The sequence below is a fragment of the Pagrus pagrus genome (genome assembly GCF_965226575.1).
Source record: "Pagrus pagrus genome assembly, chromosome: 10".
NCBI lineage: Eukaryota > Metazoa > Chordata > Actinopteri > Spariformes > Sparidae > Pagrus > Pagrus pagrus.
The window spans coordinates 30,041,396-30,169,440 of NC_140194.1; the positions used below are offsets into that span (position 1 = coordinate 30,041,396).

The window sequence follows — 128,045 nt, forward strand, 5'->3', positions numbered from 1 at the left end:
CATACAATCTATGAGATGAGATGTTGATCCCCTTGGGTACCAAAGTATTATAACAAACCCAGACAAATATGAGTGTGGGTGTTTGACTGCAATTGTGTTTATATGTTATGCTCTGAAGGACTGCCTGAGGACATGGATATTTGTTAGTTGTTTGAAGGAAATGGTTTTGATTTCTTCATATAATGACTGAAGATTGAGCACCTTGGTGGGCCAATGCTTATGAGGCTAGACATGACATTGTAAAGACCTGTTGCATTCAAAGGACTTAGGGCTAAACTCATGATGGTAACTGGTTGAGGCCTTCTTTTGGCTTAATGACTTACAGCCAGGCCACACATCCTGCGCGAGCAGCGTGTGACAGCTGGGCTGCTGAACTGCTGCGGCCTTGTTTACAGTCAGCAGTTGAAAAATATCAAGTACTTATGAGATCAAAAGTCACATTTTATCATATTTGATTTTAAATTCATTTATAAAACAGTTCGTACATGATTATAAACAAAATAGTTTTACATTTGAATTAGATTATAATCTGCATAATTGTGTTAGACACTACAGAGCAACTAATGTGAAGATAAAAGCTGTAATACAGAAGAGAAGAATCTGTCATGTACCTTTAATAGACATCACTAAACTCATTGTAGTAGCTTTGGTTTAAAGCTAATTATGGCAACCCTGCATACACAGTCATTATGATTAACTCACAAGTTATATATTTTTCAGTGCATGCATGTATTTACATAGAATTATAGTTTATTTTGTAAGTCATTCTTTCATAATTTTCGAGAACACAGTGCCCATGTTTCTATTTATTTGCCTAATTGAGAGTAGGGCTGCAACTAACGATTATTTCAATTATTGATTTATCTGCCGATAATTTCCGTGATATAGAGTAAATTGTTGAGTTAATAAAATGTAAAAAAAATTGTGGAAAAGGCTAATCACAATTTCACAGAGCCCAAAGTAGCGTCTTTAAACTGCTTCTTTTGTCGAACAAACAGACCAAAACCCAAAGACACTTGATTTACTATCACAACTGACAAAGAAAAGCAGCAAATCCTCACTTTAAGTAAGCTGGAAGCATCAAATGTTTGACATTCTGCTTGAAGAATGGAAAAAAATATGGATAAGCAAACTAGAAGACAATTAATTTTCTTTTGATCGACTAATTAATTGATCGACTCATTGTTGTAGCTCTAATTGAGAGGAATGAATATACTTACTGTATACATACTGTATCCATACTTGTTGCAAACCCACTGTCCTGCTACTGTAAATACTCAGTATAACACCAAATGTATACTAATTGGTGGCAGGAAATAGCCCCCAACAAATGCACTCTTTATTCCACTTTCAGTGGAGTTTGCTAAACACTTCAGTGCCAGCTGTCCTTCTCTTTTAAGATGTGTCTTCAATAGAAACCTATGGACATGGGGCATGTTTAGCGAAGCAGGAAAGTAATTGCACACTTAGTTTCAGTCTGTTCATTCATCTTATCTTTTTTAATAAGAGGCCTACTGAAGAATCAAGTTTGATTGTATAGTACTGGCCAAATCGACTTTAATAAAGACTATGATGGTCTTCAGTACCATGTGTCGGTCTAAGAGTGTTTTTAATTTTGTCTGAAAATTGCTGATTGACTATTCCTACAGCTGATGTCATTATTGTGTGTTAAACTTGCTTTTTTGTGTGTGTGTTCTCCATGCAAACTTCTTGGCTCCATTCCTGGCTTTGCTGTATTGTTGTAGGTTATGTTTCTTTAACCTCCTTATCTACTTTCCTCCATCTGTTCCGCCTCTCACGTTTCTCTGACCTAATGCTAATCTGTTTTTCTTACTTTCAACTGTACAGCTAGACACATGAACATTCGGACAAACACAGTGAAAAACGTGACAAATACAAAGGCGTTATGTTTGTATGAAACATGCTTTGTGTAAAAAAGTTCAAACAGAACTGTTTAATCCAAACTTGAATCAATTTCAAGTCTCTCATTCTTAATCTTTGCCTTCTTATTTTATCTTTCTCCTTTTTTTCATCTTCATCCTCCCTACTGTTTTTATCATGTCTACCCTTTCTGTTTTTCTGTTTATATCAGTGCAGGCTTAATACATCAGGAGTAGTTAATTGTAATCTGAGTTGCCACCATGCAGTTTAATAGAGTCTAATAAATACATGTTTTACCTAATGTGTCCAATAAAGGAAAATTCCAAACTTCAATTTTCAGAGAAACATAGTAAGTTGTTCTTTCAGGCCAGTCAGATCAAATACTAAAGGCTGGTTCAAGTTATCCCATCTCGAACTACACAAGACATTTGGGTATTGTTGCACCATTTTTCTCTTTTCCTCCCTTTTTGCTTAAGGTTTTCCTTCCTTCCTGTCCCTCTCACCTCTTTCTCTCTCACCTACTACTTTTCTGTGCTTTCTATATGCTTTTGTTTCCCCCACTACTGTACCCAGTAGTAAAGGTTAAACAGTCCTTTGTGTAGCGTGACCTAACATTGTGCAGAGGAATGATATGGGATGACTGGAGGTTCATATCCAGTGGGCTAAAATAACAAATAACTTGACTGGCTCTCCTTGTTGTCCATTATTCTGTGATAAGGAGCCAGCTAAGACACTGCTTTCTCTTGTTTAGTATTGGTAAAAGTAGTGAAGTAGTGCTAAAAGAAGCCTAAGAAATGTATTCATTATAGTTGTTTGCTTGAAATGGGTTTAAAACCAAATTAAAAGCTATTTGTAAACTTTAAAAACACAGAATTGAGAAATTAGGATACAGGTTTTAATAACGGAGGATTTGAGTCTCAGTTACCTCAGCCTTTGTAGGTCTTTGTGGCCTGAAGCACTTTTCCATTAACTTCACCAGCTAGGTTATGTAGCAAGTGCTGCTGTTGACATCACACACTACTCTGATCTGAATTCAGTAGCAGTTTTGTCATTCATTATCTGCAATGGTATTCAGTTTAATGCCGTCCGCACTGTCCAGGGATCAGGAAGCTTTACTCATATCACAGAACATATGATGCATCTGATTGGTCAGTCACTTCATGAGGTGAATCAGACAGATCCTGAATAGATAGGAGGCCAATCGCCTGAAATTTACTGAATAAAGTGTTGGACCCATTAATAATCACAGCACAATTTGAATGTTTTTCCATAATAAAAGCATTTGAGGCCCATAACTGGCCAAGTCAATTTGGTATTGGAGCAAATAAGTATATAAGTAAATAAGTAAATAATTATAAATAATAATATAAAAAGATGACTTTACCTAGCTGACTGTATCATTAGAGACATAACAAGGTGTCATCTTTTTGAGGTCATGCTGGTGGCAATCCTGACAAAACAAATCTGATTCCAGTCCATGTAACCCAAGCTCAGCATGATAGACTCTTCTCTGGTGTTCATTACAGAAAAGAACACATCATCAAAAAGTGCTTAACACAGACATCAGTCCAAACTGTGGTTTGCCCTCAGGTCATTATGTTCCACTATGTTTTTCAATCTTGAAAACTGCTGGCTTATTAGTTTTCTCCTTATTCCAATAGAACCATATGTCTTCTTGCGTGTCACATGTCTTCAATTCAGATTAAATTTCCTTTCTATATCAACTGTCCAACAGTTTATTTGGGAGAGCAAAGAGGCCATCGTTTTCAGGTGTCATATTTGAGTTTGAAACAAATCTGGTGCTAATACAGCCCATGTCTAATTTTCTCTTCTCCTATTGAGGTGTACAGGTAATGTATCCTTGGAAATCTTTTAATTTGTCTACATCTTTCTTTTCCTTTCTCCCCTTCTGTATTTCTTCCCTCAAGACATTTTCATTACTCAGTGTTCTTTTCCCCCTCTGTAAATGATCAGCACTTCAAAGCTGCCATTGAAAAGTGTTAGTGAGCTCCCAGGCCACAGGATCTGCTGAGTCCAGCCTTACATTAGAGCTTATTCAATCCCAGCTACAGGTGTGCTGCCCTGCCAACTCCCGGAGGACGCAGACACTTCAAACACACCAAAACACAACCTTCAAAAGGCTGAGTGTCATCAGCATTAATTCCTGGACACTGAGGAATCAGCAGAGTACTCTGTCATCTGAAACTGACTTTGAGAGAGAGACAGGGAGAGGGAGAGAGAGTGGGCAGTAAAACACACACTGTCATTCATACCTTCTCATTATATCCCTGAGTCACAGAGAAACCAGGAGCTGAGCTCACCGACACTGACATTCTCAAAGGTTTGTTTGTGTGAGTTGTGATTTTGACCATATGTTTTAATTTAATAGCTTTAAGTTGCCACATCACTGTGTTTATGTTATGTAATTCCTTTTCATGTTTTTGTTGGTGTATTTGTGAATATACTGGGTATGTATGCTGGGTGTATCTTAAAGAGGACCTTGTGGCCAATAGTTAGAGCTATAATTCCAACCTAGACTGTCTGACACAGCTCAGCCCTAACCCTCTCTACAGATACATAGATTCATTCCATCTCTTCTCTGTACAGTCATTTAGTAGCTAAAGTAACATTAGATACTATGCTAGTTACTATACATTACAGTGTTTTCGGCACCATTGTGGCTCATTACAGCAGGTGAGAGTGAAGAGGGTTAATGTTAAAGTTTAAAAAACAAACTCTCTACTCTCCTCAACTCCTCAACTACACGGTGTATTTCTACACTCTTTATGTGTCCGAAATCTGCATTAAAAATTCTCCAAAAAGGCACCACCACCATAAATACAATACATATTTCTGCTGTAAAGGTGGGCATTTTAACATGGGCTTCACTCGCTTTTGGAGCCAGCAGCAAGTGGCCATTTGAGTAACTGCAGTTTTTGGTACTTCCACATTGGCTTCAATTCTCAGAACGGGATTGTGATGCTTGATTATGAACCAGAACAGTAGATTGCACAGCCTACTGACCAGTATTGCCATTCCTAGAGACCAGCCAATAGGCTGGGTAAAAATTATACTACATTTGATGTTAATGGCTTTGCCAACAAGTTTTCTGCCCTGTCATTACATTATGAGAGTAGTTTGGATGTTTGTGTGTGTCTGTATGTGCCTATGTATTGGCATCTATCAATATAGCATTAGTCCAAACCTTTAATTTGGCATCAGCTGTATAAAGTGAGTGGCTGAGGCTCTTCTCTGGTAGACTTATTTGATTGGGTGACAGCTGGCAAGAGACAAGACTGTGATGTGACGCTCTGTTAATAATCCAAAGAAGGCTTTAGAACTAAAGCTCTCCTGCCAGTCATTTTAGCTATTTGGTCTATGATATCACTTCAGATGCCTGCTATTTAAAAAAAATAACTTCAGTAAAGCTTTTCAGACCATTGGTTCACATCAGTGTGACAGAATAACCTATGCTACAATGAGCTACTGTTCATTTTGATGCAGCAGTTAAAGGCCAGGCTTGTTATGTTACAATGTTAGCAATAAAGGCTGAACAGTATCCAGGATTAATTCATCCGGAGCATTTGCTTTGGTCCTAGGCCAAATTCTGTTGAACCTTGATGACTTTAAATAAATTGTCAAGCTAGGACTTTTAAAGTAAATGCAACCAAGTGAGTAAACTGTGAACTAGAACAGGAAAAATGAGAGTGAAATGACTAGATTTAGTTTTCAGTTTGGCAAAAAAATGTCAGTTTCAATCCTTTCTCCCTTAAGAATGTAAAATAGAGGAACAGTAAAACACAAGAACTACTTTATCCTTCCAGTTAAAGCTTTTTGTCCTACCTGCAAGTTTTCTCCAACTATTCTTTATATGTACAGCCTTGGTGGTCTCGACCTAAACCCCAAGCTGTCGTTCAAGCCCCTTCGCTAAACAAGGTTGCCACTGCTGTTTCAGATAGTCCACTCAAGAACAGAACCCTTCCCCCGACTATTTGCGCAGGCAATTCGAGGGTAAATTAGGTCAAATACTCTATTTTGTACTGGGCCAAAGCTGCCAGTGTACCCCGCCAGAAGTGCTTGTCAGAAGGTCGCAAAGGCTCAGAAAAAACCTTCCCCCCACTCGTTTTTGATGTTGCATGAGGAGGGAGCTGTGTCATTTACATTTAGGGCATTTAGCAGACGCTTTTGTCCAAAGCGACTTACAAGTACATTTGTCACAAGAAAGAAACCACAACATATCACTGTCAATAAAGTAAGCATGAAAAAGGCAAAGTATTGAATGTAGGTCATCCATGTTTGGCAGCGCTCAGAGCCCAACGTACAATCACTGTAGTAAAGTGCTAAAAAACAGTGAAAACTAGACTGTAAGTATGAAAACCCTTGGGTTGTGTTTCGTGTTGGACATTTTCAGATGGAAGACAGAAAAATACGGCTATAGCGCCCCGTTGATAGACACACCATAAAAGGGTAGGTTACTGAGACGATACATTTTGAACAGCATGACACAAAGAAATAGCCTCTAAAAAGATCAGTTTTGGGCAATCGCTACTTGCTGTGCAACTGACAATATGGGGCTTTAATCTCTGGAAGCCTGTATCTCAAAGTGACCTCACCTGGAGTGCTTCACTGTGAGTTTTTATGTTCTATTTAAAGGATTTGTTATTCAGCAGTACACCGCAGTTTAATGCTGTAGATGACACACAACTCCCTACAGCCAAACCTTTGATAAACTGGATTGTACAGCAACTTACACACACCCATAACACTGGAGATTTAAATGAAGGGTGTCATGATAGTTTTGCTTTGTGGTGACCTAGCAGCCAGAATCTGGTTCTAAATCTAGTGGCTTCAGGGTGTACCCCCCTTTTGCCCAGTGTAATTTGGGGAGAGGCTGCAACCCCCTGTGACCCTGCATTGGATTAAATCCTTAGATGGATAGAATATTATTGAATGTAACAAATAATTGTCAGGAGTTTTCTATAACTGGAGTTTTTCTGTGCAGTGTGCAGTGTTTCCATTTCCATTAAGACTGTGAGAATGAAACTGACTGCTGGGTGGCAGGAGCAGTAGTAGAACCTGCACAGGGCTGAGTTCCAGCTATAAATCTCACAGACACAGTCATTCAGGCCTTTTCATTATTACTCTGAGTCATACAGAAACTGTGCAGGTGAGCTCACCAGTGTTAATGCATCCTTAGTGTGTTTGTGTGTGCACATGTTTGACTATTTTGGCTCTGTGAAACCATGTTTATTACTATAATATCAATGTAATATATGATGCTAGCTGTCTAGCTGAAGAGCGAACTTGCTAAAAAGGTCTGAATTTATGATGCAAAGTCAGCAGGGGGGAGCTTATTGTCAGGCTCACAATACTTGACTAATTTCCACTCCTTTCTATTTTTTTCAAAATGTCCTATGTTCTTATCCGGCTAGTCTTTGGGTGGCTAACGGGAGACATGTCGCGACACGTCAGTGTTTTGAAGTTGGCATTTGGTTGTGGAAGAGAACCTCTCCTTAACCGATGCCTGACAGTGATTGAGACAGATTGGAGGGCGGGAAGGAGGGGGAGACATGAGGCAGAGGGAGAGAGCCATGGGCTACAGGAGGGTGTGTCTGGGAAATGGAGTTGTTTTAACATCAAAGATAACCTTACTCAGGACTTTGCAAAGACCTTGCATTAGGCCGGGAGACACTGCAGTTTATCATTAGCTCTTCCTGTTTGGCAGAAGCCTTATCCTTGAAGCTTGTGTTAAAACACAGATACTCTGTTACAATTTAGAAGTCAACATCACCTCTGGCCTCCCACATGACATAAACCCACACACAGGCTGCATCTCAGCCTCACTTTGGCCTAGTGACTTAAAAAAAAAAAGGACTTTTCCAAATTCAGTGATGCTACTAATGTGCGCTGACTTGACAGTTCCATGTGGTAAAGATTTGATAGCTTACTCCGACAAAAAACAACAATGAGATATAAAGAATGGGGGAACAGCGTCAAGTAAGAATTGAAGTAGAGACCAACATAGTCATTTCTGCAGCTTTAGAAATTGTCCCTAGCTCAATTAACCAAGATTCAGATATGAGCCCCTAGGAAAGCAGAACAATTAACATATTATAAACTTTTGTATGGCAAACATATTTGCCATAATATTGCCTATTTGCCTGTTTATACCCCCAGCAGACAGAGCAACATTAGCGTTCAGTACTCATTCTTTTTCTTTTTTCCTTTATTTATTTTGTCAAAACGATTGTCTGTCTGCCATTTACTTCTGAGCAGATTGTGTACAGTGGCTTTAGAGCTGTTTTGCTGCCTGCTGCAGCTGAACACAAGGTTGATGAGAGTGGAGTTGCCAGTTGGAAAACCAAAACAATGATCCAAAGAATACTTAAAGGCTCAGTAGAGCTAAAGGGGACTCGGGTGGTGTTTCTCTATGTATCCATCATTACCAGCAACTCCTTTCACAGTACACGGCCATTTTTATCCTTGTTTACAGTATTTATTTTTTCTCTTTTAGGGTCCTTCTTTTAAGTCCTCGTTAAGTACTCGTTTGACATTGTCTGACTAATAATGAACAGTTAAAGGATTAAAATTGGTGCAGCAGAAACATAGATGTTGTCTTTCCCTTATTCCACTCTATATCCTTTCTTCTCAAAATGTTATGGCTACATTACCCACAATGCATCTTCCTCCAACAGTATGGCAGGAGATCTGGATGCATTATGCTGGTATCAGCTAATGAATGCTTGTATATTAAATTTGTGGTGCCCTCTTTTTCAGACCAGTGTGAACAGCAGAAGGCCACAGTGCCAACCCAAGTCAGTAGACAGACAGAAAAAGAAAATGTTTTAACACCTTCAGAAAGAGAAAAACCAACTGAGAAAGGTGAGTGTGTTCATCCTATACCCCTTCATATGCACCAATACATTTTTAACATCTGTCTCATTCTATTGTCTGTGTGTGTAGTACAACTTTAGTCTATGCAACAGGTCGCGACCTCCCACATTCATATATCTTAGTCTGACTGGTGAATGGTCTCAGCTAACACAGCAAAAAAGATGTTAGTGTCATTAAATCACTAGCAGTTCAGCTCATTTCATGGATAACTTTAGACCTTAAACAAAATGTTGACTGGAGGCTAGAGAAGCTCTATTGTATGACAAGTGAATGCTTCCGGCTTTGCCACTACAGTAAATCACCCATTACTAAACAGTCATATGCCTCAGGTGAAATATCTGTTGACTTTTGTTCTCTCAAATCAAATTGTAAACTAAATCTCTGTCCTATAAAGAAAGTACATCCAATAGCTCTGTGGTTTGAACCATGTTTATACCGGTCAGTTTTTTATACCTACAGAACATTTTGATTCAGCCACAGTTACCCCAGTGGTTTATTTTTAGACCTTGTTCATAATGTTGGAAATAGGATCTTGATGCTGTTTTGCATATAGGCCCATCTTGGGACAGGCATCACAAATAAAATTCAGGGTGTAAATGATGTGGTGTATGGCACACAAAATAATACATTACATTAATTGTTGTAGCCAATTTTGATGTGTGAATATGTTATGTTGTGTATGTCTTTGCTGAGTCGTGTAAATAGCAGTGTTGCTCGTCCACCTGCGCACCAGGGGGCATTAGGATCACTGAAGCCACACAGTTTTTCAACCGTTCGTTTGTGCGTGTGTTTGTCCGGGATGTTTTCTGTTATGTCATAACGTTAGTCTTTTCGGTGTAAATATTTTTCTCCACATAAAATAAAAAAATGCATACATCATGGCAGACCTCATCTTTTGCACAGCGACGCATTGGAAATGACTTCAAATTCATTTGAAAAAATGTGGCAGTTTTATGGTTAGATTACCACTACATTAATGATAGTAATTAGAAAGAACTATGACCAGGGAAGTGACATGTTGTTAGCAAACTTAAATATATATCTTTTGGGCTTGTGACATTTTAACAAAATGAAATGTAGTAAACTAGTAGACAGTAAGCTGTTTACTTGTCATAGTTAGGTAAAAGCATTGTTGACTATTGCTCTGCTGAGCAAATGCATCACATTTTTTTATACTGTAATATAGTTGACCCCAGGAGACTGCAATATTGTTCTAATGATAAATCAGTGTTGAAATGAGACTTTTGAAATGTTAACATGGTAACGCAAACCAGGCTTTCTGTTCAATACACAACGCAAAGTAAAAATGATCACATACTGTTCTATGTTAATGCACTCTCTTTGTGTTATATAACATGAGATACAGCTTCTGTGTCTGTGACTGTATGCATGAGTTTGCTTGCACACAAACAGGGACAGTACATTGTATAAGTGGGTATTTGTGTTCACAGCTTGCCTAAGCAGGCAGATTCTGCCCCCTGAGTAAATATGGTGAGCCACTGATAACATTCATTTGTGTATAACAAGGACAGATTCACACACCAAAACACACATACACATAGAAAAGGCAATTCAGTAGGGGTCTGTCTGTAATGGAATGATAACTTATTTCGTAACTCCAACATGCTCTGGTTACAGTATCATCACAGGGTTGTTCCCACAATTTTGTAAGTGAACAGTGCTCAGGTCCTGCATCTCTGTCAAATGCAGATGTGCTTATAACAAGATGCAGGTTTTTCATACTACCATAAATGACATTTTCTACTTTATAGGGCCTTGACACAACGGAAGAGAGCCTTGGAACTTAGATAGAATGTAGTCCAAGCAGGATTCATGATTTTGACTCTTGTTTTTTACCTTCAGATTCAGTAACCAGGGCAAAAGGTGTACTGACACGGGTGATGCGTCTGGCCCGGCGGTACCTGTTGGATCCAATGGGTAGACAAAGGGCTGAAGAGAAGGCTTCTCAAACTCAGACAAGGTCCAGACAACGTAGTCCTGCACCTGGACGAGTGTTCAGGAGTCGGACCTCAGCTTCACTAACACAGGCTCAGGTAAAGCTTTGTTAGTATAGAGATCTTGATTATTTTAAAAAACAAATTCTGCAGCTTTTTTCACTCGGATTCTTTGGAAAAGAAAACTGGATACCTTAACACATCCTCTAAAGTAACTAATTCTTCTCTTCTAATACTGTCTTATGACTGACTTACGGTATTTGGTAACCGAAGCACTTGAGTTTTAATGTTTTATATTTAACTGCACGCAGTTGATCCAATATGATTGTAATAATGTTGGATTTATTCAATAATTCAAATGATTATTACGTCTCTCCACAAGATTATTATAAAGATTGTGTTGCAAAATAAAAATGGGCACTATTACACATGGAAACCATGACATAAGAGGACTTAATTAATAATGTGATTTCAACTTTAAAAGCCACACTATAAGCCTTTATTTTCAGATTTGTTAAGTTGTCTATTATTGTTATCTATTGTCATCTTGACACTCGTAAAGGAATACTTTGACATTTTGTAAAATACACTTATTCACTAAAAGTGTATTTTACAATACACTTAAAATTTAGAGATGCACTCCCTCCTGCTCCAGTTCAATAGAGCATTTCTTGCAAATTAATATAATTCCCATATCTGTACTTTCAGTACATGGCTACAGCCAGTAGTCGGTTAGCTTAGTGTAGTTTAGTTTAGCATTAAAACTTGTGCCAGACTATTTCTTTTTCCGAACTATTCCTTTAACCAACCAGACAACAATTACTTTCCTACCCCATGTTTGTGTCTTGTTGGCGCTCACCAATTCATTTGGTGAGTCATTTTTGTCATGCACCACTGTGATTGACCTTCGTAGGAAGGTTCACAATGCATGTACACTATGCTTTAATGATTAGAGAGGCTGCTTTCAGTCATTTAAAAGTTTCCTTATTTAAAGGTTTCCTTTCCATGCACGTAGTAATGTCATTGTAGCAAACATGATGGCTCATTCAAGCAGCAAACTAAAGTCTGTAGTTATAAACAGGACAGTACAGAGAATACTATCCAGAAGGAAACAACAGTGATGGAGCTCATGACTTCAGTAAGGATTTCAGTAATCAATTAAATTCAACTCTTTATCCTGCGTAAACACGCACATCGTCTCTCTTAAGGGGGGGACGCACTTAATGTTTCTGCTGCTGGATGTATTATTTCACCCTCCCACACCCCATCCCCTATTAATCAGAGGGATAGTTATTATGACCTGTCCTGTCCAATCAGAGGACTGAGATCCGTGCACCACATTACGCACACAGAGATGCACCTCCTCCTGCTCCAGTTAAATAGAGCATTTCTTGCAATGTAAACTTTTTCAAGATTTCAATGTCTTTATTGATCAACAACATGATCAACCCCCCCATGGTGTCACCGCAGTAACGCAGCGGCAAACACGTCATATGTAAGGCAGTTCTGTATTGTTACAATATGCTCTGTATGCTGTGGCCACCGGTCTCTACTTTGTACCATCTAGACAGTCTCTCAAACTCTCTCCTAAACCATATGGAGTTTTCTGTAGCCATTAAAGAAGTCGGGGTCCACTGAGAGCCAGCAGCCTGAAAGCCTCAAACAAAGGACCAAGTGTCCGACAAACAGTTTCAGCAGCTTCATTTTGATGCCAAATCCTTCTGCTAGACCAGACTGGGTAGCAAGGCCACTAACTTGGCATCTGATGTAAAACACAACAGGGCTTATCTCTATTCTTGCTGTGTTGAGTTTTCATAATATTTGGTAACAAGGTTTTTCTGAACGTTTAATTTGAAGTGTTTTTGTTCTCACTGCCAGCAGCTGCTTTAGAAGGTAGATTTTAGTTGGACTGGAGTAATTAAGGGAGATATATTAGAGTAACTCCACAGGGTTTGAGCCAGAGCACCCCTTTCAACATGTCTGCTATGGCAACAGCGATGTATGAAGATACAGTGGCTGGTAGCTCTTCCAAATTATGCTACATTTTTGTTTTTTAACTGTCTTTCTTTTTTCGGCTTTATTGCTGAAACATGTACTGCCTATAGCAGAAATACTGTCATCATCATTGGAGAAGAAAGCAGGTTTTTGGATTAGGAGCAGTGGACTTTGAGACCATCACGGCCTGGGGTGTCTTTCAAGCATCCTGACCAGCCGGATCGCCCCTGGGAGGAAGAGAGTCGGAATTAGAGCCATGCAAATTCAGCATGGTTTAAAGGGGGCCAAACAAATGTGAATTTAGAAACATTTGTGCCCAGAGGCCTGTCTCCACACAACATCTTGGATCAAGCTGTTGCGCTTGACGAATGGAACGTGGTCCAGGCTAACAGAGTGCGGGACTACAGCGGGCGAAGGAGAAGTGGTTGGACAGTGTTTCACAAATGTTGAACTTTTGATGTGGAGATACTGACCACTTTATCATCACCACCATTTGGACGCTGTCTACAATTACCCAGACTCAAATTCAAAAGATGCACTGTGTGTTTATGTATATTGTTATATAAATAACTGCACGTACTGTATATTACCTTGTGTAAAATGTTGCATCGCTACATATCACCTTAATGTGTGAAATTAACACAAATGTGTTAATTTCAGTTGAGTTTAGTTTAAGTTAAATTTCGAAAATAACTTATGGTGGAGAGTGGCTGTTTGAAGCAGGTCGAGTAAAACACAAGAGTTGAAAGGAAGGACAAGATGTCAAATTCAAGCAAACCACTGAGGCTTCAGTTAGACAACAGAGGGAACCACTAAAGAGTTGTAAAAGTTTAAAAAATAAGAGGCATAAAAACAGCATTTAACTAATGCCTTTAGATATTTCTAATGCGGGTTGATTTGCTTATTTGCTCAGTCTGCTGCTCAGGATTACAGTAGGTTCAGGAAATACAGTTTAGGTTCTTCACATTAATACAGCAGACTGTTATTATACGTTTCAATATTCAGTTTTGATCATTTGGGAATGCTGCTCTTTAGAAATGTTTCTCCTGTGACCCAGAATAACTCTGTTTGAAATGAGAGAAAATAGTTTCTTCTGCTTTGCCATCTGCTACGTCACATTGATATGCAGCTCCAGGAACCATCAGATAGAAATGATTGGAAGATGTGATTGGAACAATGCCCAGGGGATGTTTTCTTGGGATGGGAATACATCTTGTAGCATGTTGTCACATTGACTTGAGCTTGCACCGTTTGACAGCCCTTGGGGTTTGGTTTTTGGCTAAGGATGTTCCACATAGTTGTCCAAATATTTCCTCGTCTTTAATCCTCTTTTCCTTCATCACACTCTATGTAACTCATTTCTCCTCCCATCATCGTGTTCTGGGTTGTCATTTTAGTTTCTTTTCACAAGACCTGTGACTCAATTTTCATCTTTAGCTTGGTAATTATGCCTTTTTAGATGTTATTTGTATCCATATTTGGAGGTCAAAGATCAAGGTCACCAGTGATGGTAATAACGGCGTTAAAATAAACGGCGTAACTAACAGCGTTATTTTTTTCAGTAACGGGTAATCTAACTAATTACTATTTCCATCGTTACAACGCCGTTAACATTACCGACAATTAAATGCGGCGCGTTATAAACTGAAGCTACTCGTTGAAGCTGTTGTCATCCGACTTGGCTCTCAGCCACAGGAGCTGCAAAGCTGAGTTGGGAGGGGCAAGACAACCGCATAAGTGATGATGATTGGCTAAGGTAGAGTAAAGCTTAGTTTATGCTTCTGCGTCGCGGTGACGGTGTAGCTACGTCGTCGACCCTACGCCGTCATTGAGCATTCGAAGTTCTGCATCAAGGGAACGCGTTGGTCTGCAATTCACCGCCAAGCCGCGAGGGGGGGTGGGGGGGATTGGTTTCGGGGGGTTCTTGCTCTCTTGCACTGCAGTTGCGGTCAGAGCGGATATGCTGTGTAGCATTCTGGTCACAGTGTGGGGCTTACAAGCTACATGCTGCACAACACCAATACTCCTCCTGCCCTGCTGGGATCTCACAAAGCATGGAGTTCACAAGCAATAGGAGACAAGCATGCAAGCAGCAGAAGTAACTGGCGGTGTTGTTATACTGTTGACTGGAAAAGCAACTGCCGGAATGACGGTATGAGCGGACCAATCCCAGTCCTTGCCGTTCGCGTCTCGACGCGTCGACGTGACGCGTCGACGTGATGCGTAGTCAGGATTTTTTGGAGGCGCACGTCAGGCTACGGCGCAGGGTCCGCGTAGGGGTCTGCGTCGACGACGTAGCTACGCCGTCGCCGCGACGCAGAAGCATAAATCAGGCTTAAGAGTTCGTAAGCCAATCAGAGGCAGTGTTCAGTTTACACACAAACCACACATGCACACAGCAGCCTCACACACTGTGTACTGTGTAAACTGTGTACTTTTATTGTTAAGACAATACTTAAACAGTACAGTATGTACAGGGAGTTAAAAGCACTTCATATTGTTACACTTTGTATTTTTGTGATGAAGAAAATGATACTTGAAGTACAGTATGTCTACCAGTTGTGGTCTGTTGAGGTGCAATAAATACTAAAGGCTGTGTGTAGGTACCTGTCTATGCAGTTCTACTCTATGCAACTGGCTTGTGAAACCCGCTTAGAAAAAAATCCAAATTCTTAGACATATTTAAACTAAAAAAAATAAAAAATTAACGCAATAGTTACTTTCCCTGGTAACTAGTTACTTTTATAGTGGAGTAATTCAGTTACTAACTCAGTTACTTTTTGGGAGAAGTAACTATAACTAATTACTTTTTTAAAGTAACGTGCCCAACACTGAAGGTCACCTCATGGCAGCCCATTCACGTGAACGCCATATCTCAGAAACCCCCTGAGGAAACATCCACATGGACTCAAGGATGAACTGGTTAGATTTTGGTGGTCAAAGGTCAAGGTCACTGTGGCCTCAGGAACATACATAGAATTCTTGTTTCTATTCTAACCTTTTGTGTGATGTCCATGTTTATAGCCACACTAGCAACTTGGCCCTAGGTGTTCTGACCATCACTTAACAGTTACTTGATGGATTGCCATGCAGTTATGTGCAGACATTCATGGTCTCTTGAGGTCGAAGCCTACTGACTTTGAAAAAAAAAAAAAGTGATTAAAACACATTCTCCTAGCAGTATCTTGTTGATGCTGGTTAACCACACAGACTAATGAGTGTCCAGACTGATTAGAGGTCTATCATACAACCACATACATAGATATCAACCACACTGTTGCTTCAGTCTTATTCCAGCTCCTTCATCTTTCCCTTGTTTCCTCTTTCAGATCAGATCCAAGAGGCGGAGCCAGCACAGAGGCGTTGCACAGCGGCCGATGGTGCAGGGGAGCAGTGGTGATGTCACCGTGGCTCCTGTCAGTGTGACAGATACAGCTGGTTACATGAAAACTGACAGGTGAGGACAAAGGTTAAACATTGCAAATCAAACATGACATGTCTGCACGCATGCATGTCAGCTCTCTCCTGAAGTGTTTGTTTTTCACATTCGACTGTGTTAGAATACTGTCTGTGCACATGAATGGCCATCTGTGGGCCTCTTAATGGAAAGTCTGGCATGTCCGTGCTAGTTGTCTATTTTTCCCTCAATCTTTGCACAATAACAGGCATACTTTAACAGTATTGTAAAGGTGTTAACACCCCAGACTGGACAACCAAGACCTACCGCTTTGCATTTGTTGTTGCACTTGCACGATTCAAATCAGGCCCTTAGTCTCTCTTCTCATTTCCTTCTTTTGCTTTGTGCTTGCTCAAGTAAAACACACAAAGCCGCTAGATGGGCTTTTGGATTCCCACAATCATTTGATCCCTTAATATTTCCCCTGCGGCAAGTCATTGGGCTGCATCTTACCCTTTTGTATGTGCGTGATTCGAAAACAAATTGGAGTCTGACATCATTATTTAGTCCTGAGGGTTTTTGTCAATCAGTAGGCTGCCGATCATCAGTCACTGTGAGCTTGAGACGTTTTTATAGCTAGATGTGCAAGAGCTTATATTACTCTGCCTTTTTTCTTTCATCTTTTATGGAAAAGGCTCCTAGCTTGTTCGAGATTTTCCCATACATTCTTTAAATGATTGAAGACACATGAGCTTGCATGTGCTCAAAATACATTGGCAACTCAAATGTCACAAACACATTTAAAAATACATGTCCAAAAGTGCCTGGTTGAGCTTGTTTTTTATTTTTCATGTGGGGAGCAAAAGAAAATATATGGGGAAAGATGAGCTATTTAAATGTTGTCCGGTCCCTCACATCCTGTTAGTCACCATTTGTTTGCCCACCAGACTCACCTCACTGGTACCTTTGAGTGCCTGTCTGTTTAAGTGTAGACCGTAATCTTTTACGGAACTCAATTCAGTTATGTACCAGTTGAAAGTTCTTCTTTTTCAATCATGTCTTCCAGCTTTGTTTCTTTGTCATAAAACCAGCTGGTCCTTCAGCAGCACTTAGAATTTCACAATAGTCTCCTAATCCTCTCATTGTAATGTTGTTTTTTCCTCCAACAGGCACACTGCTCAAAACAAAAAGCTGTCACTCTTGTGCTAGTGGTGTGCGTGTGTACGTGCGTGCATTTGCGCCCTTTCCTCCACGTGCATGTGCTCATGTTTCAAGCATGCTTGTCATTCCTCCCAGATTTAGTCTTTGTGTTTAGTGGTTTAGGTTGTTTTAACCAGACTGTGGGTCACCAGAGGTCACCAGAGGTCACCAAAAGGATTATTGTAATTGGGTAGCAAATTGGTGTTAGAGGATGGAACTGGACAATGCGCTCTGCCAGGTGTTGAAAAACCATGTCATCTTAACAAGAATAAAACCAAACATGACGGCCTTCAGGACAAGTTGGTTGAGTGGATTACAAGAGGAAGGCTGGAGGAGAAGTATATTAAGAGAAAGTTAAACTTGATCCCCCTGCTCTGGAGTCAAATACTGATACATATATAAGGTAATGTTTTATGTTTCAGTCTTGAGTCTGTTCAGACATGGAATACACAACATTGCTGGCTTTATCTATCCGATCAACTGGTGGCTTTTTGGCATCATCAGACACAAGTGTCTTTTATGTAAATGTAGTTTATTGCTTTATGCAGATATAATTGGACCTTTATGAAAACAGCAGCAATAGTCGCACAATACTGAAAGAAGAGCTTTTTTCCCTCTCACACACTGCATCACTGATTGAGTTTAAAACTTTTCCTGCTGTTGAAGTATTAATTAATTACCATTGTGAGCATGAGGGACACTTGCTCCTTCTGGTCAACAGAGAGGATTACACTGACCTCTGCAGAATAAAGTCAACTAAGTTAACTATTGTTAAGTTGTTGTGTTTCATCAACTGTAGATGCTGTTTTGCTTGTGAACGGAAAAAAAATTTGCTTCTCTATACCCACATTTCCCAGCATTGATAAGATGAAACAAGAGTTGAGAGTTAACATGGCTGCCACTTCAAACATAAGAGTCAAAAATCCTCCTCTGAGGACTCTGATCATATCAGACTTTGCTGAGTGGGTCCTGCTCAGAAGGGGTCAAAGTTCAGGGGTGTTTGCCCTTACTTAGCCTTTAGGGTCGCCCTGCTTGAATACCACGGTCACTTGACATTATACCATGACCATGTGACATGTCTCCTGCTGTACTGTATTTTCTAAGAATCTTGGTTATCTCTATGTCTTAGTCTCTGAGGAATCCTGTCAGAATTAGTGTCAGACATGTTGAATTTGTTAGTAAACCGGTAGACAAAACATGAAATGTGCAACCGGAGGAGAACACTCAAACAATAGGAGGAATGCTCTGCGTTCCTTTGTTGCATTTGCCTCTTAGAATTCCCCCTGCTCTGCTGCCTGCCTCAGCAGGTTTATATACATCCTTTACACTTTGATAGTTTGGCAGTTGATAGCTTGTGTCTTTGGGACAGGCCCTCAAATCTGTCGTGGGTTGTTCTTTATTGCACATGTCTTTGAAGTCCTCAACATGAGGAAGTGCATTTTTCTTCATGTTACTCCCCAGATATTAGTTTACATATTAGGTTACTAACTTAGCCATTATATTTTACATTACATGCATTTTTAACATTTGATAGTCTCTTTACCACCTTCCCAAACATCACTGGACCCCAGTCACTGTTCCCAGTCTAACTAGTCCACTGTATGACGCAATGCACAAACCATGCCAGTTTGTGATTCTGACTGGAAACATCAGCTGTATGTACAGTTAACAATTACATGTCTCTCTACATGTAGCTGCTAACCTGAAAGTGTTTCTTGTAGTAAGCTTTAATAAAGAACTTTACAAGGATCAGCTGACAAGATAAATTATTTTACCTTGTAGATACTGTACATTACAGCACACTGCATCTTCATATATTCAAAATATAATTGTGTCATATCATGTTCTTCAGCATTTCCTGCTTTGGTTTGGAATTAGAATCAGCAATTCTCTCACCCTGCAGAGAGTTTCACTGAGCATCACCCAACCCACACCCCTCGTCTGTATTGAGGCAGCCACCATACAGATGTTTCCTGTGGTATATTAATACTGTAAGCCTGCACCTGAGGATAAAGTGCATATTGTAACACTGTGGAATCCCATCTGAGAGTTGGGAGAGGTGGTGATAGATAACATGTTTTATTCTCTTGTTGTTGTTGTTTTTACATATTAATTAATGAACAGTCATGATGAAATTCATTCAGACCTACCATAATTCTGTGATTTTGTATCCAGATCAGAACAACCCTTCAGGAGGACAGGAACAGGACCTGCTGGCATGGTGACCCATCGTCGTAGCAACCACAGCCTGGTCCAGCCTATCAGACACAAGTCCCTCCATGTTCTACGATACAAGAACCCGCTGAGCCAAACCCCTCCCTCCTCCTCTATCCTCCCCCCATCCCTTCGTTCCTCTACTCTTCCTCCATCTTCCTCCATCTCATGTTCAAGTCCTCCACCATCCAGTGCTCCTCAAAACGGGGATCAGCAGAAGCAGCAAGACTCACCAAGGACAGCTCTCATCAAGTAAGAATTTGATCTGTCAAATGGTTTGAAAGTGTAGGAGCTCTTTCATAGAGGATGAAAATGACATGTAGCTCTGCACCACCTTTACTGCTCTTAATGTGTCCACTGTTAATTGGACAGAATCCCAAATCACACTTTCAGAAATTCAGAAAAAACAGCAGGTTAGGCTCTACCTATCCTCATTGGTCACCCCACCTGATGGTCTTCTCCATTCTTACTGATAATAAATAAACTCCAGCAGGTGATTATTCCCCACTGTATATAAAATGTTTTTATTTGACATCACAGATTTGCAGACTAGACTCAAACTGAGGTTCTGTGGAGACGGTGGTTGATGCTTAGTACTACACCCACACAGCCCAAGGGGAGAAAAATTAACAAATTAATTCAAATACTAATTTGGTTTTTTCATTTTAATCCTCCTCTGCTGGGAAGAAATTATTTATCCTACATTATATTTTAAAACAGTTAAAGTTATTTTGGCTTCATGCATCCTTAACCTTCAATAATTGCGCTGCATACTAATGTTTGCATTTATTGATCAACCCGGTTACTGACGAAACACTATAACAGTGATTACTGTTGGAATATCTTTCACCCTTATAGTATTATTTATGCATTCAGTATTTGAATTCATATAGTAAGAATTTAAGTATTTTGTATAACAGCACGTCAAACAGACTGGTATGTCAACCCATATCCCAGTGACTTTAATTTGACCCCTCTATGTTTGCTTAAACACTGGCTCACAGCTTAGCCAGATTTGAAACTAACTGTGTTGTTGTCAACTTGATGAATGGAAAGATCGGAGCTGAATAATCTCAACACTAAAAGGAGACATGGGGAAGGAAGTTTGTTATTGCAAGGTGATGAAAAGTACGCTTTCTATGGCTACTTATTCTAAAAATACAGTACACTTGTTAAACTCACTTTAAAAAGTGAAATCAATTTATTTGGGGTTTTAAGTGGTATAAATTGTGTTGTTTAAAGTAGAGGTATTTTGTAATTAGTATACACATAATATAAAATAGCCATATTAACAGATCAACGGATTGACACTACAAGTTTGAAAAATAAATGTTCCAATTCAAACAATTGTCTTTGAATGATCTGATGACAATTCATACAATCCCACAGTCGATCTTTAAATGTATACTTTTTTCCTGTGGATAAATGACAGCGTCCAAAATTAATATCTGCCAAGTGCCAAATACTGGTAGATTTTCAATTTAGCGAGTAAATGTCTGAAGGCTATCCATCATACAGATGGATAAATGTTTGTACTAACAGTCACTTGATTAAAAACTATGCTTGAGTCTCAGCGTGCTTTTCGTGACATTTACAGCGCACTGCTTCTTTGCTGTCTTTCTGTGTCGGAGTTTCACACAGGGACTTCATGGTACATTCAGGCACATCTTGTATTGACAAATGATGGATCTAGAAAGGAGCTGTGGTCAAACTTAAAGTATGTGTGGTAAGCGGAGCAAACCACATCACGTTGCATATCAAGTTTCACAACATCAAACAAGCAACTTGTAAGCCGTGTTAATCTGGTATGAGGAAGTGTGCGTATTTTACTGATGGGGACATCCAACATCAAACACCCTCTGACTGATCAATCCTAAAGCTGCCAGAGAAACATTTTTTTCCTTTCAGCTTTTGTTAAACAATAAGTTCCAAGTTAACTCAATAGGATATGTTGTGTCAATCAGTAAGAAGAATGACTTACCTAGTTTTTATTTCATTTTTATATAGAATATAACAGAACATCTCTTTGCAACACATACTTGTATACAAAACTAAAAGAAGATGACTATTTGATAACCTATATCCTTTAGGTCCTTTATTTTACTAATGACAGTTCCACCTGCTGATTAAGCAAGAACCATAACAGTTTTTCATAAAATGAATATGTTCATCAATATAAAGTAGAGGACACAGTATTTATATGGATCTGCGTACTTCAAATAATGTGAAAGGAAAAAAGCGGAAAAGGTGCCATGACATCACATCTAAGTAACAATTATAGTAAGTAAAATGACCAGTTGTGTGTGTGTGTGTGTGTGTGTGTGTGTGTGTGTGTGTGTGTGTGTGTGTGTGTGTGTGTGTGTGTGTGTGTGTATGTATGTGTATATATATATATATATATATATATATATATGTATGTGTGTATATATATGTATATATATGTGTGTATGTGTGTATGTATGTATGTATATATATGTATGTATATATATGTATGTGTATGTATGTATGTATATATATGTATGTATGTATATATATGTATATATATATATTATGTATATATATATATGTATGTATAAACAGTCCTTCGTTCATTTGTTTCGTTGAAAAGCAACATTTTAATGTGTCATCACATTGATGTTGATGGACAAGACTAGTAAATATTTTACCACTGATATTTGTTGCGAGTCATAATAACTTACTCTGATGAATGGTTGATGAAGCCAGATGTCATATTTTAACCACAAAAACAAAACTTGTATCCAACCTTTGACTATAGTGGCCCACCCACATGCAGAGAGCCACAGCCAGGATCCCAGGTGATTATCAGACCCATGGGCTTGTGTTGTACCTGGGCGTAAACACCAATGGTAAATGGATCACACTGATGTGTTTATGGTCTCTGTAATGGGTTTATGAGATGAGTATGTGTGAGTGACTGGGAGACAGAAAGAATGAAGCCATCCTGTTGTGTTTTCCATAGCATTTTACAGCAGGGTAGGGTGGGGACATCACAGCACTAAAATAGACTTGTAGTTTCCTGTTTAGTAGGTTACGCACCTTCTGTACAGTCTGTCCCTCCCAAGAATCTAATGGGAGGTATGAACATCTGCACTATTGAAGCAACAACTTTCTTAAGCATGCGTATCTAAGTATACATTCCTTTTAGGGAATTTAAATTAAAAGGGTAGTATGTGACTGAGTGAGTTGTGTGCAGTTGTTCCCTGTGTGTGGGGGAAACAAGGAAATACAACTGACATGCACCGGAAGATGAGCTAAGCTGTACCGTCTTCACTGCCTCACTGATGGACAGTATCTGCCTGCCGGAGGCCCCCCGGCACACCCAGCATGAAATTACTTTTCCACTTTCTGTGGCTTCCCTCATGCAGGAGGTCAGATCAGGGGACAGAATTGAAAAAATGGCCGGGAGACAGAAAGAGAACTTTGTTGAACAGTAAACGTTAGTTCCTGGAAAAGAGTATACATTTTGTCATACAGCCACTTCTCTGTGAGGGACTAGTTTCATTCTTGCTGCCGAGGATAATTTGTCACCTACACAGTAAAACAAAAAAATAGATAAAAGATGGATGATATTATGGCTTTTTTCTAATTTGATTATTTAGCATAGTCCACACTGAATACCATACATTTTTGGCAATTCAAAGTCATTTTATAGTATTATTAAAAGTTTCATTCCCAGCTTTCTTGCCCACAAGTCATAGTCTTAGTTGAAGCCCTGCATTGTAGCTTGCTGCCACTGGTGTATGTGAGTGGGTGAATGACACACTTTTGGATAACAGCACTGCTTTGTTGTTAGTCTTCATTGTATCTGCTCTACTAAATACAATTGGACTTTCTTTCTACCTTAATTATACATATCAGAGTATAAAGAGCCTAACTAACTAACTAGTTCAGACTACCAATGACAAAGAAATGTGAAATGAAGTTATAAACTGACACTCAGTACTTGCTGCTGCATGATCGGTGTGACACGCTACAAAACAAAGTGGAGTTGGCTTTTAAAGTCGACAGTGTAGCTCACCAATCTGGCTGTTTTGCAACTTTGTCGCTCATAGTGTGAACATAACATAATAAAAAATGGCATGCCACAGTTCAAGTTCAAAACCACAACATTGTAATTACTTAATGGGAGCTTTAGCTGACTGCCATTCACACCAGTATTGAACTGTTTTCCGGAACCTTCTCTGTCTTAATCTACTCATAAAATTGATGCCTATGTGTCACCTTCCCTCTGTCCTCTCATCTGTGCTATATAATCATACATACTGTACATGATAACAGCACTGTGGCAGACACGTTAGCATGCAAAAAAACATATTTTTTATATGAGACTCACAGCTCTAATTATGACTGACACAGTGCCAGGTAACTAGCTCAACCAGTATTCTAACAGTCATAGTGACACACGCACAGTCTTTACACTTGAACACACATTTGCTCTGTCATTACATAAAAATGTTCTATATTGCATGGAGTTTTCCATGTTGATGTGTTTTGTATCATGTATATTTTTGCAGCTTTTCTGAACCGTAATTGTGTTTAATTACAATTGAACGTTTTCCCTGATATAAGACACAAACTTACAAAGAGGAACACATATCATCTCTCTTTGGCATCTTTCCACAGAAACAGGGTGTGTAAGGTTACTTAATTAAATCAAACCGTGACTAGAATCACCTGTCAAGATATGTTTTTTAAATCTTTTTCTTATTACATGACAGTACCCATGAGGTATGATAGCTTGTTTTTGAGATTTTTGGCAATTATCTGACTAAAAAGTGCTGGCTTAACATCTACACCTGGGTACTGTTGTGTCATGTCTTTTAACCTTGTATATGTGTGTGTATCTGTCCACCTGGGCAACACTGCAAGGTTAAATAGCTGTTTGGCCTCAGCCTGTGAGTACACTGATAGAAGTTGATCATTGTGTGCAGGTGTGTGGGATAAAGTCACTGACATAATTAGAGCCACCGTTTTTCCCATGAGCAGGAGCACATATGTGACCCCCGCAGCCTGCCAGAAGTGTGTGTGTGTGCGTGTGTGTGCGTGCGTGCATGCGTGCGTGTGAGACCAGGGACAACGGGCAAGAAGTATGCTTATTGTGTAACAGTTTGGGATCCATGTGTGAGACGTTGACATAGACAAAACATGCTCCTTGTCTGCTTGAGCATGTGCGTGTGTGTGTGTTTAGGAGCGTGTGTTGGCTGAAGCTTGTCACTTGATCCTCTGGTGTTGTTCGCTGTATGTTCAGCAGTGTGGGAGCCACTCTCTCCTGCTGTACTCACCTCTCATCTCCTCTCCTCGGGGAAATGTTTGTGTGCACTTTTTTTTTTCTTACCACTTGTGCACACTTAAACACAGCCATAACAGCAGTCCATATCAATATATGATCATGTGTTTTTGTACCATGGATATTGATGTGTGCGCTGATGTGCCTTATAGTTGTGCATGCTTCATGTGATGAAACATGATGCCAACTAAATATGCATGAAAAAATACAAAATCAATCAGGCAAACTTAAAGCATGGATGTGGACATGTGTACACACACACACACACACACACACACACCACCTCTGCCATTGTTAAGGGAACTGCTAAGATGCAGGTGTAGCGGTGTTATATAACCGGGTAGTGAGGATACACTACGCATGAGTGATCAAACACACACACACACACACACACACACCTCATCCTATTTAAAGAAACAAAGGGACAGTGGAGGCCTTACTGCAGTGTTTGGTGCTTAGACTTGTAACACCTTAATTCCCCTGACTACCACAAACAAATCAAACATGGCTTCAGTTTCTGTTTAATGTACATTAACTTAACAGAAAAAGTAACAAAAATCTGTAAAATAAATAAAATATATCCAGTATGTTGACTTTATATTATATAAAAGTAAATTTTACACTGCATATTACCAACTCACTGTCTCAAATAACTAAACTAATCAGATATGGTTGGATGAACACTAGAGGTGTGGAAATTTCTCGATTATAAAATGCATCACGATGCGGAAGTGGAAGATTCTGCATGCAGAGACAGAGCATAGTCGGGAGTCTGCAGCTTATATTGATTGTTGAAGTTAAAGTTACATTGCGACGGTCTCCCATGCTTTGAATTGCGGCCGGACATTAGGCTAACACAACTGTGTAATGTAGGAGGTATCTTGAGGGAGGCAGAGATCATCTGTACCTCTATCTATATCTCGGGGCTCATGTTGGATTTTATGAATTTGCTTGGAAGCATGAACTGGACAAGACCCACGCTGAGCGTGACTTCTGCCTCATCACAATTACTAATCACGTTAGCCATTTTTTTACCTGAAGATAACATCTGCAGCCACTGTTACACCCAGCTCAGCTAATCAGCCAAGATCTGAGGAGGCACTGTCAACTTTGCCACCCACCTATGAGAGAGGTGTGTGCAGCATAGCCAATAAATGCCTTATCTTAAAGCAACACTCGGTAGTTTTTCGACCTTAAAATATTGTTTCTAAACTCAGTTAAGTGGTAGAAAAACGGTTAATATGATGAATGGTGACATCTCTGCAGCCTGAGGGGGGTCACGTCGGCAGCAACCGCACTGTGTAACTTCTCAGAGCGGTTGGGAACCTATCTGACGTAAAGGCATCTAGTGCGACCTGCTTTACGGCATACGTCACACGTTTATTCGTCGGTGGATTTAGCCAGCAGCTACTTGGATTTTTCGTAAACCAACGCCATGGCTGAGCCAGCGAAAAAAGCCCAGAAGTTATTGTCTGAGGAGGCGAAGAAAAGAAAAAGAGAAAGTGATAGAACAGAGCCCGGACACGGATAAATATTGCACCAGCTTACACTCAGTGTAAGTAAGAAATGGGTTTCAAGACTGATGGCGACCTAGCCTTGATGCTACTGGATTTGTAAGTCATATATTACATATATACATATTTATTATCTTACCGACTTTTACTTTGAGTTGATTTGTTGTTATGTGGTGTTCATTGGGGCTCTATTTGTCCACAGTTTATAACCGTAATAAAGCCGGGAGATAATCTAATGCTGTCCGTTTCGATAGCTTGCACGTTTTCATGTAGTGACCGTAAACGATGACTAACTTCCTAAAACACTATGAACGTCTTGTCTTGAAAAGTTGCAGATTCCTTAGTTAATGCAGATAATCAACGTAATTGTTGAACAGTGTGGTCGGGAAGTAACATTAGGCTATTGTTATTATCGGTAACGTTAGCATGCTACTTACTGTTGTTGTACCAAGTTGGTTGTAGTTATTACACCAAACACAACATCAACTTGCGATTGTATTTAGTAACTCCCAAAAACATAGTTATATTTTCAGACGTTACTAAACACACTCACGCCCAAGCGTCGTGTTTTTGGAAATAACTTAGGTGGTGCAATAACTATAACCAACTCGGTATGAGAATAATTCTAGCATGCTAATGTGCTGTGCAGCCTATATGCTAACAAACTACCAACTGCTATCTCTGAATCTAGCTTGTTGTTGGCACTCGAGTGAGGTTTTTTCAGACGATTTTGTGATTCGCCGGCTCCGTCAACAAATTCACATGTATTCATTTTCCCCAGGGATGCTCATACAGTGACAGTATTTACGACACTGGTAACAGATAATTGCGCTCCTCAACCAGCTGGGGGTAGTAATGAGTCCAAACTACCTAGTGTTGCTTTAAAGTTGCAATGTGAAAACATTATTATTGTAGATTACAACAAATGTGTCAGGCACTGCAGATGAATAAATGTTTGGTTTTTGTAATGTTTGAAAAGATGATTATTGGAAGGGCTTTCTGAATAAAATGGGGATTTAAATGATGGAAAGTAGCCATGTGCCATACACTGAGATACATCAATCGTTAACAGCTGAATAGTAATCGAATTGTGAGGCCAGTGAAGATTCACAATAAACACTTGAGTTCAGACTTAAATAACTAATTTCCCTTGCTTACCTTTAGAACAGACCGCATCCTAGTGTGCATATTCATATGAAGAGTTTCGTCTCAAAAGGCCGTACAAAGTAACCAAAAGTGACAGAAAACAAAGACCATAGCTCCTTTGATTAATGAAATTCTGTCTGTAAATATTTGTGATTTAATCTTGTATCACCACTTGTGCTTTTTGTCGCTAAAAGTAGTTTTGTCGCTAAAAGTAGTAAATCTCTACTTTCTTTTCAACTATAGTTTGTGCCTGGAATCATGAGCTATAATCTGTGGGCAAGGCCTAATTACCATACACTCCAGTGCACTGTGACTAGGGTACCACTGACTACATATTAAACAACCCCAAGTTTTAGATAGTGGCACCTGTTTGGATATATACACTATCATTATGTCTAATACATAAAAGGAAAATTCCAGTGTTTTTCAACATAAGTGCTACTTTATTATTCTGACTATGGGTCATTAAGGTCTAACATTGCAATTATCGCCTCTGTTAGAAGGATTCAGGAAACGGAACTCCGGGAAAAACAGCGTATATCAGGAAAAGCCTCCTAAAGCGTCCAAACCCACTTAAAATTGACATAAATCAAATAATTTCAAACGCTAGCACCAAACACCGCTTCCACTGTAAACACAGAAATGGCTCTCCTGGAGCTTAGCTTTTATAGCTAACTGCACAGGAATCTAATTCTGAGGAAACCGAGCTAGCTGTTTGGTTAGCCAACGGGCAACTTTCTGTTCCTCTGCAGTAACAACAGACATTTCGCATTTATTGTTTCCTGTATATATCCTTTAAGCTTGCCTTTCATCTATAATGATAATGTTGGAATAATGTGTCAGAAGTAGCTCTTTATTCAGAGAACATAATGTAACAGCTGAAAAAACGCACACACTCAAAAAGAAACAAAATTAAAACATTGCCTGACATTCTGAACAGTACAAAACAGGGTTTGTAAACTTTTGCAGCCTGTCAGAGCTTTTTTTCTTTTTTCCTTTTGTGAATATTGGTAGAGTAGAAACAGAGAATAGACTTGGGATTCATGGACCCATTATTCAACACTTGAATAATGAGCAGCCCCTCAGCTGCACTTCCTTTTAAATTATGGAGGCCTCATTAGAAGATGTGTGACGTTGATCTGCTCTGAATGTAGAACATGTTTTTGCCTAGAAACAGGAGCATCTACTTTATAACATATATTTATACTTTCATGTGTGCTTGGATGTACACAGGCTATAATTGTGTCCGCCTCACGAGCAATTTAATTAGACCAAAACACTGATATTTGGAGCACCCTGTTCTTAAAATTGGTTGCGTAATATGACAGGTACAACTGATGTACCTTCCAAAAACTTGTTTATGTCTGGTCTCAACTTGCTTGTTTTTCCCATGGCAAAAAACAAGTAAGCAGTAATCATGTCATGCTCAACTGCTATGAAGTGCCACTGGCTTAATTGATAATGACAGTCCACCTCATCTCTGCTCTATTTTGTGTTCATTAGGTCTGTTTTTTTTTTTCAGATTTCAGCAAATGTACTTGTGTGTTCTTTGAGAGAGCACTGCTGTCTTGACACACTACACCACTCTAATCTTAATCATTTATGACATCATTCCAGATTTCCCAGCGATGCCCAGCTGTTGGTGTGTGTGTGTGTGTGTGTGTGTGTGTGTGTGTGTGTGTGTGTGTGTGTGTGTGTGTGTGTGTGTGTGTGTGTGTGTGTGTGTGTGTGTGTGTGTGTGTGTGTGTTTTCAAGCTGCCTGTCGTTGCAGCATGCTTTAACCATGTGAATGACAACATTGTTCAGGTCACACGAGTTAAAAGAAGCTTAACTCACACCGTGGTGTTTGTTTGATAAAGACTCAGCCTCAAGCCTCACCGAAACACACACATTGTACTTCTTTGCGGAAGTGTCAATCCTAAGCCTGAAAGGTTTGAAAGAAAAATACAACAGCAGAGGTGAATTAACAGTTTAAACTCTGGCTTAAATAATTCACCCTTTACTTTCCGTGCATATATCAGCTACAGTTTGTAGTTTCAATGTCCTTTTTTTTCCCCCAAGTCTTCTTTTTCTGTTTTGATTTATCAGTCCAAACCAATATAACACGTTATTATACTGTAGCTCTTCTAATATGTCATCATTATATGCCTTATATTGTCTCCTGGGATATCTTAAATCCCTTGTTACCCACACAGTTCAAAGGGTTAAGTTTTACACAGAGAGAGGGTCAGCCTCAAGGCAGAGGTACAGTGTAAGTGAATGTCAGCTCTGGCCCACGCCTTGCTGTTTGTCTAGATAGGTGAACAAAAGCGAACAGGTATAAATGTAAGAGTGAGTGAACCATGAATGGACCACACCTCGCTGTTTTTCTAAGAGCTGAATGGAAAGGGTCCCCCCCTTGCCTGCAGAAAAAAGAAGTGATAAATTGAATAGATTCAGAATTAATTGCTCTGTGAGGTACACTTACAGTTTTTCTTCTACTGTAACAAAGGGAACTGTCATTCCTAATAGAAAAATGGAAAAGGTTTAGATGCTGAGATTTCCCCAAGACATTTGTCATAAATTGTTGCTTATCTATAATCTTAATGAAAGGGTCGGTTTGAATGCTAGTGAATGGAAAAGGTCAAAGTTAATGACTGTCAGAGAAAAGGCCTCCAAGGTTAGAAGTATAGAAGTGCATAGTGACAGAATAAAAGGACAAAGCAGATTCTAAGTCCTCTGGTGCAAAGGGACTGAGGATGTTTTGTGTGCAGATATTCATTATTCAAGGATTTATTTGTCTCATATACTCATATTTCTTAATGTATGCATAGAATCACAGCCATTGTATACTCGAGAGAGCTTGCTATAAAGTCAGTGTGTCATAATAATAGTTGGAATAGAGTGATCATACATCTCAGCCTGTAGGATGCCTTGTACTCCTTTATATCTCTGATAGCAAGTCCTGAGGTGCAAGCAGCAGGACAAGTGATGTACTGTCACATACAGTCACCTTGGGCATGATATTGTTAGCTTGGTTGGTAGTTCTTAGTACTTCACAGACTCACTGATGTTTTCAAAGCTGGATTGGATCAAATCACGGTTGGAAGCCTGCAGCGCAGCTTCTGATAACCTAACCTCTTAGGTCACTGCAGTTTTTGTTTATGTTCTGGTATGAGGAAGACAGTGGCTTGATCTAACTTTCTAAATGGTGGTAGAGCATTTGCCTTGTGGCTCTCCTTGAATGAACAATCACAATGGTCGACAGTCCTACACCTCTGGTGGGACACATAATCTGTTGATAGAAGTTCAGCAGGGACTTTTTCAGGTTTGACAGGTCAAAATCCCCAAGCACGGCAAGGGAAGGATCCAGGTACCTTGTTCTGTGCCAGCACAGAACACCATTTAGCTTTGTCAATGCTATGTCGGCATCTGCCTGCAGGGGTATGCACAGGTTGGACTGCACAACATTAGGTTTACTCCCCTAATTGTAAGTGGAGCTGCTGTTTTTGTCTGTTTTTGGTCGGAGCTGATTGCAGCCGTTCTAGACCATGCTCATGGTTCTGCTGGCTGCACCACAGCATGTTTCAGCAGCTTCCCAAAGGCTCTCTGCTCCGCGGAGCATACGCAGCAAGCAAGCGAGTTTTTGATGGACGCTGCATCAAGAGCAGATCAAGCCAGACAGGGTACAGCATAGTGCATTCTAACAATTTTAAAAGTGGGACACCCTGTTCAGAGTTGGGCTTAACAGTGCAACAAAGTCTGAAATATTAATAATAAACACACTGATAACAGTCAAACCACAAAACCATATAACTACATCATACCACTACCAAGGTAGAGGCAGACATCAAGGAAAAAGGATGCAACAAACACAATCTGAGCAAGTCAACAATATCAGGCATGCATGATGCTCCGCTTCTGAAACACTCCTAGTGGAACATGAAACCACCTGGAGGACCAATCAAACGGCACATGTGGTTACTGAGACGCGCCCAGTTGAATCAAGAAGTATGGGGACACTGGAAGCAGCTGCAGATATAAACTCACTGTGCCCACCCTGATCCACATTTCACTTGCTTTAAATTATCTGTCAAGCTGTGAGTCTTTAGTAACTTCCCAGCACTTCCTATAGCCCGCATCTAAGATTGTATCTGATATCGGCTGTGTCTTAAAGTGAACACCTGCTGGGGACAGGATGAGGGAGATGGGGCTGTAAAGGTTGGTGGTGAATGAGTGGTCTGTTGTGTTGGTTTGTGAAAGGCAGATCTCATCACTGAGTTGTCAAATGAACCTATCCATGGTAATTAAGAAAAGTCAGGCTAGGTAGGAAAGCCCTAATAAAACATCAAAAGATGCCTCAGTGTGTTCTCTTTCTAACTTGGAGTACCATCAAAGAAGACACAGTTATATGTTAAACCCCCACTAATTCCCTCCCCCACGCTTTCTTCAACCGAATGGTTTACCCATCAAACTGCCTCCCCCCTCTCACAGAGGATGTTTGAGTTCAGCCCTCACCTTGGGTCTTCCTCTTCAGTCATTTGTTAGGACACTTGTTTGATAGTGGCTGAGGTAAAGTTGGCTTCCTATTTCATCTTCAGATTGTATGGAACAATCTACTGTAAATTCATGGTACATTCACATATATAGAGTATGAATGGGCACAAAGTAATTTCATAAGTAAAACACCTTGTTGTGCATTGGGATTTGTAGTTGAGTATTAGCAAAGAGATGGAAAAACTCTGAATGAAATGACATAAATGACCATTGAAATAAAAACAAATTTTGAACTAAATTTATATCAAACTAAATTTGATATATTTATTTAATGTATTGATAAACTAAGTGATACCAAATTAGTTGCCAGCAATTGTGATAGTTGACTAGTTGTTCTCGTCATTATTTGCGCAAAAATACCAAATGTTTGGTTCCAGTTGTAACAAATGCAGGACTTTGCTGGGTTTTTTAGCTGCACACATTGTTAATCGGTTGGTTTTGTTCTGGACTAAAATATCTCAACATCTATTAAATGGATTGGAACTTAATTTTGTATGGTGATCACCAATCCTTCCTCTAACGCTACCACAAGTTCACTTTGTGGTTTTGAGTGAAATGTCTCAACAATTGTTGGACGGTTTGTGTGGTAGTAACTTTGGTTATGCCGTTTTCTTCTTGCACCACCTTCTGGTAAAAAAACCAAAAAGTATCCTTTTCCTCAGCTGTACTTTCTTTTAAGTCCTACTTTGCTAATGATAGCTTGCAAACATGCTAAACTAGGCTACAGTCGACAACACAGTAAATATCAGAGCACCTCTGTGCCAAAACACAGCCTCCCAGAGCTGCTGCTGTGGCTGTAAACTCAGTTTTACATCATTGTAAACTAAATATTTTATTATTTTGGACTGTTGTTAAGCTAGGACACACTTTGTAGACGCACTTTGGGCTGTCTTAACTTGTTATTGGCATGTTTCATTATCCTCAGACTTTGATCATCCTATAGACTAAACAAATACTCCACCACTCAAAAACAGAATCTGCTAATAAAACGATGATGAAACTAGTTGTTAATTTCAGTCTTATCAGTGTGACATGTACAGGCTTATAGTAGATGGTAGCAAACTGCAGTCACACACTGTTCCTCTGAGAGGAACTGGCCACTAGTGTCAGGTGTCACTCATGCACCTCTGCTAAGAATTTAGTTAGGGTCCAAAGAGCTGAGTAACTGAGCCCAGTTGGTGTCACTTGCTGAATCACCACAAAGGAAATGGTTTTACTGGTGCAGCACATTATGGCTGCTGCTGTGCGTCTCCCTCCAGCCCCCTTCTTCTCCTTACAGTGTAATTGAATTTAAATTATGCATGCTGTGTGTCTGCTGGTGCAGAGAGGTCATAATCACTCTCTTTGTTTAGGTGTGTGTGAATGTGTGTGTGTACCGCCCACACCTGCCTTATGTATATCCATAGGTGGGAATGCATGTATGTAATGTATATGCTGTACTTTTATATGCCCTGACTGTATGTGTGCACGCACTCACAAGGCCTCTAAGAAACAGAAGAAACCTGAGCTCAGTTCAACTGACTGATGTTACCTGGCTAACACTTTCCCATTACTGTACTAGGCTCACACTAGACTTTACATGACAGTGTGTGTGTGTGTGTGTGTGTGTGTGTGTGTGTGTGTGTGTGTGTGTGTGTGTGTGTGTGTGTGTGTGTGTGTGTGTGTGTGTGTGTGTGTGTGAGAGAGAGAGAGAGAGTTCACCTGACTATGTAACTCAGCCACCTTTGTCTAAATTATTCCCACCCCACTGTAGCATGGTCCCAACTTGACACCCAGTCTAAATGTTTTAGCAGTTGCATTGTGGCCTCTAATGACTGGAAACCTTATTAACTCAGCAATTTTGTATGACAGGGGAGCAAACTATAAAGAGGTCTACATCAGTGACAGATGTTGGGGTCATATGACTCAATCTGTCAGGCTTCAACATGTCAAGTGAGCTCATTGTGCTCACTTCAGTTCAACATCCCCTGACAGACTGAATGATATCACCTTCATTGTTGTCTTAAGAATAATCTCAGATTTTGGGGGATGCTTTTTTTTTTATTTTCTTTTTATTAACTTTCTTTATTGGAAGCAATTTCACAGTGTTACGACCCCGGCTCTTGGGAAGCAACACAGGAGTCAAACAACAATCAGTGCAGCCAAAGTAATATTTATTGCACAAAAAAACCAAACCATGGATAACAAAGAAAACCAAAGGTGGAGGCTGGTGGCATTGCAGCAGGCCCAAGCTGCAGTGTGAGAGAGAGTGGGTGGAGCTACCCGGAGCTCTTAAAGGCCTCCCAGCAGGTGCCAGAGATCAGGAGGGAATAATGGGGAGGAGTTTCTGATCACCTGAAAAATTGAGAGAATAGAACAACAGGCAACAACATAACAGCACAATGTGGCAGGGAGGACTTCCATTTTGGGGGATTTTTTTAACAGATGCATAGGAGATGTGCACTATGACTCTGATCTCAGTAGATATAAAGCTGAACCATATCTGTAGTTTATATTGTTATCAGGTGTCAGAAACGTATCAGTGGACAGGATCTTCAACTTGAAATTTGCATGAATGCTTTTTAAGAATGTCACACACACAGTGTCTCTCTTTATCAGCTGCATACTGATTATGTAGATGTGCAGTCAAAATAGTAAACCCTGCAACACTGAGCTGAACACTGTTGCTTCTTCCATGTTTGGTTTGACCTCGTGACTCGGGGGTCACAGTTGGTAGAGCAGGGAAGGACATCAGCAAACACACTACACCTGAGCAAGTTTTTGTGTTTTCTTTGCATTCATCACTCACTACACTTATCCACACACTGCATTCATCACTGAGTTTCTGATCAACATATTTTATTGTAGCTTAAAGGTCCAGAATGTAGGATTTATGGAGATTTATCAGCAAAAAATGAATATAATATTCATGATGATCCATAACTATGAATAATAATGTAAATAATATTACTGTTTTCATTAGAGTATAATCACATGACATTAAGAACCGTTACATTTTGTCAAGTAGAGCAAGTCCTCTTCCACCAAGTCGCCATGATGCACTGTCATGTTTCTACAGAAGCCCAAAATGGACAAATCAAACACTGGCACTAGAGAGGGCCTGTTGTGTTTTTTCCCACCATAACTCATGGTAAGTACGTTGCAATCTGCAGCCTCAACTCTAGATGCTACTAAATCCTGTACACTGGACCTTTAAGTTTATAATTCAGTTTCAAGATCAATTCAGATCAAGCCAGTTCATTAGGATTCATCCTCTTGGGACCATGAATGTCTCTTTAAAGTTGATGAGATAGTTCATAGAATAAATTAAAACCTTCACCTGCCTTGATGCTACAGGAAAAAACAGGAATTCCCCAAAGTCACCAGGGTTCATCCTTTGGAAGTTATATTTCACGTGACAGTGTTTGTACATTTCGTTTGTTATTTCACTCTGGACCAAAGTGATGGAGGACTGACCAACAGACAGAGAGAGCCGTTTCCAGAGCTGTACTGTTAGCATGACTAAAAACAACTATTAGGTTTCACAGGGAGTTATTTGCTGTTCCCACTTCTTGGTGAAGAACAGCCAGGTGCTGTGACTTCCCAGGGTCTAGTTGTCACCCTAAGGTTGTCGGTTAACCAGCGGAGACATTGAACAGAAGTAAATGGAGAGGATGGAGGTAGTTGTTGTTCATAAAGAAATAGTAACAGCACCCAACTTCCTCTAAAGTCACAAATTGTCACTTTTACATTTTCTCTTTTCCCCTGCTTCCATTCACTGTGGTAAGCTAAGATTCATACTTGACATGCAGGCATGAGAGCGGTGTCAGTCTTCTCATGCGTGCAACTCTGTCTGATTACAACCAGTATTGTTTTTCACTTAAGTGCCCTTTTCATGCATTACTGGGGGTAACGTGAGTGTGATGGATGTGGTAGCAGGAAGCATGAAGCGAATGAATGGAGATTGAAGGTAGATGTTTCAAGGAGGGATAGTTATTGCTTTCACAAGTCTAGGTTTCCTCCGCGTCTGTAGGAAACTTCACCTGCATCACACCAGTATGCGCACATTTGTGTGTGTGAATACAGTAGTGATGGGGGGATGTAAGATTTTATAGCAATTCGCAGTAAAAAAGCATTTAGGATAAGTTGATTGTGATGAATTTCTATTATATATCTATTTTTCTCTCTGCACATTAATGCAAGTCTGGACAGAAATAAATATTGTGACAATTGCATAAGCTTATCAAAAACGATGCCACGACAAATGTGTGCCGTAATCAAAGCTAAAGGCAGTGTGTAAGGTTTTTATGGGCTAGGCAGTGTATAACACACTGAAGGAAAGGGAAAAAAAATGAAAAAGCATGATATGTCCTTTTAAGTGTATTTGATTTGATATTTTGATTTTCACCATAAAGGGTGTTGACTAGAAAAAGATGTTCTCTCTGGTATGCAATAGAAATATTTGCTTCTTAACAAACTATAGGGTGATGGCTGATGATTATTGGGATAATATCACAAATCGCATTTATTTTGGCCAGGATAATCGTGACATGAACTTCTCTTTTCATTTCGTGTCTACCACACACAAAGCAGATCATTACCCTTGCAGGTCATGATCTAGTGAAAGTGTGTGAGCATTTCAATTTACTGGTGACAAAGATGTCTTTTACCGGCTCCTGTTTAGTGCCGTGTGTGTGGGTGGTAGGGGCTGAATTATTCTTCAACTGGTCTGTGTTGGTTTTCAGTTTGAGCCATATGTTGTCATATTGGTGCCATTCTGGTTCCTCAGAGAATATCCATTATAAAAGGTGCACCTTCGTTTTTTCATACACTTTGTTTGGGTGTTAATGTGATTATTCGGGGTCATTTAAAGGCTGTGGACTGAATAGTGTGGGGCCCACCTCAATGATTGCTTCATAGGCATGTAGGCTGCTTACTGGCAGTGACTGACTTGGCCGTACGCTTGTATAGCGTGGGGCCGGTGTCAAAGAGCAGCATTACCATAGTGTCAGTTCTTTCATTGAATAACCTCCAGAGACTTGCATTGTATGAAGTCCAGACTGAAGGCTAACCACAGTGAAAGGCTGTTTACCATCAAGTTGGGTCTGTCTCCAACCACATGCAGCTAAAGCCACCGTAGCTAACCTGCTCAGGGTAATCGCTGCACGCTCACACTGACTCAGAAACACAATCAAAATGAGGCCAAACACTGACTCAATCAAACACACACTCACACACTGCCTCTCAATTTTCTCTCTCTCTTTCTCTCTCAGGCACATGTGCCGCCTCACACACCCTCACACCACAGTTTTAGACATTTAAATCCAAGAAACTGAAGTGATGTTTATGTCATGCAGAGTCGAAGAACACTGGGCTGTTAGTGGTTGATGGAGCAGAGTAAAGTGGCTTTGACAATAAAGATAAGGTCACTGTGAGTCCAAAAAAAGCCTTCATGTCATGTGTAATGCTATAGACAAGTTTTGCTCCATGATGACGTGACTGGATTCAGGGGTCTACATGTACGCACAGCTACACTTCAGAAAGAGAGCTTTTAGGTAATAGTCAAGTATTTGTCTAAGAAATACAAAGAATGAGGTAAGGAGGTAATCAGAAGCAAAGAAAACAGGTGACTTGTGAATTATTTCAGAGCTTTCATCTGTTTGACCCAAACACTGTGTACCTGTGTCCTCTTTCAGAATGTTTGCATGTGATTCCGCATTTCTGTTTTCCTCCTGATGGAATGGTTGGATAACGTTAGGGTGTGTTCAGAAATGTTTGTGGTTTATTGGGAAATCTTACCCCGTCGGTTGGTTTTGGCTGATTAGCAAAATGTCTTTGGAGCCACTGAGAATGTGAATGTTGGTCCAGCTTCAAAGGGAACTGTGTTATGGTTAAAAGCAAAGAAAATACAGGAAACCATAACCAATAACTCAGCGATCCCAGGGAAATCCACGGTGGTTTAAAATGGTATGAACACCAGACAAGGGACATTACAAAAACAATATTACTTAAACTTTATGGGCCCAGTTCACTTGCAATATGTCAGCAAGTGAAAGGTAAAAATGCAGTCAAGTCTAGTTAGTCAAGTTACACAAACTGCTACAGCTCAGATTCAAGAACATATGAATTGTACATGTCTAGATCAGGGCTGCCCAAAATGGGGCCAGTGGGCTAATGTTGGTCAACCGTAATGTTCATTCTGGCCCGCCAACTGTAAAAACATCATTGTATTCATAATCTGAGCATAACAGGCAGAGTCACATTTTGAACAGGATGTTAATCAATTAACTTAATTTGGGGTTCTATTACCATGTTGCACATAAACAAGATAACAGAACACAATGCTTGCTTTGGCCCATGGCCCACAAAGGGAAAAAGTTTGGGCATCCCTGGTCTCAAGCCTTAGGTAACAAGGACCGGTTTCTAATTGGAAAGGACTTCAATATATGTTAAAATTGGGATTCATTAAAAACCATGCTTTCTGATGTATACATTTTAACCCTAATAATATGCCTAGGATCTGAACCAGGATCAGGTAAACCAGAATCAGGATAACTTGAAAAATAATGTATCTTTATTTTTGTCAAGTTGCTGTTTCTGTGGTCAAAAATGAAATGAACCTTCAAGCTGAAGAGTTTAAATAGATGAAATCTAAACTATATCTAAACACATTTTCCTGTATTTCTTCTCCTTATCTATTGTCCCTCCTCCCTGTCTGTCTCTCAGGGAGTTGTCTTCCAGGCATCAGACCAGCGTCCCATTCAGGAACACCAGAGAGTCCAAGCTGATCTGACACAGAAGCATAGAGAGGAACATGATGGAACAAGTGAAGTGATGAAAAGCACTAAGTGTTTATGTTAAGGATGAAACCACAATAGTGAGTTAAGTAAATCAGGTGATGTTGTTTGGTCTGGGACCCTGATGAGTAACTAACCCACACAAAGACTCAAATTAAATCACTGCACATGTGATGTAGGGGACTCCTGCATACTGCATGAATCTAAACTGCAGATCATCCAAAGATGCTGCTCATGTTACTTAGAGCTGTAAGACCAGATTTGTACCTGAGCATCAAGCCTAATGAACAGAGATGATTTTCATCCGTATGTTTTGAATTCCTTGTATGACTTTGTGCTTGCATGCACACAGGCATGCAGATCTGTTTGATACTACTTTGTGCTGCACTGGTGCTGTTTATTTTTTCCAGTTGAGCCATAAATGCTTAACAATGACTCTGTTTTTATTGTTTTACATAATTGGAACTAATAAAATATTGATGTTCTTTTGAATGTTGACTTGTTATTTATTTAGGATGATGTTTGTCCTGAACTGCAGCGACGCTGTGCTAAAAGTGGGAGTGTGGTGACATCCCTATGTGTGTGTGTGTGTGTGTGTGTGCGTGCATGTGCGTGTGTTTGTTTTTGTCTCTGTATAATGAGTCAGTTTTTCACTGTGCTTCCAAAACCACACTCACCTCATACAATTATCTAGAGTGGAGGTTGGAGCTTCTTATATCAAATCAGTCACAGCTGGATAGTTTTCTCACAGTGTGTTATGTTGATTACATTTGTGTAAATGTTTTATGGCATTGACATTCAAATGTCAGTTGGCTTTCATCTTGGCGAGGGTTATGCTCTGAGATGAAAGCAGTTATCTCTTGTTCAGATGCCTAAAATGACCACATTTTCCTGAAAGGCAGCCTCTTGGAAACATGCAAATACTGACAGTCAATAGTTATAAGTAGTTGGTCAGGGTCAGAGTGGATAGTTGGGTTTGCAGTCAGAAACTGAGGGTCAGGTCCCATCTACAATCAACAGTCATTGGCCGCGTTTCCCAGATTCGATCGTTCTTAAGGACTTAAGAAGGCTCTTAAGAAGGGTTCGGCTAAGAAGGAGCGCTAAGATGCGGGTGTTTCCCAGATGCGTTCTTAACTGCCTTCTTAGGAGAACCTTAAGATCAAGCCAAAGCAGCTTCTGAAGAAGCTCTTAGTGGGAGCTGTCCACCGCGCTGCTGCTGTGCTGAATCAATCGATGCCAGGCAAATCGATCACCCACCTCTTTATCAGCGCACAAGTGTGTGTGTGTGTGTGTGTGTGTGTGCGCTGTCAGACCGGGCTGTCCAGGCAAAGAGATCCAACGGCCGTTGGATCTCCGCACGGGGCAGCCGGTACTTTGCCTGGACAGCCCGGTCTGACAGCACGTCCAGTGGGGAGAAGTGCTGACGCACGTATGCATTTATGTAAACCGTCTGGCTTCGCGCACGGCGACGCTGTTGGTTCGCAGGGAGAATGTGCTGTATTGCAGCCGTGGTTTCTCACACGCGCGGACTTTGGCAACGCAGAGTAGCAGGGGAAGCCTCTCTGGATGAGGTTCAGCTGAGTTTAATACACCCGTTCCCTTGATATCTGTGAAATGCCACAGGGTTGTTGTTTTTTTTATGTGTAGTAGGCCTACTATAAATTCATATATGCAGATGTTCCGGAAAACTTAAAGTGTAATTCAATAAAAAGGTTTTTTTTCATCTACCATTTTCTATTTTTTTTTCTTACGCCAGTGGTCCGCAGCTATGAGCGCATTTCAACACTGAGCATTGTTTTATTATTTCGCAAAGTGGAGGATATAAATTTCCCTGACGCCGCTTGATCACTGAGCATTTGGTCTCTAAGAAGGCTGTTAAGAGTGGGTCAGCTCGATCTTACATTTCCTTCTTAGCGAAAGATCTTCTTAAGCTAAGAGCGACTCTGGGAAACGCATCCTTCTTTCACAGCGTTCTTAAGAGCGCTCCTAAGAAGATCTTAGCACTTAAGAGCTTCTTAACGAATCTGGGAAACGCGGCCATTATCATTTAAAGATGACAACATTCCTACCCTGACTTTTGAAAATGAATTGCAGCTGTTCAAATGTTGTTTTTCCAAGCACTGTAAGAATTTATCGTCCATAATGTCATATCAAGCCAACACTGTTTTGGCTTGGATTTAATACACAGAGGTTCCAACCCACACCTGAAGCAATTACATACTGTGACTTTGGTTTTGGAAGCCAATTGACATGACAACACAGACGGGTCCTTCAAGTGCTCAGGGGGGAAAAATGGAAAATTGAACATCCACAGTCTGTGACAACTAGGTGAACACATTGACTAATGAGGATCATGGGATACAATAAAAACCTTCAGAACAGCCATTAAAAACGGACCTCGTGGTGATACTTTTTTCTCACCTTCTGTTTCCAAGGTCAAGAATATGCTTTATTCCTCATTTAACCAACAAAGATTTAGTTGAATAACCTACAACCTACAACAACCAAGGTGTACAAACGGTAATGTGTGGTGTAAACAGTGGGTTATGTGCAGGATTATGTGCAGGCAACCAGCAGAGTCCCTGTGCCCATAAGTTTGACCACTGGAGTTTTCTTACAGTCATTGTTTATTTGACCTGAACTGCCTCCATCTCTTTGGTCTACTCACATCTTTCCATCGACTTTGAGTACAACTGCGCTGCATTTAAGTCTACATTCACAACCTGCTCATTTGAACCTGTTATTTTGTAGCAAAGTTGTTAGCGTATGTGAACACAGCCATCACACTTGATTACAGGGCAAACCAATATGGCTGAAATTGCTGAGAGAGGATGGTCTCGGCTTGCCTCCGCTCCAAATCTGTCTGAAGCAGTTTGTTTGCGGTCAGACAGCTATCTCACCAAGTTTACCTGATGCACCATCCGAAAAGCAATTGTCATGCAACTGTGTAGTGATAGGCATCCATCAGAGCCCATCCATTTTATCGATTAGTCTCTGAACTGGAACAAAAAAAAAAACTACAGGTATGAAAATGCCTGACAACACATCTTCTGAGCAGTCATTTGCCTCATTTTACCAGATGGTTACACTGTTGTCATTAAGGTACTAGGGAATACATGCTTGTGTGTTTGTTTTCATCATCTTAATGATGCTCATTTAGATAAGACATACTGTACTGTCATAGCTGTTTGCACTATTAAATCATATTCAGACTGTTCCCTCTGTTTCTTATTTACCTTTTTTTTTTTTTTTTTTTTACAGTCGCAGTGTCTCCCTGTTCATTAGATCTCAGCGACAGGAGAGCTTGATTTAGTGCCGGCATTAATCTGTCATGCCAAGAGAGAAAACACAGTTAACTGGATTCGCAGTGGATGGATGAAGGGTGTGGGCTGAAACAAAAGCACACTGATACTTGGCTCAGATATGATACGAAACGTTAGAAGATAAAGAAACAAACACTAAAGAAGAAACAGATTATGGGAACATTTCAGTCTCTCTTCTTCTTCTTCCTGTAATTAATTGTGTTCTTTCCTTGTCTCTCTTCTTCAGTGTAGTGACCTATTAAGAGCTGTGGAATGCACAGAGTGGACCCTCTGACCTTGTAATGGTTTGACCCGGTAGTTCAGGATCAAAGACAAACTGCACAACCTGGCCAGAAATGTGGGGGTGGACAGAGGGGTCACATACCTCTGTTCACTTAGCCTGCACAGTTTCAGTGCGTCAGATATGAAATCAGCTCTGTGTATGAGAAACATTAACCTGCCCAGAGATTTGAACCTGTTACACTGTCTGGGAAGGTGTATGTCTTGTAGCAGCTTTTACAGGAAACTGAATCTATTTTAGGTGACTATGAAACAAAACAGATCACACTGCAGTCAAACATTAACATCAGATTTCCCTGAAATACTTTTCTTCTGTTTTAAGAATTTGTATTTATTTTAGGAGCTTTTAACACCACAGAAGCAAACCAGACGCATCCAGTAGACCAGACTATTTGTAGCATTTTACTAAGGCACAATGATTAACAGGAGTATATTTTCAGTTCTGCTTATGATGTCTTTTCCAGGAGGATTTGTCGTCAGGAGAAATGTGTTGCCCTTGTGATGTTTCGCATGAAGAATCCAGAAAATTGCTGTTTGGGACGTCCTGGGAGCTGAGGGATGTAAGGCTCGTAGCATATTATTATGTTCCTGTTCATGTCTGTTTGTTTACATGCTTGTCCGTAAGTCTCAAACACCAGGTAACAGATTTCAGTCGTGGACCAAGGACGTCTTGATGCAGATATCATCACCATGTGTTTAAAAGCACTTTGACTTTGTAGTAAATACTGCAGAACTAAGAGGCATAGATGCAAATTTATTTTCTCCCTTAATCCAGTGCTTGTCTGTACATATTTGGCCACCTCCATTTATATACCTCCAAAACCTTCTTTTAATCTTTATATTTGGCACAGAAAGTATTTACATCAGTTGGAGGTTTGTTTTCTGATATTCCATTATTTTGATTTGTTTTCTTTACAACCAGTTGCAAAAATACATGGAGATGCTGCCTTTTTGACAAAAATTATCATAATTCCACAATATGGAATTCCACCAATATACAATGACGCACACACCAATCAACTACAGCAGTTATATTAAGAATATGCTAACCTTTCGATTAAATAAAGCTATATAATGATTTAAATAGGACTCACCCAGAAGACCTATGGAGTTTTTCTGACATCACAATCAATTATTGTAGAAAAAAGCCTGGTTCTGATATTCAGATGATTCAGATACAAAAATTCTAAACATTTATATATTTTCTGGTATTAAAAAAAGAAAAAGGTTATAGGATTGGTGGATGTGTGAACTTTATGGAAGTGTATGGAAGCATAAAAAGGCCAAAAGGATTGGAGACTTACAGGCAAATGAATACCTTTTTTTTTTTTTTTTTTTTATTAAATTAGCGCAAAATAACTAATGTTGACATTTAGACAATTAATAGAAATGTAATATTTTTCTGTTTTGATATGCTTCTGAATCTTTGCTATTTCTGTATTTTTTAGAAATGACTTTCTGGGAAGTTCAAGAAGTAAAATAGAAACCCTGTACTGTACATTCAGATATAAGGTTCTCAAAATAAAATATTGAAATGCTATTAATGGTGACATTTAAATTTTAACACAAAGTATTCAGTAGTGGTTGCATTTCATGATCAGGTATCCAGTTGCTTACAGTAAAAGGATTAATTGTTGTGACCTTTTTTAACTTCCATATGTGTGTGTGTGTGTGTTCTCATTTGCACTGGGCACCAAATGCACATTATATTTAAACCACATCCTAACATGAACTTTCAGATCGCCTTCTGCCCGCTCCTCTTCCATTATTTGAACTGTATGAACAGTATGAACTACACAACTAATCTGTATGTACATACAATATGCCATTTGAGATGTTTACTGTTCCAGTGTAATAAAAAAGAGACAGACAGCAAGTAGAAACATGTCAATTGGAGAAACTGACTACCATTTGAGAATGAGAGAGAAGATAAATTAATGGGAGTTTGAAATCCATAGCTGGATAGGAACTGGAGGTTAATGATTGCCTCCTGTTTCCTAACATCCTCCTCCTGTTGAGCTAATCTACAATCACATTCTTTCATTCTGGGGGAAAGTGGAGGAGAGTCCCTCTGAACCTGATCTCCCTGCACCACAGTGGATGAGCGCTGCAGTGAGCTAACCTGGGAGTGTCTCATTTAGAATCCTGGCAAAGGACTGCAGCTGCATCAAAAATGGTAGCGACATAAATAATCACTTCAAACGCGTATATGTAATTGGGTCAAGTGCTGCCGTGACGAGACAGAACCGAGTATATGACTGCTGACAGAGGCTACAACAGTGAAAAGAGAAACACACTAATGACATAAAAGCAGAGCTGGAGAAATTCTTCTGCAGTGATTTAAATGACAGCTGGCTGTAGATGATTCTGATCCCAGTTATAAAAGTCACTTTGTTCTCAGTCGATGAGAAACATTGTTATGGCCCCGGAGGTTATATGAACATTTTCTTGTATGTTCTTCAATTTCCTCTGTGCTTTAAAGCCCCTCCGTTGTGTTATCTGTGCGAGTGTGTGTTTTGCTGAGCGAGTGGAATGAAGACTGAGTGTGTGGGTTGTCCCAGGTTTTCCCTTCGTTGAACACTTTACACAGCAGCTTGGTTTTGTGTGTGATGACTCACCTTTTGTTTGGTCACTTTGTCAGGTGGAGCTGTAATTAGTACTTTTGTATGCAGTAACTTTTTTTTGTTTGTGACCTTTGTGTTGTGGTAACTGCACTCCATGTTTGTCGGGTCACTTGTTGGTTGCAGCTTAGGTGTAAGCTGGCAACATTTGTGGTTACTGGTTGACTACAGTGTTACGTCTTTGTGTTGTGGTTGTTGTAGTCCACTTTAGGTGTGGTCACTTTTGTGTGTGTGTGTGTGTGTGTTACTGCTGTTTTGCCTTTATTACAGCTAATTAGTTTTGTGTTTGGAATGGACCAGTGGATCTTTGAGCGGTGGGTATGACTTCTACGACCGTCTGGTCACTTTCTGTTGCTGGTTTCCTACAGTACACCCATTACAGTGAGTTGTGTGTGGTTGGAGACCAAGACGTCCATTTTGTGCTGTGGTAGTGTCACTTTTGTTGGGTCTCCGTGTGCTGCTTCTGTATTTTAACTACTCATTGTGACATTATAAGTGGGTCGGAATAACCTAGTTATAATAATAATAATATATTGTTTTATAATAACAGTAAACCAAAATAACAACACTTAAACAATGTGACAGCACAAACTTGTAGTGATGACCCTTTGGATATCATCCCTGCAGCTTTACAGAGCTTTATAGTGAGTTTGAGCTCATTGTTTAGCTAAATAGTGATCAGGCTGTCACTCGCGGAGAGGGAACTCGCCAAAGAATCAGTAGGGAGGGCTGACCAGGTTGCTGTGACATGTCCACACTAAATTTGGTTATTTTGTTTTGCTAAAGACGTTTGCTCAAAATCACACAATCACCAGCAGTAAACAGCTCCCAGGGACGGGCGCTTTTTCCGGGCGAAAGTGTGACGAAGAGTCTGTAGGACAGACAGGATGACGCTAACTGCTATCATATCACTGTTGTTCGATCTCGTAACAATGCTTTGTGGGTTGAAGTGTGGGACATTGCTCTTTTATTTTTAGTGATGTCCAGTGAAGGATCTGTTTAGTTGTCAGACTGTGAACACCATCACACCGTCACACTCCTGTCCCGCGCTGCTGGCTTCCCCTTTTACACAGACATCGTTGCACCTCGGCTCTGTTACTACCTCTGCTGGCGGGTCAGAGGCGGAACGAAACTGTCATCCCAGTCTGCCTCTGTAACTTTCTTACAGATGGCGAGGCGTAATAACAGCGCAATATTCCCACCTTGAAAAGGCAGTGTGAAAGGGGCTAATGAAGGCAACCAGTAAGAAAAGCAGTGGGATCCATAAAAGTGCATCTTGGACTAGCTGCTAGTTTTGGGTAAACTCATGTTGCCGATGAGTTAAGTGATGTCAGGTTTAAGAGCATGGCGAATGGAGGATCTGTCTGCAGAGTAAAAGGGAGTTCAAGTCGTTCACCAAGCAGGAGGCCACATCAAAATCACCTCAACCATTCATCTAACTGAGCTGATTAGCTCCAGAGCAGGAAAAATAGAATCCTGAAAATAGGCTCTCTCTCACACACAGCAACATTTCCAGCTCTGATGACAAGAGCAGAAAAGGAAAGTTAAAATGTGTTACGCACTCACACACGGCTTAAGCGAACACACATGCTGCAGAGGTAATAGGAAGTGGCAGGCAGGAAAGCGGACGGCAGCATCTGTTTCCATCTATTCATCTGTTGGTGACGGTGATGAGGCTGGAGTCAGAGTGAACATCCTGCATGCCGCTCGCCCTATCGTCTGCTCTCTCTCTCACACACGCACATCATTCCTCTCCAGATGTGCAGCCTCGTCGTCGCTCCGTTTAGCATTATCTGTACAATCGCTCATGGTGCAGTGTCATTTCTCTGGAGACACCCACCATGTAATGATACTGGATGTCTGTTGAGGTCAGTGGAAATAAGCATGTGACTGAAACACTCCATTTGAGCCGGATATGCATCAGTTGGTTTTCTTTGGACAGAATCGGAGCATGCAAGCAAATAAGAGAGTTGGATGTTCAGATTAAACCACTGTAATGTCTGAGCAGTAAATATGAAGCTACATCTGTTTAGCTTCGCTCGTTGTCAAAAGGTACCACCACCTCTTTTTTTACTGTTTATTTTGAGAACATTTTCAAGTATTCTCATTTGATTTATTCAGGTTTGTCAGGCGTCCAAATGCCACAGGCTCCAGGACTTGTACACACCCGACTCACAGGTGGATCATTTGTTGGATATAAAAGTGAAGTGCCGTCATGAGCTGTCAGAGGATTGGGAGAGTTACTTCCTGTCACTCTCATTGAATACTGAGCTGTTACATTGGTATCACAAGAATTGTTAGCATGCATAGCACCAGCCCATGAAAATACTAATGCCAAGAATGAACCTACTCCTACTACTACTACACTGAGCCTTCCAACAAGTATGTGTATGTGTATCCAAAGCCTGACAGGAGGAGTTCGTAAATTCAATCTGACCCATTGGAGCGGTGGTTCGGAGGAGTAGAGCATGTGCTTTATTTACAACTTAACGAACAGGTTAAACCTTCCTGTTGACATGTATTATGAAACAAAATGTAATGCCTCTTGTGCAACAGCTTTTAAACTGTAACGAGGATGATAGTGTAAGAGATAACGCTGTAACAATATGCCAATGAAGATACGTTTCAGAGACCCAGGCTACTAGCTCGAAGTTAGTTTGGTAATGGTAAAACACACAAACAGCTCGCTCTTCTCTTCTCGTGTAATGCTACAGTAGCTCCTACTGCCATTTCAACTGCTCATGAAACACTGACTGCTCGTGGTGGTGCTCTGAATAACTAAATTCAGTAATAATAATAACAGTAAATTCCAACAGCACTCCGAATTAACAAACCATCAAGTTTGTGCCAGTGTGCTCCCAGAGTGATTATTTTCCAATGCTGTGTATTAGAGCTCCATTGTTGTCCAAACCAAAGTGATGACCCTTTGGATATCATCTAATTTGCAGCTCCCTGCAGCTTTCAACCATCATAACACAGCATTGCACTGGGCGACACGTTCCTTCAATAGCATAAAGGCACACATTGTAGTTTATTTTAAACTGTAGCCTCCAACAAATGCACTTCCATTTTAGTAATATTTTCATAAAACTGCCATGCCCACTGAGCCTTTTTTTTTTTTAAACAAAACAATTCATTTGTGAGTTTTGTTTAAAGATCTCCGTCTGCAGTAGGAAGCAGTAGGCTGAGATGAACAGACAGTAAGAAAGTCGGAAGCTACTGAGAGACAGACCCACATGTTTGTTTTGGTCTTTCATGGAAATCTTTGACAATTGCCATATAGTAGTCGGTGGGGAGTGACAAATCCATTTTTGATCCCGTCTGAATTGTGCAGTGGATTCATCGTGCTTTAACATTTTAAATGATAATTTTGCAAATCACGACAGTCACAGTTTCAAGATGGTACAATGGGAATGACTCAGCCTCTGTAAATCATCTGATTTTGTCATGTATTTAACTCATGTTCTCTTGTAACCCAAGTGTTTATTTTGGCGAGTACTGCTTTCATTAGGAACACGTCTGTATGTGACAATCAGAGCTTGTGCCACTAATGAGGTCGTAAACCTGCCACTGCACCCCGTCCCTCGTCCTTCTAAATAATAAATGGTGTCATTATGTAATTAGCCACCAAAATCTGAGGCTACAGTGTACGTTGTAACACCACCCAACCCTGACCCCTCTGTGGAAGGAGGACCCACCCTGCCCAGTGTGATAGTAAATGGGTGGGCTTGTTTTGTTGTCCCTAGCAACCTGCTTTACAACACCCGGACAAAAACAGGCAATTCTTCTCTCAGTATTTCTTCACTTATCAAATTTCTATCAACTTCCTCATGGAGCCAACTGTGGCATGATGACACAAATCGAAACAAGTAATGGATTTACAAGTTTCCCAGAGCGCGCGCGCGTGTGTGTGTGTGTGTGTGTGTGTGTGTGTGTGTGTGTGTGTGTGTGTGTGTGTGTGTGTGTGTGTGTGTGTGTGTGTGTGTGTGTGTGTGTGTGTGTGTGTGTGTGTGTGTGTGTAAGGCATCATTAGCTGTCTGTAATTCCTGTGTAAGATGATTGATAAGTTGCCGGAGCTCAGCTGTGATACCACCCACCTGTGGGAACTTGTTTTTGTGTTCACGCTCACACAGCGCTGGAACCCGTCAGCTCCTTTCTGTCTGGGAACATTTAAAGTGTGGTGAGAAAAAGGATGTGATGACACTCACAGGTCTGGTAAAAGTCACATCCTTGAATGTTAAAAAACCCTGACACAGGCAGGTCTGTTTGCCTTTGACAGGAGTCAGGAACGTGAGGCCAAGGCAGTGTCAGGCTGTGTGTGTTGACTCCTGGTTGATGTTTAATCCAGAGTTTACATTACTGCACTGGGTGGAGTGTGGTCTCCATACCATGACCAGTGCAGGAACACCCTCACCCAAACTCACAAACACAGCAGGAAATCAACTGAAAAGCTGTAGTTTCATTGATATTTCAGTGTATCAGCTGTGAGGACAAAATATGCTGGCTGTTCTAGTATTTTAAAGTCTACTCTAGAAATAATGCCAATATATGTCAGATGTTAGAAAACCAGAGGTGACATGCCTGTATGAGATTTGTTTAATTAATTCTACTGGATTATATTTTTTGCATCACAAATCTCTTCCCGTCTATTGGCCTGATGGCGATGCCGACTGTTCCACTCTGAGCTCTTAACCCGGCCCTGCCCATCTGGAAAACCAATGACCAAAATAGATGAGTGCACTTCCTCTTTGATGGCGGTGATGTCAGGAGAACGCCAGATAAACCGTTCTGATGTTTGCTGCCAGTTTTCCAATATGCTTGTTTGTCTTTCATCTCGTTTTTCCAGCAGATGAGGCACCGTCGCTTCAACCAAATATGTCCCCCTCGACCTCTGACCGTCCCTCCTCAACTCAATACCAACCGTTCTGAATCAGTGAGTCCTCAGCTCACCCTCCCTTTTGTCTGTTTTTTGTTTGGTGCTCAGAAAGAAAGATAAGAATTTATGAAAGGGATTGAAGGAACTTTCTTGTGCTGAAGAGTAAATGCAGCACAAATAATCTCTGCCTGTCAGTGAAGCTCCTGAAGAGACCAAAACCAACAAGGAATGTTTCCTCCAAACAGGTATTGTCAGTGTAGCCAGGGTCTTGTTGCTCTGTGCTGTAGAACTCCATCACAGTTCAATAGCTGTTAAAGACACATCAATAGGCCACACTGTGAAACTGACTGACATGTTTCTTTATTACAGTGAACAGGCACTGCAATAAATAGTAAACACAATTCAAATTGATCGTGACTGAAAATTAGAAACTACAGTGCCCAGCTGCTTCATGAAAACACTGAGGTGTTTTAAACAAGAGACGAATGTTAAGTTCAAACTAAGAAAATTACAAAACAGCCAAAAACAACCAGCTACATTGTCACCAAGTCATTGTTGACTTGGCCAACTCAACTTTGATTTGTAATGCTTTATGCCTGTTACACAGCAACTAGAGCCTGGGGAACTTTTAGCCTGTAGCATCAGGGCTTTTCACACTGCATAGTCTTAGCCCTGGGCTAAGGATAGCTCTGGGTTAATTTAGCCCCTTTTCACACGCAGATTGTTAACCCAGGGCTAAATGATTCCCTCTGCACTTCTACTAGCCCGGGGTTAAGCACACCGGTGCTCTGAAGTTAAGCTAAGCCTTTTAGAATGTTGTTTTACTACTCCTTTTATCTTTAGCCCTGGTTCACACTGGCACCTTTTAGCCCCTGCCTTTGTTGATTTTCTGGGGATGACCACACAAAGTCAAGTCTAACCCTCCTTTGGAGCAGGGCCAGCAAGCCCTAGGCTAGTATGGGGGTGAGCCCACTTTGGAACGAGCCAGCATGGACGCTTTCTTAGTCCAAGGCTAACAGCCTCCTTAGCCTGGGGCTAATAGCCTCCATAGCCTGGGGCTAACGGCCTCCTTAGCCTGGGGCTAGGCCCAGTGTGAAAAGCCCTTTTGTCACTGGTAGTCTGAACAGATTGTCAACAGCTATACTAGCAGCTCTGTGAAGCCCCCTACCCAGGCACCGCCACTCGCCCAAACCATACAGAGTATTTCCAACATGTGTGAACATGTCTGACACGGCCAGTCTCCTGCTGTGTGCTGCGTGAGTGAACAAGCAAATGTGGACGATGTCCTGATCTGATTCTCCGGATATTGTGCGGAGTTCATTTGTGAAACATGTTGGCACAAAAAACGGATGCTAATTAACACTAAATGTAATGTGCAGCTAAGGTTTTACAGAAATGTTGTCACAATTTAAAGTATTGAACAAATTAAAATGTTGACCTGATGATGGCGCTCAATGAAAAGTTATTTCAATACATCCTGTGGGACATGAATGTCTTTACACTTCATGACCATCTAGTATTGTTGAAATTTCACTCAAAACCACATACGTATGTGAAGCTTGTGATAGCATGAGAGGAAAAGTCAAATGGATTCATCATCTGGGGACCCTGAATGTCTGTAGGAAATTGTGTGCAATTATATCAAGAAGCCGTTACTTCAAGGAATAAGTGGAACTTAAACCTGTTTGTGGTGCGAGGAGAAAAGCTAGGGGATCACCAAAGACATTGGGATTCATCCCATGGGGACCATGAATATCTTTACAAAACTCAGAGGCAATCCATCCAGTTAGAGATACTTCAGTCAGGACCATAGTGGTGGACAACCCACCAGCAGACCAACATCACCATCCCTAGAGTCATATATGAGATGATTATATCACAGGCCACATATCAATGAGTCATCATCAACCAGAGATCAGAGCTGCATCTTATAAAAGTGGGGCAGCGCCCTTTCTCTGAAGTTATATAACATAAGAAGGCTAAACATTCCTAAGCAGAAGGCATTTTAAAGCTTGTTTAAAACCACTTAAAGTCAGCTGCACTCTTACTCAGGTACAGTAGCAGGAGTCAAGTCATAACTTCAGACTCGACTACTTTGATATGCCTCTTCAGATCATCAGTGACATGAAGGAACCAGCAGCTACAGTCTGATAAATCCAAATTAACTACAGATCTTCAAAGCCCTTGTTTTTATTCACACAGACTGTCAGAACTCAGATGTGAAACAAATGTTCCTGAGTCTGGAGCTTTTCACTTTGTGTCTGTCTCTGACGTCACCAACGCCGCTCTGTCTGTCTGGCTGAGCTGCTTTCGTGAAATATTGATCATCCCTCCGCCTTCCCTGCTGGCGTTGGCTTTAATTGACTGGCAGACGAGTGCAGGGACGGAGCCGGAGAGATGATTGAAGTGACGGAATAAAACAGAGACAAGAACAAAACAGAACCGGCTCATCAAGTTCATAAACGTCAAGGCCCGACGCCCTCCCTCCTCCTCTATAAATCACAGTGTCTCATTCCTCTTGTTTATCGTCTGCTCTCACACTCCTCGCTCTCTCACTGCAGCTTGGCCTCTCTCCCTCATTCTGATCCATCCATCTCTGCTTTCTGGGTAATGAGAGACTGAATCTGACAGAGCATTTTCAGGACAACACGCTGCATAGAAAATTGTGTTGAATTATACTGTATGATATGGATGGGTGTTCTATTTAAAGCTGCACTTGGCAGATTGTTTATGTTAAAGACTGACAGCCTGAATTACAGCCTGGCACAAACAGCGCCCCCCCCCCCCCTCCCCTCCCTTCTGTTTACCCAGGTGAGGTTAGCTGTCCAATCAGGAGGCACCACACCAAAGCTCAAAGTAAGAATTCTCACAGTGACAGTGCTAACATGCTGCTATAATGTTTACATAATTACCATATTCATTTAGCCTGTCAGCATGCTAACACTGGCTGATGAGCATTAAAGACAGTTGGGTACAGCTGAGGCTGAAAGGAATGTCGGTGATGATGCAAGTATGTGGTCATGGACCAAACTGTTGGGCATATTAATAGTTTGATCTGATTATGGCTCTTGATGAAAGTGAAGTAAATCAAATTCCTCCTGTCTGTATTGAATGTAATGGCAATCCGTTCAGGGATGCAGGATATGGATTTTTTTTCAGCTAATGCCGATAACTGATGATTATCTGCTTCTCATGGCAGATACATAAGATAGATGATCATTTCACATTTTTATATTTTAAAAAAAGTTCCTAACCTGTGGTTTCTACACACCTGAGGGAGAAGCAAAGACGGATGATTTAATATTCCACAACTCTAATAAGATTTGTTCTGGTAGAACTCAGACATGTTCCTCTTCTCTCTGAACCCTTGTGGAACATGTGTTGCAAATGGCAATCATATTTTCTTCCTCTGAAACAGTGAAAAAAAAAAAACGACTACATGTTTGTCTCTCTAGTCTACACTGTGTGGCTCTACAGAGGCGCAGCAGCTTGACATCATCAGCGTGATAACAGCATGCTGTGCTTCTTCTCTCTGTTTGTTGACTTCTGACTTGTGTTGTGAAGCACTTTGAGTGGTCGCTAAGACCAGAAAAGCAACTACATAATACGTGGACCATTTATCTTTGTTTAAACTGTACGCTTATTTCTGTTTGAGGTGAAGATAGCTGATACTTTCCCCTTGGAGATGGGATGAGTTAAAAATCTCGATTTGATTAGCAGAATTTGTGAAACGTTCTCCTCGATCTAGTGTAGCTTAAAATTGAACTCATTTGTCCGTAGCTTTCAACCAAAGCATCTGCCAGATCAATAAATACCATACCTCACAACCATGTTGTAGCCAAGACCCTGCACAGAAGGGATGAACACATGGATGTTGTTCATCACATAAGTCCTCCTAAAGTCATAAGTTGTCCTCGTATAAATATTTAGCTATAGAGGCATAAGTTTGAATTTTAGACTGAGCCAAACTGCCTCCTGACTTTATGCTAAGCAATGACACTGAAGTCGATCACCTCGTCTCATTCTCAAACATCCCCCTCTCAGTAGGTCGGCTCTGGAACACTGCAGCATTTCTGAAAAACAAGGTGTCATTACTTTCGTCCAACTGTAAAGGTGCACTGTGTAGTTTTGGGGAAGACATTTTAATCAGAAGAGAAAGATCTTCATTGACTGATTTTTTTTTTTTATGCCTAAACAAACTAAACAAACAAGCTCTTTTCATTTTCATGACAGGATAAACAAACTGACCTTAAAGGACATTATTTTACTATAAATCTCTCATTTTTCTCTGAGGACAGCTTGTTTATTCAGATATGGATACAATAAATGTTTCTGAGTTTGTATAATTACATTAACAAAAAATGTACTTTTACGAAACTACATAGTGCCCCTTTAAGCTATTTCCAGAGCAACTGCAATGGAGTTTGACAACAGAAGTCAAGTCAGTCTATTTATATAGAAAGTGTTTTGGAAACATAAAATATCAGTGTTCAGTGTCAGCCCCTCAAATGTAAAGATTTATGATCCAAGTCAGGCTGAATCATCAGCTCTCGATTTATGTGTGTCTCCAGACATGTCAGGCAGCAGGGAACACTGTCACACCAGGCAAACAAATGTAAAACCAAAGTCTGACTTGGTAGACTTTGTGTAGATGTGAGGCGTCGCCTCTGAAAAATGACTGATTGTCAATCCATCACTGGCTTCTGGCCCACAGCATGTGCTGAATCCAGTGTTATCCTGCTGAAATTGCATATACGTTCAAACACTCCCACACAGGGTAAAGCCTGTCTTCTTTTGTGATGTTGCTCTCTCCGCCCACATTAATTAAACACAGCGTTGCCAATTATTTTAAATAGAAAAAGTTATTAGAATTGCCACTAGCATTCATTTGCTCCCAGTGGTTGAGAAGTAAAGCTGGCAACACTGACAAAATGCAGCAAGTACAAGCCTGTTCTCTGGGATCGTTCTAAAACACAACAACCAAAAACCCAAAAATCCATCATATTACAGCCCGAACATCAGACACGATGACACACAGTACTCACCAGCTGAACGTGGCGTTGCTTGTCTGTGTGTTTGTGTGTGTAGTGAACTCAGGACTCACCCCTGAGTGTGTTTGAACGACCTTCCTTCTAAACACGTCTCTGCTTCGATGACAGTTCCACTTTGCTGATAGTTAGTGGTGCTGATGGCTAATGAATGGAGTCCGTGCTATATTATCACATGGTGTAACTATTTACACATATATCTGTTGATAGAGTTTGTAGGCGGAACACCTTCCTTCAAATGATCAGCCACTGTCGACTGTAGTATTTGTAATCGTGCTATTTACAGAAAGTCCTCTACCCTGTCGTGGCCCAGGAATTTTGGGTGAAGAATCCTCCAGTCACAGCATGAAGAGGAGAGCAGGTGTGTGTTTACATGTAATGCTGCTGATTTAAACTTAAAAGTCACTAAACATGATTAGAAATGGGAAATGGTGATTTTTAAAGGCCGCTAAAAACATGAATATAGAATACACAATTAGACTGTTTATCAAAGAACTCTGATCCTCATCCAGACATACAAGTGAGCCACATGATAAGCTGTCAGGTGAGGCGTGAAGGCTGTACCATTAGTAATGACTTTAAATGTCAATGGGATTTTGAATGAGGTTTTCCTCCTGGAACACAACCCGGATGTTACAGAGCACTCTTATCATTAATTATATATCACTGTAAAAGTAATGACATATTTAACTAATTACTCAACAGTGAACTGGTTACATGACTTGTTTCTTTACTTTTGTTGCTACTTGGTTCACTGATCATCAACAGCTAGCTTAGCTGCAGTGCTGCACCCTGCACTCCAGAAGTAGTCTCAACTCTCCATTAAAAATCCCAGTCAGGCATTATACAAGGTGGGCCCCAAATAACACATGAGAAACAGTGATAGCATTACTGAACTTATTATTTGTTTCAGTTCAGATTCTTTCTTCACCCCCGCTGTCTTATTTTTCTGCTGGCCTCTTGCATGTATGATTACATTCCATCCTCGCCAGCCTCATCACTTCCCGTCCTAATGCAGGTTGACATGGCAGAACGGCAGCTCTGGCCCGACAAGCTGTTTATGCTCCATTATTTATGACTTGAGTCTCTTACTCAGATGTCAGTGTTTTTAGGTTTTATAGAGGATGTGGATTTAGATACATTGTGCCTGGGGGTAAAAACCTGTCTGAATAAATGAAATCACTGACAAGCTCTATAAATCATGAGATAAGTGACTTGTTACTCAGGGGTCAGCGCTCTACGTAAGCTCTGATAAAAGGTTTATGATGGAGGCGGATCTAATATGCCACAGTTGCTGACGGATGCTGCTGCAGAGTGTGACGGGGTCCTCCAGCTTGTCTGGATGCTGATTTAGACACGTCAGCCTGAGGAACGGCAGTGACAGTTGCTCAGTCCAGTCATTAGTTTTATTCAAAGTGAAATAACGAGCTGAAAGGATGGCCCTGAAATTTGACACCCGTGGTCCTCAGGAAATAAATCCTAATGACTTTGGTGAGCTCCAGATTTTTTTGTATCAACTGCCACCAGCAGATTTATATTTTCAGTTTAGAGTGAAATGTCTTGTAACTGTTGGATTCATTGCCATCACATTTGGAAGAGACATTCCTGTTCCCCTGAGGGTGACTTGTTATATCTGCTATCAATAAGTAACAACAATTAAAATTTTCCTTCACATTGGTTCAAACCTGCAAAACTAATGACGCCAGCATGACTGGAGGTCTCAGGTTGTGTCCAAAATGATTCCCCATTTACTAAATAGTGCATCATATTTACTGTCCAGCCTTTTTATCTGACAGTCTGAATTCTCAGTTTGAGAGCTCTGCAATGGAACAAAAACCAGCGGTGTCTGTGACCTGTATACCAATTAGATGTAACATAAAACTAGATAGGAGGCACCTTATAAGTCCAATGAGAATTCCTTGCCTGGTGCATACGCCCAACATGTTCCTTAGTTTTACTTCATGGTTTTGTGGCCTTCTGAATATTCACAGTAGAGTTTCCCCCAGCGACCCCCGCCTGCGAGAGCCCACACCCCGACACGTACTTACACTTACGTTACAGGTTTTAAATTCTTCGGCTTGAGGAAAGTTTTACAAATATAAAACCTCCATGAATTAAAAAGTCATATTCAAAAGAGTCATAGTTGACCTTGTTTGCAGTTCTTGGTGTCCATAGTATAATGGCAGTCTATGGGGAAAATGCCTTTGGGGACATTTTTTACTGCAATACTGCAAGTGGCCAATGGGCAAAAATGGAAAAAATTAAGCAAATAATAGTTTCATGACCAATATCAATAATGCTTTTTGGGATGTAAACAGGAAGAATAATGCTTCCATGGAGTCAGTCCCATCCAGCCTCACACATACACACAAACGAAACCCTTCCCAGCTTGAGGTGACTTAAACAAACCTAATACAAATTCAAAAGCAACTTCCTAAATGAATTCTTTCATTTTAGATTTGTATTACTCTACATTGCAGATTCAGTTCTCCAAAAACATATTTCACCTTGTATTTTTATTATAATCAAGGTAGGGTTGTACCTGGGCAGCAATCACGGTTTCAAACATTCCTTTCTCTAAATTATAATTTAATTTGATCATATATTATGGACACACATATGGCTTTATTTTGACTGAGTCATTTTAGTTTGATGTCGTTCCCGAACTTCCATAAATTGGATCAAATGACCCGCTGAGATGAAAGATGAGTTTGTAATCTGTGTCCTCACACACACAACGGGACAATCTTTCAAACCAAGTGTGTACTTCTTTAAAATGAGAGGGGCCATTTAAGGACAGAGCAGGAAGGAGAGGTGTGTGTTTCACTTTTATCACAGTGGCTGATCGCTGCTGGGAAAAAGCTGCTGAAACACAAAAACTAACGTGAACCAGGCAACAGAAAATATACGTACAGAATATCTGCTCTTCATTTTAATATTGTCATAATAAACTCTGTGTTCCACTTTAACTGTGTTTTAAACCTACCGACAAAAATTAAGCTACATCTGTCACCAGCTGTGTGACCGACGGGTGTCCCTGAGTGTTGGCAACACGCACGCTCGCAGCTTAAACGGGCGAATGAAGACACCGCTGTGTCTGACTCGTTTTACCTGTTCACTCAAAATCTCAAATTTGATAATGATCAACAGTCTGAGGTGTGAGCTCCCAACATCAGACGTCTCTCCACCCACGTCTCCCACCAGATCTGTTGTGACACGAACAGAGAGTTCACCAGGTAACCCAGAGGACAAGAGACAGAGGACGAGCACACTGACGCACCAGGATGTCCCCCGTCTATTCTGAGTTTTAAATCTGATGATGAAATGCGCGTATTGTTTTTAAAAAAATAATGCCAATGATGCCAGATGTGTGTGTGATTAGGAGGACACACAAACCCCCGCAGCAGCCGTCTCAGCCCGGATCACAAACACGACACACACATGCAGTCGTGTCTGTCTGCGAGCTTTCGTCAGGGATTAGCTCAACACACAACTGCACGTGCACGCTCTCACACACACACATTCACACTGTCCTCTTTTATCCAGGCTGGACAGCTGTTTGTGTATTCATCTCGTCAGCCTGAAGCACTCAGAGAATCTCATTTATTTAGTTTGCTGTGTAAGCCTTTGTTTGTTGTTTGTTTGTCTCTATCATGCAGTTTTTCATTATCAGGTTTTCAGTTTATTCTACGTGACAGTGTTTATCATCGTATACTCCTTGCCACTGTAATCACCCAGACACACAAAATGGCACACATCCAAAAATCAACCCAATTGCCAGAATATGTGGGCGCTGTAGGTGTCTGCAAACCACTCATATGTTGAAACTTTGTTTCTTTAGGTTCAGCTTTCAATTTAATGTTGTGAAGACACTGTGCTTATGGTCTGGTTAGGTTTGTTAGGGTTAGGAAAAGGTCCTGTTTAAGCTTAAAGTACCTGTTTTGGTCACCACAGACACAGCTGGAGATGTCCTGACTTCCTGTCAAAAATATCCAATTGTGTCCCACTTACAAGTGTTGAAACACTGTGGTCCCTCATCAAAACTATCCAGTTTCATACATACAAATGTTAAAACGCAGTCTCGTACCATGGTCAACTCCAACCCAGGTCAGGTCATCAACATTAACATGTTATGTTAAGGTGGTATCACTCATATTGTGGAAACGTCAATATCGTAGCCAATTTAAAGGTGCAATCTATACGATTTATAGTTGAAAACATTAAAAAAAAACTTAAATTATCAACAGAATGTGAAGAAATAAAGGTTATAACGTAGTGACATCTATGTATTGTGTTGCAGATTTCTGTTGAAGTTAGCATGCTAACCAGCTTCCAACAGCCCGTTCCACTAGATGCACGGCTAACGGAGCTAACTAGCTAATTGCAGCTACAGTACAGTTGGCAGCAGTTAGCATTTACTGTGGTGATATCCTGCCCCTGTATGTTCAGAGTATGAATTTGTCAGGTAGCCAGTTCTTACATAAGATACGTATGAAGGTGAAAGTATTGGTGGATTGCAGAAATGTTATCCGCCAACATTTTGTTCTGGCTGCAAAAATGCTGGCGTGTCTTTGAGCACACACACACACACACACACACACACACACACACACACTTGCAAACAGCCATAACACAGAGCTTTGTGCCAGACTATTTCTTTGCCAGAAAACAGTGACTTCCTGAAGTCTGGTCATCACCATGAGATTCCTCATCAAGCCATTTCCCACAGTTTGCAGTCTTTAAGCTAAGCTAAGCTAATTAGCTACTGGATGTAGCTTCATATTTTACATACAGACATGAGCATTACATCAAAACTATTGCTTTAAACATCCACGTCGTCCTATATAGTTCCTGCTGGTTCTGGTTCAGACAACAGCTGACTGTACAGACAGTAAGATAAAACAAGCACAAACATAAATCATCATCCTGTCATTTTATTTTATTTATTAGTTTATAAAATGTAGTAAAATGTACAGACTTCACCCTGGCTGGGTCGTAACACACTTTGACATCTGTTTTGTTTTCATATTATATCTTAAACATAAAAGCACACGGACATTATTGTGTGCACACAAAACATATGTGCTCGCACTTGAAAGTTCTGGCATATAGTAAATGCATGCACATAAGCTGCAGGCTAAGTCATATTACTACTCAACCGATGTTCAAACACACACACACACACACACACACACACAAACACACACACTATGTTTCCCTGCAGCATGTGTTTCAGGTCTGGTCTGGTTATATAAACTGCAGTGTTTTTTAGTAGAAAGATGTGAGCATCTGCTGCTAACTGGCCCTCATACCACCTCACACTGTTACTGCCAAACACAACACCGAGGGGTTCAACACACACACACACGCACACGTACACACACAATACTCTGACAGGGTTGCATAATCTAACCGTATCGCTCTGTCTTCCTGTCTCTTTATCTCTGTTTGTCTCTTTTTATCTCAGTCTCACACACAATCACAAAGTTGAAAGCAAATGTCCGATTACATAAATTCCAGTGTTTTTAGTAAAATGAATGGCCTCACACTGCCTATGCCATGTATGGAGGCAGGAGGTCAAACACACACACACACACACACACACACACAGAATCCATGTTACCAGGGGCAAATAATTTATAGTGAACAACAACTTTATATCTCGGATGTTTTGTTTGCTCGTACAGTAGTTTGTTTTGTTTCTCGACAGATACAAACTTTTGTGAAGTGTTTGCAGTGTGATACTATCTGCATAACAGTATAAGTGAAACTTGAGATTGTACATCCTTCATCAATTTGGGAGATTTGCTCATTTGGACTCTTTCCAAAAGATGTAAAGGTTGATAATGATGTCATGTCTGCACAGTAAGTGTAAAGCTGGAGTCAGGACAGTTGTAGCCGAGCTTAGCATTAAGGCTGGAAGCAGAGGGAAACAACTAGCCGGGTTCCAACAACTCTAAACTCAACTTATCATCCAAAGCATCTAATTTGTTTCGACTGTGTACAAACAGAGTCATGAGAACATCAGCTTATGGTTTTGAAAGTTACATACTTGAACAATCTCACTGCTTTTCTTGTAAGACCTGTCTTGCTCAACTTCTGATTGGCTGCCTTTGTTGGTTGTGTTCTCCACACTTGACTTAAACTGTTAACCGGTAGCTCTGGTTATGTTTGCTTTGCTTGCAGTTCTGTTACGGTAGTAAATGAGCGGTAGCGGCCTCCTTCCCGGACTGCTGCTGCTCCTCTCGGGGTCACTCATCCTCCTGAGGCGCTCTTCTGCAAGAGTGTCTCTGGGCTAGATAGGCAGAGTGGACAGGCAAGGTAGCCATAGGGTGGCATGCCGCAGTGCTTCCCTGTCCCTGGTCCGTCTGCGTCTATGCCGTCCTCTCCACTCTAGATAACTATCCCAGAGACACTGCAGCTTCGACAGCTGAAGAGGTCGGTGTGTTTACCAGGAAACTACAGCTCACAATCCACTGTATCAGCTCTGCCACTGGCTGTGCCACTCAAGAAAAACATAGACACGACCCAGAAACACCAGACAACACTGAACATACACTTAGCAAATAGGACGCTAGCTAGCTAATTGTTGTCTCATTGGTGGTGTGATTGAACAGTTAAGTCATCGTGGCCCACTGACCTCCCTACCTTACTCTGGTTGTACAGTGGAGTACCAGGGCTCAAAGGGGTTTGTAGACATGTCAGGACAGCCAAGCACTGTCCTTGGGCACAGGCCCCACTGATCTTCCTCCATGTGTCGCCAGTTGTCCACCAAGGCCACAAAAATCTCTGTTTTTCTTTTTTGATGGGAAGAAGGCGCCTGTAACACCTTACTCACCTCCTGTTGAAGAACTTCATGGATGTGTTTAGCATGGTTTCAGGACTCCGTCGCCGTCGGCGCTCGTCACAGAATTGTTCCGGCACACAACAACCCACAAAACAGTTAAAGTTGTACTTTTGAACTTTGGACAGAGTAATACTGGCTGTTTTTCCCTCGCCTCAAGTCTTAATGCTAAGCTAGACTAAACGGTTCCATTCTTACATAATGGTTATTTTGATATGCAGTTCCTTTGTACAGTTGTTTGTGGAGCTGATAAGAAGAAAGGAGTGGAGAGCAAAGCAGACAGAAAGAAAGTGGAGAGGAGACGGAGGAGCCTATTGATATCGAATGAACCTGACAGTGTAACTGAAGCGCAATCTGCCAATGACAACACTGGAGAAAGTGGGTGTCAACTGCCAGCTCGGATCAATCAAACATTTATACATTTACATCAATCCAAAATGAATGAACTCAGTAGCCAGTACAGCAGACGCAGCTACTGATGAATTCAACAGGCAGCGAACAAGATCCCAGACTGATTTAAAACCAGTCAGTGTTGGAATGAAATGGAATGTGTCAGGTGACGGCCCGGATATTAAGTGACACATTTACATGAGACGGAGATAAGCAGGCTGACAGCCAGCTGAGCTGTGAGACGGCCCCCCGGGGAAATCCTACCTACACATGGCAATGTACATGTTTGAATCAGTCTTTGCTGGATGGAGACTCTCAGGTATTTGCTGTGTTGCTGCAAAGCACATCACAGGCTATTATATTAATTATCTCTAAATATGCAGAGTTTAGTGAAAGGTTTGTTTTTGCCCCCTCAGGGTCACAACACTGAAACTGTAAGTCTTACTGCTTCTTTCAGGAATATACTTGTCCTACACTTGTATTTTTCTACTTAGACCCAGGAATTGTGCTACTGATGCTTGTAATGCTCAAGTCAAACAGAGCTCACCCATTTCAGTTTAATTTGATTTTAATTTAATTTCCTCCACCTCAGCTCCCTTCAGGGTTTAGACTAGACCACACATCAAGCCTTATAGGTCTCAGATCTTCACTTGGATCAAAAAAAAAAAAACAACCACATCTTCAAAACCACAACTTCCACTTCTGTCTGCATACACTGTTTACTTCAGCTGTTTTCAGTGCTCGCCCTTCAGCACACTTCAACTGACTCCTTATAGGACAGGACTGACACTTTAACTTCATTCATGATTTAAACTTTGATGTTTCAACTCACCTCCTTTCAGTTCTGCCGATAATTTGATTCAAGGCAGTTCTTACACTCAAACTAAAACCTCTGCTGTAGCACATTTTAAGCAGTGGTCACATAAATCTAACCATGAGTTATTACTGCATCTATCAGGAGGACACTGATGCTGCTGACACACACAGACTTTCCAGGAATTACCCTGATTCCTTCCTCTTCGAATGAAAATTCATCTGCTTTCAGTGGTTACAGTTTCACTGCTTTCGTCACTAGTTCTTTAACTGAAAAATGAAAATTAGAGAATCAGACGCTATAATTGACATATACTTCTAATGGCATTCATTTCTCTCAACTCAACGTATCCTTTGCACTTAAACAACTTCAACTCCTTTCATTAGCCCCTTTTAGTTAGAAAATGCACCACATTTGCAGCCAGGTAAAGGCTGCAATCTGCCGTCTTGTCTATGTGAAACAGAGGTGTAATATTCCTCCTTTTCAAAAAAGCCGCCACTGTTGCACAACAGCGCACGTCATCCACACTTCCGCCCATGTCACGCAATTGCCAGCACATCGACGCCTTGGATTTACATAGCAATGGAGGTGGCAGAAAGTGTACCCTCCGAGGCGTCATATTGGCAGACCAAAACAGACCCCCAATATACCGCGGTCTTTCTAAATTCGTGGACCTAGCCGCAAAAAGGACAGCCAAATTGGCGGCTTGCTGTCCAGTATAAAAACGCTTATTGTTTGAGCTTCAGCACTACCATTTTAACTGCCCTTTAAGACTTCTTTCAACTGCCAATTCAACTTTAACCACAACTTCTTTCAATATTTTGTCTATTTAAAATGTATAACTGCAAGATTTCAGCAGTGAGCAGACATAATATTTGTCTTTTCTACTGTAGTTCCTGCAGCTTATGAGACTACTTATCCTCCTGTTTGTATTTTCCTCTTAACTCACACACACATTCTTCTTAGGTATTCCCCTACTGATGCTCACAATAATCCCAGCTTGTTGGGTAAACACTTGCTGCAATGGAGCCTTTCTCTCTGTACTCATAAGAGCATTTCCCCTGTGAATGTAGATTTAAGGCTTATGCTGTAGGCACAGGCTCTGTTGATAATGCTATACAGGCTGAACGTAGCTCAGAACACCAGGGTGTGGCATCATCATCAGAGAGACGCATCAGTGAACAAGGAAAACTGGTACCAAATTATAAGCTTTGTAGGGAGAAATGTCTGGAATTCTAATGTTGGGACTGAGCTGAAAGTGGGTTTGACTTGAGTGATTAGGGAACTGATTTATCACCCGGCTCGGCCTAAAAATTGTCAGATTTAAAAGAAAAGTTCACCCCGAATGAAAATTCTGTCATTATCTACTCAGCCCCCAGCTTATGGAAAGTTGAGTTAAGTTTCGTAGTCCACAAACCATTTCTGGAGCTTCACAGCAAAACAGCATTGCAGCATTCTCCTAAACAACTGAAGTAGATGGGGACTTGCCATAAAATGGCCATACAGCTTGTACTGGCGTAACCCAAGTCTCTGGAAGGCCCAAGACCTCAAATTGATTTGAAAAGACATTATTTACACCCTTTTTTTTTAAGTTTTAAAGCAGAAAATCTTTGTTGTAGCTGCTAAGCTAAAAGCGTTTGCATAAGAATTTCAAATCAGTTTAGGATCTCAGGGCTTCCAGTGACTTGGATTACACCAGACAAGCTGTATGGAGCTACTTTATGTTTTTTTCTGTTTGGTTTTTGTTTTACATTTTAAATCAAGTCCCCTTCTACTTCATCATCTTTACTTCTGTAGGACACAAAATTTCACCCAACTTTGTGTCAGCATGTGGGTGGTTAGATAATGACTCCATTTTCATTTTTGTGTAAACTATTCCTTTAAGTATATCCCGTCTAAACACACTGGAATCACATTCTCTTATCCTTACTTTACCCTAATACAATGGAGGTGAATGGCACATCAGATTTACTCTGGATAATTGACAGACCTCACTGTGAAACCACTAAATACTGTTTATAGTGAGCCTGTAGATTACACAGATTCACCTGGACAGTGTTTCTGAAGAGGAATGTTGTTCTATTTCTTTTTTTAAACAGAATTTATCTTGGCTATGAGCACCACAAATTAAACTCCATTCACTTCTATTAATTTAAGTGGGTGCAACAATCTCAAAGATATAAACTACCAAACAAATAAAAAACAAAACAATCTGCATAGTAAGATGAGGAGTAAGTGGAAAAAAATTCAGTTTGAATGTAATTTGGGTGAAGTGACCCTTTAAGACAGCACCTGAGCAACATGTGAAGGTACAGTATGTGTCACTACACGGTAACCTGAGCTGGATAGCTTCGCTGCCTGCGCTCTAGTCTCTGTTTCATGCTGTCATAATAAATGCAGGAGTTCATGCAAGAGCAATCAGGGAACAGCGATTAAACACAACTACACATGACGAGTATGACGGGACAACGGGAGCAGAAATACACACTGTATGGAAACACTCACATCCACACACACACACACACACACACATACAGCTTTCAAACGAAGCACTGTGGCCGAGAGGCATGCAAACTATCTTTCCATCCAAAAAACACATATCAAATGCAAACCTGTGTGTGGGAAAACATTTCCTCTTAACTGAGGTGAGAAAAACTGTGTAAGCTACTCACGTTAAAGAGCATACATGTCAGTCACGCTGAATGAAACCACACTGCAGGCAGAATAGGTTTTGCTGTTTATTTCAACACTAACAGTCATGTGTACTAATGTGCTGACTGGCGGTACGATGCAGCCACAGCGCATCTTGCGGTAGCCTCAGAGCGGCGATCTATAGCCATCTATGTAGACGAAGCAAGGCTAAACGTCAAGCCCACACTGTCCCTGATCAATGTCATAAATTAGCTCCACGCAGGTGATTTTGGTATTTGGATGCAGCTAACGGCTAACTCCACAGAAACAGTATCATCAGTCTCTTCTAGTTGTTACAGGGTTATTAATTCTCACTGTTTTACAGTTACCATGTAAGATGTTACATCACAACAGCCTGACAAACATACAGAGTGATTTACTTAAAGATCTCGACATAGTGTATTCTGGCAGTTTCTGTTTATTTTCTGTTGCTTGTTGTCTATGCAGTTCCAGGAAGTACGGCGAATAATGCTTTGCTGTTACTATTTCCAGGATGTGAAAAAGTGAACTGAGGCTTAAAATAGTTCCCTCTAATGTCACAGTGTTCAGAGACGCAGGGCTGAGGGATTTATAAACGGGGTCATTTCTCCCAAAAAGCATCTTAAAGTCCAGTCGGACAGGTGTTTGTCCTCACAGATGGACCTGGAAACTTTGCAAAACTTAGATAAAGGAAGAGTTTCTAAATAAGTCTATTTCTGTGTTGCTCTGGAGATGAGAGTAACTGCGACATGGAGTCACTTCAGTATGGAAAGCTACAGGGGCCAAAACACACGACTGCTGACGTGAACATTACATGTTTCTGAACTCCTCAGATTGTTAATAATAATGTTTGTATTTGTTACAGAATAACAATGATGATGGTCTAATAAGATGCTTTTCAGGGAAACAAGCCTCCTGCACCTGAACAGAACAATGATCAACACTCGGATTTAAAGGGGCACTCTACCAATTTTACACATGAAGTATACTCAGTATAATATCTTCTAATATGTTCTTGATGCTGATGTTTTGGGTCCGACTTGACTTCTCTATGGTTGTTTCATGAAGAAGACACAGCCCAGTCGCCAGGATTAAATGCTGACAGTTAACATTTCTGCAAACCACTGATACGTTCACATTTGTACATGTAACAGGCCTACTCACTGCTCACCATGCTGACATTTCTACAGAACATGTCGTATCACATTCATGTTACATTATCATGACCTGTCATACTGAGAAATGGACAGGATGAGGAGGAGGTTGCAGACGAGGAGGTGACCACAGTTTGAGAGTTTTTCAACATTTGTAATTGAGGAGCCACAGCGTATTTTTAAGGAGACCCCGGGACAATTTCCAGATGAGCTTGTAGCAACAAAAAACAACTATTTTTGACGAGAAGTCGAGCACCTCCTGCCATTTGAGGCAATCAAAGCAGGTGTTTTAAGTCAAAACATGATCCTCTCCTAACCCTGTCTGTGATTTGCAGAAATGTACACTGGGGACATTTATTCTGGCGCTTGGTTTGGAAAGATGCCACACTGAATTGACTTTTTACCTGCTTTAAACCAGTGGTTCCTAACCAGGAGTTCAGGACCCACTAAAGGTGGTCAAATATCAATTCAGAACAACAACAACAACAAAAATTGCCCCATAAAATTATTAGTATTATTTAAGACACATAATTGCCTTTTTTGGCCTCTTGAGGCCTCCATAGTTATTAACATTAAACAATCTGAGCCGGTAAAAAAAACCAAAATAAACACTTTTCGCTTGCTTGAAATGCTCGATGTAACTTGCGATGAGGGGTTGTTGTTTTGAGAACCACTGCTTCATGTGACGATTAACAACAACAGAAATGCATGAAGAAAAAACAGGAATCAAAAGTTTCATGTTTAAATGTGACCAATGAAAGCTGACCGGTACAGGACTGTGGCAGGTGAGCCAGAGGTGACGCGTAGTTAAATAAATAGGACTGTTTGTGCTTTAAAGACACTGACACTGAGGACAATATCAAGTGATGTACTCTGCTGAGCAGGCAGGGTGGGAATCAGTGTTTCAGCTCCGATTCACAAAGTCTACAGTCTCCATATTTCTAAAAACTGAACTTCTGAATACGTAGTAGTTTTATTCTGAGGAGGCTGAAGTGAACTGACCCCACCCTCGTCGTGCATTTGCTAGGCTGAAGAGCTTTCGCAGCATGTTTGCAGCCGACCTAACTGTACTGTACTGTACTGTGCATTAAGGTACACTTGATGGTGACCTTTTAAAGGAAACTTGTCTGTTCATGGCCATCGGGCCTACTCAGAGTGTATGAGCCAACACTCAGCCTCACCTTTCAGTCCCACTGGGTCCTGACAGCACTGTTGTTAACTCTTTGTAAACCGGTGATCACCTTAAAGTTAGTTTCTCACTGAAGACTACAGATTATAAGTGTCTTATCATAATACTCCTCTAGGCTATTTCTCATAGTAAGTGGTACTTTGTTGACTCTCCTCGTGGAGGTCAAAGGTCAGCTCTGGAGCAGCATGTCCTATCACACCTCTCTAAGCATGCTCCTAGCTTATTGTGCAACTACATATAGGAATTATTGCTAAAGAATTACAGGTGCATTTTGGGTAGGGAGGAACGTCTCCCAGTATTGCCAACACTGATTCTCTGCCCCTGAGTTTGTGGCTTTGACTTCCATAAAAGTCCAACATGCTTCCAACAGAGTGAGTCTATACGAGTGACTCGCACACAGGCGGGTTGTCAGAGTCCTGGCTGTGCATGGAGCTCAGGCCTGTGTCCGAGTCCTCATCGTTCGTGTTGCAGGCCTTGGACAGACCTCGGGCCTGCTCCACCCAGCCGCTGCTCTTCTCCGCTGACTCCGGCTCAGCCTCCGCGCTCACTGCGCCCAGCTCCCCCTGCCCATCATCAGTCACAGTCAGTGTGCTGTCCACCTGCTCTATCTCCATGGTCTCAACCTTGGCCAGCAGGTCCAGCAGTTCACTTTCCTTGGTCTCCCAGAGTGCCAGACTCAGGTCCAAGTCCCCCCTGATGGAGTCCAGGTCCGTCTTCAGCCTCAGGCCGATGTACAGACTGGTGTCCAGCTGCGTTTTGATCCTCTCCTCCTCCAGCACGAGCTCGTTCTCGGACAAACTTTCCACATCTGGCTCCACAGCTGGAGGGGCAGACGCGGCCAGGCACATGTCCTCCGAGACGCTGTCCGCGTCCCTGGCCGCCTCCGCTCCTCTCTCCTCCCGCCGCCTCTTCATCCAGCGCCGGTTGAGCTCCTCCTGGATCTCCCCGGTGATGCTCTCCACCAGCGCCTCCCGCTCCGTCAGCTCCTCCTGCAGCCGCACCACCTCCTCACAGCGCCGCGCGTACTCCTCGAACTGGACGAGCGCCTCGGCGGTGCTCCGGACGTCCTGCCGCTCCGCTTTGCGCTTACAGTCCGAAGAAGCCTCGGAGGAGGAGTCCACCATGTATGTGTCCTGCACATAGTTCACCCCGTGTCTCTTGATGCGGTCGAAGTGCACCTTGGCCTCGTACCGCTCGATCTCCCGGTCCAGCTCCTTGATCCTCTGGATCTGCTGGCGGATGGTGTGGTCCTGGGAGATCACCAGGTGCACCAGCGTCTCCATCTTCTCCACAGAGCCTTTATCTTTACAAACAGTCTGCTCTTTCTTTTTGTTCATCTTGTCCAACTTCCTGAAAGCCTTCCTGACGATGCGCCTCTGCTTCTCCTGGGACAGGTTGGCGGCAGCGGCCGCGGCGGTCCAGCAGGTCTTGGCGGTGCCCTTGAGCACGCCGCCCGGACCGCCGCTCTCCCGGCTCTGGACCACCCGGGCCTCGGCGCTGCGGGGCCCGTTGTTGGGCAGCGAAGCCTCGTTCTTCACCAGGACGAAGCGGACGTTCTCCTGCTCGTCCCCCCAGGCGCTCCACAGCCGGAGGATCTTGGTCTTGTTGGGTAAAATCCTCTCGAAGCCTCTCCATTTCTCCACCACGCAGTAGGACTGCGGGGCGCCGGACAGCATCGCGGCCGCGGCGCCCTGCTGCAGGTTCTGGTCGTCCAGCAGGACTCTGACCACGTCGGCGCAGGTGGTGCGCTTCGTCAGCCCGGAGACCAGCTTCTCCTCCCGGCAGACCCACACAGACACCTTCCCCTCCTCCGGCTCCATCTCCGGCTCAACTCCGAGATGAAAAAGTTTCGACAACGTGTCCTCGCTGTGTCACTCCGTCTGAGCCACTCGGAAAATCACAAGACACTGATGTAGTCTTTAGCTCTGTGACCGGATCTGAAGTTGACTGAAAACTCGATCAGGTCTGAGAAACTGAAGCAGAGCACTCATCCAACAACACGTTCTGTGCGCTGCCGTCCTGCTCATCGGCTCCACTTCAAATCATCTCAAATGTCCGATCATTGAAAAAAAAAATACCTCCATTCATATTCCCCCAGCGGTCCGGGCTGCCTGCCGGGACCTCATGCCTCTCTCCCCGGCAGATCGATCTCACCCCTGCGCGCTTTCCCGGAGAGCAGAGGAGAGGTGCGTCCTGGCGTCCGGACAGGCTGCTCTGCTGTGTGCGGGACAAACAGGAGGGTGCTGTAACGGCTGGGACACGCCTCCCCCTCTCTCACCCTCTCTCTCTTTGTCACACACACACACACACACACACACACACACACACACACACACACACACACACACTCCTCTCTCTCTCTCACACAGGGAGAGCTGGTCCAAGGTGAACCTCAGTAAACCTGAGTCACTTTAAAGGTGCATTATGTAGTTTTGGGGAATCATTTTTAATGAGAAGAGAAAGATCTTCATTGGCTGATTTTTGAACCCTAAACAAACTGTCTTTTGTTTTCATGTTTGTTCAGTCATGAAGACAAAGAGTTTGTTTATTTGGTTTGTTTAAGCAGTTTGTGGATAAAAAGCCCAGACATAGGGCACCTTTAAGTGCATTTTCATGAGATTACTACTACTAATTCAGTGTTTTTTACATTGTTACTTTCAGCACCTCAAACACGGTTTAAAGTCTTTATTGCCATTATATTTCATGTGGATAAGATTTGAGGGGCCGGGCAACACGAGCAAACACCCGGCGTCTGATGTGTGATTCAGAATGTGTGTGTTGCTGAGGGCAGTAATGAGGTGACAGACACAACCAAAGCACAATTCTCTCATGTGAAATGACCAAAACTGTTGTAACACTGGGCGACATGTGTTCACTCAGCAGCCCAGTGCTAACAGTAAAAATCTGATTTAGAAGATAGGATTAACCAGTCTGTTTAAACCAACCGCCCTTCTGCAGAGTCAAACATGCAACATCCCTGCAGCTAACGATTATTTCCATTATCAATCTGCTGATTGTTTTCACGATTAATCGCTCTGGTCAATAAAATGGGGGAAAAAATGTGAAAACAAAAAGGCTCATCACAATGTCCCTGAGCCCAAACTAACGTCTTCAAACTGCTTCTTTTGTCCAACCGACAGTCCAAAACTCAGACTCATTCAACAAGCAAATGTTTGACATTTTTCCTTAAAAAATGACTGAAATGATTAACTGAATACCAAAATAGTAGGCGATCAATTTTGTTTCAATCGATTAATCAATTATTGAAATAGTTATTGTAAAGAAAAGCAGCACATTTCTGCTTGAACAATGACTGAAACAGTTCTCCAGACTCCAGTTTGTTGGCGATGAATTTTCTTTCCATCCATTAATCAATGAATGGACTTGTGGTCGCAGCTCTACCTGACACAGCTGCTGCTGGTTGTATATTTGTGTATTTCTTCCCTCAGTTTGCCTCTTTACAAATTTCACATTCTCATTAGTCTTATTTTCACAGACTGGGCACACTTCCTGTTGCTGCAGCTCTGTACTCTGTGGATATATTAAATAGTATTCTTTCATGATGTCCCACATAAACTAGAACTAATGAGTCCAGGTTTCCGAGCCAAGAGGAACAACAGAGAGCTGAAGCTAAATCACTGATGAAGCTCTTACTCAGCAGTGTTACGCCGCAGTATGCATTGTTATACAGTTTCATCTTCATAATCCCCACACAGCTGAACGTCTCGGGATGATAAAGCTCAGCTGGATTGAGCGAAAGCAAAAGGAAATCCATCTATTACACCCTGCGGCGCTCTCATGTAGAGTCTGACCCTGTAATCTGCTCTTTCAACTATTTCAGGCCAGAATATGCTCCATGGAACCCATAAAAGGATTTATGTGCGTTAAGACCGTTTTGGTGTGTGTGAGTGTTACATTAATGGCGAGTGTTCATCCCCAGCAGCCACCATTAGTCTGTTTGGAGCTCGGGGAGATGCATCGGGCCACGTTTGTTGGTAAAATAACTGCTTTAAACCATCTGGGAATGTGAACACACACTGTGCATGTGTGCACGTATCCAGACACAGTGTGTGCACACACATGCAGAGCGTGCATCACAAACACACTCGGCTTGGATAAAGAGGATTGTCAGTGCTGCGTCTGGCATGTGAGATAACAGGCTGTTTCTCTTATCTTTGATCTCACTTCCTGTGAGGTCATCACGTCCGTCTGACCGACCAGCAGACTTATGGTTGTAAAAAGGTGTTACCGCAGTGCATGTGACCACAAAGCAAGTCCCACTAACCCAAACACGTTTGGTCATGAAAATGGTCTGGGTTCCTGGAAAGCACTGGTCCGTAGTTTGTTGATAATGAGGTGTTAGGTGAGTCTGGCTTTGTATCCGCTGGGTAAAACAGAAAGAAAGCCAGCAGTCGTCTGCACAGCGGTATGATTCACTGGTGCTGGTCCAGCCAGGCTGTGTAATAAGAATCCAGAATTCAGAAGCAGCTCGTCACAGAGCCAGAAATCCAAACAAACTTTCCACGCTGGCCCAGAGACCATTTTTGTGTGTGTTGAAAACACTTGGTGTTACGCAAAGGTGTAATCCATCAACCGCACTGAAGGGTGGTAATAACTCCCTTATCTGAAGAGCACAAAATATGATTGATTGAGCCTGTTTATGTAAATAAAGGTATGACAGTGATGACAGTTAGAGTCATCATGCCATGAATAGAAATATAAAGCTGTGGTGGAGCGTTGGGCTGAATTCTTTGAGTGTGGCCCCCTCTGGTGTTCATAAGGAGAAACACACTTTTGGAGTCACATTGAGCAGCTGAAGCTCTCAGTGAGGCTCGTTTACACAACATCAGTCTGTGATAACCTTTCAGTTTTCTTAGCTGCCTTGGTACAGTCGTCTCACATAAACTGTGATTCTAATAACATTTCTAACAAACTGTGTCACTCTCAGAAATGTAAGGTTTGTACTCATTGTGTAAATCAGTGGTTCCAGTCCAAAACTCCCCCTATACGCACACCAGCGCTTTTATCTCACAACGTCCTGAAAGTGTGTGTGTGCGTGTGTGTGTGTGTCATCACCGGACCCGAGAAGGCACACTCATGTTATTTTATTTTTTTCTCCACAACCATCTAGCGACCCCTGTAAATTAACTTGCAACCTCCTCGGGGGTCTCAACCCCCCGGCTGAGAACTGATGGTGTAAATGCTCACTTGCAAAATATTTTCAAAAAGTGAAAATTCAGTAATTGTCCACTCACACCCATGCCAATGGAAAGTCAGGCGAAGTTTAGTAGTCCACAAAACATTTCTGGAGCAACATTCCCCTAAACGACTGAAGTAGCCGGGGACTGGTTTTAATACATTTAAAAAAAACCAGAAATAAATGAAATGGCTCCATCCAGCTCATCCAGCGTGGTCCAAATCTCCACAAGCCCCAAGATCCCAAATTCTTAGGGCCTCCTGGACTTGGATCATGCTGCTGTGACACTGTTTTGCTGCGAAGCTTCAGAAATGACTTTCTATCGGCATGGGTGCGAGTAGATAATGACTGCATTTGAGTGAATTTGAAATCGGTCCTTTAATGAGGGCTAACGAGTAAAGACAAAACTCCAGAGCACAGTTTGGAACTGACCATTTATTTAAACTGAATAGCATATGCGTACAAAGTCTCTACAAAGCTAGAAAATATCTAACATACTTTTAGCCATGAGGGGGAAAAAAGTTACAAAGCAAAGATCAGACCCTGTGCAGTACCAATAGACACACATTACTAGCTTTTGGATTTTCCTAAATGTACTCTCTTCTTCGCAAAATAGGATAAACATTAGAATATCAAAGATATACACAACATCTGTAATAAACGTTATTGTCACCTTTATACAAAGCACCTTATCAAAAAACCCTCAGTGCACACACAGACGTGCTGCAGGTGCACCGGGGCGAAAAGATTCAAGGCCATTTTGGAATTGATTACAGACAGGATCTCTGTGCCACACGTGGTTCGGAAAAGAAGATAAATATCCAACAGCACATACGAGACGACATTAACAACACGGACGACGATGATCTTTTTGAAACGACCTTCAGGCAACCTGTATAGACTGCTTTTTGTGTGAGCACATCTTCTAGTGGATTATAGCGAGCGGACGTTGAACAGTAGAGCCCTACGGTCGACTCAGACATTTGAATAAATCACAGTTTGCAGCGGCCTGCTCATGTCTGCCAACCAAGATGATAAGAGGTGTCCATATTTGATAAGGTCAAATTAAAATGTGTCTTAAGAGATAAAAACATTTTCATACACATCTCTAAACCAGGTTCAGAACATGAAAAGGTTGGTTTTGACCCCACTTGTTGTATTTGTACAGTGTAGCCCATAAGTTACAGATGTCTCTAAGTTGATAGTCCTGTTCCTTGACTCTCTATTTTTTTGGCAGAAGCTTGTAAGTTACTCTAGCTTGTAATAAATCCTTTTCCTCTGTATTTCATCTGTCTTTGGTAAGCAGGTGGTAGATAATGTCCAGACAGAGGGTCATTATTGCAGAATCAGCCCCTCTGTGGCTGTGTGTTAGCTGTGTGTTAGCTTCTCATGTACATGTTACATGTTGGTGCTCTGCTGCGAAGGTCCTGCAGACAACACACTGCTGTAGTGTGAGACAAAACTCTGGGAAAGTTTAAGGCGGGGGGTTTTGACGGGGGTTTTCCTGACAGAATGATTCACCAGTGTGTTGGAGAGGTTGTGTTTTGTTGGACAGGTGGCTGTAACCCTGAGAGACACCCACGGGAGCGCAAAGGTGGAAGACTGATGGTCCTCCTACAGCTGTCAGATCTGAGTCAGGGGTGAGTCATTACTTGTTAAGACCAAATATGTCACAGCTGGCAGCTTCTGACTACAGATGGCTCATTTCAGGTCTGGTTAAAATAGTACAAGTTGCCCTCAACACAAAGTAGATGACTGGGTATTCTGGACACCACATAACATCCCAGCTGGTCACACAGGAACATAATCCTGTGAGTCTTGGCACGGTCCTAATCAGCACACTGTATTCTATATTGTTGTTAAGATGTTAGAAAACCTCTGGGCAGGTTTATCTGGCTAACTTTGCTACAACCTGTTGGAAAAAGACCACGTGTTGATGCATTTTGGACCATTTTTGTATGGAATGCTAACTGTAAGGTAGCTTACTCTAAAATTATTTTCATTTCAGTTTTGAAGAAATAGTTGAACATTTTCAGAAGACACACCTACGCATTTGCTTTCTTGCCAATAGTTTGATGAGAAGATCAACACCAATCATGTCTGTACAGTAAATATGGAGCTACAGCTAGCTGCTAGTTAGCTTAGCTTAACAGAAATGCAATATGTAAGAATTGGCCAGCTGTCCAATTCATTCTCAGAACAAACAGGGGGCAGCATTCACCACAGTTAAAGCTAACTGTTGCCAACTGTAGCTGCCATTAGCGTGTTAGCTCTGTTAGCCATGCATTTAGTGGTCCAGACCGGGAGCCTGGAGCACAAGGGGAGTGTTGGTTTTTACAACTGATAGCACATGAACTTCAGACAGGGACGAGCTGTCTGGTTAGCATGCTAACTTCAGTAGCAACACAACACATTGTAATGTCAAACTGTGATTTCTTCACATTCTGTTAATTAGTTGTGTTCAATTTTGAATGATTTCAACTAAAATTCTTACATATTTCACCTTTAGCACGTTTATGTTGTTTGTTTAATGTATACAAAAAACAAAGCGTTAAAACAGTTAGTCTTAGCAGTCTTTATGCTAAGCTAATAGAAGCTAACAGTCTCATTGCCAAGCCCTAGTACACCTACACATGAGTGGTCTCAATCTTATCATCTTACTATTGGCAAGAAGTAAGTAAATTACCCAAAATGTCAAACTATTTCTAATCTTCCTCCTCCTGTATGAACATGTTCCCACCAGATTTGAGTAAAATTCTGTCGTCCTTACAGGCCCAGATCTTTTTCAAAGATTTTTACACAACAGGGATATAAAGAAACTCAAATTAGTAACAAGTCCAAGTGGCATTTTAGAAAATAGAAACCAAACAAGACCAAGTGCGCGAGCTGTTCCAACATGAATCTGTCACACATACATGTAATACACAAATGCAGATACATGTAAATGTGAACAAGAATGTGTCTCATTAACATCCTGCAGGATATAAAAACAGTGAAGATTCTTTAGGGTGGTTCAGTGCTGCCTGTCTACAAATTACAACAAGAAACAGCCATTCAATATGGAATTTGATAATTGGCCCTCAGACATCAAAAACTTGAGCATGTGACATCTAATTAGGCATTCATTATATTCAGTAAAAATGCCTCTCTATACACCATCCACAACACCAAATCATCAGGACTTACATGAAACAGATTAGAAATGTCTACTGCGGTTCCCGACCAAAGGCACTTCATGCTGCGGAGCATGACACAGCATACCACCAGTCACCTGCTGCAGTACTCTTCATCATCAGTTTTTTGGTTTTTGATTATAAATTACTTTAATTCTGACATTATATCATCTAATTTTAAGGAACCAGTCCAGGACAGATTAAAGGGTACTGTGTCCTTGACAATTTTTACATCTTGTACAGATAAAAAGGAGCACTGAGCGAGCTGTCCTGACATGGAAAACTCTCAAAATGCAAAACAGGTGCCAAGGCTTCAGGGCAATTTTTAATTGAAATATAACATTTCAGGCTTGAACAAATGTGTCAGTATGGACATGTTAAAGCTCAGGTTAGCTGGTGCAGGAATACTGAACTAAGCTAAGTTTAATTTGCAAAGTGAAACCTGATCAGAAGAATCATGGGTCCGTTTGACGTTTCCTTCACTCCATGAATGACGTATAGTTTAAAGACTCACAGTGCTTCCCAATGGACTGACCTCAATATATTTGACATTACAAGTTATAATCCTTAAGATTTCCATTTAATCAAACCCTATGGCAACAGCCGTTTAATACATTAAATTTAAATTCTGTTGGTGGCTGGGTCCGCCATTCCCATGCTGGATTCAAACTGCCTCACAGGACACATTCCCTGTATGTGATCCAGCATTATTATTTGTCATTCCAATGTTTCCTATCTCCTATGGCTGTGTCACAGCTGTAATAAGCTGCTGCTAATGCTAGCCCAGCATTTCCTGACATGGCTGCTTCACTTTAAAAGCATTAAATTGATGAAAACGCGGAGTGGCTTTTATTGTGAAGCAATCCCAGGAAGCATAATGTATTTGTCAGCAGGGTTAACGCTGACAGCGATCACCAAATCAGCCATGACTGAAATCTTAAGGATTATAGCTTCAACATGCTTATTTATTTATTCAATCTTGATAAAGAGTCACTTGTTGCACAAAAAGGTACCTGAATTGTTCAATTTCACTTATACTTTCTTATTAACATAAATTTTAGATAGTGTCCCTGGAATTAAAATATAGTCTATATGCTACTATCGATAAACAATTTCCCAAAGTTTAGAAGCTATTCTTTTTTTTTTTTTTTAAAGAAAACATACAAAAAGGTAAAAATGTGATTTCTTTTCTTTGGGACAAACCTCTTTTTTGTGCAAGAATACAGCTCACACAATTTGCAGTGGCTATCTGTACAAAACCACCTCTATACTGTACTATATGATAATGCAGTAGTGTCATTTCCTTCTCTGGTTATTGATGATACACAGGGTCTGACCTCCAGTGTCCGTCAGCATCTCGGCAGATAACACACACGCATACTTTTATCACAGGGGGAGAAAACTGTGAGATTGTTGTTTTTCTTCCTGGGTTGACTTTCCCAGAAACACATGACAGAAATACCACCTTCATTTCCATCATCGCAACAGCAAAATAACACATTTACTGGGAGAAGAAGGACGAGACCAATTAGCAGGAGTCAAGATGCCTCCTGGTGATATCAGAGTCAGGATGTTTCCTGGGAAAACCACCCAGGTCAGTTCTCATGTGTTTCTATGGCTGCACTGCCACTGTGCTACATACAGCTAATGAGCATCTGATAGTCAGGTCAGAGTTAATATTTATTTGTTGGAGAGGATTCTGCAGCATACGGATTCATATCTGATGTTAATTAAAATGACCCAATTATTGCTGTGATGTGTTGTGAGCAGCAGTGGAAAGGCAGCCATGTTGTTCCTCACTAGAGTCGAGTCGTTTGGCTGAAAGACACTTTTCTGTTTTTAGACATTTCCTCTCCAATGTCACCATTAATTAACAAGCAAAGGCCATATGTGTGTGTGTGTGTGTGTGTGTGTGTGTGTGTGTGTGTGTGTGTGTTTGTGTGTGTGGTGCGTAAGTGTACAAGTGTATGTGCTATTCCTTGACGAGTCGATAGATGTGATGCTGTGCTCCGTGCTCACTGTTGGACACCTCGAACACACACGCCATACACAGCAAGGTCTCCTGAGTGTCTCTGTTGCTCACAACCTGGACACAAAGGGAGGATAAAAAGGGAAATGTTGAATATGTATATAAATAAAAAAAGAAAACACAATCATTTATGTATCCACACACAAAGACACCGCCACGCTGACTGCTGTCCTCACCAGCAGAATAGTGAAGTTCTCCAGCACACTGTTCATCATGTACTTCTCAGGCAGGTGTTTGAGCTTGTGGATGAAGTTGATCATGTATTCACACATCGGAGAGCGATTGATTCTGTAGACGAAGCGGCCATTTTCAAACCTTGCGTACTCCGTCTGACAAAGGCAGAGATGGAAATCAGTCATCACACAACACCCATCACTTTCTGTGAGACAGAGGACCTTCAGAGACATTGACATTTTGCACCGCAACAACACGCGTCCTCACCTCCACCTTCTCGACCACCTGCTTGCCAAAGGAGCAGACCTTGGTGGAGCAGGTGATGGTCATGTTCTCCGAGCTCTCGTATTGGCTGGTGACGCCGTAGAAGGCCGCGGGGTCGTCCTGCATGTTGTGATTGAGGTCCGCCTGACAAACACAGGGCGAGAACACCATTAATGTGAGCATGAATGTCTCTGATCAAAAGCCAACAAGAGAATCATCTGCATTCTCACAAACATGAGAACAAACATAAAAAGGGAAGCTGTCCATTCCCTGTCAGCAAAGCTGGCCAACAGCGCCCTCTGCTGGTAGCTCAGTCACTGAACTATGACATCTGCTCACACTGCTCTGTAGCATCTGGCACAGGCTGACTGGATCTCTGTATTACACAACTAGAACTGATGTCAAACGTCATCTACCAGTCAAAAATACATCTGTCCTAATTTGGGCAAATGTCAAAGTTTTTTAGAGTAAGAGTCAAAGAAAAAGCTCTTCTTCAGTGTGAATATTGTGTTTCTTTACTCCTCTGTGACAGTAAACTAAATATCTTTGGGTTGTGGACAAAGCGAGACATTTCAGGATGTCATCTTGGTCTTTGGGAAACATCGATCGTAATTTTTCACCATTTTATGAAAATGTATAGACCAAACAATGAATTGATTGATTCGAGAAAATGATCAACAATCAAAATAGTCTTTGCTTACAGTCTTACATGAAATAAAGGTAGAGGCTGTCATTGCCCACCCCTAGTGACAGGTTTAAGCATTAACTCATATCTTTGATTTTATTGGTCTACAAAAACACATTTCACCTTCAGGCAGTTAGATAGTTAATGTGCACTTAGTTTTGATTAGGAGGTGAACAGATAGTTTTCATTGGAGCTACTTTCTCCTGGAGAAAGAGTCCCTATGAACATTTTCAGAGAGGTCTGTGGATTATCAAAGCACAGATACTGATTCTGGAAAATATTGTTAATCTGTGTCTCCATATTGTAATTTTACTATTGTCATTTCTGTCTGTCCGTCTATTTGAGGTCTTTTTCTGCACTTTTTGGTATCTTTAAATACTTCTGAATATCTAAACTTTAAAACAAACAATGCTTGGCTGCACAGCATGAGCTTGTACTGACTGACAGAATGGTAGACAGCTGCTTGTGACAAACTGTGTAAAATATTTTTATACCGCCAACAGATTTCTGTTCCTCTTTACTGTACAGGGAGGAAGCCCAGACCTCACAGATCTGACCTATAAAATGGCTGGATTCTAATCCAAAACACTATTAAGTATATAAATAATGAGACACTAATCTACCTTATTAAAATATTGGAAGACACTTCAGAAAAAAAAGATTCTTGTGTAAGTTTGTGTCAGTGAAGTTGTTTAATCAGAGCAGTGAGAACATGCTGCACCTTCATTACAGACCGACACAAGTCCACAAGAGTTTTTACTACTTGTAATGAGTTCTCCGAGGAGAACTGTGTGTCAGGGCGGAAAACACACACACACACACACACACACACAATATGCTAAGTCACCAACTTGCACTCACACACGCACATGCACACACACGAATATCAAACTGTGCTCTATTAAAGCAGCAGATTATCAGAAACACGCTCCATTGTGGTAGATCAGAGAGCTTTTTAATTAAATTCAGAGGGGAGGCTCCTGACATGGCAAGCAGACACACACACACACACAGACACACGCACACACACACGCACACACACACACACACAAGCACACACACACACACACACACAAGCACACGCACACACACGCACACACACACACACACACACACACAAGCACACGCACACACACACACACGCACACACACACCCCTCTCTTTCTTTGTTTTCATGCTACAATCACAGCTCATCACTTCTACATTTATTGGTCTGCAGGGTTCTTGTGCTCCTGCACGATCAGACTGTCGACAGCCTCGCTGCTCCGTTCAGATTCATCTTGTTCAGCGCTTTTAATAATTAACTTTTGGTTAAACCACGCCCCCAAACAGGTATTCTCCAATCATAGCTTCGCAACCGTCAAGCTTTGAATTTCTCTGCATGCTGGAGTTGCACATAGTGCAGTGTGGTGGCTTCTTCTTTTACACTTTCCAAAACTAAACACACAAGAGTGAAGGTGGACTGGATTTGGATAATGGATAACAGCGGATCTGTCAGCTGTAACGACAGTTATCTGCAGCTGTTAGCATGTCCAGCTGGCTTACTTACTGCCTACAATAGTGACTTAAAGGTGCAATATGTAAGACTTTTACTTTAAAATAATGAAAAAGTAACTACAATGATCAAACAGAATGTGAAGGAATAACAGCTTTGACTTTATCTAGGTCTATGTATTGTATAGCAGAGATATCTGCTGAAGTTGGCATGCTAACCAGATAGCAATAGAGATAGTGTTACATTCAGTAATAACACACTGCAGTCCTCATCAAAGTGAAAGATACTGTTTAAAAATACCATCAGTAAAGAATAACTCGCTAAGCTAACTTTTACTACTTTACTTGATGTAAATGAGCAGCCCAACAGTGTAGTGTAATACTGATCTCACGTTTCTTCCTTATTATATTTGCTGCAATACAAGAACAGTTCCTTTATTTCCATTTCTTACATGGATCATTAACTGGCAAGGTGCTAACTGACTTCATGGGACATGTAGCTTTAGCCTTTTAGCATGATATGATCAAAGTAGTCATCAAGTTCCATTTTGAGACAAAGGGAAGTTGAAGGACGTGTTCAATTTAAGTGAGGATTGAAGCCACAGATCAGTCTGGAAGATGAAACTAAAATCTGACTTGTCACAAGTCTGAAATTACACTCTTGAAACTGTCGGATAGCAGAACAGATGAAAAGTCACTAATCAAAAGAAATGATTGAATGTGTGTTGCGTTCTGTTGCTAGGAGTTTTGAAAGTCCTTTGGTATAGTGCAGCTTTGAGAAAGAAAAGTAATGTGGCGCACACACACACACACACACACACACTTAGAGAAAGAGCGACCTGTGAGTCAGGAGGTGAGCAGGTGTTCAAACAAAGCGACTGTGCTTTCATCAACCCACCACCTCCATATCCCAGGTGGAAAGACAGAACACACACATACAAACAGGCACACGCACACACATGCACCTGTAAGTACAGACAAAGGCATGGCACTGGGTGGAAAAATACAGGAAATAAAGCGAGAACATGCTGACCTTGCTCATTGATGGCCATGAAAATTCAAAAACAGACTTAAGGACAAAAATGCCAAAGTACGAAATAGTTTCACTATCAAACCCGAAAAAAAAAAAAAAAACAGAAAGTAGCATTTATCTGCTCACCCAGAACTTGATCAGGTAGAAAGCGTTTTGCGGGCCCTTGGCGAACAGCTCCTTGAGGCCGCCTTTCTTCTCGGGGAATTTGTCGTAGATCTGCCTGATGTCCACACACTCCAGCAGGGGGTCGCTGTAGCTCGGGCTGCTCTGGCTGATGTGCACAAACATGTGCTTGTTGTACTGCGGGGAGGGAAACGGCTGAATCAGGCGAGGATGGAGGCAGAGAAAGTACAGACACCCTGAGTGAAACAGGATCTAGTCAAAGACCGACAGAAACAACACAGTGTTTTCTGTGGATCTGTATTCAGAGGGGCCCTTTCCTGATCCACCTTCTGTGCTGTATGTATAATATATATATTCAGTCAGATATTTCCTAAGTTTCTTACATCATGAGTTTTGGCCCTCCTAAACAGATGGGCTCCTTTCCACAGGACAAGAAACCAAAGCAGTCAAGAGACCGCACGGAAATTAAAGTTGACAACGCTAGATCAATAAAGGGACTATGGAGCAATGTTTTATAAGCAATTCCATGTTTGATGTGTATCAAGAGGTCTACTGGCACACGCAGAGGTGCTCAAATCTGTGCCCATCAGCATGCTGGGTAAATTGATTCCAAAAAAGTTGGGACTCTGAAACAAAAATAAAAAAACAGCCAGCTTTAGGACTGCACAATCAAATCACACTCTTAACATAGCAGTGATGAAGCAGTGTACTGGTGATTTGATTGTGCAGTTTTTACATTATTGAAAACATTAAAGTTATTCATGTCTTCACATGTGCTCTATGTAAGAATTTTAGTTTCAAACGTTAAGAAAATAACTAAAATTGTTCACTGAATGTGAAGAAATAACAAGTTTGATCAAAAATGATTATGTCAAAATGTCTATAGTGCCGCAGACATTATATTCAATATCTGTTAATGAATCCTACACACTGGATCTCTGCACAAGCCAAAGGTAAAGTAGTTTCTACCTAATCATTAGGCTGAATAAAACACTATTGTAAGATGTATTACTGAATATGAGCTAAACTGTTTTTTTTGTGTAAACCCACTTGTCTTTATTCTACCTGATTTTCTTCACTAAGATAAAATAATTTGTGATTCAGTGGATTTAAACTAATCGTGTGTAAGACAGCGTTGATTAATCACAACTCAACCGTTCAGCCCTACCTACTCAGGTTCTACAATCATTTCTGGATTCTCCTTCAACAGCTGTAGTCTCCTTTGTCTTTGTCTACCATCGAAGCCAAATAATACATTTTCTACAGTGAAATGTTTTGACCTCTGAGGCCCACATTTACAGCGATGTAAAATTATGCAGGAAACGTAACATCTTTTGACAAGAGGGTCTATTTCAAAGTCAACAGAGAACAGTTCGAGGTTTTTACTGTCTAAACAGAAAGCAACAAGATGAATGCCAGCTGTCTGTGTGCCCGAGGTAGAAAAATGACAGTGTGTCCACAGTGTGGCAGGATGATAGATAGACTGAGCAGACAGAGAGATAGAGCTTTACAAAGGTTATTCATACTAGGATACACACAAAGGGCTTTAACGCTGTTCTCTGCTGTGGGGTTATCTGTCATCTCTGTTTATGGGACAATGGGGAGTGCTTATTGTAGACTGGTGCTCTGTGTGTGTGTGTGTGTCTGTGTGTGTGTGTGTGTGTGTGTGTGTGTGTGTGTGTGTGTGTGTGTGTGTGTGTGTGTGTACTCACTGCCTCCTGGTCCCTCTGTGTCTCCAGGAAAGATGAAAACTCCACCAGTCGTAGTTTGGTGGTGCCGATGGAGCGACCCTGCCACGCCGGCTCTCTGTGTGTTTGGGCTGCAGTTGGTGGCTCGTAGCCTAGACAACACACACGGACAGTTTGACCTCACTTCATACCACAGTCATGTTTTTTAACAGGGTCAGCAGCAACGCCAACATCATCCTTAGATAAAAACATGTAAAAATGAATGTCATTACTGCAGTCTCGTGGTCAAAGCCTGACTGAGGCGAGGCTGCAGCCATGAAAAGCGCTTGGCAAAGGCAGGAGTAAAGGTGTAACAGTGATGAGGACCCAGTAAAATCTCTTGGGTGCTGACTCAAAGCTCATACACTCCATTAGTGCCATTGTAACCAACAGCTGCCATCCCAATACTGAATATTGACAACCCTGCATGGACCTCAGGGAGCTGCCAAAAACTCATTGTGAGATATCAACAATACACCAGAGTCAAATGGCAAGTTGCGTTCTTAAATTCCTAAAAGTAGCCATTGTTGACCAGTGTTAATACAGCTGGTGTTTTACAAACTCCCTGAATGGGGATGAAGCTGCGGTCATGATAACCTGAGAGCAGGTGATGCCAGGAGACTCACCGCCTGGAAAACATCATACTGTGTGGCCTGTGAATGCTGACACACATGTTTTTTCCCTACACAGTCTTGATTAACAATCTAAGCAGTCTGTCCGTTTACAACATTCAACATTGAGGGCAGACCCAGCCTGCTATTAAGTTCATATTCCACCCAAAGTGAAAGACAGTTAGCTAAGCCTATTAGCAAAAGCACACATTCCCACTAGAATCAGCTAACTAGCTTTCAGCTAGATTAGATTTCTACACATTTCAACACCTGCTGAGTCATCAGCAGCTGCACACTCAAGCACAGCAGGGCTCAAGAGTCCAGTTGTGGTAATGGCAGCTCCGTACATTAGCCAGTGATTCAAATCACCGCCTGTGTGTCCGATGGAAGGTAGCTACAATTATAAACTGTTTGTGGTTGTGATGAACTAATAACAGCACAGACATCGTTGGACCAAAACAACATTTCTCATGCACAGGAGAGCACTAACGCAGGGTAGACTTACAACACCAAGCAACACCTACAACACAAATAGGGAGAGTGGGATATCTTGTCACAGGTAAGTTGTCACACTGGCTGTATCTCCAACACCAGAGGGCGCTATCTTGAAAATCTGACAGTTGCGTCTGCCATATATGTTCTGAAGTCATTCTGCTCTTGACATGCAGTTTATGAACTGAGAATCATTTTCAGATGTTTTAACCATAAACGTGAAAAAACTAGTATGTTCAATTATGTTAGCCAGCTAGCTTGTGGTATAGCTAGCATCAGGGGCAAATCATCACAGGTAGCAAGTTTACATATTTAATGCAATAACCAATGCAGCAAATGACAATTGACTGAGTTTGACTGATGAGTCATAGTTAGGATGAATTATTTGCTTTTAGTAATCTGTTTTTAAATGTATTTATTTTCAGTGACAGTTTAGCTGCTGATAGGACAACTTGTCATGAATACAAACTCTTTAAAATACTTAAACATTTATAACTCTATAGTAAACAATACAATTTAAAGTTTACACATTTGTGTGAATGTGAAAGCAAAAAGTGTGACAAGATGTCCAACTCATGTCCCCACTAATTTCTTTGTGAACAAGTATTTTAATATCAGTTCAACTTTGATGTTTTTAGAGTAAATACTGTAAGAAGTTACGCAAAGTTATTAATTAAAAGTGATGTCAAAAAAGTCAGATCAACACCATTTTTCTCTTTTTGACCTCTTCACAGGACAAACCTCAGGGTGCACTGGAGACCCGGGTGTGCAGACTAAGTGAAAACCTCCCTGTAGAGAGCCAGCGGCCTGAATGGCAGGAGAGAAGACCGCCTGTTCACTTCACAGAAAGGAGATAATTGTACCGGGGTCCCACTCACCTGAGATTGTGGTGGTCCCTGCTGTCTGCACAGAGTAGGCTTGCTGAGAAAACGGCTTGATACTGAAAGAAGCGGAGACACAGGCAGACAGAAATTAACAAGGGTGAAAGAAGAAGAGGCACAGTATGACCAACCAGTCACATTGCACCTACATTACACTGAGATGAATTCTGTTCTGTGTCTTCTATGAACATTAGCAGGAGCACAGATGTCAAGAGCATCTCTGAGTTCAGTTACAGCAACAGCAGCCCCATTATCATCATCATCATCATCACATGACAATGAACCAGGCTTGAAATTGAAGCACGATGATCCTCGCTAGCCTTGAGAACTAGTGTAACATATGGAGACAGCAGGAGAGCAACACTCTGCATATGGCTTTTATGACAGACAATAAAGTCAGTCAGTGTTTTGACAAGATGAGAAGAAACAGCCATCAACCACGCGAGTCAGCCAAACTCGCTCCAATGGTTTCTTAAACATCAGCTGAGAACTCAAGTCTGAAGGAGTACATGAAGAGGTTTATGAACGAGTGACTTGGGAGAAATATTTGGATATTTTAATCTACTGCAAGAAAGAAAACATCCTGAACAAGTTCTCTTGGAAACTGTACATGTACAGTAGGTACAGGTGAGCATAATCTGGATCACAGGTCGTCAGTGTGGAACATCTTCTAATGCCAGCATCAGACTGTGTCAGGTGAGGTGATCGTCATTACTGAACTGGCCAAGAAACATGAGCAGAAAACTGGCCAGTCATAGCCAGCTAGAAGCAGTCCACTGGTCTAGTACTGTACCCTGTAACATGGCTGGACTCATTAGGACAGTTTGAAAACTAATGATCAACATTGATACAGCAGATGCAGAGATGTTTTATTCCATACATTCTTCTGCCTTTTTAAAACCTGGTGCTACACCAGAGCCAAATGTGGAGCCATTTTTAAATTCATTTCTTTTATCTGCTATCAGACACAAAAAACACTGAAACTGATAATGGGAAAAAAGCTGAATATCAGCGATTATCTGGTAATCGGCCAGGCCAATAATTGGTCTACCCCTAGCCTACATTACCCACAATGCAACTGAGCCACTGAGTCGCATCACTGGAGGCCATTGATCAGATTACATGCAGCTTCCTCTGGAGGCACAAACGAGTGTGTTAAATTGGTGGAGTTACCCTTTAAGGACTGGTGTAGGTTACAGAGGAGGTCATTAATGTGTCAGGGACCGACCTCACTTATATGTGATGACACACTGTTAACCTGGAACATCATCGCTACATGAAGAAGGACTTTTCCTTCCTTCTGGCTGTAGAGTATATGAGTGAAGTACAGCTGTTTGGCCCCGTTTCCTCTTCTGTGAGGTAATTAAGAAACTGCTGCTCATCCTCTGAAGCAACGACAACACCGCCTTCTTCTGACTCTACTTTTCACTAACTCTTCTTTATATAGCACATTCTCTATCTGATGAAGCTGCTTTTCTATATATCATGTATTGATCTTCTGATGGTGTGATCACTTTTGAGCTGCCTGATTCTGCTTTCGGTACAACTGATCCATTTCTGCAAAGTGTGTTAGAATCCATGCACTGCCCTCTTATACCCCTTTTCACTGGTCAGAACTTAAACCTGCTAAGATCCGGATTTTTTGTGGAATGGGAATGTGAAAACTCTGCATATACACCCGGGTCTGTCGGCCCTGCAGTAGACACGGGTTTTTATCATGCTCAGTTTTGATCTAAACGTAAGACCCGTGTGAAGACGCTAAATTACGCCGCGCGAAGTGATGAAGCGTTATCGACATCCGGTGGGGGTGCGTAAACAAGGAAGGAATTTGGGATGCAGTCTATTCAAGGACATTTTATTATTGGACACAGAGCCCGGTCATCCCTATGAAAGCTGCTCAGTGGTGTTTTAAAGCCAAAAAAGTCTGACTTCCTGGCTGTGAAAATACCTGGATCGCAGACCAAGGTGGCTAACTTCCGGTTTAGCGCCCGGCTAACTTGATGATGGATAAAATCATTTAATCTAGACTTTCCAAATGTGGCACTGACACTTTCATTTAATCTCTGAATCCTCTTTACATACTCTTTATGTGACAATACAAGAGATTTCCTATGTGTTCTCAGACTTTTAGACCCAAGTGTATGTATGCAGAGTGTTGCAGGTCTGACGTCATGCAGTCTGACCTCAGAGTTAAGATGCTGGGCTTTAACAGGACAGTTATCAACAGTGACTGAAATGTTTTCTTTACATACGTGTGGTATATAAAAACAAGAGAAATCAAAAAGATCACTAGCTTGCTCTGTTGCTTCCAGGAGAGGTAGAATAGCTCACCCTTAAATAAATAAGAGTGAAATCTAGTTTACTGACACAACCAGACCTATACTAAACAATAAAGGTCAAAGCAGCCACATAAATCAAAGCAGAAAATCAGTAACTACATTAGATATGAGTGTATAAGGTGAGTGTGACTTACTCTTCTGCGGTAGAGCTGGACTGTCCTCCAGGAATCATCCCCTGCCACAGCTGAGAAGAAACAGAGACACACACATACACACACATGCGTTAATACACTGGACCGGCGTGTGATGTTATGTGTGTACCAGGACTTCAAACTGAGCATATATGGCCACCGGGTTGTACAAAAAATTGCTTCATGTCCTTGTGTTTTCTGGATCTATTTGAAGTATGTGTGTGTGTGTGTGTGTGTGTTTGTGTGTGTGTGTGTGTGTGTGTGTGTTACCTGTGCGCTGCCGGGGAAGCTGCTCCGTACTAGTCCAGGCAGGAGCTTGCTGTGTATGGCGGTGGCTGAGACGATCTGCGCCGAGGACATGGTGGAGATGCTCTGAAGAGCCTTCTCCTTGGCATTCTGGTCCTGCACAGCAACAAACACACACATTCTCATCTTCATCACCTTCAGGTCCTACACCACTTCATTCAGTAACGAAAGGCAGGAAATTCCTGAAATTCTACAGAATGACTGAAAAGACATGAGATTTAAAATCCAAGTGAGACGACAGCCCTGAAGGGTGAAAATCATAAAGGCTGGTCACACAAATTAAATACAGTGATTTGAGTAAACCTGTCAATATGAAAGGGCTCATTTTCCTCATGAAAGTAGAGAAAAGTAGCAAAACACTTAGAAATTAATGTTTTTCTTTGTATATTTTAGCAGGACTTGCTCCACAGACAATAAAACACTAATTAAAATAGCCGGAGGAAATTTTAGTAAATACAGTTCAGGGAATAAAACAGGAGACTAAACTATTCATAACAGTTTCAATGGTTTTGACAGGCAAAGCAGAGGTAAGGCTCTGTCAGCTTTAATATTTAACCTCTCAGACCTTTCTAATAATCTGCCTCCCAGTGATGTTGCAGAGGGATTAGGAAATATACCTTTCCCTGTGCATGTGTAGTTCGGGTGTGGTGGTCTGGCTTGCAGCCCTGGGGGGGAAGTCATGGCAACAACAGCGGCGAGCGGAGCGCACAAAAGCATGCAGCCAAGCTAAACGTGCTTTACAAAACAAAGTGAACATCACTGGTCGGGGCCGCTGCCTCGGGGCAAGATTTACAGGAAGTCTGAACATGTGGGCTCATTTGTAACATCTAAACTGAAAGCAACATGAAACTCAGAGCAGAAAACAGCTGAATGAAATGGAATTAGAGGCGCTGCGATAGCTGCAGGATCACTAATTGGCAGCTTCACTCAAGTTAATTGGCACTGAGTGAAATCTCTCCTCCTAGGGGAGGTAATAACATTAGTAGAGGTAGTGAGATGGGAATCTTGCTGGATTTTCATATTAAATACCAGAGACCATATGGGTTTGATAACATCCTTGACCCTGAACTCATTTCTTTGAAAGGACTAACCCTTGATTTTAACAGGAAACAGCGGTGAAAGCTCTTACATCGGACTGTAACGCCGCGCAATTTTGATTTGCTACTGGCAAATCCATGTTAGATAGTGCTGAGGAAATCCATTCATAATTAAATTATTTATTAATACATTTTTCTGGGTAATCTATTTATTGTATTGTAGGTATTTAATCAAAGATAAGGCGGCCAGTAAAGTGTCAGTCCTCTCAGCCCGGAGCCCCATTTGTTTGAGAGAGTTTGGTTTTGTTAGGTGAATATTTTCTGAGTGAGATCAATTCATTGGATTTGATAACAATAAGAAGTGTCATCAGACGTCTACATATCTTAGCCAAAAAATGCCAAATATTTCCCAGTTTCAGCCTCTCAGATGTAAAGATTTGCTGCTTTCGTCTGTTTCGTATCATCTGAAGAGGATTACCGTGAGGTTTTAGAGTGTAACCTTGGGCTGTGGGAAATTGAATCCAACAAGAAACGTGGTCGGGTCCTTTGGATAGAAAGCGCTTTATTGCTCCTGATGAGCAGGTCTGCCACCAGTGTATGAATGTGTGTGTGAATGTGTGTGTGAATGGGTGAACGTGGCGTGTGTCGTTAAGCACTCTGAGGGGCTGGTAGGCGAGGAAAAAATACTCCACAGCACGACTCACAATTAAAATATTAATTACGTGCAGATAATAAAAAGCTGTGATTAATATTGCCTTTCGAGCTGTCAACACCTGCAATATATCACCATAAATCAGCTGCATTCTTTTTCATTAAGTTACAGATTAATCCAACATCAACATGGCTGAACATAACATCCTTCAGACCTGTGGGTAATTTAGACAGAGACTGAATGTAGAGTTTACAATTTGTCATGTTAAACAACAATATAATTATCTAAATAAGTTGTATCATGATACATTTTTATTCAGCTACACTGCACTGTTTTAATCCAATTGAACTATTTCCCAATCTCATAACTAGAGCCTGACCGATGCCTCTGTTGGCTGATATTATTGGCCGATATTGGAAGGATATATCGGCGTATATATCATCCAGTATGGGAAGTGAACATTTTTAAAGAGATTATTGTGCAGTAAAAGATGCTTGGGGTCATTTGTGGTTATTAAATTCAAGTAAAGTGTACTGCACTGACATCATTCCAGACAAAATGTCATTGTTAAATTGTGAAATTTCCTGCCATGTCTTTGTCACAGGTGTTTATGGCCACATCTGAGGGATCATTGCAAAATAATGAGTGAATATCAGCTGATATCACAATTTTTACTTTAATATCTGTATGAAGTATCAATGGAGCTCTACCCATAACAGTGTTATAATAAGATTGAACAGGGCTCGAGGGTGTGGCTGTTTTAGTTGCACCTGCACCCAAAAATATGTCGACTTTACATTTTTAATTGGTCCCACTGCTGCGGATGAAATGAAACAGTTTTTTTTAAAAGGTGTACCATGTAGTTTGGGGGAAGACAATTTAATCAGATGAGAAATATCTTCTTTGAATAAGGAAAATAAGGTCCAAGAACACTGTTTGAAGCTAGAAAGGTGGCAGGGTCCGCCACATATAAACAAAGCAAAACAGTATAAATTGTGTTGTCCTTTAAGGTCAGTTGGTTTATTCAGTTTATTCAGTCATGAAAACAAATAGTTTGTTCATTAAGTTTGTTTAGGCAGAAAAAAAAATCAGTCAATGAAGATCTTTCTCTTCTCATTAAAAATTAAAGCCTTGTTGAATAAATACATTAAACAAATACTTTTAGAGTAAAAACATTATATTCAGATATACTGCATCATCATCAACATTTTGACACACTGTATGTTAGAAAAACTTTACTATCAATTCTAATGAACCAGCTGTCATTTATTTTATGACAGCAAACATCAATTCAGCCTTCGCTTTGTCCCAATTCAGAATTGCGACCGCTCCTCTCGGAAAACAAGCGCTCCTTTGTCGCTTTACATGAAGTTAATTACAACCAACAGTGAGAAAGGCAAAGAAAGAGGGAGAGAGGGAGGAGGAGACACGGAGGGGAAGAGATTAATAGACTGAAAGGAGGGTGGAGAGAGTGTAAGAAGAGGGAGGGAAGAGGAGAGGAACAAATGAATGAATGTATGGATATAAGAGAATGACAGGAAGGGGGGAGGGGGGTGAAAACCTTAACAGGCTTAATTAGACACCTAGGATACTGCGGTCATTGTGACAGGCATCCGTCCAGGCCCAGTGAAAAGTTCAAAAGCGAGGGACTAACACTGAATCCAGAGTGCTTTTGTGCAGTAGAGGGAGTAAAATGATTACTGTTGTGTGTGAAGGCTTCAGGACGGACACATTCTCTTCATTCAATAGGGTGAAAATCTGTTATTCAAACAGCAGTCTTATAGATTTTAATGCTGGTAATTGCTGTAGTATTTTTACACTTAATTTCCCAGAGATCACATCTTCACCAGTGTGCTGAATACTGTGACGTCTTTTTCCTTGAACTTTCTGTTAGAGCTCAATTCTGTTAATGCCATCTTTTTCTGCCTTTTCATCCATAATGGCCATCAGTGTTTATCCTCCCTCATCAGCTGCAAACACTTGTGGTCCTTACCTTTAGTTTAGATTGAAACTCCCTGGATTTTCTTCTGGCTAAGACCTGGATGTGACTGGATACCTGGAGGAGAGGAGAGGACAAGGAGGAGGAGGAGAGGAGAGGAGGAGAGGAGAGGAGAGGAGAGGAGGGGAGAGGAGAGGAGAGGAGAGGAGAGGAGAGGAGAGGAGGGGAGAGGAGAGGAGAGGAGAGGAGAGGAGAGGAGAGGAGAGGAGAGGAGAGGAGAGGAGAGGAGAGGGTAAGAGGAAGGGGGTTGGAGGGTAGAAAAGAGAGGTGGAAGGACCAAACAGTGAGTTGCCATGGTTATGAAAGGACTACTGGGTATACACACACACCCACACACACACAAATGCACGCGCAAACACATACACGCGCGCACTTCTCCCCTGACAACAGTGAATAGACTGATCTATGCACATCTTTTGAGAGAGCAAGGAGACACCTGGGAACACAGGCCAGGAACTCAGATACTATGATGACACCCCACACAGGTGGTGTCACTGCATGTTCTGTCGAGCGATCGAAATTATTGTAATTCTTCTTTTCTTGAAGGAACCGGTCCCCCAAAAATGAAAATTCTGTCATTATCTACTCAGCACCATGCCGTTGCAAAGTGGGGTGAAGTTTAGTGGTCTACTAAACGTGGAGAGCCAAATTGATTTGAAAAGACGTAATTTAAACCCTCAGCGTGCGGTCCAGCTCCTGCTCACACTTCAGACAAGGTTCCACGCTAACACTTTTAGCTGCTTAGCTACTTGTAGATAATGTCTTTTCAAATCAATTTGAGATCTCAGGGGCTTAGAGACTTGGATAACGCCAGACAAGCTGTATGGAGCCATTTTAATTTTAAATTAATTTGTTTTTTATGTTGTTTTTTTATGTTTTAAAGCAGGTCCCCATCTACTGCAGTTGTTTAGGAGAACGCTGTGACGCTGTTTTGCTGTGACGCTCCAGAAATGTTGTTTTTGGACTGAAACTACACTTGACTTTCATCAGCATGGGGGTGAGTGGATAATGACTGAATTTTTATTTTTGGGTGAACGCTTCCTTTAATGAAACATACTATTGAAAAGCATCCATCATATTTCCAATTGACTTCTGCTGTGTATCAGTCACACATGTCCACACCCACCTAACATCACAATTGTCACAACAACCACAGCAATCATGTGAGTTTACCTTTAGGACGGTGACCCTTAACCACAAGAGCTGACTGTTACAACATTTCCAACACTAAAAATGTGCAACTTTAGAAAGCCTATACAATTCTGAGTCCTTCACAATGTTTTCTTTGTTAATAAAGGGGAATTATGTAGTTTAGGAGAAGAAATTCAAACTCAGACATGTTTATTTTTCCATAACTGAATAAACAAGCTGTTCTCAGAGGAAAATAAGCTCCCAGAACACTTTATGGTCAGTTTGTTTATGCAGTTTATTCAGTCATGAAAACAAAGAGAGTTTGTTTATTTAGTTTGTTTAGGCAGAAAAAAAATGATTAAAATTTCTTCCCCAAAACTACATAGTGAACCTTTAAATAACACCACCATTCTCATATATTTCTCCAAATGAAGAAAACCGACCCTTTAATTCTTGCAAAGTGCAGCTACAACTTCTTTTTATTCTTCCCAAACTTCGGGCATGACAGTTCAGTTTTTCAAGTCTTTTTTTAAATCACCACAGTTAGCACCGTTTCCCTCATTATGTCTGTATAATGTGATATGCTGTGATACATACGGCAGACAGTGTGATTGGATTTGATGCACACTCCCATTATTACCTGTTTCCTCGTCCGCGTCTTGCCTGTTCGGAGCTTGATATATCTGGCTATCAGCTCATTTCGACCTGGAGGGAAAAGACACAGAACATACAAATGAAACATGCATGTGGTTTTCTCTCCAGCGCGCGCACACACACACACACACACACACACACACACAAACCCCATTTGAACTATCTTTCTTCCTCACAGACAATCACAAGCAGAAATCATATGACCCTGACAAACAACTTAGTGCCTGATTTAGCACTGTTGACCCAGCGACCCTGTGACGTGCATTTTCACAGAGTAGTGCTGTAATCACCGATACCCCTGTTGAGCCCTCCACACACACACACACACACACACACACACGCACACAAAATCACACACGCCATGGCCCTGAATACACATGACCCAACAATACAGGCATTCATGCAGACCGGCCGTCCCCTGATTAAAGGAACCAGCAGGCCAGCTGTACCCATGCTTACGTGTGTGCACGTACGCGCACGCACACAGACACACGCTTACAATGCTGAATAATTCAGCCCATTCAATGGGGAGCACAGCAAACTCAGCATGACCTGGCTAGTATAGATTAGTGAGGGAGAGGGAGACGGAGGGAGAAAAGAGGGAGAAAACACAGAGTTACATCCACAAAACCTGAGACAGAGAAGTGTGTGTGTGCGTGTGTGTGTGTGTGTGTGTATCCATAAACACGATGGTTGATCGATGCATGCCTGGTCAGTATTGCACTCCAGCAGCCTCCAAAGTCTGACCAGGTTTATAACGTTAGACTCCTCACAAGACAAAGAGGACTGTTAAGTGTTAAATATTTAATGCAATTATGTCATTTGACTGTTATTTTATTTGCTAACAAGCATGTTTGTGGCTGCGTGGCTTAGTTTGGTTTGTCTGCTGGCCTGTTTTTCTGTTGCGACCAAGTGGAAAACCAAAGTCAGGCCAGCTGGCCAACTGATGGTCAAGATCAGCACAAAGCCAAACCTCTACACACTACCCAAATGGCTCGCAACAATAGCCCTAACTAACTAGCAGATGGTGTGTGTGCATGTGTGCGCATGTGTGTGTGTGTGTGTGTGTGTTCTGACCAATCCCACTCTCACTGAGATAGGGAGCTTAGACCGATAACATCTACAGCTCCACATGCAGGTGTTTTCCTTCTAGCAGTCAAAAGCTGTGACTGACGACAGCACCCACGCAAACACACACACAAACGCATGTATATACATGCGTGAGTGCCAACACACACACATACAGAAAAGACACGCACACACACACACACACACACAAACACGCGCACAGTGAGTCCTGGCTGCGGAGGCTGACATCTGACTCCAGAGGGGCCAGCTGGTCTTTCTAGGAGGCTTAACGGTGAATTATCATCCTTCACTAACCCTGCGGCACACATCCCTCGCTCCCGCCCTCCCTATTTCTCAAAAACTCTCCAGCGCGCACACACACACACACACACACACACACACACACACACACACACACACACACACACACACACACCCCTCGCTCCATCCATCCTCTGTTCTGGCTGTTCCCTTTCTCCCCTCCTCTGTCCCTCTTGTCGTGAATGGGCTTCCCTTCTGCTCCCTCCCTCCCACCCTCTTCCTCTCTCTCTCTCCACTTGCCCAGTGAAAGACTTCAAGGCCAAAGTCAGATGGCCATTAACCGTGACGAACAGAAGCAACCCCCCCCCCACACACACACACACACACACACCCAACCCACTCCTCTATCTCCAGGCTGAAGCCAGTCTGTGAGCGAGCAGACGCACTCGAAAAACAGAATAAACACACAAGTTTGGCGATGAGGGACTATCCAGGAAAGATTTGCGAACGTGAAAGATGATCCGTGAAAAAGAAAGAAACAAGAGGAAGAATGGGGATAATAAAATCACAAAAACGATAATAAATAAATGTGAACATGAAGTCCAAATGAGGTGATGAGAGGATGAAATCACAAATCACATAAAAAGTGATTGAAATACTTTCCACAAGGCAGCAACCATGTCAACACCACACTGGAAACAAAATATCTACTGACCTGTGAGAGTGAGTAAGCAATCTATTCAAGTCTGCAGCTTCCTCTACTTTTCTTCCCTTGTCTTCTAAAGAAGCATCAGTGCTGTAGTTAACTGACCCCATGCTCAGTTAGCTGAGTGATTAAGAGCGTCAGCTGCTTTACAGAATCGCTCGAGAACGCTTTCAGAGTAAGTTCAAAGCCCTGCTGACCGCGCTCGCTAACAAGGCTGCAGTGGAGTGGTGTGTATTGTTGTGTACCCTGGGAAGACCTCAGAGACCACAGGGGCCGAACTCTGGCCCAGAGCCAGGCTGCACTATCGCAGAGCAGGAGTTCTGCTCGTTACGACATCCACAGGACACTAGGAGTGAACCTCTCCAGTTCAAGTTCACCTGTCAATCACGCAGCTTCAGCAACGAGACGCCTTTTGCAGATTTTGTCCTTTCTCTAAGTCATGTCAGTTCAGGTACAACAGCTCAGTGCTCCCGCTGACCACGCGGTTAATCTTTAATTTATTACAAACAGTGCCAATTCCTTTAAAAAGTAACTAAACACTGGACATTTTTCGGCTGCCAGGTGATGTCACCTGCAGGGAGCAACGGGTGGTGACATCACCTAACACCAAAGATAAGCCAGCAGCAGTTTGCAGTTACAATGGCTGCTTTATTAACTGCGTTTAAAGGAACTGAGGGAGGAAAACGTGTAGTTTCAAATGTGATGCCTCGCTATATCAAAGTGTGATAATGAAACAGACTCTAAAGTCCTTCCAACGATCACTTTTTTCACATGAACCCACTGTGACAATATTGTTCTATCCTTTGTTATCATTGTGTCAATATCTTGATGTTGTTGTGATGTTTCTTTATATATGTCAGTCATTTCATGAGTGATGGTTAAAGGTCTAATATGTAAGAATTGTCCACCTATCAAATTCATACTCAAAACAAATGGGGGGCAGCATATAACCGGTGTAACCACTAACCACTGCTGATTATCATAGTTAGCTAGTTAGCTCAGTTAGCCGTGCAGCTAGTGCTCCAGACCGGACTGAGTTTGGAGCACTGGGGGGGTGTTGGTGCTTACACCACTAGCATGGGGGCCGGGATGGGTCAGGGCTAGCTGATTAGCATGCTAACTCCAGTAGATATCTCTCCAACTGAAGACACAGACGTCACAACTTCAAAACTGTTTCTTCACAGTCGGTGGATGAAGATCAGCAACGCAGCCGCTGCACAGCAAACAGGCATCCAGTGTGTCCAGCCTGTAATGCTAGAGCAGTGGACTGCTTTTTAAAGCCCACTACATTACCCATAATGCAGGTTCACAGAGTTACCCTTTAACCGCTCAATGCAGTGAGAAAAGTTTGGATAAAAACACTTCTAAACAGATCAACAGAATAAAGTGTATCTGGCCAGATGTTTTGAAGCAATCTATATACTTTAGACTTCTATTTCTGGTTCTTGATCAGTCAGTGTCAAAGAGTATTGAGGCCCAACAGTAGTGTAAAGTTAGAAAATAAGGTTAATATAATAGTATCATGTTAAGTCAAAGTTGATACAACAGAGAACTTGTCTATTTCATTCCGTCCTTGTCAAAATCTGGCGCCTATATTACCCACAATGCAAATCAGCCACTTACAGTTCAGAGAGACAACACTCAAGGCAATGTGTTTGTGCAGCTCCCTCTGAAGCGACAAAAGACTATAAAACTTCTCACACCTGCAGCAGTACTCTCCAAAGACCGTTAAGACACTTGGAGAATCACGTCCATGTTAACCTAAGAGAACTGGTTCTTTCTGCTTCTGTTCCTTTGAAATGAGACTCATTTTGAGCTGAGTAACCAATTCAAGGAGACCTTTCCCCCCAGTGAAGGATGTGATGCAACACCTCCAGTTAGAAGGAATTCAATTTCAATCTTCATTCAATGGGAATATAGCCTTGTGTTATAAATCTGACACGAGGGATCAACTAATTTAATAAGACTGTACTGAAGATGTCTGGGAGATATTTGTAGTCTGGGTCACTGCCACAGCCTACGCTTTCTTCATTGCCATTCACAGTATGTTGTAGCCTTCTGTAATCCATCTGTTTGGAACATGTCCCTGATCCACAGCCTAAGACACACAGAAGGTTCAATACCAACTAATTGACTTTCATATAGTCCATATGACGTTTCTGTAGGAGACAAAGCCACAGGCCATTATACTGTACCTCTGCTGTACCTGTGCCAAGGATAATAGAGCTATTATTATTCACCATTTCATTCCCCTTTTGTATGCATCCATTTATGATTTCATGAGGTTATCCCTGCACTTTTCCACATTTTCTTCTCTTCTTTTCTATTTCAGTCCATTTCCCTGCAGCCAGAGGAAGTATTTTTAGAACCCCATAGGTCTCCTACTTACCAGATATTACCCTTTTCTTTTCTGGAGGTATACTCTCCTGCCACTCCTTTTACATTTAATGTAATGTTATGCTCAAGGAATCTGTAAATGCACCATTAATGACAACGGGGTGAGGTTTGAATAGCTTAGAATATAATGCCAAGTTTTTAGAGTAACCTCAAGGTTGTGTGCACACAGTATGTTGCCTTTGCACAAGGGGAAAAACATCATTGTGCTTCTCTTTTGCAAAAGAATGAAACAGCATGCATGAATAAAAATGCGAGCGTGTCCTCTCCTGTGTGCGGGGCCAAAAATAAACACGGACTGGATGCCGTTTCTTAATTCTAGTTTGCACAGATGTTCTTGTTACTATCAAAACCCCCCGGCCTCTATGCCAAACGCTGCTCTTCCTTCTCGCCATTTCGCCTTTTGAAAAGAGACACCATCTCGCTCAATGAGGTCACAGTGATAAACCTGTCAATAACTTGGACACTAAGTCAACAAGGTAAACAAACAGCGCTGAACAGGCCGCTGAGGCAGAGAACACAGTGAGTCTGATTGATTGGCGACTGATCAATAACACAGGGCTTCAACGGGAGTGTTAGTATCAGGGTGCCTTCTGCAAGGTCAGCATTTCAGGCTTTTCATTTTCTTTTCCTGTTTCAACATGACAAGGCCTCAGTGCACATGGAGAGGTTGCATTTATTGATTGTTTTCTTAGGTACTTGAGGGCTGTAGAAACACAAAACTGACATACTATCACATTGCCTGTTTACACATCCACCAGACACGGACCGATGTGAGCATTCATTTGACTTGGTCCAATATTCACTCTGTTTTTGTCAAGGAAAACCTGTCTTCTTGGTAGTTGAATGGCCCATTATGTTCAGAAGATAGTGGTTAACTTCGTCTGCCAGCTGTTGGTGCTAGAGTAGTGTACAGTGGCTTTATCACAGTTTTCTTGCTGAGAACAGCTTGAAATAAGGATGATGATGAAGATGTTAAAATGTTCAATAGACCTGTGGGGAAGTTTTTGTGGTTTTGTCTCAACAAGTACCACGTCTGAAGTGGGTACATGAGCTCAACCACGCCACAAGAGGTGAATAACATTTATTCATTCACTTTGGGATCTCAGGGTCTCTGGAGACTTGGATAAGGCCGAATGAGCTCTATGGAGCCATTTAAGTTTGTTTTTTTATGTTTTAAAACAAGTGCTCGGCTGCTTCAGTTCTTTAGGAGAAAGCTACAAGACTGTTTTGCTGTGAAGCTCCAGAAATGTTTTGTCTTCGAAACTTCGCAGGACTTTCTGTCCACAAGAGGGAAGTGTAGATACTGTATTTTCGATTTTATTAACTATTCCTGTAATACATAAAGAAATGATTGGTGCAGCTTTAAAGGTGCAATATGTAAGATTTTTTGATGCAAACGTTAACAAAAATAACTAAAATCATCCACAGAATGTGAGGTAGTGTCAGTTTCAACTTTGTGACGTCTATGTGTTATGTTGAAGAGATCTCTACTGAAGTTAGCATGCTAGCAACCTAGCCCTGGTCTATCCCGGTCCAAAGCTCCCGTGCTAGAGGTATAAGCACCAACACTCCCTCGATGCCCCAAGCTCACCGTCTGGACCACTAGCTGCACGGCTAACTCAGCTAACTAGCTAACAGCAGCTTCAGCATGCAGCACTTAGCCGTTACTCTGGTGATATGCTGCCCCCTTTTTGTTTTGAGCATTAATTCAACAGGTGGCCAATTCTTACATATTGCACCTTTAAAGAGACTACATACTTTTAAACAATTCACGGTTCCGAGGCGAGAAAATGTGTAAGGAAAAATAAACGTTAAATATCTCGGATTTAATTTAATACTCAGAAGCTTAAAACTCAAGTACTATCATAAAGAAATCAGTAGAGTGCACTCTGCAAACAGAGAGAGAGAAAAGAAAAAAACAACAGAGTGAAAGAGAGAGGGAGGGAGGCGCAGCTGGTGGCAGCCAGAGGACCATCTGTTCATCACTCTATTAGTTCACACACACACACACACACACACACACACACACACACACACACACACACACACACACACACACACACACACTCTCTCTCTCTCTCTTCCTCAGCGTCACGCTCATTCTCAGACATGTACAAATACACATGATGCACCTATAGCACACCTCTGTTTCCTGTCTTTTACAGATCGTGTTATTTCCTGAGTCTCTGACACTCGAGGCCCTGTGAGACGGCCCTCGCGCACAGCCCTCCATCCTGTAATTCTCACAGTCTGACACACCACGGCGAACGCTTCAACAGCTCGGCCAATCACCGCATGTGTTTATAACACTGTGCAGAGATGTCACATTCTAGCACACCGTGTGAATTAGTGTTGAACAATCAAAATTATCCACACTCTTTAAATAGGGTCCATCATCAGTCCCCCGCTATGCGATTTAAAATCATCCTCCTTCTGTACGAATGATTAGTGAGCAGAGGTGCAGAAACAATCTCACACATCAAACAGCTCGTCCTTTAATTAATCATCATCGATCGATAGAAAATTAATAAACAGCTATTTTGATCCGTCACTATAGGATAAACAAAGAATCTGAAGATTCATGTTGAAATTGGACATTGTCTAGATTTTTTACAAAGTAAGGCTTGCCTCTTGCCAGTGATTCATACAGCTTACACCCAGCTTCTTTCCATCCCCCGATCACTCACCGTACATCTTTCCTTCATCTGACAGTATAATCTTCCTCCTTCCACAGGGCGGGTAGATGGCCAGGGCCTCCTGGAAGCTCTGCTCGATGTCAGGGCTCCAGACCCCCTCAGGGTCCCCGTCCATGGTCTTATCTCCTCCTGAGTCACTAAGTCTGTCCATGTCCTCGCCTGCACTCTCACTGCCGCTCCAGCTACTGCGCTCCATACTGGCAGCTAACCTCAACTAGCAGACGTCAACTCAGGGCTAATGCCAGTGGTTTGATGCTAAGTCGGTGGTAAAAAGCTAATGGCAAACTTAAGCTTAAATGTTAATACCAATGGCAATAATTAACTCCCAGCGGGCACACCCAGCTGTGGACAACTACAGACTGAATGCAAATGCTAGCTGCTGCTTCCACAATGGTTATCCCAATGTTAGCTGCCAATAATAACAGTTGCAGGTAGAGTGTTGACAGCGCAGCAAGCTGGTCCACAATCCAGCATCAGGCAGCAGGAACCCTGGAATTGGGGGAAAAAAACAAGACAAAAAAAGGATTGTATTAGTTACCATTAAACACTGTTAACACAGTGTGAATCACAAGTAAAAGCATTCGACCATCAGAAGATGTTACATGCTTTGTATCACCACAGTGTTGGTGGTATATGCAGCTGAACAATGTTAAACTGCCTGCACCCGGTGTCTTCGAGTGGATTTTAGGGCTGTTGTATCAACTACAGATTATCTTCTGCATTTCTGTACGCAGTAACAACAGACACAAAGACTATAGTCGGCTCATGAGAGAGAGAAACGCCAGAACTTGCCATATCTAACCCTAGGCATTAACTTTAACCATTCTGTTAGTACACTGCCCTTTTATTGTTCATTGTTTTATTGTAACATATTTTAGCATACTCTTTAACTGCAGCCTGTTATTGTCTATTTCTCGCCAAAAAAGTTTTCAGAGACATATTTTAGAGTATTCTTTAGCTGTTGTTCGTTACCAGCCTGCCGCCATATTGTTCCCCGTTCAAAAAGGATGCCGAAGCAAAGCCAAGCAGCACCCAACTCGCTGTACTTCACCCATCAGCGGGAGTGTTTATTGGTCCGGTGGTGTGCAGCATCCTATTATTTTAAGTTTTCTACCTTTAGAACACAAAAAGCGATATCACAGCTCTTTTCTCTGTTTTCTCTAGTCATGTAGCACCAAATTAAAATATATATTTCTTTCTACAGCATAGAGAGCACAGTTTTTTATGCAAAGGCCATCTTTACAGCAGTGGGTTTCAAAAAATAAGTCCCATTTTGTTTCAGGCTGAGGGATGATTTGTTGGCCGCACAACTTCAACACAACACAAAAAAATAGGGTACAGTTTTTTCCAACACAACCCAGAAATCCATTACAGAAATCAGGCCAAAAATAATGGAAATGAGCCTCAGATTCACGCTGATATTTAGTCTGTGTTTCTACCAAGAAAATATTTTCTAGCGCAGTTGTAACTTCTGATCAACACATTGTAGGCCTCTGTCCCAGCTGCTAGAGGCAAATTATTGCTCCTTTTCATGTAGGAAATTGCCTATTTTGTTAAACCGTTGTGGTAGCCCAACATCAAATCCACATGCACATAAGTGGAGCAAGTGAATGAGGGGCAGACAGACAGATAGACAGGCAGGCAGGCAGACAGACAGACAGACAGACAGAGAGCACTACTACACACAGATACTAGCAGATTTAGGAAGGAAAAAAAAGAAAGTAAAAGGGCTTGCCAGCTGCCTACAATTCTTCTAAAATCCCCCACGGTAAACAGCAGGGTTGGCTCAGTACACACCACACTCACAGACCAACATATGCACACACACACTCACACACACACACACACACACATACACACACAATTACAGTGCCAGCTCCTTGGGCGAACACATGTCATTTTGTCTGGTCTTCTACTGTTCACACTTCCCATGCTCTGTCCCTTGCCACAGCCTGCACAAGCCTGTAGTGTGAAGTGTATGTCAGTGTGTGTGTATACTGTGAGTGTGTGTGTGTGTCTGCCTGGCTAATTTTAACACGATTACACTTGACAGTGTGCACACGCACACATGCAACTGATGCATGTAAAGCAGCAGGCAACATTGTGGACACATTTTAACCCCGTCCACACACTCGAGCCCAGCTCCGCGCTTTTTAACACCTGGGGGACAACACTAAGAAAACATCCGCTGGCTCACACTTGCAGCCATGTGTAATGAATGAGATCCGCTAGCTTTACTAGAGTTTGTCGTCTGGTTCTCTCTTCATGCTTATTCTATTCACCCTCATATCCGTTTTCTCTCCAACTTCCCACCCTTGCTTTCTTGCCCTCTTCCCTCCTGCCCTCCCCGAGCAGTTTTCCATTCAAACAAGGATTCATTCATCCAGCCGGCTGTACGGTTGAGCACCACCGGCAAGATTTGTTTCCTCCACACCAAGTCTGAGTGTGTTTGTGATTATGAAGTGAAGTATCCTTCTTCACAGACACCAGAGGCGGTGATCATCTTAGATTCATGTTACAATGACTCCACCGGAGAAGTTTTATTAGTCAAAATAAATAAAACATCCATAAAAATCTGCACCGCTTGCCCGTAACATTTAGCCATACTCTTGTTGGGATAGAGGAGCAGGGTGAGGTGTCAGGGCTACATGGCCCTCCGAACAGAGGTTCTTTAGAGGCAAACTGAGGGTTATGATTATGATATGATAATGCATTGCAGTCTTTTTCTTTATAAAAACCAAAACAATTGCCATTAGCCTTCTGTTGTCTTGGTGGCTAGCCAGCCAGCTAAGGTCATATTGTTATTCCTTCCTTGTGCCCAACAGTCCAGGACTTTGACATATTTCAGTGTTACATACTCTCCTTTGATGGCATATGATGCCCAATAAATAAGCAGGGGTTGCTAATGTTAGCCAATAAAATGGGTAGTGAAGCAGTGCTTGTATTTGATGACTTGATTTGAAAGTTGTGAATGAATTGTGAGCGTCCATGCTTGGCATTGTGATAATACCAACGTTGCAACGCTCGAGAAACCACCTCAGCTGAAGACAGCTTATTTGACGGCTACTGATGTTGGTTGAGGATCTTGTAGGGTTGTTCCATCTCACAGAGGGACATTTCAGCCAACACCCCTTGAAACACTGTTCTGAGAGGCGTGGGGACACTTGAAATGGTAAAAATTGGAAATGAGATTGAGCCAACAACACCACACTGTCTTTTAGTGTCTATTAGCTATTTTTTTAAATTTTTGTGGTCCACAAACTTTTTATCGTTAACCTTAGTTACAGCCATGGCAGGCAGCTGTTTTCAGAAAGAAAGCTCTGATGAACACACTGTACACCACCAGCCCAGCACCAAACACCAGACCAAGTTAGCAGCTAGCTGGTGAACATAGTGGCACATTAAGCTGCTGACTTTAAACTGAATTTCAGAACCTCTTACACCTCTTTTCATAAGCCGCAATCAACACTGGGGCTAAAAGTGTTGGCACGCACCCCTGTTTGAAGTGGGTGAATTTTTCCTTTAAAACAGCCACTCACTATGACCCCTAGGAGTTATTTACAGCTGGTGATGCTACAGTGACTTCCTGTTAACATTGCTGATGCTTTTGGTCATGAAAAAGCTTTGAAACTTTTACTAACTAATTAGCAAATAGCTGCTTATGTACACATCCAGAAGGTATGAAACAATGCTAGCTTTCATTTAGAGTCATGTATTTGTCCCATGTAGCTGTTTTTGGTCTTTTAGCAGCTAAATGCTTGACTATGTTCAAGCATTGAACTGCTTTTTAGAGCTTTTACTCTGAAAACACTGTGTGATATGGGCAAAAACTACAATATGCGAGCAGTGAGCTTGAGGCCACACTCCAAAGTTGCAGACAGAAAATGTAAGTAAGCTGAAAAAAAGCTATAAAGCTCTGTGCAGCTGAGGGGAGCAGGTCAGGTGTTTAATCTCTGCAGGTTCGTCAGAACAAGCGACCCCTTCAACCTTAAGCGCAGATACAAATATTGATTTCAGCCCCGGTAAGTTTTTATGCTGCCGTCTGACAAATGATGTCACGAACAGCCAGCAGTTACTCAGAACTTAGGAAGAACTTTCCACACAAGCTTTGTGACAGATTTATGAAGAGCTGATGCAACTCAATTCTGATTATTAATTAAACAGAAAGTTCACTGCCATGCATGTGCCTTGGGACTGTAATGAATCTGTAGCAGCTTAATATGATGAAATCAGGGAGACGAGAAGAGAAGAGAAGAGAAGAGAAGAGGAGAGAAGAGAAGAGAAGAGAAGAGAAGAGAAGAGAAGAGAAGAGAAGAGAAGAGAAGAGAAGAGGAGAGAAGAGAAGAGAAGAGACGAGACGCGAAGAGAAGAGAAGAGAAGAGAAGAGAAGAGAAGAGAAGAGAAGAGACGAGGCGAGAAGAGAAGAGAAGAGAAGAGAAGAGAAGAGAAGAGGAGAAGAGAAGAGAAGAGAAGAGAAGAGAAGAGAAGAGAAGAGAAGAGAAGAGACGAGAAGAGACGAGGAGAAGAGAAGAGAAGAGAAGAGAAGAGAAGAGGAGAGGAGAGGAGAGGAGAGAAGAAAAGAGAAGAGAAGAGAAGAGAAGAGAAGAGAAGAGAAGAGAAGAGAAGAGAAGAGAAGAGGAGAGAAGAGAAGAGAAGAGGAGAGGAGAGGAGAGGAGAGGAGAGGAGGTTTCAGGGTTAACACAGGAGCCACAGTGAGGCTCAGGAGATGTGAGCAGCAGAGGGGCCCAGCAGCAGATGGACGCTGGAGAGAAACATTAGTCACACAACAATCAACTGTGACTGGGCGACTCCTCAGCACCCTGGGTACCCCTCCTCTCTGCGAGTCTCTCTGTCACCAGGCAGGCCCGGGCCACTCCAGCCAGGACAGCAGGCTTCATGGTGTCAGTGCCAGCCCTCAGGAGAACACACGCAGGGCAGCCAGCCACAGTCCTGCAGCTGCCTTGGACTCTCATGCTCTCCCTCTGGGTCGCCTTTCTTCCTCTTCCACTTCTTTCTAACAGCACTTACTGGCTTCCACCACACGCCAGCTACATGTATGCGTTTGTGAGCATGCAATGTGCGAGGCTCTCAGCCTCCATATTCTTCAAAAACAGGCCAGTGAGGTTGTAATGAAATGTAACGCAAGTGATGTGAGAGTGTGTGCATTATGTGTGTGTCAGCAGGGGGGCGTGTTGGTATACAAGTTGAATACGTTATCACTGGCTAGTCAGTTCCTTTCACTCATTCTTCTATTGGACCACTCAACGGCATCTGTTTTAACTGTTTCCAACATGTGCACACACACACACACACACACACACACACACACACACACACACACACAGATTTATACAACAGGATTTTCTCATAATCCTCAAAGCAAACATTGTTCCACTTTACAACATTTTGCCATGTTTTAAAGGTCCATTTCAGCCCAAATAGAATTATGCAGCATTTGAGGTGATATTTCAGGTTTTTTGCTTATTTTTGGTTTCTGTTTTTGCATCAAGGACCGTGAGGCACTACACTTTTTTTTTTTTTTTACTCGCAAATGTGACTGAAGCATTTGATAACTGAACAGATCCAGGGGTGCCTCATTTATCTCGACACTTTAACAGCCTCGACAGCAGGCGCATCATTTGCAAGGTAAAACCATTCAAGTGCACCTCATGTTATTCAAAGAGTCAGAATTTATTTGAGTGTATGATTTCAGACGGCGTGATGTCCCGTCTGTCCCTGAGCTACTCGCCGCCGGTCACTATGGGAACAAATCTAACATGCATAAAATCATTTCAAAATCTCTTCTTTCTTTTCATATGCTTACTTTTGAAGTATTGCAGCAAATAAAACTCACCATCTTGTGTGTGAATTACTTATTATTAAAAAATATTGTGTATTTTATTGCATGTTATTATGTATTCTGCTTGGTCTAATTCTAAAAGGATCCTGAGCTGTGTGACAGATACAGCTTCAAAGCAGTACTATATAATGACCAGTGGGATTACAAGGTTGGAGGTTGGTAGTACAAGACGTTACGTTTTTGAAAAACATTCTCCAATATTTGATTGATGACCTCTGGCTGTCATCTCAGATCAGAATCAAAATCAAAACATGGAGCATCTGAGACAAACCAGCTGGGTTATAATAATAAATATACTTTAAAGGAAAATAACTGTGCTCTATATTTACATGTTTCGGTGTGTAAATGATTCATACTTGGCAAACATTTTGGAATTGGTCCGGTGAATCGTCTCAGCTGGCAACTAAGTTGAGCCCATTAAAAGTGCTTGTTTTTGCCACTGAAGTTCTTCTCAAACAAATATGGTCCATTTTGTTGCCAGAAACACAAGTCTTGCTCAAGGAGAAGTCTCGCTCTGAAATCTCACAAGGTGAGTGGTTACAGCTGTTGCCTCATCTAGACTGTCAAAATCAGTTAAATATGCAGCCATGACTTTGAAAATAAAATTCTTACTGGCAGTTCTTCAAAGAAAACTCCAAACTCCTCACCGACTCACGTGTCCACCGTCGTCCTCCTGCAACAAGGAAGGACTTCTCCTTGAATGAGATGGATTATGTTGCAGCCACTGCAGCCGTCTACTGGACCATTTTTCAAACTTTTGGTAAGTATGAATCATTTACACACCAAAACATGTAAACATTTGGCCCAAAAATAGGTGTTTAGTGGAGTAGTACAATGCTGATATATCAGCGTACTGAAAATGGAACATTGTTTGTGTATATCTCAGCCAGTTGCTTAACCTCAAAGCCAAGCTTAGGTTTGAAGTCATTCAGAGAGGTTTGATAAATTTTGGTAAAATGCTGCATTTAATATGTATCTTGGTCACAATTCTTTAAAAAAAAGTTGAAGCAATCTGTGTGAAGATGCTTTTGTTTTGTTAAGAGATTAGTTTCTGCCATGTTATAATTATTGGATTTTTAGAACGCACAAATATAAAGATAAATATCGTCCTCTTCTACCCAGTATCAGCTGGGCTGGACTGTGGCGTTGTCTTGAAGTTATGTTTATATTCACCAAAAGGCATTTTTATGTATGAAACTAACAAACCATCCATGTGTTCTCGCTCCCTGCCATTGTTGGTGCATTATTACTATTCTTCAGCGCCTTAATGCTGCTAACTGTCAGTCAGCGGAAAAGGTCAACAACAACATCCGGAGTGTTAATCCTGTGGGCCGTATGTAGACCAGTGTGTGCATGATAAAAACAAAACATAATAATCAAATAGACAAAACTCCACAAGGTACCTTTACTACTACTACCAGTGTTTAACATCTCGTGGAAAGCATCCGTTTGTAAAGTATAAAAAGGACCCAAATGAATTCAGAACCATCCCAATCGTTTCTACGCCAGACAGAATACATTCGACACACAGCGTCTCAAATGTGTTTGGAATGAACACTTGTGATCACTGTGTTGGGTTATTCCATGTGATTGTGTCTGCGGTAAAAACCAGCATCAAAACACATTTCCCACATTAGCACTCATACAGCTGGAGAGGAAGAGCAGGAGGCGAAACAACTGCATCCGACTGTGTCTGCTGATTCGTGCTGCTTTCAGCACGCTACAGTCAATAAGGCCTTTCTTTCGGTGGGGTCAGGAGGGGTCAACTACACACATAGAGGAATATGAGGACACTGTGTCAGCGCTGGAGAGAGAGCACACTGGACTGCATGTCCCTGTCAGCACTGATGAAGTTACAGGTAGTTGTGAAGCTAGCTTTTGTATGTGAGAGCTGTCCAGACGTTGATTGTCAGAGCTAAAGTTAGCATGTCTGCCCTGGCTAGCTTGACTTTTAGCCCATCAATCTTATCCTCAAAGTGTTCCTTGTCATAAGGGATTGGGGTTCGAGGTAACACTCCCACACTGATTGGCAGCCTACATCTCCTGCATCCTCAGACATGACAGCAGGGTGCTTGTTTGTAATGTGGTACAGGATAGTGCTAGTTGTATTCCCAAACTGAAGAGTAATATCACACATTTTGACTTTGTTGTCTTTCTGGAGAAAATGTTCCCCCACTGAGCTTCATTTAGCGTGCTTCACTATGCACCTCAGGCTGCTGTAGTGTAGCTGTTAGCAGACATTGTGTTTGTATATGGAATTAAACTATGGAGCAAAATGCACAACCAGTCCAAAATATTCTCAGCAGCTAACTGATTACTGATGAATAAAATGTATTCTGTAGGTCCTGAGTCTGCACTAGGTGTTTTATATTGAAAATTGACCAAATGCTCTATGCTGTTCCTGTGTCTGACTTCCTGCCTGGCTCGACCTGCTCTGTGCAGCTTGACGTGGCTTCTGTCCGCATCCGTCTGAACGGCTGGTGGAACCACGAGCATTGTCTCGAACGGCCGCAATCAGCTCTGGCAGCCATGTCGCGGTCGGAACGCGGCACAGGCGGTGTAATCTTGCCTCAAACACTGTAAACATATAGCAAATATATGCAAGTGTGAAATGATGGATTTTATCTGAAATGTTTAAAAGGAAGATCTGCAGCAGATACTGACCACTGAAAATCTATCACAAGGAAGCTTACAGCTGTCATTACACTGGCTTTTCCTAACTGCTGTATCGTAGGCAACTACACTTGTTTCAGTTTCTTGAAGATGCTTCACCTCTCATCCAAGAGGCTTCTTCAGTTCTAACTAACTGGAGGGGAGCTGCAGGCTTTTAAACTCTGTGTGGGAGTGTCCTCACAGAGTTGTTAAGGACACGTGTGAGCTCTGAGTCTGAGTAAACACGACAGTTTCCTGTACATGAGTATTGAACTTGGAACCGTGGCAAGTTTTCCTCACTAGATTTGCGTTTTATAGATTATGTTTATGATCAGCCTGCACAAATACGTTCATGCTGCACTGATCTCTAATGCACACTGTTATCACTTCTCTGCTCCATTACTAGTGATTATATGCCTTGGCGCTGACGCACGTCTCTGCATTCACTCTTTAGTTCCCAATTTCAATTAATCCATTACTGAAAAGTTCATCTTCCACAGCACCAGGGAAAAATAATCACCTTTATGAACGTCTGTAGTTGATTAGTTCTGACCCCATCTCGTGTTTGAAAAGCAAAGACAGATATTCATTAGGCCGAATGAAAAAGCAGCATCAGTGAAACGAAACCATAAAAGCTCCTTTGATTCTTCCTCGGCGCTAATACACACTTGAGAAAGACAGACAAAGTGAGAGAGAGACTTGCTTTATGAGTGGTGAAGAGGCTGTGATTCACAGCGTGCACTCCTCATTATTTCACCATCTCCCCTCACTGAAGCATTACCATTTATGCACACACACAGTAATCGGTCACAGATTGCACACTGATACAGTGAAGTGCTTATTTCCTCCTGGAAATGTGATGGTAAAAGGTTCAGCTAGCAGCTCCTCTCTCTGTTCTTACAGGAGTTTCTGCTGAGTCAGACCGAGCCATTATCCAGCCTCTTCCTGGGGGGGTTCGCTGTCACACATACGGTCCCATCGACACACACACACACACACACACACACACACACACACATACACATACACATACACAGACAATATCCTCCACCAGTCAAAAGAGAGGCCTGGGGAGGTTGCAGCAATACCAACACCATTTAATAAGTGTGAACTTGGGAGCATTGCATTATTGTGAAACCACATGTGTGTTTATGCGTGTGTGTGCGTGCACGCGCGCACGCATGTATGAGCCTCATTCCACACCTGGTAGAGGAACACTGTATGAAGGCAGCATGAACGTGAAGAGAGTACAGTGAACTCCATCTAGCCATGCCTCTGCCACAATTACATCCTCTACAGCTAACAGATGCTCTGCTCTCGTCGCCACTGCTCAAAACACACACACACACACACACACACACACACACACACTCATATGCACCCACATGCAAAATGAATTAGCCCCTGAACTGTGTTTTCCATCTGTGGTCCATTAAAACTTGCTTTATTTAGACCGATGCAGGTTAGGAGGCAGAGACCTCGGCGGCTGTGCATCCCATGCTGGTGCGTGGTAAAATTATTTTAGGATTATTTGATTAGTCTGATTATTTCATATTCCTTTATCTACTGAAGTCCCGAACGAAGCCTCACCACAGACTAGGATAGAGCAGACCAACGCTACATGACTTTACAGCAGTGTTCTATGAAGTACCCAAAAGCCACACGGGAATAAAAGATGATATCATGTTAAAATTATTACTCTGGTAAAAGTGACAGCTCCCCATACAAATATTACTGAAGGAAAAGGCTTTGATATTAAATGTACGTAAGTATCAGAAGAACATTTAAAAGTGAATTACATATATTTTTACATAGTATCTGTGCCTGACTGACTGACTGGCTGACTGACTGACTGACTGATTACCAGCCTGGCCTATTATTAGAGGTGTACAGTACGCTCAGGAGATTGTAGCCTATTTTAATTGCTGATTTCCTGGCAATAAAGTTGTGAAGTTACTCTGCAACGTCATTCTCCTGCATTCAATTGTAGGTGAACGTTAGGCTAAAGCTACTTATGTTGGGAGATGTAGTGGAGGGGGGCAGAGATCAGCAGAAAAAAACACACCCAGAATTTTAGAGAGCGGACATCTGGGCACGTTTAGATTTTATAAACTTACTGGGAAGCACAAACTGGACAAGATACCCTAACATACATAACTTCAGTGTAGACACTGAGAGCTGCAGACATGCATGCGCTCCTTTACCTACGAACAGGGGTACACAGAAATGTTCCACCGCTGCTTATTCGAAAACATGATGACAGCCTCCTGACAAGAAGAAGAAGAAGGGCTCTTTTGTTTGTCATATTTGGCTGAACATCAAGAAAAGTTACAAAAAACTAACGGTGTATGACTGCGTAACAAGAACTGCATGGACTCACATTTGATGACACATTTACACTACGTGGAACCTCACAGCCACTCGGTCATTAAAACCTGAAAATGGGCGTCAAGTCACTCGCGGACCTCTGCTGTGGGTCATTCACATCTTCTTCCCCCGATATTTCTTGTCATCTCTCTACTGTCGACATGGTGATAAAGCGTAAACATTGCCCAAAAAGACACAAAATCATAGCCGAAAGTACAAAAATTTGACTTAATTAACTGCAATAACTGGAATTCTCTGTTAATATGTAAAGTAAAAAAATGACTCCAGGGATGCAGAACACAACAGAGCATGCCACCAATAGAGGAACAGCACTAGGCCCATGTAAGAGTAGCCACTGCAGTAACAGGTAGTAGCAACAACCAGAAATTGAAAAGTGAATTCCAAGAACAAGTAAAGCAGTGTCACTGAGGGAGGGAGCTAGGAGTTTTCCTGTTCCTTCGGTGTAACGTTCAACGTCACAGGAGTGACAGGAAACAGGAAACAGTAGGAAGCAGCAGATCATTTAGCTCATCACACTACATCCAGTGTTTAAAAAGTCTCAATGAATGCTTTTCTGAATTAGACACATTGTTTTTTTCTGGAGCTGATGATGGAAATAGTGAAGGAGTGAGACATCTCGCTTCTTTCTCATCTCTGTTGAGGTGCACATGACAAAGAGGCCAGTGTCAATATTAGAGTGGTTACTTTTTATTCTTCAGTCTCCTTCAGCACAGACAGAACACTGTTCGAGCACTGCTTCAACAGGGACGGGTGGGAAAATCTCCAACTTTGTAGCATCGAACCGGAAAAGGGTGTAAATGAGCGTGTCCGCCTGGGTGTCCATTCCATCACAGCCAATCTGAGCTGGAGTCACCCGCCACTACACATGGAATGATTGCTGATTCTACTCTTTCACACTGAAGACAAAAGCCAGATGTTAGTGTGTTTTTTTGTCCAGTGTGAAAGCGGTATTACACAGCAATGTCTAGCTAAAGTTGGCCACCATTAGCTTAGCATACTATAATTAGCTAGCTGCTCCAGGTCATAGGACCAAGACACACCGCAGTCATTCAGTCAGTCAGTCACAGTTACTGATAGCATCCAAAGAACAAAAAGGCGAGTCAGCAAAATTACCATCAAATGTTGCAGACGAAGTAGAAGCTGTTCAATATTTTCAGTCAGTGAAAACTTCTTCGGTTTTAACTCGGCCATTACCATTACTAGATCTAATGCATCGCTCTCTTCACCGAGTGCGGGACTGCAGAACAAGCAGCGATGAGTAATCACTGTCAGGCCTGCCGAAGACAAAAACTGATGTTGCGAGCACAGCAGCAGGGAAACATTTTTCCACTGAGAGGGTATCAGAGAGCGGAGCGAGCCGTTGTCCCGCTCAGAGTATTTATCGCAGTCTGTTCCTCCAGCAGGGAAAGTAAGCAAGAAGTCGTTGAAATCTAGACTTCCAGCTCGCTTCCTGCTGAGGGCAGGAAACACGAGGTTGATTCAGACTTCCCATGAAGGGTTAGTCGCCCTCATCCATTTATCTGCTTGGTGCTTAAGCCAACACCACACCACGCTCAGTATCAACGTGCCCGCTGTGGAAACCGTCAGATTTCTGCGACTGACAATCACCTCTGACCTTAGGTGGGCGTCCACCATCGACACGGTCATCAAGAATGCCCAGCAGAGGATGTACTTCCTGTGCCAGCTCTCGGCCTGCTGATTCACTTCTGCTCTGCAGTCATTCAGTCTGTCACTGTATACTGATGGTCACTGTTGTTTTTATTAACTACGCTGACTTTTCCCACCATCTTGCACGCATGAATCAGTTCCACTCTCACATGTTAAGTTCTGTGTATGTGTTCACATACAGCTATGTTATCAATACAGCTGATCTAGTCAGAAGTGTGGCTGATGAAATAGATGAACTCCACTATCCTCTCAGGGTACAGCTCTGTTTCTTCCCACTGTCATAAAAAAAATTGATTCCCACTGATTTAGAATTTTACAAAAAAAGTGAATTTACTGGGGGGGGTGGAACATAAAAAAATATCGGGTGAAATGTGGATTTAAAAACAGCAGGAATACACAAAGTCTGGGCTAAATCTGATTTTAAAAATGGATTTGTTTTTTTTATTGTTTTCCCTGATACAAAGTGGCTCATTTACAAATTCTTCCCTCTTCTGCTTTCTTTTCTTTCCCTATAAAAGACTTCCTGCATTCACAATAGGACCTTCTTTTACCAACAGGGAAATAAAATCTGGGTGAGAATCTGTTAAATTTAATCTGTCTTTTTTTTAAATGTTTTTCCTTTTTTTTGTAGAAATGCTTGATATATGTTAGTGTATATATAGTTTAGTGTTGTCAAAAATATTGAAATATCAAAACATATCGATTCTTAAAATTTGAAACTGCTTCAACATGTATTTTTCACAGTATTGATACACAGTACGAGCTGTGTTTCTTTAACTCTCCTGTGCCCACTGCAGCACATAGTCCCACCTCCTCCAGGAGTAAATTAACTTAGATGGTGTTGTTCTTATCACACAACAATAGCCCTGTTATATTTATCTTTTAGGAAAAATAAAAATGTCATGCCCTCGATGTAGTATCAGTTTTCCCTGTGCTATCGAACATGGTATCGTATTGATATTTTTCGAGGATTCTTAGAAATTCCGGTATCGTGATGACACGAAAGTGATTGATCTGAGCCAGCACCGACAGAAACTCACCCGGCAGACAAACACAAGATACAATAGCAACATCTGAACGACAGATCTGCTGGTGTTGAATACAAAAACTACATGTGAGGGAGGAAAGTGTTTTCAAATTCAAATTCAAATTCAAATTCACAACACTTTATTTGTCCCCGGCAATTTAAGGCACGTGGAGTAGTCTACACACACTCTACAGTGTGTTCAGTGTTCCAACAGTTAGTGAGGATTGTGGAGGAGACATTTTATTCAGATTTTGATTTAGTCTCTTGTCATATATTATTAATATACCATGACTATCATCCTACTCTGTCTCTTTTGATATTGAGGTGTTTCTTCTTCTGCTGCTGCTGCAGACATTTCCTGTTATTGTCTGCCTGGTGTACACAGTTTCATCTCAGCTTTTATAAAACTTTGTTTGAAAAAAAGAAAAGTGTAATGCAGAGCATAAAACCAACCAAGGGTAGATCGTGCTCTGTAAATATTACATTTCTCTCTCCACTTACACACAATGTATCACAGACGACTGACAATCTCTTCGGGAGTCACCTGTATGTTAATACGCTTCTTATCATCTGCAAAACACGCTGATAGCATCCTGTTATGACTTATGTGACTCACAGTCCAGATTAAACTATGAACAGATACATTTTCAGATGTGTTTGCATTAGTGTGGACATGAGAGAGAGACACGCAGACACACAGACGGACAGATGAAGACGAGGTGAGAAGGACGGGGAGCGCAGGCAGTCAGACAAGCCAGCACAGGCTCCACAGCCTCCTGCAGCCAGAAACCAGCCCCCCCTACACCCCTGCACCTCCCTACTCCACCCCACCCAGGAGGATGCCTATTGTTCCCCCATCCCCTAAACAAAGCCTGCCCCCCACCTCATCCCACAACCCCAAAACCCACCCTCCCTTTCCCCCCACCTACCCCCACTGCCCCCTGCCCCCCACCCACTCAGCATTGTTGCTCTAATAAACCGGCTCCGCTCCCTAAATTTCATTACACGCGAGCTCAGGCTGCCCTTCATTTACACCTAAAGGTTTCAAAAACACAGCGACTGAATTTATCCTCACTCATCCTCAAGTCCCGTCACTTTCTGTCGAGCACAGCGGGCAGAAGATCACTACATTTGGAAGCTAAACCTTTATTTAGGTTTTACTAATGCTGTTAGAGACGTGTAAAAAAAACTGAAAATCAAAACAGGAGCTGATTTTAATTAGGATTTAAAGGAAAGTGTGAATTTCTCAAATTTACACCTCAATAACTCCAACAGCAACACACACTTCTACACTGCCAGAAGCATCCCATAATCCCCACGAGTCACTGTATCACCTGTTGAGCCATCCATTCCCACCGAGCCAGACTCTCACTTAAATGTGCTAAAAAAGCAAACACAATTATTTCAGCAAAGATGAAGGAAAAGTGGGTCCACATCTGGACATCACAAGACATCATTTCCTGCCAGGAAGATTACTCCTCCTAATCCCGACTCCAGAAAAATCTGTGTGCCGGATTTTGTCCTCCTGACTAGAAATGAGACGACAGATGAAACAACAAGGAGGAAGGCGGCGAGCTGCACGCCGCTCACAACTCCACCATATTGTTACAGCATTGGTGAAGTACATGAACACACACTAACATGTGCACGTACACAGCGGTTGTGACTAAAGCACACAGAGGCCATATGGTGCGTCCTCATCCACCGACGCCTGTTGCTGCCGCAACAATAGGCCTGCCTGGCCTGGACAGCAAGAGGCAAACACACACACAAATGTGCACACACACACACACCAAATGGTCGTTAGTCAGTCAGTCTGCGTTGCTTAGGCCCAGAACAAACGCCTGGATTTGCATTCTGCACCTCCCTCGTCCACCTCCTCCTCCTCTCTCTCTCTCTCTCTCGCGCACACACACACACACACACACACACACACACACACACTTCCCTGGTCTCTACAGGTGCACGGAGCACTCAAAACAGATGTCAACGGACTGGAGAGGGAGAGGCGCGCGCGAGGGGGGGGGACGACGACGGGAGGCTGTTTGCCCAGGGTGACTGACAAAGCTTTGTACACTCGCAGGCCTAGACACAGCAAAGACAATGACACACACACACACACACACACACACACAAATGCTGTTCCTTCCTGTTACACTCTCAGGCCTGATTTATAATTCTGAAACACTTTAAAAGGCTAAAAAAAAAAAAGGAGAAGAAAAAGTGTGATTCACTCTCAAATCACTGTTGACACTTTTTCAAAAAGGTTTAAAAATGTATTAAAATCTATTTCTGGAAACATTCTGGAGACATGACAATATGGTACACACCGTTGTAGAGCACCATACGTCTCATTTATCAGTAACTTACACTGCTGCCAGCTACAGATGAACCAAAACTAACTGTACAAACTACATCATTTCACCTTCACAAAGTCAGAAATTACATTTAAAAAACACACCTTATATAAAAGAATTTGAGATCTTTCCTTCTGTTTTCCTGATATTTAAAATACAGTTGTATGCCACCTCTCACACACACTCATCATCCTGTCACTGAGGTTCAGGTATTATTAGTAAGTTCAACAGACAACTGGCCGGCAACAATATTAGTCACTGATTCATTGTTTCAGTCATTTTTCAAGCAAAAGGTGCTCATAATTCTCTAGTTTCTGTAGAGTTTTTTTAATTTGGATTAAGTGCCTTTTTCTGTTCATATCAGTGTGAAGTGAGTATGTGTGAGTTATGACTGAACGAATCAAGATATTAGAGGACGACGCTCTGGGCTCAGAGTGATTAAAACAGGCAGATTTTGTGATTTACTGACGTTTGAAAGAAAAAAAACTACGTGATTAATTTAGACAATATCCTGCAGATTAAACCAATAATGACACTGATCATATGTTGCAGCACTAACACATGTTAATATTTCATCCGACTCATAAACTCACTGTGATTGATGTATGATTTCACTGCGTGTACACCGTCTCCTCATTGACAAAATGTTCAATTTCATTCACCCACATCAATTCTTTCAAGAAAATAAGACTGCTTTTATCCCACGGACCCTTCCTCTCATCTGACAGATGGATCAGTGTTACAGAAGTAATGCAGCTACTATGTCTCTTGCTACAGGCTGTAATTTTCTCCAATAATTACATTGTGGTTTGGCCTGCATTACCACAGATGTCTCGCTATAAAGGACAAGAGCAGCCCTTTAATCAATATTTAAAAGGAAATACACAACATAACTATAAGGCCATATGGGGATATTACAGGCTGCTGATACTGAAGGGGATTTAAAAAGCTAGAATGTCTCTTACGAAACAGTCACCGGCTCCCACAGAGATTTAAAACAAACACGCTGTGATTTGGTGTGAAATTAAATTGCCGTTGAACTGGAATCATTAGAAATAAATTATGTTTCCAGTCACATTTTCAGAAAAAACGTGAAAAATGTCCCACTTTTCACACAAACTGTCAATGATGTAAAGCCTGAATTTACACATTGACCGATGAGTCAGCCTGGGAAAGGTGGAACAACTGTAATCAGGCTTTTCTGTTTCTTAAAAAAAAAAGACTTTTAATCCCTTCATCATGGCCATTTGTCTTTAAGATGGAGAGGAGGAGTGAATGCTGACAAATCCTCCAGCAGCCTGTGTGATCGTGTTTCCATTGAGCATGTAATGTGCTCTGTCCACTGGGTCAACACTGGCTGTGTGCATGTTATCAGCCTGTGGCCTGCTCCTGTGACTGGGGCCTGCCTGGCTGCCTGGCTGCCTGTGAAGGGAAAGAGAAAAACCCCGCCGATGCAACAAGTCCCCCATTCACTCCCAGCTTTGTTAAGCTGCCTCCCAGCGCCGCGGCGACAATGTTTTCATCCCTTTCGCGTTACACGAAGGTCAATTCATGACCACAACTCTGATGGACAGATATCCTACAGTGTGTGTTTGAATACACGAGAGGAAGAAGTGATAGAAAGCGGCTTTGCTTGTTTGTGTGTGTGTGTCGGGAGAGAGGAGGATAAAACTGTAGTGGAAGCGACATCCCTCGCTCTGAAGCTCGCACGGCAAAGCGTTAATAAGCTTGTTAGACTTGTTTAACATCTAGAAGGAGGTCGAGGGTGTCGATCCGACTCGCGATGTCGCCGAATTTGTCTTAATTTCAGCTTCAGTGACCACTTCGGGGTTTGAGAAACAAGCGAAACGTCCGGGGGCTTTCAGACGCGCAGGCTACAGGCTGAGGGGGGGACTCCTCCTTGGGAACTTACCTCGATTCATACGCCTCTTTATGGATTAATTCCCACACTTTTCCACGGATCGGAGCCGCTACAGCATCGGGAAGCACTCCGCCAACTCCAGAGGCTCCTCTCGGTTTTGGTTTGATGAAGGATCGGGCGCGCTGAGTGCGTAAAATGCGCAGCGTCTCTCCAAGGATGCGAAATATGCGCGGAATGGGAGCAGGAATGAAATGAACGCGGTGGACTGAGTTGAACGGGGCGGGGTGAGAGGGACTGGCGTCACCCTGGATGGATGAAACAGAGTGAGTGAGAGATGGGAGGATGGGTGGAGAGAAAAAAAAAAGGAGAGCGAGGGGGAAGGGGAAGGGGCCGGACTGTATGGGCTGCGTTCAACAACAAAAGGAAAGAGTGGAGCGCCCAAACTCTATTCAGAGCAGCAGGAGAGGCAGCTGACAGCAAGTCTCCTCCACACATACAGTGACATCATGGAGTGAGCTCACTTTAAAACTTTTTATACCACGGCCAATAAAATGTGAGACCAAGGCAGCACACACACATGCAGGTGTCATTTAAAGAAGTGAGATTTGAAATATTAAAGGAGCACTCTGTAGTTTTGGAGAAGAATTTCAATCAGAAGAGGAAGATCTTCACTGACTGGTTATTGTTATGCTTAAATAAACTAAATAAACAAACTCTGTGTTTTCATGACTGAATAAACAAACTGTTTTACTTTGTTTATATGTGGCGGACCCTGCCACCTTTCTAGTTTCAAACAGTGTTCTGGGAGCTTATTTTCCTCTGAGAACAGCTTGTTTATTCAGTTATGGGGAAAAAAATAATATAATAATAATATTTCTGAGTTTGTATTATTACCTCATTAATATTGTTAATATTAAAATTCTGAGTTTGAATTTCTTCTCCGAATCTACATAGTGTTCCTATTAAGAAGCGAGATTTTAAATATGAATCAGCCATTTAAACAATATAGTGAGACTATTTGACTTTTTAAAGAATAAAAACACTTTCTTCTTTCAACAAATTCAAATTTTCACCCAATAAAATGCAATCAAATGGACCAATCCATTGGGCCTTGCATCGTCTGGTACGACCTGTAGTTTATGCTAGCTGACGTTAGCTAATTTTTGTTAAAAATGCAATGCAAATCAGTGTTGTCTACTTGTGCTTCTGTCATGTTAGCTTATATTTTAGTTTTTATTTATTTTATCCCTTTACTGTGGTCACAATGGCTGCTGTTCACCAAAAGTGACATAATCCACTTTAAACACAATATTTGACCTGAAACGGGTTCCGTGGAAATTGAAATCTCCTCAAAAGCACTTCAGAATATTGGTACATTCACAAAATATTAACACAAAGAGATTTTTGATAAATAGTAATCAGTAATGTGAGTATAAGTGGGTAGAACAGGTAGACCCGTCTGATATGTTCAGAAAATGACATCACCTTACTGTAACACAGCCTTTAAAACCAGGAAATGACAACAGTTATGCCTTATCACAATGTAAGTAGGCTTTATACAAAATCTAACACATGTCCACATTTAGGCTAATGTAACAAATAAAGGCTGCGTTAATGTTACAGTTGGCTGTCTTTCGTGTTTATCAGTAGGAATGTGAGTGAGAATAGTGTAAGCTGTGAGCTATCTAAATCTTCCTCTAGATGTGTTAAAGGAACTGCATCAAAGTTCTGATGTGTTGTCTCAAGCTAAAGCCAGACTGCCCTAGCTTCAAATGAACAAAGTCCCCTCCGCCCTGCAGGACCCCCGGGGCTGCTGGGGACCCCACTTTTAGCCACTGCCCTAACCAGAAAATCTTTGTCTCTCTCTCTCAGATCTATGAATGCAGCAGGCGGCCGCCTCAGCCTCATAAAGGAGTTGTTGTTTACTACTAAGCTCTGCCTATCTCAGGTTTCATCCCCTCAGGCACTGCTGGACTGTCATCTCCCCAGAGGGAGGGGCTGTGACATAAAACAAACACAGATATGCCAGGGTCACAGACTGGAACACCTACTGCAACCTGACACCGGGCCGGCCCAGCCAGCCGGCAGACCGGCATTCCACATGGCAGCGTGTCTGTGTTTGTGTGCATAAGTAAAATTCTCTCAGATGCATACAAACATAGCCACACACAGCTGAATCACACGTGGACTGTACACATGTTCCTGTCACAGCTTTCTGGAGGCATGTGTGTCTCATTTTCAGAGTCAGAGCTGAGCAAACACAGGACAGGCTAGTAAAACATTCAGCCTGGCGACCCTGAGGTCAACAGTCTGACCTCCTGTCTGACCTCACCTGGTTTCCTGATGTTTTATTAACACTCTGTGCCTGGGATCCCATGTGTTCCTCGTGGAAGGCTTGAATCTAAGGGGCAGAAAACACAATTGGACATTTATTATTTAGAAATGTATCAAGTCAGCATTAGTGTGCAGAGATTTAAGTACTCATGGTGTTGGGGTTTTTTTCAGAAAAAGATCCAGAGTCACAGCCTTGATCTTGCCAGAATAGTACAGCCATAAAATCCAAATAGATCTGACTGTCACTCCCTAAACTCTTTGAGGCGCTAAAAATAATTTTGTGGAGAGACAAATGTGTCCTGTAAGCTCTACTTTGGGCGACACTGCTTTAACTGGTACCTTCTAATCTGTGCGTCCGTTTCAATCTGTGTATAATTTAATATTTTGGTCTCCTCTGTGCTTGAAATGACAGAGGGGAAGATAAAGATGGACTAGACTAAGTCAGCGTTGACGGGCGCATAAACGTGCCCTCTTGTGGTCTGTGGGGAGCAAGTTAAACAATAAGAGGGCCGAGGCTCTACGTGGGTTTGACCAGATTCATAAGAGTTGAGTTTGACATTTACACAGAGCGCACTCCATCCTGACGACATCCATGAAACTTGTCACAGCACTCACGACAAGCCTCCCTGTGTACTCACTGAGAGCTATTCATTGAAAGCTTACATATTATGTTATTATGTCATGTTATAATGTTATAGCAATTTTACGCATTGGTTTCATGTTCAGATAAGCCCTTCAGTCACTTTCCACACTGTCACAGTAGAAATCGGGCAAGGTCGAAACCAAGTAAAATCACTTCCAGCACATGTCTGGATTTACAACCCTCACATTGATGTAAAGTCTACAGCAGCGAAAGGTTAAAGAGGGACAATAATGTGTGTCTTTTCCTGACTTCTAAAGTCTTGATCATACTCCAGGACAGACGAGGGCGGCTGCAGACTCGCACATGGACGGCAGATGGGTGCTCTCTAACGTCTGCTAACTTGAATGGGAATAAAACAATTAAATGGTGACGCTGTGATTCTTTTTGGTTCTCGTGCATCGTATGATGTTGTGATTACACAGTGTGGCTGCTATGCCAAATTGGCTTTAACTGGGGCTTGGATCGACGGGCAAAGACTACAATTCTTCTGTACACAGTTGGACAGACCTTCCTCCAATCAGAGCAACGAAATGTATGACAGAGAGTGTTAGAAGACTCCTGTGCAGATATGAGCTGTGATGATGAAGCACTGCTCTGTCTGTGAACAGCAAACATGCCTACAAATTCTGGTGTCTAAACGACTAATAGGTACAAAAAGTTTTGGAGCTGGTTCAGTGAATCGCCTCATGCAGCAGCCATGAGGTGAGCTCCAGTGGCTGAAATGTAACTCTTTGGGGCAACTGCATCTGTCAGAAATACGCCCACTAAAAGTATTTGTTTTTTGCCACTGACTGGCTCAGATTGTTAATCTAAATGACAACATCATGAAAAGATCCCTAGAGAATCCCCTGTATGATAGACTAAGGTCCTTGTTGTTTAACCAGAAACAGCCATTATGTCGCTCTCCTCAAAACCACCAGACAGTAATTTTACCTCGTGGCAAGACACATTTAACTCAAGCTCCACAGAAACAAAATAAAACTCACCAAAACCATCTTGGTTAGTCTTACCAACCCTGGCTTGGTTAAAATAAACATTAAGCCATCTTGGTTGTTTGTGATTGGCCCGACACAGACCAGGAAGGACTGAAATCTGTCTGAACAGGAGGAGGACCAGAAGTCCTTTTAGGCTCTCTTATAATGTCTTTGCAGGCACATCTGACTGAGCAAATAGAACTTGCTCACAGATTGGTCTGATTCTCAGGCAACAAAATATCCAGCAAACACGAAATGAAACATAAATGAAATAAGAATAACAGCTTAATGACATCATGTAGAACTCTGCTTTCTATCAAGTTGTAGGTTGATAGGCAGTCAAATTCTATATTTTATCAAAAAGTAGTTGACGTCACTGAGAAAAGGTCCTTGTAGATCTGGGTTAGTTAGACTGGTGAGAAGTGGGGGCAAATGTGTCCCTCACGCTCACAGTGGTCATTGGTTAAGCCATGCAGAGAAAAGGTCATTCGCCTGAAAAATAGGTTTCAAAATCCATCCCTGATGCATCGTATGAGACAACTGGGAGCCCTTTTCTCTGTTGTACTTTCATTTTCCAACTCACAGCTCCCTCTCACACACCGGCTGCCACTCATTGCAAGAATATTTATAACCTATAACATTCGGTCACGTTTGAATATCAGGATATTCAACATAGAACCGGCGTGTCGAGGAGACATGCTGCATACGAATCAATATCTTCTTCAACAAGGTTTAGAAAACTTGAAAACCTTTACAGCAGAGGAACGCTGACCTCAAATGTTGAGACTGTTTGAAGGTGGTGGGTTGCGAATTCCAAATCTGATTGACATGTCCTTTGTCCTGGAAGGCCTCGCTATCTTCAAGTATCTGATAGTCGGAGGTCACTGCTGTGGTTAGAAAGCCCATCAATAAGGAGGACCACATCAGTGAAATGGTGGACTTCTGATGGTTGGCACATTTCTTTCATGTATCATGGATTCAAAAACGGTACCTAATTTTTAAGAAAGAGGACTGATACCCCTTGGCTATATAGGAGTCTATAACCATGCTCAGGTACAGGGACGCTCACATTCAGAAGAAAAAATATGTCTTCCCTTGCAGAAAAGTGGCCGAGCTGTACACCCTCCCACATGTGATCGGGGGGGGGGGGGGTTAATCCTCTTTGCATGTATGTTGCAGATCTGGACCCAGCCCATGACTGCATGTGTACCCTGACGCATCCTGTGGGATGTATTGCTGGACCAGAGGTTGCCAAGCCGTAGCTGTGTTCACCGTGCACAGAGATGAAAAGCCGTGTTTGTAGTTTGTAGTCCTTGCATTAAATCGAGCTGATTAAAAGCAGACTTCAACAAGGACGCCGCTTGCCTCCTCTGCTGTTAGTGGATTTTATACAGTGTATCGAGGAAGAGAAGAAAGTGAACATTTTGGCAACATGTGTGTTATTAATACAAGTAGACAAACAGATTCAAACTGAAAATTAATTTAACTTTGGCCCTGACGCTTTGGTGGTAATGGGGAGCACCCCTGAATGGGTCTGAAATTGAAAGAGAATGAGTAATTAAAGAAAAACCTGAGCGCATAAATTAATCCAACTTTCACCTGATGGAATTTATTCTATCGCAAGACGAGCCGAGGAAAAAATAACCCTGAAGCTCGCAGCATTCAGTCGTGCCATGCGTTCTAGCTCTTCACTGAAACCTTGGGCTTTGTCAATGTCACTCATCTTCATCCTGCCACATATTAGTCACCATATTCTGGAGGGTTTGTTTGTGTAGGATTCAATGAACCCTTCCTTAAAATGTGTTTACACATGTGTCTGTATTTTATGTGAGGAGCGCGTCTTAAACAAAGAACACGATGGGTACATCTACAGAATAGAGACTCCAAGGTTAGGATATTAATGTCTGTAGGCCACTCCTGCTTTTAATGCATTTTCTGTGGCAAAGAGATTCCATGAATGTCTGAAATGCCGTTAATTAATTTTTTGCTTATTCATTCACTGCTTTTTTTTCTTTTTTTAAAAATCTTACTTGTTATTTTATCAGTCGCAGCCTTGAAACCACCTGACTACTCAAGACAACATAGCACAGAGAAGTCTCGGACAGCCTCAGTGAATGAGAGCTGTTTTGGTACATTAAAGCGACCTCACCCTGTAGGCCATGTTTTCCTTCCAAACACAAGTATTCCTCCCTTAAGAATCTTTATTTCATAAAATGCAGATATCGTATTTTCTTCATATGAACTAAGATGTTTTCTCGATCAAAAGAAATGTATGGCGATATCAGGGGGTAAGGACAAGTCGTGAGTAATGGTGTTGAGATGTAAACATGTTTTCCCAATCATGCATAGTTGCATCGCAACAAGGACAATCAGCCTCATCAGGCCAGTTGTCGTGATATAATGAAGACCTTTGTAATGATAAGCTGGCCCTGCTGAATGCCTCCTTCAGCCCTCTTCAGTTCACATAGCAGCTTCACATCATATACACAGAAATAAAGCAGGGTATAAGCCTTTTGCTCAGAGCGTATTCCTCTACGAAGCAGACAGGAAGCATTGTGAGAAATTACCATTTTTTTGGGGGGTATTTATTTTGAGTTTACAAACTGGGATAGACCAAAATAGACTTAAACTAAAAGTATTTTGGGGATTTTCTTCTCTGTCTTCTCTTGATCTTCTTCCAAATACTACATTCTATTTATTGTGTGTGAGAACCCTCAATAGGTGGCACACTTTTCATTTTGTTGATATACATTTCTAAATCTGCACTAATCAATATATTTATAACAACAGTTATTCAAATGGTCGCATGTTATGTGACTTGGGTTGCTTATAGTTACAAACCCTCACAGGATCAACACCCGTTTCATTGTCTTTGCCATTGCAGCAGCGTCACGTCGCCTCCAGCTGCAGCCGAGCAGCCGAGCACTGTTTTTTTTTTAAACCGACGAAATAAAACAAAAAAAACTATAAACCCACTTAGTGCTACCTGCCCAGCACCAAAGAGCAAACGCTAAGTTGGCATCAAGCTAGTGAACATAGTAGAGCATTCAGCAGCTAAATGGGTCAGATCATTTCCTCAGGAGTTGATAAGGGATATTATTGGATTTACATTCTATAGGCGGCCAGAGACATGATTTCAAATGAGTGGTCATGTTGCTGGGTGACTGTTGGATGTGTTATTGCAAGTGTTTGCTAACTGTTGGCTGTTAAATATAACAGCTTTATATGAAATATGTCAATGTCGTGTTTCGAGGTCGTTCTGTTGTCCCCAAGTGACCAAAAAAACAAAAGAATACTACTTTATTGTTTACCAGCCACAACAGCGTGGACAGGTAATGTTTTCACTTTGTGTGTGTGTGTGTGTGTGTGTGTGTGTGTGTGTTTGTGTGTGTGTCTGTGTTTGTTTGTGTGTGTGTGTGTGTGTGTGTGTGTGTGTGTGTGTGTGTGTGTGTGTGTGTGTGAGAAGTGATTCTGAGTACTGGTGTCTGTCTGTGGAGAGATTTTGTCAGCGTGACAACGGTGCAAGGTGCAGTCATGAAACTTTGCAGGTGTGCAGATGGGATCAAAATGAAGGCTGAGTTATAAGATGGGCATGGTCCGACTTATGAGTACTGACGACTCATGTAATAATGTAGTTGTGACTGCTGAGTAGCCATGGGTCAGAACAAGAACGTGTTGGTGTGATACCATTGCAAGATGGTCTCTAGATTTTTCTAAGACAGTAAGGCCTATTGAGTGAGATTAACAGATCAACTAACATACCAGGTTTGACTTTGTTCCTTACACTGAGCATGAAAGCTTGTTTGTTACCTTGGAAACAGCATACTTTGACAAAGAAAAGGATGGACTCACCACTGTCTGCTGAGCAAGACTGTGAGAGGAAGTTTTGAGCTCCACAAAAGTTAGTAAGCAAATACCTTCAGTTAAAGTATGTATTAAATAACTCTGAGCTGGTTATGAAACAGTCTAAATTGAATACTGATGCCTCAATATGACCTACACAAGCAAACAAAACCATCAGTGAGGCTGTTTCTGTATAGTTAATCTTAATGCCCGTCACAGGGTCGGATACAAAATAATTCAAACTATTTTTTATAGTATCTGTCTGTGCCTGAGGAAATAAGCTGCTCTGTAGTCTGGTGACAAGACAGCAGATACTTCTGTATTGTAACATTACTGTACTGGAACATTACTAAAGAATTTTTCATAACTTTCGCTCCACAAAATGACTATTAGTGAGCAGTTACATCTGCAGGGAACAAGGCGATGTTTACTTGTTTGACCATCGTCATATTAAAGTTATTTATCTTACAGTGCCTGCAAACAGCAGTTTGTTTTTTTAAAGAAAGTTGCATCTTTCTTTGCCTTGCTTTCAGAACAAATGCAGATCAAGATCCTAATGACAGCGAGCGGCGGTGCTCATACTCCTTTTGTCCACAGGGGCCGCCAGAATCAACAAAAAAAGAAAGCCCCTAGTTGCTGCTTTAACTTTGTCAACATGTATTTTGTGTGAACTTGCAGGCTTAAAGATGCCTCATGTGCATTCTACATCTGTATTTGCTACCTCAGTCTTCCTCTCACTGCCTTCTGTTCTTTGCGCTCCACAGGGTAGCCGTGATGACAATAACCAGTCATAAGGGGAACAATTTTGAATATGCAAATTCAGAATTCTTTTTAAACGGCATATTCAGTTTGTACAGGCTGTCGACAAGATTATAAAGCACGTTGCTGTGAGAACATTGTATTCACATCAACCTATTCACATTGTTTTCTCTGCAGGGTTTAGTTTTAGTCACATTTTCTTTCTGAGGGCTTTGTGGGAGCCTGCCTGGCACACTGCTCTACTTTTTTACTTGAACACAATGCATTCACAATGCAAACTCAATAGTGTACTCTCCAGTAAAAAAAAAAAAGAAAGAAGCAGGAGATGGAGTGTGGCAGTGGAGCACAGGGCGCCAGGTACACTGAGCCTACACTCCTTTTGTGTTTTTTAAATG

At 41.7% G+C, this 128,045-nt stretch overlaps 3 protein-coding genes across 6 annotated transcripts in view; 1 reads left to right on the plus strand and 2 right to left on the minus strand.

The window, feature by feature from the left end:
• The window catches only part of LOC311263638 (uncharacterized protein), a 73,816-nt gene extending 29,858 nt beyond the window's left edge, over positions 1 to 43,958 (plus strand). The window contains exons 11-16 of one of the 2 annotated variants that reach the window (XM_084363838.1): positions 8,659 to 8,763; positions 10,639 to 10,829; positions 16,055 to 16,182; positions 19,498 to 19,788; positions 42,883 to 42,978; positions 43,867 to 43,958. In XM_084363838.1, the coding sequence (XP_084219964.1) occupies positions 8,659 to 8,763; positions 10,639 to 10,829; positions 16,055 to 16,182; positions 19,498 to 19,788; positions 42,883 to 42,973 (806 nt within the window). In that variant the 3' untranslated portion in view covers positions 42,974 to 42,978; positions 43,867 to 43,958. Of the gene's footprint in view, positions 1 to 8,658; positions 8,764 to 10,638; positions 10,830 to 16,054; positions 16,183 to 19,497; positions 19,789 to 38,745; positions 39,309 to 42,882; positions 42,979 to 43,866 lie in introns of those variants that run through there. The other variant, XM_084363839.1, reaches the window with a different exon arrangement.
• A 21,778-nt stretch (positions 43,959 to 65,736) lies between these two features.
• On the minus strand, positions 65,737 to 70,238 carry LOC311263640 (ras association domain-containing protein 10-like). Its single transcript, XM_084363850.1, has one exon. The coding sequence runs from the start codon at positions 69,842 to 69,844 to the stop codon at positions 68,402 to 68,404; it is 1,443 nt and encodes a 480-aa protein (XP_084219976.1). The 5' UTR covers positions 69,845 to 70,238; the 3' UTR covers positions 65,737 to 68,401.
• A 3,398-nt stretch (positions 70,239 to 73,636) lies between these two features.
• LOC311263641 (transcriptional enhancer factor TEF-1-like) lies at positions 73,637 to 121,454 on the minus strand. 3 transcript variants are annotated; one of them, XM_084363852.1, is made up of 12 exons: positions 121,430 to 121,454; positions 101,276 to 101,773; positions 94,143 to 94,207; positions 92,366 to 92,428; positions 88,648 to 88,779; positions 88,381 to 88,430; positions 85,905 to 85,966; positions 83,909 to 84,036; positions 82,200 to 82,373; positions 78,865 to 79,005; positions 78,600 to 78,752; positions 73,637 to 78,480 (listed from the first exon to the last, which is right to left on the minus strand). In XM_084363852.1, exons 2-12 carry the CDS (start codon positions 101,478 to 101,480, stop codon positions 78,367 to 78,369), a joined length of 1,287 nt encoding a protein of 428 aa, XP_084219978.1. In that variant the 5' UTR covers positions 101,481 to 101,773; positions 121,430 to 121,454; the 3' UTR covers positions 73,637 to 78,366. The 3 variants fall into 3 exon arrangements, with proteins under 3 accessions (XP_084219978.1, XP_084219977.1, XP_084219979.1); XM_084363851.1 differs by lacking the exon at positions 121,430 to 121,454 and adding an exon at positions 119,149 to 119,343; XM_084363853.1 differs by lacking the exon at positions 121,430 to 121,454 and having other exon boundaries at positions 101,281 to 101,382.
• Positions 121,455 to 128,045: the final 6,591 nt, after the last annotated feature.

Bases quoted from the DNA above. Each gene is read 5' to 3' on its own strand.
- LOC311263640 (XM_084363850.1), bottom strand. From the start codon at position 69,844: ATGGAGCCGGAGGAGGGGAAGGTGTCTGTGTGGGTCTGCCGGGAGGAG.
- LOC311263641 (XM_084363852.1), bottom strand. From the start codon at position 101,480: ATGGAGCGCAGTAGCTGGAGCGGCAGTGAGAGTGCAGGCGAGGACATG. The intron at 88,780-92,365 runs GTAAGGACCACA...GTTGCTGTGCAG, and splicing joins AGTTTCAATCTAAACTAAAG to GACCAGAATGCCAAGGAGAA. The intron at 79,006-82,199 runs GTGAGCAGATAA...TGTGTTTGTCAG, and splicing joins TCTACCTGATCAAGTTCTGG to GCGGACCTCAATCACAACAT.